Source organism: Hyperolius riggenbachi, chromosome 1 (genome assembly GCF_040937935.1).
Source record: "Hyperolius riggenbachi isolate aHypRig1 chromosome 1, aHypRig1.pri, whole genome shotgun sequence".
Lineage (NCBI taxonomy): Eukaryota > Metazoa > Chordata > Amphibia > Anura > Hyperoliidae > Hyperolius > Hyperolius riggenbachi.
Window position 1 is genome coordinate 571,283,559 of NC_090646.1, and position 144,179 is coordinate 571,427,737.

At 42.2% G+C, this 144,179-nt stretch overlaps 1 protein-coding gene across 2 annotated transcripts; it reads left to right on the top strand.

Moving 5' to 3' along the window:
- The first annotated feature begins 48,846 nt into the window (after window positions 1-48,846).
- Window positions 48,847-102,242, top strand: TMEM161B (transmembrane protein 161B). Of its 2 annotated transcripts, XM_068247904.1 has the most exons (13): window positions 48,847-49,043; window positions 54,029-54,102; window positions 70,733-70,836; window positions 74,509-74,595; window positions 77,007-77,104; window positions 77,214-77,370; window positions 78,987-79,138; window positions 84,610-84,670; window positions 91,585-91,725; window positions 94,520-94,633; window positions 97,661-97,835; window positions 100,066-100,162; window positions 101,450-102,242. In XM_068247904.1, the coding sequence occupies exons 2-13, from the start codon at window positions 54,100-54,102 to the stop codon at window positions 101,704-101,706; spliced, it is 1,446 nt and encodes a 481-aa protein (XP_068104005.1). In that variant the 5' UTR covers window positions 48,847-49,043; window positions 54,029-54,099; the 3' UTR covers window positions 101,707-102,242. The 2 variants fall into 2 exon arrangements, with proteins under 2 accessions (XP_068104005.1, XP_068104009.1); XM_068247908.1 differs by lacking the exons at window positions 48,847-49,043; window positions 54,029-54,102; window positions 70,733-70,836; ... (2 more) ...; window positions 77,214-77,370; window positions 78,987-79,138 and adding an exon at window positions 83,434-83,626.
- The last annotated feature ends 41,937 nt before the right edge of the window (window positions 102,243-144,179 follow it).

Genomic DNA, 144,179 nt, shown 5'->3' on the forward strand with positions numbered 1-144,179 from the left:
TTTCCTCCAACCCAGCGAAGGCCGCAAGGTCTCCGGGCATCCTTCTGGCTCCTCTGTCAGTCCCGGCTGTCAGCTCTATGATTAGACAACTTCGGTTCAAAGTCGTCAGGTCTGCATCCCTCTTCCTTAATTAGCATCCTCACGCTCGCCGGCTACATGTCATCGCGTCGGCCGGCGTGAGAGTTCTGCGCATGTGCAGTTTAATATTAGAGAACCTCGCATGCGCAGGACTCTCACGTCGGCCGGCGTGAGGACACTAATTAAGGAAGAGGGAACAAGATCTCGTCTGGTCACGGAGCCGCCAGCCGGGACCAGGAGAGGAGCCAGGAGGACTATGCTGGGCTGGAGGAAGCCCCAGGTAAGTCAATATATCATTTTTACCCAGGGCTCAGGGTCCCTTTAAGCAGACTGTGATTCTCTATTGTTGTGACCTAAGGTGGCCACACATGATACAATAAAATGATCTGATTTTACAGTAATTCAATAAAAACGATCTTATCTCTCAGAAAAATCGAAAGCTTTTTTTTTCATTCAACTGAAAAATCCGATCGAATTTCCAGTTTTTTTCTATTTAAATCGATCCGGAATGCCAGATATTTCTCTTCAATTTCTACTAAAGATTGTATGGTGTGTGTTGGATTGTTAATTTATTAACATACACACCCTACCAATTTTCTCTGAGTTTCCAATCATTTTTAACATAATTGGGGAAAAATTTAACATACGTGTGTGGTACATTGGTCATATTTTCGAAATGTTACAATCAGTCACTAAAATTGATTGAAATTCTTACATTGAACAGATATTTTAAAAATTGTATGGTGTGTGGCCACCTTTAGATGGAGCTCAGATCACATTTTATGAAAAATTTGTGCAGAGTATTGCTACTGTATATAAGGATTGGTCAGGCAGGTCATCTATTTCGTAAAACCACAAGTTTATTTATACAAAAATACATAAACCTATTAAAAAATGTGCACATTCACATGTACAGAAAAAGATTTTGACAACACATAGGTTTGTATCAGACATATTGCACCAATATAATACTCAATCATCCGTGATTATTAGTATCAAGAGTACCACATGATATAAGGAGTATTCTAAGAATAGGGTCTGATCTTCAAATATCAGGTAGTCAACCCCAGATGAGATAAACATCAATGGGCATATCTACACACATCAAATTCGATTGTAAACCAACAGAGTCAATATTTGATTTCTCGATCCGTTTTGTGAACATAATACGAGTGGGGTTCACTTCTTCAGGAGCATTTTTCGACTCGAAAAAGTATAGTGATTTCTAAAAAATTTAGAACAGCAGGGAATTATTATTAAAAAGGTCCTCAAGGCAAGTGCCAGGTACGGGGCGGCAAATCAAAGGGACAGGGAGAGGGAAGGAGACTAGGGATATGGGATGAGGAAGGGTGTGGGATGGAGAGGGGAAAGGGAAGTGAGGGTAAAATAATCAAAGTTGAGTCTGATATATTTTTTTCTACCTACTTGTGGATACTTTTTCAATTGCAAAGTGCTGCAAAGTTTATTTGTGGAGAAGATGAAAAATTATCTCCTAGGAGAATTGCATATTGGCCATAAAAGTCTTACCACTCACAACCTAACTCCCATTCATCATTCAATACATAAAATAAAGGGGCCCTTATTAAATTCCCTTCTTCTCCTAAGTTTTCTTCTAGAAGATGACTTTTTAATCTTTAAGAGAAAAACTGCACACCTGAGTGTGTGGGTGCTGGTGCTGGATTCCAAGGCTACTCAAATCGTCACATCAAAAGAGGAATCTGCACACAGACTTCCTGGAACACTGTGCAGAAGTTTAATGTCCCATCACACACATGCAATTCACATTTGACCAAAGGGCAAATGATCGTTTCGGGGCCGGTGGGGTCCCCTTTGTCAAGGCATAATGCAGAAGAAAATGTGCATTAAAGTGGTCTAACACCCAGCATTTCAACTTTGCTTTAAAAGATTGCTTACAGCTTATAAACTATTATGCCAGATTTTTTTTTTTTAGCAGAAATTCACTGAATGGATTAAACATGACATTTTAGTGCTGCATTTAGCTAGAAATCCTGCCCGTGCTTGCTTGTTTAGTTACAAATGTATCTATCTACAATGTAACAAACAAACACTGCTCTGAGAGAACAAAGAGGGCTTCCCAGGCAGGCTTTTCAAAGGTCTATTTGTATTCCAAATAAAGATACATTTTGTAACTACAGATAAGAACGGATGCGGATTCCTAGTTAAATCCAACACTAAAATGTCATGTTTAACCCATTCAGTGAATTTCTGCTTAAAAAAAATCTGGCATAATAGTTTGTAAGCTGTAAGCAATCTTTTAAAGCAAAGTTGTAATGCTGGGTGTTAAACCGCTTTAAACTTCTGCACACTGTTCCAGCAAGTCTGTGTGCGGACTCCTCTTTTGATATGACATTTTTAATCTTTGGCTTAAAATAACTTTTCAGTACTCTGCAATTGAAAAAGTACCAAAAAGTAGGTGAAAAAGATCTGTAAAATTATAGAATATTATAATTACAGAATTTTCCGTTTGCGAACATCGAACGCGAACCTTTGCAAATGTTCGCAATTGTGTGAACTGCCGTAGACTTCAGTGGGCAGGTGACTTTTAAAACCTACAAAGACTGTTTCTGGCCACAAAAGTGATGGAAAAGTTGTTTCAAGGGGTCTAACACCTGGACTGTGGCATGCCAGAGGGGGATCCATGCCAAAAGTCGCACCAAAAATTACGGAGTTAACGCAAAGTTGGGTTTTAATCCCTAAAGGGGAGAAATCACATTGCATTCCTACAAATAATGCACTGTAGTTGTACTGTGCGTGCAACTTAATGTAGCAACAATAGCAGTAGTACTGTGCACAGCTCTGGATGTCAGTGGGCTGTGGAGTGTCACACATAGAGAAATGCAATAGTACTATCAGAATACAGTTAAATAATAATGCACTGTAGTAGTTCTGTGCCTGCAACTTAATGAGGCAACAACAATAGCAGTAGTGTGCACACAGCTCTGGGTGTCAGTGGGCTGTGGAGTGTCACACACAGAGAAATGCAATAGTACTATCAGAATACAGTGAAATAATAATGCACTGGAGTGGTACTGTGCCTGCAACTTAATTTAAAAACAGCAAAAGTGTGCACACAGCTCTGGGTGTTAGTGGGCTGTGGAGTGTCACACACACACACAAAAACACAAAACACAGGAGATCGATGTACTAGCCCTCAAAAGGGCTGTTTGGGGTGCTTTCACAGCAAGTGAGGAACAAGAACAAAGGCCTAGCTAATGCTTTCCCTACCTATCTGCAACAAGTCTGACCCTGCTCTCAGCAGCCAGCAGAGAATGAATCCAATATGGCCAATGCAACTGCTTTTCAATAACGGGGGAGGGGGGTCCAGGAGGGGGTGCTAGCTGATTGGCTGCCATGTGTCTGCTGACTGTGAGGTAAAGGGTCAAAGTATGGCTCCATGATGATGTATAGGGGGCAGGTCGAACACGTCATATGTTTGCAGTTCGCCGAGAACGCAAACAGTGGAAATTCGATGGGAACTGTCCGGCGGTGAACTGTTCGGCCATCTCTACATGTGTGTGAGGCACCCTTGCTGTCACTTCCTGCTTCGGGTATGCATAAGTGTATTGTTTACACTTCTGCGCATGCACACCATGACATCGCGTTGGTATTTTTTTAAAAATCTTCGCGTCCCCTCAGACTAACATGACTTCCGGGCCACTGCAGATCAATGCAGCCTTAACGTAGTTCTTGACCTGCGTCAGGGATGCAGCCAAAACGTCACTTCTGTTGTGTTGCGCCGTAATGTACAAGTATGAAAGTCTCCATAGGCTTTCATTGCACAGCGGTGGAGTGCCATAAAAATACAGCATGGCACCACCTCAGTGTTAAGGGCCCTGAGGTGGTTACAAACTGTCCAATTTTTAGTGAAGAATCGTTTGAGCGATCAGATAATTATGTTTAAATTGGCAAAAAATAAACTCCATTGATGATGTTCCCAATGGACTAGGAACGATTCTCAAAGGGATCGTTTGACAGCAATTTTGTCTATCGGAAAAATAGTTTTTATAATTGGTTGTGATGGATAGGAAGTACAGATTGTTTCATTGATGGGGAAATAATCGACAAATTACAACATGCTATTTCCAATCCCATTTATTTGATCGCTCAAACAATTCTTTGCTCAAAACTGGACCGTTAGTAGCTGCCTTCAAATGTTGTAGATTTAAATAGCTACACCCGCTGCAGCTCTCCTGACGCGACTGTGCACCTGCTGACGCTAAACTCAGCTGTCTAATGAAATTTAATTGGCTCCTAAACCCGTGATCACTGTGAGCCAATCACAATGACCACAGAGTGAAATATTCATAAACGGCTCTAGTCCTTACGTGCTAGAGCCCAGTGTCCCCAAGGAGGTTACAGGGTATTATGCTTTGAGCCATAAGACTTTATACGCGTAAATGTTTACACACATAAAATAACATACATAAAGTCATGCGTCATAGCACAAAAGATGCCAATGGTAAATAAACCCCTTTGTTCTTGCATAGCACGTTGTTAGTGTACATACATACATAAGACTTGCTTACCAGATATTGCAAATTCCCAAATAAATAAAATGCAGCATCATGCAAAAGGCCGTTCATGACAGCATCATCAACATTCTGAATAAAATAAAAAATAAAGAAGAAGAAAAAAAAACAAGGTAGAGTAGAAAGCAGTATACATACGGTAATAAATGTCCCCTTCTAACTCATTCTTAAAAAAAATGAATTAATGCACAGGCATTAAGGCCCAGACATATAAATAATGGTATTTACATTTCCCTATATGCCAAGATGTCATCTTTAAAAGATCAAAATCAGTGAGTTCCAAACATAATACATATTTTAATAGAAAAGTGCAGTTCTATCACAGTCTTCATTCTCTTGCAGGAGTGCTGTGTCGGCTCACACACCCTCATCCTTTACTTCAGTGCTTTCATCTTGTATTCTTATACAAAACAGATCTACAACCATTTCACCACAAAGACATCTTATTAATTGCAACACGCCTTTGTAAGGATTTGCCTCTCAATGCTGCTGCAAGCACAGAAAGCCAAGAGAAATAGCAAGCAATAAAAACTGAAAATTTGAGCTGAAATAACAGCGTAACTACAATAGTAAACTATTTTGTCACACATGGAGAAAAAAAATCACAGTTTACCAAGTGACTTGGGGGAGCATAAATTTGTCCTCCAAAATGTATTTTTTTACAGTAAATGCAGTTAGTGCAGCTTATGCATATTGCACTACAATAGCTGTTAACCTGAAAGCAATCTAGGTTATGCTGATACATTATTGATTAGTAAATCAAAGTCACTCCCGTGTCTATGTGATAATTTCAAAAGTTATTGCAATGCCATGTAAGAATTATTTCATGATAATCTGCTGTTGCATGGCAATATTCTACTGCTGCCAAAATCTGCTTTTTCATTTATTTTTAACCTTTTCCAATCCCATGCCAGTCAAAGTCAGGCATCACGGCAAAACGGTGGCGTAGTGGATAGCGCTCTCACCTTGCAGGTCCGAATCCCAGCCAGGGAACATTTATAATAAAGTTTGTATGTTCTACCATAAGCCAAGTTCATTGGCTTACCCCTACAAATTGTCCCTAGACTATAATGGCAATATAACTATAGTAGAGATTAGATTGGGAGCTCCTCTGAGGGACAGTTAAGTGGCAAGACAATATAGACTCCTCCCACTGGAAGCCACGTCATAATTCCTGTGAGTCTGTAGAATTGAGATCCATCTGTACGTTTCTTCGACCCTGAACCACTAACAGCGACAGGAAACAATCTGTGTGTTTGTGTGTGTGTGTAGCCAAATCAATTCTTTATTTTTATCTGGTAATAAGGATGCTAACCAGGCAATCCAAAAGTTAAAATCACTATTACTTTTCTTGATAAATAATCATTCCCCAGTTTACTTGAATCTTATTTGGTACACACAAAATTTGGTACACAAAAAGGAAGTTGCAGGTCATGCTGCACTTTGGTACACAAAATGGAAGTTGCAGGGCATGCTTCTCTACTTCCCCTCAGATTTAACTAATGCAGCCTGATTGGCTGAAGCCTCTTACCCTCCTGTTTTCCCCTCCCACACCTCTGTTCCACTCTGATTGACCAATATTTCTCATGCTGAGACAATGCACTTTCTATAGTGAAGGGCGGGCAAATCAGGCAGAGGAGAGTAAGGGAGGAAATTACATCAGGATTGGCTTGAAAATAGCCACAGTTAAAATGTGCTCTTTTTTACTATAGAAAAATCACGAAAATCAAAACGTGGACAGTGCAATACGTATGTTATGTAAGTAGAAAAAGTATTTATCTACTTATATGTTTGTTTTTTTGAGATAGTATCGCTGACAGCTCCTCTTTAAAGACTTTATTAAACTCAGCAAACAGCATTATTAACATACAGGCCTCAATTCACGGAGCATTATCAAACGTTTATCAAACACTTTATCAAACGTTTGATAATTTACCTCATGGGTAAAATCTAATTTTAAATTCACTAAGGTGTTATATATTTATCGAATGTTTTACCGATAAAACGTTCAACAAATATATAACACCTTAGTGAATTCAAAATGAGATTTTACTCATGAGGTAAATTATCAAACGTTTGATAAAGTGTTTGATAAACGTTTGATAATGCTCCGTGAATTGAGGCCACAGTCGTAATGAGGCCATACAAGTCACAAAAAAGAACAGAGGAGAAAACAACAGTATTTCATTGACTCATTTCTTGTAAGTAAGTTTCTTGTAAGTATACGCACCTTAATTGCACGTACATACTGTACCCCCCGTGAGGAGAAAACTAAACTTGCTTTTACCTGCCCTAATAGCCCTAACAACTATGAGAATGGAATTGTACCAAACAATGGGAGTCTGAGAGTAAGCGTGTACCATGTTGTCTGCTAGACACTCCTATATCAATTATATACACAGGTTTATAAAATCTGGCCACAGGTCACATGATAAGTAGTTTGAGGCGACAAAACAAATATTTTAGATACGGCAGAAATTGACAAAAAATGTATTAATCACCATTTGCAGGTCTTAGGAGAGTAACTACGTAAATGTAAAAATGTCTATGTACTTTGAGTGGCAATGCATGTCAATGTGACATACCGTAAAAACTCCATATAAGGACCATGCCTATAATGCTACTGTACTAGCATAATGCTTTCAGAAAAAAATATCTATGCACAAAAATGCCTATTATGCTACTAATGTAACGTTTTCGGATACTGTCATGGATAATGTGTAAAGTGTATGGAATTTTAGCATGCAAACTTAGGGTGAAAATGAAAGGTTTGGATAATTGAGAGAGATATGCACATTTGCACTGAACAAACACATTAAAACAGCGACCCCTCTGCATCCTTCCTCCTATTCCAGGAAGATGCACGTTGTATGTTATAGCGATGTAGCATCCTCTCCATCCCTATCTATGGAGGTCTTTTGGTCAGGGAAAATGATACGGGATAGACAAGTGACTACTAGTTTACTTTTTCAGTGCGGAGGAATGATAAGTAGGTAACTTTTTTTAAAATAATACTTTCCTTATGGGGATGGGTGAGTGGAAGGGAAGCAACTTGTTCTTGTCTACGAAATATTAGTATTTTTCCTAAGGAAAATAAATGGTTTTACACAATAGGCATACATATTCTGCAAACATGAAAGCATCCCCATCATCACCTTTTATCATATACAGTATGCTTTTGTGAGCATATCATTTTTTTAGCCTTTGAAAGCTTCTGTTTAAAGAATGATCTTTTGTATGAAACATTGCAACACTGAGGGGAGATGGCTGTGAGTGGTACTGAGCAGATCACTTTACCCATTTGCAGCACATCAGACCAATCCAAGATGAAGGAAAATTGATTAAAATTGATTTGGAGTGGCTGATCTTCTTCTACATACTCCCTTGTATAAGTGTGTACCAGCTGGTTTTCACATATGTTTCACTCTGTGAGGGAATAATACAGGAATGGGGAAAACATGGAAGATCCCGTTAAAGAGAAACTCCAGTGAACATTTTTACTGTTGGCAGGTGATGTAGCTGCTGCATGGTTTTTGGCATTTGGAAACAGCTGTAAACAGCTATTTCCCACAATGCAGCAAGGTTAACAGACAGGAATCTGCCAAGAGTACGTACTTTTCTAGTTTCTTGTGGGAGGGGTTTCACCACAATATCAGTCATACAGCGCCCCCTGATGGTCTGTTTGTGAAAAGGAATAGATTTCTCATGTAAAAGGGGGTATCAGCTACTGATTGGGATAAAGTTCAATTCTTGGTCGGAGTTTCTCTTTAAGTTGGAAAAGATTTGCTCTAAAGTACACATGTAGTCAAACCTGGTTCTAGAATGTACTTACAGAGTAAATAAATATAATTTGGTTGTACTTTCAAAGGTATTAATTCACTACTCTATTATTTCAAATGATTACACATTAGATTAGAGATTAACATAGATCTAAGTCCCCGTGTGAATGACCGCCGCCATCAAAAAATGATACTTACACACCCCCGCATTACTTCCTCTTTGGAAAGTTATGCGTGAGGACATCTTGTGGCCAAATAGTAAAACTACATCTACACAATTTTTTTTTTTCAATAAAAGACATTTTTTAACATTTAAAGTTAAACCCTTACCTCCCACACTCCTCAATAGTTACCCACAAATTTAAAAAATATGTATATACAATTAAAAAAATACATAAATATTTACCTAAGGGACAGGATTTTTTAATATGTATCTCAAAAGGGTATATTGCGGCTACTTTATAAATTATGGGCTTGTAAAAACTGAAAAAGTGCACCTTTATTTCCAAATAAAATATTGGCATCACACATTGTACTAGGGAAAAATGTTAAAGGGAACCAGAGGCCCCAGAAAGAAGATTTTATACATACCTGGGGCTTCCTCCAGCCCCATACACACGGATTGCTCCCACACCGCCCTCCTCCGCTTCCTGTATCCGGCGGTACCGGGTCCCGTAGTTTCGGCCAGTCGGCCAGTTGGCGGCAGCACGCGGACAATTGTCCGCATCACAGGGGCTCCCGGCATACCCGTACGCGTGCAGCTGCATACTGCGCAGCCAAACGCGTAAGGGTATGGAGGGAGCCCCTGCTCATGCGGACATTTGGCCGCGTCCGCCAGAAGTGACGAGACCCGGTACCGGCGATCCAGGAAGCGGAGGATGGTGGGGTGGGAGCGATGCAGGCTTATGGGGCTGGAAGAAGCCCCAGGTATGTATAAAATCTTTTTTACTTTTTAGGATTCCGGCGTTTCGGGTTCCCTTTAAATGCTGCAATACCTGGGACAAATGGGCAATTAAAATGTGTGGGTTTGCCCAACCACACATCTTACTGTTGGAGAAACTGTTCTCAGGTAGGCACTCTCCACCATATATTATTTTATTTATTTAAGTATTTTATATAGCGCCGACATATTACGCAGCGCTGTACAGAGTATATTGTCTTGTCACTAACTGTCCCTCAGAGGGGCTCACAATCTAGTCCTTACCATAGTTATATGTCTATGTATGTATGTATCGTGTAGTGCATGTAGTGCATGTATTATAGTCTAGGGCCAATTTTTTTTTAACTTATCTGTATGTTTTTGGGATGTGGGAGGAAACCGGAGTGCCCGGAGAAAACCCACACAGCCACAGGGAGAACATACAAACTCCTTGCAGATGTTGACCTGGCTGGGATTCGAACCGGGGACCCAGCGTTGCAAGGCAAGAGCGCTAACCACTACGCCACCGTGCTGCTCCTACTCTCCACCATATATTATGGACATGCCCAGCTGTAAAACCCTTATGGAATACAGTAGAAAGATTAATATCAAACTTGACAGGCACCAGACTCCAGTTACCTCCTGGACTAGCCTTATTCCACTTAGGTATTGAAAACTTTCCTGTAAAATATCAACTAGCCATCACCCACATTATATGTCCAACAGACAACTGCTTCTCTCCAACTGGAACCAATCCTCAATCCCATCACTCTCCCAAATACTAAACTTAGTAGATCAAAACCTTAAAACGGAACATCTTCTCAGATCTAAAAATAATCAAAATTTACTGAAATATATTTGGGAAATTGATTGGGCTTCCTTCTTACACTAACACGCTCATTATGTTGTAAGACCCTATACACAAAGCAAATCTAACCCCCCCCCCTCTCGCTTCATCCAGGTCTGCTCCAACCCCACCCTCCCTATCCTTCCCTAACCCCCATCTTCCATCTGACTGACCATTTTATGTAAGTTGCAAGCCCTGGTCATTGTCATTGTCAAAGTAGCAGATTAGGACCCCTGCAACTGCCCCCAGAAGATACTTCACTTTACCTTGGCCGCAATATTAGGCCAATAGAAGTTTAATCTTGTAATAGGTTATTTGATTCTTAGATTGTTATTAAATGTTATGTTAAAACTCCAAGTAGCCTCTCTATACAGGTCTAGATCATTCCTCTGATAGGCTGCAAACTCTCCTTGCACATTTAAGGTCTATTAAGACTTCCTGGTTATATCTTATGGGTTTTGTACTAATAACACTGCAGTCCTTGACTTTAGATGTCATTATTTTCACTTGCTGTATACAATTATTACAATGTATGAATATGCATATATTGTGTATTATTGTTAAAATTTCAATAAAAACTATTAACACAAAAAAATGTGTGGGTTTTAATTACAGTAGCATGTATTATTTTAAAACTATAATGGCCGAAAACTGAAATTTTCAAATGTGTCCTTATTTTTCCTGTTAAAGCACATTTAAAATAAAATAATTTTTAGTAAAAAGTACCCCCAAAGAAAGCCTAATTGTTGGTGAAAAAAACAAGATATAGATTGTTTTGTTGTGATAAGTAGTAATAAAGTTTTAGGCGAATGAATGGAAGGAGCGCTGACAAGTGAAAATTGCTCTGGTTTTTTTAAGGGGAAAACCCTTGGAGGTGAAGTGGTTCGTCTTATCTAATAAATAACAGTGCAGAGTGATAGAACAGGTAGACAATCAGTATCTGGAAGATATCCAGTGTATGGGAAGTTTCAAGGAAATTCTCTTATGCTAGGTACACACCATACAATTTTGTGTTAGATAGATGGTTCGATAGATAATTTCCGACATGTCCGATCTTATTTTCGATCGTTTTTCTGATCGATTTCTCATGGAAGTGAATGGAAATAGATAAGAAAAGATAACAGAATCAAATCGGAAATCGATCGGATGAAAAATCGACTGAAAAAACGCATTGTGTGTACCCAGCATTATGGGGTGTTTTCTAACCCCCAAAAAGTAGAATGCGAGTGCTATCCAGTGCAGTGGGAGGGCAGCCACAGGACACAATTCCTAATTATTCGTTTGAGAATAGCAGTAGTTCTGGTAAGCATGTGTAAAGCTAAATGATGGACCGGTGAACCTCACAGTGACGTCTTACAACAAGTGGCGTTCCCTGATCCCTTTTTCCTGCACACGGGAACACGCGACGTCACGCGACTGGCAAAAACGAGAGTTCAACCGATCACGGCACTTGGCGAGGGAGTTGTCAGGGATCTTAAAGACGTGGTCTGCCATGACGGTCATTATCACCACACGTTACAAAGCGTTGTTGGCCTAATCTCGCACTCGTACCCACGGTGCAGAAAGGATCGCTCGTCATGCAAAAAATTTGCGGTTGTTGGAAGAATTCTGCAAATAATCATGAGGTGGGTACAACCTTTATGTCTGTAAGTAGTCTTACAAGGTGCTATGCAAGAATAACGGCTGCTACTAAAGCCTCAAGACTGGGTTGGAAGCTTCTAGGCATGTTCCCATTAGTCCTCTCCATCATTAGTGCCCCTGGAAGCTCGTGTAGGCTTAGTGCTTATGAACCATTTCTATGATGTTTAATAAACAGTCTACGTGTATGAAGGACACAAGAATATATCTTTCCACAGCATGATCATTTCCTAATCATCAGCCAATGAGAACGTTCACGGCCAGCTTCCTAATGCCAGGCAAGAAAGTTCTTTACAGATGAGTAGATTTTTTGCATATTTTGTGCTCCATTAATTTAATCCTATTTGCCATTAATAGAGCAGCTGTGGCTCGTAGACTGTACTCAGTCCTTCCAAAGGAGAGTTTTTCTACATGGCTGACTTGCCTTAGGCAATAGCATATTTATGATGTGCTGGTTCTGTGGTCTGCAATGTGCATGCAATCTGTAGAGTGGACACTGTGCAAAATAACAATATGGAAATATGGATACCAAATGCCCCGTATGGAGAGTTTACATTTTATATTTTTGAATTAAAATGTTTGTTTGAAAAAATGTGAGTTTTTGTACCTATATTGGCAAATTGGGTCAAATGTTTTTGTAGTTTTCCAAGAATGGGGTTCACACTTTTGGGAACTAGATTTTATTTTTTCTGCTGGATTTAGCCGTGACCTAAAAAAGAAGGTGCATGTTGATGGGAAGGGGCTGTGCATGTGAATTAAAGAACAACTGAAGTGAGAAGAATATGGAGGCTACCATATTTCTCTTGCACAGGACATAAGAAAAACATAAGAGAAATGTACCCTGTATGTATTTAGAGAGTTTAGCCTCTCTAATTCCCCTTCATCAGTGTCTAATCACAAGTTGTAATTGGATCCCTCAGCTGCCTGCCACTGCAGAGAGCTAATTGGTAAACACAGGATGTTAACAATATGTCTGCTTCCATGAAAGAAGAAAGTAGACAAACTGCAGGTTTATTGCAGGATTTGTATCAGCTGTAACAAAGAAATGTTTTTTTAAAGGGTATTATGCTGTTGCAAATCTTTTAGAACAGAGAGGAAGTTCTGAGTTAAGGTCCGCTTTATACTAGTTACCTGGCAGCCCTGCTGATCTATTTGGCTGCAGTAGAGTCTGAATAACACCAGGAACAAGCATAAGGAAAATCTTATCAGATGTGACAATTTTTATAGCAGTACACGGATATGTATATCAAAACTATTGAAAAAACTTGAAGAATTTATATGCAAAAATATAAAAAGTCTTTATTGAAGACAACACTTTCGCAAAAATGTTCATAAAAGGTAACCTTCAGGACACATTTTCCATAGCAAAGAATGGCAAACATACAGCAGTGATTAACATCAAGATTAGTGCAGTTGTAAATACTGAGGTGACAACGTCGACTTGTTTCGGGATAGACCCTTCATCAGGCCTCCACATATAAAGACACATCTGTATAGTTAACACATGTTCTACTTCTTAACAAACATCTGGACCAAATGAAGCCAGCTATAACCACTCATCCAATTTGCAAACACAGGAACCACACATGGCAGGAGCTGGAGGGCATAACCTTTTTGCACAAGTGTTGTCTTCAATAAAGACTTTTTGTATTTTTGCATATAAAGTCTTCAAGTTATTACAATATTTTTGATATACATATCCTTCTACTGGTATAAAGTTTATGTGGGTGTTGTGGCACACCTCAGAGGATATTGCTCTTTTTGTTTCCCTTTATACGGAATAAGATCTGACAATAATGTCAGAAACCCCTGACCTGCTACATGCTTGTTCAGGGTCTATGGCTAAATGTATTAGAGACAGAGGAGCAGCAGGACATACAGGCCACTGATATACTTTAAAAGGAAATAAACATGGCAGCCTTTATATCCCTCGTTTCAGTTCTTCTTTAAGTAATTCAATCCTGGCGGGGATTGTCGCTATTCGGCGCCTCCATAGTCCGCAATGCAAATTTTCAGCTATGGTGAGCCGAGGGCTTAGTTTGGGCATGGGCACACATGTAATGTTGATGAGCAGGGCTGAGGCAGAGGCGAGAGAGGCTCGGGCTGAGTCAGGGTGCAGTGTAGGAGAGGCGCACAACTCATTCAACTATCATTACCCTATTGTGTTTGAAGCAGAGAGAAATAAGAAGAGGGGATACATGGCAGGGACTGCAAGTCAAATAACTAGAGATTAAGGTGTTGGGATGCCCTTGTCTAATAGCAATCAGTGTGTGATGGCTGGGGTGGGAGGGATGGGGGGGGAGGCGCACTTTGGTGTCTCAGCCTTGGGTGCTGGTGGACCTTGTCCCGTCTCTGTTTATGAGCTTGGCTATTTAATAAGAAGTCCTTGAACAAGACTCCTAAAAACTTCAGGGTGGCCTATTTAGTGCGACCTTGGTGGCTGCTGTTCTCAAGCTCTTTGAGTTCGACAGGAGAAAAGCGCTATACAAATGCTAGAACTATTATTATTAGTAAGTGTAACATTTGCGGGTTTCTATCTCCGTGGTCAGCGCACAAGATGCGCGCTGACACAGCGGAAATCCTCCACAAGCGTGTAATTAGATAGTACCCAGCTTGGGTGCAATGCACCAGTAGAGGGCAATTCCCACTAGCAGATGGAGCTGTGGAGTGCAGACGAGCACAGCCTCTGCACGGCCACAGATGCCAGATGGGAATTGTACGGATAAGGCAAAGTAGGGCACGATAGCCCTCCAAGAGAGAGAGCACAGAGACAGACTAAATGTGTATTCCCCAATCTAGTCGCCACCCAGCGACGGTGAACACACATTCGCAGAAACAAAGCGGGAACGCAATCGCAAGAGAGAGGCAATTGCCAGAAGTGACACAAGGCTGAACAGAACAGAGCATGAGAGTAGCAAAGGCACAGCAAACAACAATCAGAAGATAAGGAAAATAACAAACGCTAGCTAAATGCGAACACCGCAATCATTCGCAACAGCGAACGCATTTCTGCACGATCACCACGCGTTAGGCGCCCAGTGATAAGCGTGCCACCCTAACTAACCAATGACAAACACGAAATAGAGAACGCGAACGCTTGCTAAACGGTTACCTCACCGAGCCTACAGCAAGCGTTCGTATCAGACAAGACAGACAGACAGGTGGGGCTGCCTGTAGCAACCGCTGCTCTGGCTAGCACCCCTAAGACAGAGATACAGAAGGAGGCACTGCCACTACCACTAGGGCAAGTGCGATCCAGACAGATAAACAGAAGGGGCTACCAGTAGCAACCACTGCTCTGGTTAACACCCCAAAGGCAGAGATACAGAAGGAGGCACTGCCACTACCATTAGGGCTAATGCAATCCAGACAGATGGAGCAACCGCAGCTCTGGCCTACACTCCCAGACAGACAGAACGATTCCCTGTCGACCGCCGCTGGCGACAAGGCAATCGAGACACAGAAGGAAGCACTGCCACTACCATTAGGGCTAATGCAATCCAGACAGATGGAGCAGCCAGTAGCAACCGCAGCTCTGGCCTACACTCCCAGACAGACAGAACGATTTCATGTCGACCGCCGCTGGCGACAGGACAATCGCAGCAGAGACAACACAGGCAAAACAGATAAACTTTAACAAACAAACAGGGCTGATACACTAGGAGAGTTTATCAGTAACAAACCATGAAGATGACCAGCAAAGGATTCTGGGAGAACATGGTATTTATACTGCCACCCTTCAAAGGAGGCAGGTAGGCAATTTGCATAACAAATGTATGCAAATTCCTCAGCAGCAGAGCAGGTTGGAAACTTGCAAAGAAAAGACAGGTCTCTTTTCCAGAGACCTGCAGCCCTCAGACTTAAGGAATGGTCAAACAGCCGTCTGTCTGTGCAGACAGCTGAGCGGATCATTACAGTAAGAGGTAGGGATGGTGCACGGAAAGGTTATGGGTTTGGCTACACTGTAGCTGACCTCAGCAGTGGGGACGGCGTATGGCATTGTTATGCATTCAGCTACAGTGTGGAGGAGAAACATGTAGAATATGTGCCGATGCAGATCACGACAAGAACTACAATAGCCAAACAGAAAGCTGATATGTCTCTGTCCAGAACGATTTGCCAGTAAAGATTGTACTTTTATGCCATTTGGCCGAGAAGTCTTTCCTTCTACCTGTGTCTTTTGGTCTGGCTACGCCTGGTCCTGCTCCCATTTTGGCATGGTGGTGTGGTGAGCGGTGTTTCCTTCTCATAATGAGACAAGCAGAATGTAACTCTGTGGAGTGCTGGAGGGGAGCCACCAAGGCTGGATAGTGTACTGGTTAATGCAAGGGAAATCCTGGCTAGGGTCAATACCTATTCATTAAGGAGTCCAAGGCAAGACCCCCTAACACTGCAGGGTGGCCTCTTGGGAAGCAGGAAATTTAGGCGCATAAGGCAAGTGGACAAAAAGGGCGCCGTCATTTACTCCAATGTTAAATATTGTTTGATGGGCATCCGACAGGAAATTTGGGCGCCCGGTAAACAACAATGTTTTCAATGGGCGCCCGGTGAATAATAACGTTTACAAACATACTTACCATATAATAACGTTTACAAACATACTTACTATAGTTATCGTTTCTATCTACGTGAGGTTTCATAACTAAAACGATATTTAGTGGAATAGTGGAAAATACTAAATTCCTCAAATAACTAAATATATCGATTTAAAAAATAATTTGATAAACAATATGGGAGTTTTAGAGTTAGGCACTACTAGAGGAGTTTATAACTAAATATATAGATTTAAAAAATAATTTGTTAAAAGATATAGGAGTTTTAGGTTTAGGCACCAATAAGGGAGTTTATAACTAAATATATACATACATTTAAAACAATTTTTTATAAACGATATGGGAGTTTTAGGATTAGGTACTACTGGGGAGGTCTTAGGGTTAGGCACCACCAGGGGGGTCTTAGGGTTAGGCACCACCATGGGGGTCTTAGAGTTAGGCACCATTAGGGAGCGGTCTTAGGGTAAGGCACCACCAGGGGGGTCTTAGGGTTAGGCACCACCAGGGGGGTCTTAGGGTTAGGCACCACCAGGGGGGTCTTAGAGTTAGGCACCATTAGGGAGCGGTCTTAGGGTTAGGCACCACCAGGGGGGTCTTAGGGTTAGGCACCACCAGGGGGGTCTTAGGGCTAGGCACTACCATGGGGGTCTTGGGGTTAGGCACCACCCGGGGGGTCATAGAGTTAGGCACCACCAGGGGCATTCAGGTGTGCTTTAAGTTTAATGTGATTTGCGCAAATTACATCTTCTTTTTTGAAATGTCCACCTAATTTTTTCCCTGAAATCTCTGCCCCAGGACTTTATGCCGATTGACGTTAAGCAGGCCTGGGGGAGCCGCCGCTTTCACGCCAATTGGCGTGAGGCAGTTGGCAACAGATTAAAGAAAAACATTTCTTTGTTACAGCTGATACAAATCCTGCAATAAATCTGCTGTGTCTACTTCCTGCTTTCACGGAAGCAGACATTGGGTTAACATCCTGTGTTTACAGATTAGCTGCTCTGTCATGGCAGAGGAGATTCCTGAGCTGACACAGCTGAGATATAAAATTACAGTGGTGATTAGTCAAAGATGAGAGGGAATTAGACAGGCTAAACACACTAAATACATACAGGGAGCATTTCACTAGGTTTTCCTTCTGTCCTGTGCAAGAGTTCAGGTCCAATTTTACAGCTGTAGAATCTTCCAGTCAGTATCACCAGTACTAATGAGCAGGGATGCTGCAATGGGTGATGATTTAGCAATGATGACCTACGGTAAGTGCAGGTGTGCATATTGGATAAGGGCAAAACTTTACAAATTGTGTTAAAGGGGCACTATGGCGAAAAATTGTAAAATGTAAAATATGTGCAAACACAGAAAAATAAGAAGTATGTTTTTTTCCGGAGTAAAAATGAGCCATAAATTACTTTTCTCCTATGTTGTTGTCAGTTACAATAGGTAGTAGAAATCTGACAGTAGTGACAGGTTTTGGACTAGTCCATCTCTTCATAGGGATTCTCAGGGATGTATTTATTTTCAAAAGCACTTAGTGAATGGCAGTTGCTCTGTCCAACTGCCAAAAAACTGTGTAGCGAGCAGGAAAGCTGGCCAGCATCATTGTTTAAATCCTTTTTTGGGAATATCTTTATAATGAATAAAAGCCTTGCTGAGAATACCCTATGAAGAGATGGACTAGTCCAAAGCCTGTCACTTCTGTCAGATTTCTACTACCTACTGTAAGTGACAGCAACATAGGAGAAAAATAATTTATGGCTCATTTTTACTCCGGAAAAAACATACTTCTTATTTGTCTGTGTTTGCACATATTTTACATTTTACAATTTTTCGCCATAGTGCCCCTTTAATGTTTACTTTAACGGGTCCCCATTTTTACCATTTGTTACACAGAAGGCCTCATGTATGATAAAGCTCTTGTTCAGCCAAATGTTTTACATTCTGTACACTGGGAAACCAATGCAACTTTATTGCTAGACTTTTATCAATGCAGACAGTGAGAAGAAAGCCCATTGTTAGAGGCGACCTCCATAGAAGTGGCTGTAGGAGGGAGCTACGCCTGTGTATTTACAAGCAGAAAACAACCCTGGGCATTTTCTGCCTTACAATGATCCTTATAGGGAGATCTCTAGCAGTGTTCTGTATTGTTTTGTATCAGTCCTGGGAGGAGCAGCTGCCTGTGGCTCAGGGCCATCTGGTGGCCAAAGCTTGTGTGCCGGAAAACATCATGGCAGCCTTTACTTCATCTGCTAGCAGCCCTTCCCTTTTGTGTACTCCTCCCCTTCCATTCAGTAGAAAAAGGACTATAAATGTGAAGAACTGCCAAGGTTGGCTTTTAACCATGAACTCATTACAACCTTCAGCAGTAAATGCCATTCAAATGCATGTGACCTCTTGTTTAGATGTGTTGTCAGTGATGACTGAACTGCCTGTACACTTTTACAGTCTCCCCTCCCCTCTGAACTTGAGGTTCTATGATGGCCATATTCCTAGAAAACTCATTTGTGACAACAAATGATCAGCAAAGCTCTGAATTACCAGGACCTGGTTTACAAAGATTCTACAGGGCTCAAGAACACTGAAGAATTTAAAGGACCTGTCCTACCTAGCTAATTTTCTCTTAGAAAAAGTGCTCACCACCTACTTCTTGTGTAATATAGTACCACGTAATATTTGTGTTGCAGTGAAGCATACTTTCTATGTACTGTAAGCTTCACTGTGTGTGTTGCATCACATGCATAGTGTGCAATGCGACTTTTCCCCTCCGTTGCATTGCGATCCTGTTTCTCCAGGGAATGCAACGCAAATACCCAGTGTGAAATGACGTCAAGTGTCGCATGGTCACACCTGACTGATATATTTGAACCGTGAAACAAGTATTATCTGCACCACTTTTTTCCTGTCCACATTTAATATTAACTTACAGTCATCATTTCTTGACTTGTGCAGTTTTGGGTTTTCCTGGACTTTTAATTAGCTGTTTCTATACCCTCCTGGGTTAAAGTACTCTTGGCCTGGCCTTAAAATACTTTAAAATTGTTTTATTACTGGTGCTGTGACCTTTTCACAGCACACAACATCATCCTTTCCCCTCCAGCACCGCCTGTGGCCCCGTTCTGATAACAATTATGATCGGGGAGGAAGTGACAGTTCTTCCTGCCCTCTGTGCATTCATAACACTGCCCCCTCCACCTGCCGCTTTAGGTAATAATAAATAATAATAATAATAGTTCTGTATGAGTTTCACTGTACACTGCATGCAGGGTAGCTGCGCTGTGTGTGGGCTCATGTTAATTGAGGTCGGAAGAATATCTGACCTCAATTATCACGCACTGTGTGCAGTGACTCACATACGGAACTAAAGCAGCAGGTGGAGGGGGCAGTGTTATGAAAGCAAAGAGGGGAAGAAGAACTGTCACTTCCTCCCCATCATAATCGATGTTCTGTCTCAGTTGAAGACTTTGACTGCGCAGAACGGAAGTTACAGGGGGTTCAGGAGGGGGGAGGCTGGTGCTGTGTGCTAGTGCAGCACCAGTAATAAAGTAATGTTAAAAGTTTAAGGTGAGGAGGGGGAAAGAGGGTCAGGGGTACTTTAAGGGAGGTTTGCAAAGTCTTTTTCGCACTGGTAGTTATAACCCTTATCCGCATTTCCCAAAACTAGAAAACCAGAAAACGAATGAAGGAGGAACTCAACTGGCGATAAATAAGCTTGCGATTAATCGATAAAGCTGCTCAACACAACATGTTTCGGGGGTTTCCCCCTTCCTCAGGTGTACACGCACACAACAGAGCACAGCAAACTTATAGCATAGAGCACCACACCCGTGCACAATAGACGTGGTGTCTATTGTCCACGGGTGTGGTGCACTATGCTATTAGTGTGAGGTCACAGTCACAAACACATTAACCCCTCAGGGTAAGTCGAAATTCTTCATGGGAACTACACATTAGGTGTCTACCCATAAAACACACCTAGTAAACATGGGCATAAAGCAAACATTTTGCAATCAAAAAGATATGCATAATATTACATTAATATCGCAATCAAACAGATATGCATAATATTGCATTCAAAAGATATGCATAATATTGCATTCAAAAGATATGCATAATATTGCATTCAAAAGATATGCATAATATTGCATTCAAAAGCTATGCATAATATTGCATTCAAAAAAATCCCAAAACTAAAAGATAAACTTTCTGGAGTAACCTTTTAAACACAGGTGGAGTTTGCGCATTTTGAAATAAAGTAACTTCCTGTTTTCCAACCTGACAGTTTCCTTTGAAAAAAAAATACAATGTTGCTTTTAATTTGTCATAAACATAGATTGGTGCTGCTCAAAACTTTTTTTTTTTAATGAAATGTTATTAAAACATTTTGTTTTTATTTCAGATTGCAGCTCATTTGAAGACAATTAGCTTAAAGTGAAATTAAAAAACATGGTGCATGAGCCAGCCTGGGGCCCCGGGAACTCTCACTGCCCGGGGCCCCAGAACCAGCATCTAACACCATATGTGAGCGCAGCCAAACCCTTGGAGCTGCCACCCCCAAGGCCTGTCTCCTACTGCTCTAAAACTTACCAAACACACAAATGGAAAAACTCACTCCCAAACAGTTCTCTGCTGCTTTATAAAGCCTGCAGGCTGCTTATAAGCTGATGAGAAGTGCACACATATGTTACCCCTAGCTTGCAGTGATTAATCAAACAGAAGCTGAGCAAGTCAGCTAGTCGTTGGAGAGGGCTTCAGTTGCATATAGACAATGGCTATATGACCAGCAGGGGGCACCAGCGTGCAGGATATACCCTCTCATCTGCCCCCCTCCTAACTAAACTGCATGGGATACTACAATAAAATTAAAAACAATGGTGCATGAGCCAGCCTGGGGCCCCGGGAACTCTCACTGCCCGGGGCCCCAGAACCAGCATCTAACACCATATGTGAGCGCAGCCAAACCCTTGGAGCTGCCACCCCCAAGGCCTGTCTCCTACTGCTCTAAAACTTACCAAACACACAAATGGAGAAACTCACTCCCAAACAGTTCTCTGCTGCTTTATAAAGCCTGCAGGCTGCTTATAAGCCGATGAGAAGTGCACACTTATTTTACTCCTAGCTTGCAGTGATTAATCAAACAGAAGCTGAGCAAGTCAGCTAGTCGTTGGAGAGGGCATCAGTTGCATATAGACAATGGCTATATGACCAGCAGGGGGCACCAGCGTGCAGGATATTCCCTCTCATCTGCCCCCCTCCTAACTAAACTGCATGGGATACTACAATAAAATTAAAAACAATGGTGCAGGAGCCAGCCTGGGGCCCCGGGAACTCTCACTGCCCGGGGCCCCAGAACCAGCATCTAACACCATATGTGAGCGCAGCCAAACCCTTGGAGCTGCCACCCCCAAGGCCTGTCTCCTACTGCTCTAAAACTTACCAAACACACAAATGGAGAAACTCACTCCCAAACAGTTCTCTGCTGCTTTATAAAGCCTGCAGGCTGCTTATAAGCCGATGAGAAGTGCACACATATGTTACCCCTAGATTGCAGTGATTAATCAAACAGAAGCTGAGCAAGTCAGCTAGTCGTTGGAGAGGGCTTCAGTTGCATATAGACAATGGCTATATGACCAGCAGGGGACACCAGCGTGCAGGATAATCCCTCTCATCTGCCCCCCTCCTAACTAAACTGCATGGGATACTACAATAAAATTAAAAACAATGGTGCATGAGCCAGCCTGGGGCCCCGGGAACTCTCACTGCCCGGGGCCCCAGAACCAGCATCTAACACCATATGTGAGCGCAGCCAAACCCTTGGAGCTGCCACCCCCAAGGCCTGTCTCCTACTGCTCTAAAACTTATCAAACACACAAATGGAGAAACTCACTCCCAAACATTTCTCTGCTGCTTTATAAAGCCTGCAGGCTGCTTATAAGCCGATGAGAAGTGCACACATATGTTACCCCTAGCTTGCAGTGATTAATCAAACAGAAGCTGAGCAAGTCAGCTAGTCGTTGGAGAGGGCTTCAGTTGCATATAGACAATGACTATATGACCAGCAGGGGGCACCAGCGTGCAGGATATTCCCTCTCATCTGCCCCCCTCCTAACTAAACTGCATGGGATACTACAATAAAATTAAAAACAATGGTGCATGAGCCAGCCTGGGGCCCCGGGAACTCTCACTGCCCGGGGCCCCAGAACCAGCATTTAACACCATATGTGAGCGCAGCCAAACCCTTGGAGCTGCCACCCCCAAGGCCTGTCTCCTACTGCTCTAAAACTTACCAAACACACAAATGGACAAACTCACTCCCAAACAGTTCTCTGCTGCTTTATAAAGCCTGCAGGCTGCTTATAAGCCGATGAGAAGTGCACACATATGTTACCCCTAGCTTGTAGTGATTAATCAAACAGAAGCTGAGCAAGTCAGCTAGTCGTTGGAGAGGGCTTCAGTTGCATATAGACAATGGCTATATGACCAGCAGGGGGCACCAGCGTGCAGGATATTCCCTCTCATCTGCCCCCCTCCTAACTAAACTGCATGGGATACTACAATAAAATTAAAAACAATGGTGCATGAGCCAGCCTGGGGCCCCGGGAACTCTCACTGCCCGGGGCCCCAGAACCAGCATCTAACACCATATGTGAGCGCAGCCAAACCCTTGGAGCTGCCACCCCCAAGGCCTGTCTCCTACTGCTCTAAAACTTACCAAACACACAAATGGAGAAACTCACTCCCAAACAGTTCTCTGCTGCTTTATAAAGCCTGCAGGCTGCTTATAAGCCGATGAGAACTGCACACATATGTTACCCCTAGCTTGCAGTGATTAATCAAACAGAAGCTGAGCAAGTCAGCTAGTCGTTGGAGAGGGCTTCAGTTGCATATAGACAATGGCTATATGACCAGCAGGGGGCACCAGCGTGCAGGATATTCCCTCTCATCTGCCCCCCTCCTAACTAAACTGCATGGGATACTACAATAAAATTAAAAACAATGGTGCATGAGCCAGCCTGGGGCCCCGGGAACTCTCACTGCCCGGGGCCCCAGAACCAGCATCTAACACCATATGTGAGCGCAGCCAAACCCTTGGAGCTGCCACTCCCAAGGCCTGTCTCCTACTGCTCTAAAACTTACCAAACACACAAATGGAGAAACTCACTCCCAAACAGTTCTCTGATGCTTTATAAAGCCTGCAGGCTGCTTATAAGCCAATGAGAAGTGCACACATATGTTACCCCTAGCTTGCAGTGATTAATCAAACAGAAGCTGAGCAAGTCAGCTAGTCGTTGGAGAGGGCTTCAGTTGCATATAGACAATGGCTATATGACCAGCAGGGGGCACCAGCATGCAGGATATTCCCTCTCATCTGCCCCCCTCCTAACTAAACTGCATGGGATACTACAATAAAATTAAAAACAATGGTGCATGAGCCAGCCTGGGGCCCCGGGAACTCTCACTGCCCAGGGCCCCAGAACCAGCATCTAACACCATATGTGAGCGCAGCCAAACCCTTGGAGCTGCCACCCCCAAGGCCTGTCTCCTACTGCTCTAAAACTTACCAAACACACAAATGGACAAACTCACTCCCAAACAGTTCTCTGCTCCTTTATAAAGCCTGCAGGCTGCTTATAAGCCGATGAGAAGTGCACACATATGTTACCCCTAGCTTGCAGTGATTAATCAAACAGAAGCTGAGCAAGTCAGCTAGTCGTTGGAGAGGGCTTCAGTTGCATATAGACAATGGCTATATGACCAGCAGGGGGCACCAGCGTGCAGGATATTCCCTCTCATCTGCCCCCCTCCTAACTAAACTGCATGGGATACTACAATAAAATTAAAAACAATGGTGCATGAGCCAGCCTGGGGCCCCGGGAACTCTCACTGCCCGGGGCCCCAGAACCAGCATCTAACACCATATGTGAACGCAGCCAAACCCTTGGAGCTGCCACCCCCAAGGCCTGTCTCCTACTGCTCTAAAACTTACCAAACACACAAATGGAGAAACTCACTCCCAAACAGTTCTCTGCTGCTTTATAAAGCCTGCAGGCTGCTTATAAGCCGATGAGAAGTGCACACATATGTTACCCCTAGCTTGCAGTGATTAATCAAACAGAAGCTGAGCAAGTCAGCTAGTCGTTGGAGAGGGCTTCAGTTGCATATAGACAATGGCTATATGACCAGCAGGGGGCACCAGCGTGCAGGATATTCCCTCTCATCTGCCCCCCTCCTAACTAAACTGCATGGGATACTACAATAAAATTAAAAACAATGGTGCATGAGCCAGCCTGTTTTCCAACCTGACAGTTTCCTTTTAAAAATAAAATCCAATGTTGCTTTTAATTTGTCATAAACATAGATTGGTGCTGCTCAAAACTTTTTTTTTTTTTTTTTTTAATGAAATGTTATTAAAACATTTTGTTTTTATTTCAGATTGCAGCTCATTTGAAGACAATTAGCTTAAAGTGTACTTGAACTGACATGTAACACAATGTGAAAAACATGATTGTATAGTGCCAAGCATGCATATTAGGCTGTGTTCCTTTTTTTCTTTCTATCTCTGTAATGGTTAAATATCTAGGGCACTAAATGACAGTTCCTCTCTAGTCAGGCTGTAGTGTACCTCTTTCAGAGATTATTACAGACTACAAAACTCTTGCAGGGCAGAGACAATTCTGAGTGAAGGGAATAGAAAAGGTCGATATGGGGTTGTAAAACATCTAAAACTGTCATCATTTAGTTGAGACAATAAGGGCTTGTTCACACTGCAGGCATTTTTGTTATTTTTTAAGCGTGGGCAATTTTTTTAAAGCACTTACACAATGATTCTCTATATGATAGTTCATATCTAAGCGGTTTATTTCCCATCCATTTAGATAAGCAGTGCTTGAGCCATTTTTGAGGCGATTCTGTCTCAATAGAAGGTATAGGAATAACACAAAACGCTCACAAAACCGCTTTGTGGAGCGATTGTATTCGCGTTTTTAAGAATGAATACATTGTTTTTATTCTTTACCAAATCAAAGAGTTCACTTCATGACTGGCGTCAGGGAGTGAATTAAATAAACGCTCAGGAAAAACGCGTCGGAAACTGCAAACCACAAAAAAGAATCACCCACCCAAGCGCCGGGAATCGGAAAGAAAAAACGCCTCAAAATAAGCCCACTGTGGACGGACACGCGAGCTGAACGCAATGTGAACAAGGCCTAAATGTTTTTGTTCTAGCTTTTAAACACAAAATAAGACTGTGGGATTCCAATTCCAAGAAAGTCCCCAAAAACTACAGATACTGTGCATTTGTTAATCTCATGAGTTTATTTTCATTTCAGGTGTGCTTTAAACTACACTTGTTTGCTGTACAGACAAAACTTGGATAGTATATGGATGGATGTTTATTTATGAATGCATATGCATTGTATTTTTACAACAACAGTAGATGGGGAGGGTAAGAAGCAACGGCTGAGCCACTGACTCCCTCCTGCCATCCAGATAGTGTCTTCTGAAGAGCACACGGCAGCATTAAGAGAATGCACAACACAGAATTACGTTCAACAAAAAACTACTTCTAGTGTCACTTTAGTGTACATTAATAGCTAATGAATACAACCCTGAAAACCGCCTGTTTGTTTTTTTTTAGGCACAGCTCCTGCTGTAAACATGTAAGAATTTTATTGTCTTAATGTGGCAAGCCAGCTAATAAAACATGCATTTGTGCGACACTTAATGGAATATCCTTTTCTTACATTCATCCTATACAGTCTCCTCCACAGCTAAAAACGAACACACATTTATCTTATTAAGAATGCTTCTCCCCCTCTTCTTTATGAATATTCTGACCCTCTGGAAAAACGAATATGAAATGCAAAGATAATATTTTCTAAGACATTTCTAAACTGCTTAGCTCTTAGGAAAAAAAGTATTTTGTGACACAATCAATTGGCACTCCACAGTGTCAAAGGTTCTCCTCTCTAGAATAAAATAATGAGATGTCTAGATGTAGATCAACCTTAGCTAAGAAAGACATTTTTTATTATTATTAAAGCATTTCATTCCAGAGTAACAACGGGGCAAGATTCTTTACTCCGACTGAAAGTGTCAGCTCTCACAGGCTCCTGCATTTCAAACCTGCCTTGAACTGTAATATCCTTCAAGAATAAACTCTACTTTTCAATATTTGTTCGCAGAAAGCCTAAGAACAGCCACCACTCAGTAATGCCGTTATAGTGTATTTTCCGTTTTGTTCATATATGGAGGCCTGAGAAGACAGCAGGACATCATTGTTTTTGAACAGCTTCAGCAATGAACCTAACCTGCACCCAACGGAGTACGTATTGTGGTGCAGTCGCATCAGTTGGGCACCGCTAATAGTACAATATTGGTCATTTAAATTACCAATATTTTACTGCACAGTGCCCGCCACATTTTCTAACCTTCATCCTCTGCAGTAAGTACCTAACACAACCCCCCACCAAAAGCCTAACACTAATCCATGACCTAATGCCTAAGCCCCCCCCTCCCCCCGTAGGTGTCTAACCCTAACCCCCATACCTAATGCCTAACCCTTACCTACCCTGTAAGTGGCTAAAAAGAAAACCCTCTACCTAACGCGTAACACCTCCTGTAAGTGCCTAACCTTACACCCCCCCTCCCCCGCCACCTAATGCCTAATCTTAACCACCTGATTAATGCCTAACTCTAACCCAGAAATCGGAGGCCAGAATTACCAAGAGGCTACAACCATTGAATACTATGTAGTAGCCGATCGGCTACTACTAGCCATTAAAATGACTGCCTGTCACCCAATTACCAAAAATGAATGCACATGTCTGTTAGATGCCTGCCAATCATGGTGCTCAAATGACATGTTCCATATCCCACAACCTTCCCTCAATTTAATATGGTTGCACCCAGAATATTAAATGAATGACTATAAAACAGTATTGTCAGGGGTTCTTACTATTCCCCACGTTACAATAAGACATTTTATTTGTTGCCATATTTGTCCCTGTTGGAGAGATCTACCTACTTCCTGTCAGAAGAGGAAGTGAGTGAATTTCTCTAACAGAAAGCCAGTAAAACCTCAGTTTCTGTAAAGATTACTAGACATGGTAAATAATTATGGCTTGGTTGCACATTTCATACAAATTCACCAACAGTCCCTAATTCAAGTTTGTCCTTGAATTTGCCTTCCTTATAGTATTTGAGGATGACTGCTGGTTCCCCTTTAAAGGTGGCCACACACAGCACAATACAGTGGGTTGCAAAAGTATTCGGCCCCGTTGAAGTTTTCCACATTCTGTCACATTACTGCCACAAGCATGTATCAATTTTATTGGAATTCCATGTAAAAGACCAATACAAAGTGGTGTACGTGTGAGAAGTGGATAGAAAATCATACATCATTCCAAACATTTTTTACAAATCAATAACTGCAAAGTGGGGTGTGCATAATTATTCGGCCCCCTGAGTCAATACTTTGTAGAACCACCTTTTGCTGCAATTACAGCTGCCAGTCTTTTAGGGTATGTCTCTACCAGCTTTGCACATCTAGAGACTGAAATCCTTGCCCATTCTTCTTTGTAAAACAGCTCCAGCTCAGTCAGATTAGATGGACAGCGTTTGTGAACAGCAGTTTTCAGATCTTGCCACAGATTCTCGATTGGATTTAGATCTGGACTTTGACTGGGCCATTCTAACACATAGATATGTTTTGTTTTAAACCATTCCATTGTTGCCCTGGCTTTATGTTTAGGGTCATTGTCCTGCTGGAAGGTGAACCTCCGCCCCAGTCTCAAGTCTTTTGCAGTCTCCAAGAGGTTTTCTTCCAAGTTTGCCCTGTATTTGGCTCCATCCATCTTCCCATCAACTCTGACCAGCTTCCCTGTCCCTGCTGAAGAGATGCACCCCCCGAGCATGATGCTGCCACCACCATATTTGACAGTGGGGATGGTGTGTTCAGAGTGATGTGCAGTGTTAGTTTTCTGCCACACATAGCGTTTTGCATTTTGGCCATAAGGTTCCATTTTGGTCTCATCTGACCAGAGCACCTTCTTCCACATGGTTGCTGTGTCCCCCACATGGCTTGTGGCAAACTGCAAACAGGACTTCTTATGCTTTCTGTTAACAATGCCTTTCTTCTTGCCACTCTTCCATAAAGGCCAACTTTGTACAGTGCATGACTAATCGTTGTCCTATGGACAGAGTCTCCCACCTGAGCTGTAGATCTCTGCAGCTCGTCCAGAGTCACCATGGGCCTCTTGACTGCATTTCTGATCAGCGCTCTCCTTGTTCAGCATGTGAGTTTAGGTGGATGTCCTTGTCTTGGTAGGTTTACAGTTGTGCCATACTCCTTCCATTTCTGAATGATCGCTTGAACAGTGCTCCGTGGGATGTTCAAGGCTTTGGAAATCTTTTTGTAGCCTAAGCCTGCTTTAAATTTCTCAATAACTTGATCCCTGACCTGTCTTGTGTGTTCTTCGGACTTCACGGTGTTGTTGCTCCCAATATTCTCTTAGACAGCCTCTGAGGCCCTCACAGAGCAGCTGTATTTGTACTGACATTAGATTACACACAGGTGCACTCTATGTAGTCATTAGCACTCATCAGGCAATGTCTATAGGCAACTGACTGCACTCAGATCAAAGAGGGCCGAATAATTATGCACACACCACTTTGCAGTTATTTATTTGTAAAAAATGTTTGGAATCATGTATGATTTTCGTTCCACTTCTCATGTGTACACCACTATGTGTTGGTCTTTCATGTGGAATTCCAATAAAATTGATTCATGTTTGTGGCAGTAATATGACAAAATGTGGAAAACTTCAAGGGGGCCGAATACTTTTGCAACCCACTGTATTTCTGTTCAATTTTACCCCAATTCAATGCCTTTGGCAAAAGTCTCACAGATTGAAAAAGGAAATCTCAAAATAATGAAAACATCAAGGCCAGACATGGAGCAGTCATAAGAAAAGAATGTCTATAACACTTTCTCAGGTTTGCTTTACCTTTTTTGCATGTGATTTGGACATAACTTCACTTTAAAGGGTAACTGATACATCATGCTGCACACTTACATTGCTTTTTTTTTTTTTTTACTGTTTTTGGATGCCAACTTGAACTTTCCCATGTAGCCACACATTGCTCTACTGACATTTCATATCTACTATAGTACCTACAGTGAACATGGAGGAGACAGCTCAGCGGGGAGAGTGGCGTAGGAGGAGCTATGGGCTCCAGTGCAAGTTTTACATGGGCCCCCCAACGCACTCTAAACATAATTGATACAGCGCACCAAAACCTGCCAATGATTTCCACAGTGTCAGAGGTGCAAGAAGGGAATGGGAAAGTTTGTTAATGATTACTACTATTTAAAGCATCTATAGAAGTGATTATTACCAACACAGGGCCAATAGAGAGCTAATACTGTGGTTGAGGGAGGGCCCCTCTGACCCAAGTGCTCTGATGCAGTCACTACCTCTGTAACCCCTATTGCTACACCACTGGGCAGAGACATACAGAACCAACTCCAGAAGGAAGATCGATCCACCCAGCAACAATAATAACATTTGGCCACGTCTACTTCCAGTAATGCACACATTTCCATTGTAGCTGCATGGAATGATAAACAATCTGTCCTCACACTTTCACCAGTTAGGGAAACAGTAGCTCTCTGCTTCTGGTTTGTTAAAAGATGGCAGGTATTTTCCTATGGCCTGCTGGTGCACTACCAAAGATATTACATCTTTTACCATGACATTTTTTATAATCATTGGCACAGATAGTTTTGGACATTTGGCCAATATAGAGGACCTTTTGAAAAATACAGTACAGATTCTTGGATTATTTGTGATCTCTTCAGTTCACCAACATTAGTAAATTAAACCCGCCGCATCAGTTCGTTTTTCTCCTTGCTTAGACATCTTCTGGAAATCACAAGTGGTGATCTACAGAATACCCAAATAGCTCATCTAGCGAGAATCACTAGAAAAGTATAAGGGGCAAAAAGGGAAAATACAGGCTTGCTATACACCAGCGATTTTGGATGCGCAGCATTGCTTTTTAGGGGCATAAAGAGATGATTGGCATATTCAGAAGTGATGCATCATGGGAAACCACAGCTGTTCAGCAAACCTGAATTGAAAATGAAAAGTCAAAATAAACATACACACGTCATACTTATCTCCCGTGTAGTCTACTCATTAATCTCTTTCTCCTCTCCCGCATCCTGTTTGTCCACTGTGATCAATGGATTTCTCCCTCCTCCATTTTGAAAATGGACATTACCCCATCATGGCTTCCTGGTCAGCACACTGTTAAACTGTAATATCGCCCACTTGAGCCATAGGGAAACATGGATATTACGTTGCTCATCAGTTGACCTTTTAGTTATAACTGACAGCAACTGATATATAACTAAAAAGAACAACTGCTTTATTTCAGTTCTGACTCAATTCACTAAACTTAACTCCTGTCTTTAATAACTCTTCAGAGCTGTTTTACAGTTATCACAATTATATCACCATGGTGATAACTGTAAAACAGCTCAGAAGAGTTATTAAAGACAGGAGTTAAACCTTAGTGAATTGAGGCCATTATTATCTTGTCAGAAAAGGAAGGAACCCGTAAGAAAAACGGTGAGCTTCTGAGAGGAGCTAATGGTGAGGTAAGTATATAATATTCATTTGCAGGTACATCATTTGTTTATTTTAAATCATTTTATTCAGTTCGGGTTCACTTTATAGCTGAATTATCGCAAATACCTTCTGTATTAAGAAGGCAAAATTTTATTCAACTTGATCACACAGCTATTTCAACCTCACGTTGTGTACCAGTTTTACTGTAAGTATGATCACCTAGAGTGGTCCAGTCACATGATCCCTCTCTCCTCTGTAACATTATAGGTTCATTTAAAAATAATAAAACTTATATGCATTCCTTTTGAGCAAGAGGTATTTTGACATTATTCATTTGCTTGTTGCTTAGGCAATCTTAGCCATCTGCATCCTTTATTCTTGCCTTGTTGTTCCCCATCTCTCAACTAGCAAATAATATAGCCAAGGTTTGAAGTTATATATTAGTAGCTTAGGATTCCTCTTGAGGTAATGGTCTCAAATAAAGGTCATTCAAATGCAAATCGCAATAGTTCTCAAGATGAGCTGCCGTGCATCAAAGACTGAGATCAAAGGCTGGGTGCATGGTTAAAAAAAAAAAGGCCTAAGAGATATTTGCAAAACATTATTTTTTTTTTACATATGGCATTTCATCAAAACAACGTACAATAAAATAAATAAATAAATATTGCCATTTACATCAAACGGATACATTCTATATGTAAATAATCGTTTTGATCGGTTTTCTTTTTCCATATACATCACAAAACATCACAGGGTACTTCAAACCGGGGACGATAACCCACGTTTGTGGAAAGTACACTGTCACTCCCCTCTTAATCACCCAGGATGCAGTGCTAACTAGATTAGTGTGTACAGTAGAGCCTTACAATGTACATGACAATTATCCTGCTGTACGTTATCTTCCATACAGAAATGAAAGCCCAGGCGCGTCATTGTGAATGCTGCTGCAGACGCACGCTAATATGTAAATATATTATAATGCACCAGAGTGATGAATGTAGGAGCAATCAGGTTTGCAGGGCATACATTGAGTCACAGGAAGATAATAGTTTCACAGACTTCGGGATTAGGTCTGCCATTTTTATTTTTTTTTGGAAGAAGGAAGGTGTTGAAAAATAAAAAAATTTTGTATATCGTGTAAATAAAAAAACAAAAAAATACTTTTTTTGTATCATTCCATTTCATCAGATTTTATACTGTATGGTTCTGTAAAGGTGGCCATACACTTATAGATTTGCAGCAGATTCGACCATCAGATTTCTGTCAGATGCCTGTCAAGTCCAATCTGACAGGAATCTATCTGATGTGTGCCACACACTAGGAACAGATTTTCAATAGATGTCAGAATGAAATCTATTGGAAATCGATTTAAATGCATTATTGGACTATTATGCCGGGTACACACGTTGCGATTTCCCGCTCGATCCGCGGGATCGATTGGATCGATTCGATTATTTCCAATATGTTCGATCGGGTTTCGATGGATACAGCCGTCGATTTTGCATATTAAGTATGCAAAATCGATGGCTGTATCCATCGAAACCCGATCGAACATGGTGGAAATAATCGAATCGATCCAATTGATCCCACGGTTCGAGCGGGGAAATCGCAAGGTGTGTACCCAGCATTAGATCGAATGCAACTCTATGGGCCATGGATCTGCTGGCAGCAGCAGATCGACCTAAATTTTCCATCCTGTCAGATAGATCAAATCGATCAAAATCGATCAAAATCAGCCACAAATCGATCGAATGGGGAATCTGATAGAATCGATTTCTGATCGATCAATTCTATAGTATAGAATCAATCGATCGATCAATGGCTGAAAACGACCAGTGTATGGGCCCCTTAAAGAATACAGTGGACTTCATACAAGCGAAAGGGGTAAATGGCCTGAGTTGATTGGACAAAACTATAGGGGACAACGGATAGATTGTTGGGAGGTATATTGGGGAGGTGTGGCTACTGGGCAGGGCCAGATTACTTTGGAAGAGAGAGTAAAGAGGGGAGTCAAATAGAGTTGACTCTTTTAGGGCCCATTCACACTTAAGTGATTAGCGGGCGATTCCCACTAAAGCGCTAACGCTTTTTAAAGCGCTAGTGCTTTGATACCCTATGGCAGTGTTCTCACTGCTGCGATTGGCGCAGATCACGGGCGTTTTGCTATTAGCGCCAATCGCAAACGTGTTACCTGTTGCATTTTTGGGACGATTCTGGAGCGATTGTGGTACAGTGCTTATAAAGCGCTGACCGCAAACGATCTGAAATCGCGGAAGTGTCCAGTGATTTTCACCACGCTAATTGCGCTAAGCGCTTACGTTTTGCACTTTTAGATACAAACCTTAAAGTCACTCTGATTAGATGATCGCCTTTCCTACTTTAGATCCTGGGGTAAAGTATACCTAAGCTGGAATCGATACCTCGGGAGAAAGTTTAGGGGCCTGATGCTGTACAGATGACTCACTAGCCTGCATGCTAGCGATGGGTCTGTTGCTAGAGAGGAGGAAAGATGTGTGGTACATGAAGGAGCAGCTTTGTGTGGGTGGGGTGGGCAGGGAGAAAAAAGCTCTCTGGGGTCGTTTGGGTGTCAGAGGCCATAAAATTAGCAACTTTGGGAAGTTGATGTGAGAGTGATATGGAGGCTGCCATATTTGTTTCTTTTTAAACAATGCCAGATGCCTGGCTGTCCTGCTGATTTATTTGGCTGCAGTAGTGTCTGAATAACATCAGAAACAAGCGTGCAGCTAATCTTGTCAGATCTGACAATAATGTCATAAACACATGATGTGCATATGCTTGTTTAGGGTCTATGGCTAACAGTATTAGAGGCAGAGGATCAGCAGGATAGCCAGGCAACTGGTATTGTTTAAAAGGAAACAAATATGGCAGCCTCCATATAACTCTCACCTCAGGTTCACTTTAAGTATATTATGTTACATAGTTACATAGTTATTTTGGCTGAAAAAAGACATACGTCCATCGAGTTCAACCAGTACAAAGTACAACTCCAGCCCGTCCCCCACATACCCCTGTTGATCCAGAGGAAGGCGAAAAAAACCCCACCAGGCATGGTCCAATTAGCCCCAAATGGGAAAAATTCCTTCCCGACTCCAGATGGCAATCAGATAAAATCCCTGGATCAACATCATTAGGCATAACCTAGTAATTGTAGCCATGGATGTCTTTCAACGCAAGGAAAGCATCTAAGCCCCCTTTAAATGCAGGTATAGAGTTTGCCATAACGATGTTGATAATCAAAGAATGGAATCGTCCGGAGCTCATCCTTGTACATAGACAATTATATATAAATCACTGTGATTTTTCAATATTTGGTTGAGTCTCTCTCTTTCCTTACTGCAGTTTTATCTTAAATCCAGATGCTATGTTAATTATCAGCTCCCCAAACTGGTCCTGCTGTGTATGTGTGTGCATGAATATGGCATAGTTATTAAACAATAACAGATGGGGGTAAGAAGTGACAGAAATGATCTAAAAAAGGCTGTAGAATAAAGGCTCATACACACATCAGACCATAGTCTTTGGAAAATGAAAGATCACAGACCAATCTTACCACCCTTCATGTAGTATGAGAGCCATACTCTACACAGTCTTTTCTATGGAGCTGAACTCCACATCAGAAAAAAATCTTTGCAAGATGCTGCACACACAGATGCTGTACAGACACAAAAGATCAGTATCTGCAAAAGATCTGTTCCTGCAAATTGCAATGATAGTCTATGAGATCTGCAGATCATCATACACACATGATTTAACTGACCTTCATCTGCAGATCAAGCAATCATCTGCAGATCTGAAAATCCATCCTGGTGGATCTGATCTGCAGATGAGTGTCAGTTAAATCATGTGTGTATGATGATCTGCAGATCTCATAGACTATCATTGCAATTTGCAGGAATGGATTTTTGGCAGGAACAGATCTTTTGCAGATACTGATCTTTTGTGTCTGTACAGCATCTGTGTGTGCAGCATCTTGCATAGATTTTTTTTTCTGATGTGGAGTGCAGCTCCATAGAATAGACTGTGTAGAGTATGGCTCTCATACTACATGAAGGGTGGTAAGATTGGTCTGTGATCTTTCATTTTCAAAAGACTATGGTCTGATGTGTGTATGTGGCCTAAGCCAGCACTTTATAAATGAGTGTAATAAATGAAGCATGCTACCTGAGATAGAATATAGTTACATATTCCCTGTGCTATTAATACAATCACTCACCTTCTCTGTCATTGAAGAATTCCTACTACAGTAAAGTGTCTCTAGACATGACGTATTAGGCTATTTTTACAGTAGGGAGTTGCATTGCAAAAAAATAAGGACCACAATGCAATGTGTAGATGTGCAAGGCACAGAGGATTATGCACTAGTGTGGTAATATTGCAGTGTGCAGACAGCGCACAGCAATATTAGTGTACTACCGGCAGTATTGTACCGGGAGTTACACTATAAGCGTGACCCATGGTACATATGTACTCGCCACCTGGTGAGTAGGGCACAGGGCGAGCCAAATAAAGACTCACCCTGCTGCCGCTGAAATTCCTTGTGGCATTTAGGCCTCTTTCACAGTGGAACTGTGCGTTTGATGCGACGTTAAGGTCACATAACGTGCCCCTAATGCAACGCATTGAAAGACTATAACTTGGACGTTGTAGTACATTCTTTAGCCCTGTGTTTGGTGCGCCGTTTTCGTCGCACAGTGATGGAACGAAAACGGCGCATGCGTTACATTAAAAAAAAACATTACTGAGCATGTGCAACACACACAACGCAGCAGATTTATTGCTAAACGCACAGCATGCAGCACTTTCTAAATGTTGCTACACGTTACACACAACGCAACGTGTGCACTGTGAATGTCGCACAGACTTAATATCGCTGTGCATTAGTCCACGTTAAAACATTTTCTAACGTGCGACTTTAACGTTGCACTGTGAAAGAGGCCTAAATCGTAGCAACTCTGAGGGAGAAGTGATTGGGGTCCGCCTATCACCAGCACCCAAATTACACTGTAAATCCCACTGCGTAGCTATAGACAAAATAAAATTACGGTACATCTATGGTGGCGCCCAGGTCAGGCGCAGTGCTGCAGTGAGTGCGTGCCCAAATTACCTGCTTTTTTAGTTACTGACGCCTATTAGGAGAAAAAATATTTATCTCCCATTTTAACTGAAATGTACGAAATCCATTCCAGTACTTTGTTAAAAAGAAAGAAAAGGAAAGCAGAAGTGAGGTCACACTGCAGTTTCAAGCCGGGTGCACACATAGCAGAAGCGCTTGCGGAGCGGGAAATGCTACGTTTTATGTAGTAATGTTAGCCTATGGGACGCAGAAGGACCAACGTTGCACTTGCGATTTACAGTAAGAGTTCTGCAGAAGCTGGAAATGTTGCATAATATACAGGCTGGCTGCCAAAACGCACATAATGAAAGTCTATGGTAACGCATATGCATTGCATTTTCAATGCGTTTTTTAATGCGTTTTTAATAAAAAAAATTGAAAATCTCCGATGTATTTCTGATGTATCTCTGATGAATATGCGTTTTGTATTAGCGAAACGCAAATGCAATTGAACGCACGCAAAACGCTTGAAAAAAGCATCTGCGCAAAAAAAACCACAAACACACTACGCACCAGAAATGCAGTAAAAATGCAATACACTACCGCAAACGCACCTGCAGAAAACGCTGGATTTTCACACTATGTCATATGTGAACCTCGCATTAAGGAATGCCAGTGAGGCTAGGTTCACATAGCGTGAAAATCCGGCGTTTTCCGCAGGTGCGTTAGTGTAATGCGTTTTTACTGCGTTTCTGGTGCATAGTGCGTTTTTTCATGCAGATGCATATGCGTTTTGTATTCGTTTTTACATTTACATATATGCAAATCAATAGGAAGACAACAGGAAGCGGAAATACGTCAGAGATCTTTAACTTTTAATTAAAAACGCATTAAAAAAACGCATTGAAAATGCAATGCATATGCGTTACCATAGACTTTCATTATGTGTGTTTTGGCAACCAGCCTGCATATTATGCAACACTACCAGCGTCTGCAGAACGCTTACTGTAAATCACAAGTACAATGCTGTCCTTCTGCGACCCATAGACTAACATTGCTGCATAAAACGCAGCGTTTCCCGCTCTTCAAGCGTTTCTGCTATGTGTGCACCCAGCCTAAGATGGACATTCACCCTGGATGAATATAAAGAAAAGAGGAATACCGAGGCAGTTCATGGTGACCCAGAACCAGCAGAATGATCACAAATACCTTCTGTTTTAGGAAGGCAAAATCAAATATAAAGAAAAGAAAAATATTTACCATGCCGTCAGGCTTCAGACACAGGAAAAGGTGTTATAAGTACAGTACAATAAGGCTACGTTCTCAGTGAGATGAGGAAATGATTTGCACAATGGCCTCAATTCACTAAGCTTATCTCCTGTCTTTAATAACTCTTCTAGCGTTGTTACCAGGGTGATAAGGCATGTAGTATTCAGGAAACATTTTACCTCAGGCAAACCTAAAGTTAACTCTTCTGTATTTAAGTTAACTCTTTAATCCTTAAAATAACTCCAGAGTTAAAGACAGGCTGTTCATTAACTGCGTGTGAAAATAACTACAGAGGAGGTAACTTAACTACAGAGGAGGTAAATTAACTACAGAAGAGGTAACGTAAGGAATGAAGAGATAAGATAACTCTCTTACTAGTGGAGGTAAGTTTTCTCTTGCCTTATTATCTCCAGCATGATCTTAATAAATTGAGGCCAATGTCCAAACTTAGCTATCTGTGATTGTGAGTCATTTCATTGGATACGCCCAGAATAAAGTCACTCAACTTTGGAGATTGTGGGGTTCATTTCCTCCATCCACTGTAGTTTCAGACTGGTCGTCAAGGATCAAGCACTGTCCAAATTTTAGTAGAGTGAGTGGTGTATCCATCTTTATCATTGTTCACAATGGGGAATTGCATTGCAAATTCTGAAAAAGCAGTATCGCAACACAAAGTTTGCTTTACAGTGCAGTAAATACAGTACATGAAAGCATTTATCACTGCAAATGTTAACAAGCACATTACACAGGACCACTTTGCATGCATCGCATTATGGCAACAGGTTTTGTCGCTAACACATCAGTGTGAACATACCATTGCAATATAATTGTATCACGTTGGCAATGAGATTATATTATCCAAATACATTTTTTTATTTTTTTACATTTTATTCATTATACTATACATTATAGGCTTCAATTCACTATGGCCTGTTCTACAAATATTTCATGTTCAGTAATTTCACTCATGCGGTATTTCATTCAGTATTTTACAGAGTCATGTGGTATTTCCTTTAGTGTTTGACGGCTTATTGCAGTGCATGGAAAATGGAAGACAAGTAAACTGCAAGTCAAAGTTACATTTAATAAACATCAAATTTGGATTTTCAATTACTACCTGTGTTTCCCCGAATATAAGACAATGTCTTGTATTAATTTTGCACCAAAAGATGTGCTGGGGCTTATTTTCAGTGGATGTCTTATATTTCTATGAACACACAAGTTCCTGTGCGGTGTGCCCTCCTGCCTTCCCCACTGTACTACCTTCTCCTCTGCTGGATCCACCTCTTGTGTGCCCCTGTGTTTCCCTTGTACTTTTGGCGACCTCCTGGTGTCCCCCTCTGTACCCATGTCCTTCTCTATCCCATATCCTCCTGTGCCCCCCTATGTTCTCCGTGTCCTCTGCTGTCCCTATGTCTTCCTGGTGCTCCCCGTATTCTCCGATGTTCCCATGCATCCTCTTCTTTCTCCAAGCTCCATGCTGTGCTGTGTCATTGAGCTTCAGCGTACTGGGAAGAAGTACAGCAACCTGTATACTGGTAGGTGATCAGAGGCGCCAGCAGAATAAAATTAATATAAAATTGTTAAAAATTGCCGGGAGGGAAAGTGGTGGACTTCCCCTCAATAATTAGACACCAAGGTCTGTCATCAAATCAATGTGCTAAATTCACTGCACATTGATTGCTGTGTTTGTTGTCCCCGTTTTATTGCCTGAAGAAGTGGGTCTGTTCCCACGAAACGCGTTGCAGATTTTGGGGTACTATTGAATAAATGTATTACTTTGATTTGATGACAGACCTTGGTGTCTAATTATTGAGGGGAAGTCCACCACTTTCCCTCCCGGCAATTTTTAACAATTTTATATTAATTTTATTCTGCTGGCGCCTCTGATCACCTACCAGTATACTTGAGTCCACCCCAGGTGGAGGGGTGACCCTACCCCATTTTTTCTGATCTACAGAGAGCGACTTCTTAATCCTGAGTGAGGACAGGTCTAATCTCCTCACCTGCCTATCCAGTGGTTGCCTGAGCGGTAACCCATGTTTGTGAGTATAACCATCTCACTTATTCATTTCCCTTCGTATCTCTGACATACTACACCATACTGGGCTCTCGATTTCTCTCTTTTCTACAGCAACCTGTGTTTCGACTGGCACCCATGGCCTCACAGGTGGGACCATGGCTCCATTATTAGGCCAATCAGTGAGTGCAGTGATTGACCCAATGATGGAGCCATGGCCAATGATGGAGCCATGGTCTTGCCAGACAGACCACGGGCTCCGGTAATAACACAGGTTATATACCTTTACCTCTTACTGCCGCTAGGGTTTACTTTTAGGGTAGGGCTTATATTTTGAGCATGCTCAAAATTCCTGCTAGGTCTTACTTTTGGGGGATATCTTAATTTTGGGTAAACAGTATCATACAAAAGTAGATTGAGGATTTATGCTATACAACACGTGAAAATTAGAAAACATGTTTTCATCAACTTTCTAATTTTCCAGAAGAGTTTAATTAGTTTTCTCTTTTTCTCTGCTCTCTGTTTCCTCCCTTCTATAAAGTCACAAATGGCTGATTATTATTTACCGACAGATCCAGGCTGGAGGTAAAATACCGAACATCTCACTTGTTTTACCACATAATCTAACATTTATGAAGTATTTACCTATCAAGTCGGTAATTTACCTCACTAGTCAGTAATTTTAGTTTTCCATGGGGCAAAAAGCCTTTGTGAATTGACATTTAACAAAAATGTACAGTAAAATCAACCGTGTTTTTCCTTTACCGCATGTTGTAATGCATACCAACTTTTTTGAGATAAGAAAGTGGGACACTTAAGCCACACCTCTAACCATGCCCCAGGCACACCCCTAGTCATGCATACCATAAAGATTTGTAAAGAAAAATATGTTGTTTTATAATGCAAACCACGCTGGTACTTCCTATCCTGGTTTACTTAATAATAACATTTGAAAATAAGAAATATATTAATTAAAGGAATGGGAATAAAGTTTAGAGTCAATTAAATACATTTTCAGTAGATAAAATACATATATTTACACAGATCTGTACATCAGTCCTAAAAGAGAGACAAATGAGGAAGAAAGAGGGACGGAGGGACTGGGTTCCCAAAGAGGGACTGTCCTGCCAAAAGAGGGACAGTTGGGAGCTATGTGTAATGCTTTGTGAATTGAGTTTCAAACCCTATAAGGACCAATAGAATACTAACACTAGCTCCCTGCCAAGACACAGTAGTGGGTGGTAATGCTCAAGAAAAAAAATCAGAATCAGATTTTATTGGGCAAGTACAGTATGTTTACATTTATGAGGAAATTAAATTGGTGGGTGTACAAGAAAACAGACAATATAACCAGCAGACATTATAGTTATGGTAAACAGTACATAAAACCTTCATTTTACAAGGCTACTGCTCCGTAGTTTACCGCCCTGCATTCTAGAAGTTGCAACATTACTGACAGTGCTGGAGGAATTTTTCAGGGCTACCTGAAGGTTTTTGACTGTTTGGTTTCACATTCCTGAAGGACGGACCTAAAACCAAAGCTGGCAGAGTAAGAGGGGTCAGAGGCAATCTCGCTGGCTGTCTTTTTGCACCTGCTTTTGTGGAGGTCCAATAAGGAGGGTCAACTTTAATGGTACTGCTGCTTTGCCTTCTCTTGTACTCTGCATGGGCCAAACGAGACAATCACCTCAATAACAGCTCAATAATAACTCAATAACAGCAGAATGAAATTGTACCTATAATGATTGCGCTAGGTTGAAATGTGACTTGGTTTTTCAAGGTAGTAAAACATGGGCTTCCTGAATGATGGCAGCAGCGTTGGTCCATAATTTTAGATGTTTGCAAGATCATGGACACTAAACAAATGAAATGATTCATCTAGGACTACGGCCCCTTGAGACTTTTTCACTGCCCCCCCCCCCCCCAAACCAAAATGTATAACTTATAGATGTGGCCCATTGCACCCTTAAATATCAGTGGCCCGCATATAGAATAGCAGTGCTAACACCACCCATCCACATACTGTAGAAGCCAGCAAGCAGTCATTCCCTGGCTTCCAATCCAATTCTGCATCAGGTGACACTGCTGTCCAACTGGATGGCAGATTGTCACCTGAGTATGCCTCACTGGTACACAAAGATGTTCTTCGGGCACCACATGACTGAATGGCTGCTTCTGGGAGTTCTCCTCCAGCATGACTGGGGGGAATCAATACCCTACATTCAATGTAATGTTTTTCAACATCATTTTATGTATGTTCCGGCCCCCCCGGCAGTCTGAAGTATGTTGACCCGGCCCTTGACTGAAAAAGTTTGGGGACCTCTGATCTAGGGTAACACTAGGGCAACAGCTGATCTATTTATGATTAAAGTGGACCTGAACTATTGCACGGGGCACAAGGAAAACAGAGAGAAATGCAACCTGTGTGTTGTTTTTTTTTTTAGAGAGAAGGGCCTGTCTAATTCTATTTCATCTTCAAGTAATCACAAGTGTAATTTGATCACTCAGCGGTGTCAGCACATAAATTCAGCAGTCCTTGGCAGACACAGCTAATATGTAAACACAGGATGTTAACCCTTTGTTTGCTTCCATGAAAGCAGGAAGTAAACACACTGCAGGTTTATTGCAGGAGTTCTGTAAAATCTAAGAAAAATGTTTTTCTTCAAAGGGAATCTGAAGTGAAAATAAAGTTATGAGATAATGAATTGTTTGTGAAATACAGCTAAGAATTAGAACATTAGTAGCAAAGAAAAGCGTTTCATATTTTTTCCAGTACAGGAAGAGTTAAGAAACTTTGCTTGTTATCTATGCAAAAGAGCTTCTCTGGGCTCTCCGACCCAACTTAGGTCGGAGACAGTGCTATTTTCTGAAGAACTTATACATCAAAGAAACAGTGAGATACAGCTTCAGATAATGTTTTACTGCAGGGAAGTTCAAAAGGTACATTAGCGCTGCTCTATTTCATAGTTTAAAATACAGAGTGTGGATTTTAAATGGCATATATGACAGAATGATGCAATGATGTAAAAAAAAAAACTAATGTTCTCTTAATTTTCACTTCAGTGTCACTTCAAAGGTTATTATACTGTTGCTTATATTTTAGAGCAGAGATGAAGTTCTGAGATCAGGTCCACTTTAAAGTGCACAGGACAATAATACATACACTTCACGATACATACATAGACATGTGACTATGGTAGGGATTAGATAGTGAGCCCCTCTGATGGACAGATAAGCGACAAGGCAATATACTCTGTACGGCGCTGTGGTAGATGTCGGTGAAATTTAAATATTAATAATAATATTGCTTGCTTGGCAGTTGGAAAAAGCCATTATTTCCCACAATGCAATAAGGTTCACAGACAGCAAACTGTCAGGACTATGGTCATGACATCACACTGTGGGAGGGGTTTCACTACAATTTCAGCCATACAGAGCTACCAGGTGTCCTGGGCAATCATCCACTCCTAGAAAAGGGCCTGTCCAGTGGCGTAGCTAAGGGCCCTGGTGCAAGTTTTACATTGGGCCCCCCCTCCCCAAAACCTGCCAAGGACAATGCAGTGTCAGAAGTGCAAGAAGGGGATGGAAAACAGTTTGTTAATGACTACTACTGTTTAAAGCATCTATAGAAGTGATTATTGCTACCACAGGGCCAATAGAGAGCTAATATTGTGCTTGGGGGGTGGCCCCTTGGGGCCCCTCTAACCCAAGGGCCTCAATGCGGTTGCTACCTCTGCAACCCCTATTGCCACGCCTCTGGGCCTGTCTGTCACCACTACTTTTCATTCATAACACTAATTGAAATAAATACACTATACATCAATGGGAATAAACTAGAATCCCTTTAACAAAATTGCAGCAAAAAATACAAATATTAATACCAAGATGTGCACATCACATCTAGTAAAGCGACAAATGAGGATAAGATGGGGACATGATAACTTTATTTCAAAACAGGGTCAGCTGAAAACTATTTGATTGTAATTTGATTATAATATATTATAATTTGATTATATGATTTGGGTTTCCCCTCCTTCAACATCTTCAAAAAGGCCCTCAAAACTCATCTTTTCACCTCTCCCTTTAGATTGCAAGCCTTTGGCAGGGTTCTCCTCCTTGTGTCTCCTACCTGTTCATGCACCTCCATCACCCATCCTATGGAACTGAGAGAACTCTTGAGTGAACTCAACTTGCCTAATCTCCATGTTCCCATCCAGTGACTGACTTAAGGTGGCCACACACCATACAATTTTTAAAATATCTAATTATATATCACACTGGCACGCGCTAATTTTCTATAGCATTTATTAAAATATATATAAAAAGTTCAAATCACTCTCCACACACTCTCAATGTACATACATACTTCAGAGAGGCCTCTCCGCTCACCCTGCCTACCTACTACCACTAGTAAAAAGGGGTTCATAAAATCTCTTTTAGGGGGTTGGCATTCAATGGGCCATCATGTTATTCCTTCACTTTAATTCGTTCTGCTGGGTATGAGAATTTTCAATATTGTTAGTCTCTTCAGTTCAGAGGATAATTTCCTATATTACAGTTCATTCAGAGCAGCGGTATTAGTAAACTCACGTGCTCCATATGTTGGATATGCCGCTCTATTCAAGTCCTCTTAGGGTCCTGGCCGGTTTTCCTGTCTGGGTCTCACCAGATTCAGTGTCCTCAGATTCGTCTCCTATGCCCGCTGCTCGCCGGACTGGCGTCTTCATACGGCATACGTCACTTCCGCATACAGATTACGGAAGCGCGCCCGCCGTATTCTCAGTCTCTTAGCTTCTCGCGTGCACTGCTCTTCGGTGACGTCACCTCTGTAGGCTATTGGAGTTTCACTGGCGGTTGTTGCGCGCTAACAGTCCGCTCCTTCCAACACCTATGCAGATTCGTATGGGCAGTTACAATACTTCTGTTGATACCTCTACGCGTTTCAGCCGATAAAACGTCGGCCTTCTTCAGGAGGGTTTAAAATTATGGAGCACTTTGGACTGGCCATTTTTATAGTTCCTTTGACTTCAGAGCTTGTCCACCCTTAATTTCCGTGGGGTGTGGTTATACAATCACCTAATGTTGGTCTCCATTTTCCTGTAGTCCAATTCCATATACTGGGATATGTTCACAATAAAAGGATAGTTGTAGGGAATAATTATTCATCTGTCTTATCTCTTCACCCTCAATTTCTCTCCATTCATTAACATTTTATGTAAAATCCCCCATATCTCTCCTCTCCCAAATCATTTGTTGTTATTCACATAAAATAAAAACCAAACCACAGAATTTCTTAAAAAAATGCAAATAACTCCATTTCACTATTCAGACCTTTTGGGATAATTGTATCCAACTGGTAAATCCATTTTGATTCGTTTCTAGACATCTTCTGAATATAGTTACCCCCCCTCCTACCATGACTTACTACTTCCAGTCCAAAGAATATGGTTCCCCTCAGACTCCCCCCATGTTTTTCTTTATAATGTTTTGACAGTGGATGTCCCACATTCTGTTTTCCAATCTTATTAAAATGCTCTGCTATCCTGCTTTGCAAGGCCCTCTTTGTCCTCCCTATATACCTCTTCTGGCAGGGGCATTGAATACAATAAATTACCCCACATGTAGTGCAAGTTATTTGGTCTTTGATCTTATATTTCACTGAATCTGGTGCCTCTACCTCTGTTATTCTTCCTGGGTTGCTAGTCTTCCTACAATTAAGGCAAAAGCTGCATCTTACAAAACCCGCCCTGCCTCTTCCCCTCCCACTCTCAGCCAGTTCCCCCCTATATTCATTAGCTGCAGTGGCTATCGATAGCCCAATGTTTGGGGCCCTTTTAAAAACAACTTGTGGTCTTTCAGGTATCATTTCACCCAGGATTTCCTGTTTTATTTGTTCATGTCATATTGTGAGGAGACATCTGTGTATGGAAATGGGGAACACGGTGCGAGCCTGGTCCTATGGCGCCGTTTCATCGACGACGTGTTGATGATATGGCGGGGAAACCAAACATCACAGGATAGATATATCAACATGATCAACAATAATGATTGGAAAATCAGATTTACTACCGAAACCAGTAGAGACAGGATACATTTCCTGGATCTAGAAATATTTGTGGATAGGGATCGCCTGAATACGAGAACTTTTCAAAAGGCGGTTGATGTCAACAGCTATATTTTATATACAAGTTGCCACCTACCTAGGTGGCTAAATGAGGTTCCCAGGGGACAGTTCTGCAGACTTCGTCGTAATTGTACTGACATAAAGGATTATGACCTGGAGGCAGGCAAGCTGGAGAACTGTCTCCTGGAGAAAAGATACCCGGTAGAGAAAGTGGAGCAATCCAGAAAGATGGTCCGACAGAGGAATCGTGAAGAATTGCTGACCACTAGTAGGAAACAAGATTGGGATGGAAATGATTTTAGCTTGACATTACAGTATAGTGTACAATCAAATAAAGTAAGGAATATTATTAACAGACATTGGGATGTCCTAAAACAGGATAAAATCCTGGGTGAAATGATACCTGAAAGACCACAAGTTGTTTTTAAAAGGGCCCCAAACATTGGGCTATCGATAGCCACTGCAGCTAATGAATATAGGGGGGAACTGGCTGAGAGTGGGAGGGGAAGAGGCAGGGCGGGTTTTGTAAGATGCAGCTTTTGCCTTAATTGTAGGAAGACTAGCAACCCAGGAAGAATAACAGAGGTAGAGGCACCAGATTCAGTGAAATATAAGATCAAAGACCAAATAACTTGCACTACATGTGGGGTAATTTATTGTATTCAATGCCCCTGCCAGAAGAGGTATATAGGGAGGACAAAGAGGGCCTTGCAAAGCAGGATAGCAGAGCATTTTAATAAGATTGGAAAACAGAATGTGGGACATCCACTGTCAAAACATTATAAAGAAAAACATGGGGGGAGTCTGAGGGGAACCATATTCTTTGGACTGGAAGTAGTAAGTCATGGTAGGAGGGGGGGTAACTATATTCAGAAGATGTCTAGAAACGAATCAAAATGGATTTACCAGTTGGATACAATTATCCCAAAAGGTCTGAATGGTGAAATGGAGTTATTTGCATTTTTTTAAAGAAATTCTGTGGTTTGGTTTTTATTTTATGTGAATAACAACAAATGATTTGGGAGAGGAGAGATATGGGGGATTTTACATAAAATGTTAATGAATGGAGAGAAATTGAGGGTGAAGAGATGAGACAGATGAATAATTATTCCCTACAACTATCCTTTTATTGTGAACATATCCCAGTATATGGAATTGGACTACAGGAAAATGGAGACCGACATTAGGTGATTGTATAACCACACCCCACGGAAATTAAGGGTGGACAAGCTCTGAGGTCAAAGGAACTATAAAAATGGCCAGTCCAAAGTGCTCCATAATTTTAAACCCTCCTGAAGAAGGCTGACGTTTTATCGGCTGAAACGCGTAGAGGTATCAACAGAAGTATTGTAACTGCCCATACGAATCTGCATAGGTGTTGGAAGGAGCGGACTGTTAGCGCGCAACAACCGCCAGTGAAACTCCAATAGCCTACAGAGGTGACGTCACCGAAGAGCAGTGCACGCAAGAAGCTAAGAGACTGAGAATACGGCGGGCGCGCTTCCGTAATCTGTATGCGGAAGTGACGTATGCCGTATGAAGACGCCAGTCCGGCGAGCAGCGGGCATAGGAGACGAATCTGAGGACACTGAATCTGGTGAGACCCAGACAGGAAAACCAGCCAGGACCCTAAGAGGACTTGAATAGAGCGGCATATCCAACATAGGGAGCACGTGAGTTTACTAATACCGCTGCTCTGAATGAACTGTAATATAGGAAATTATCCTCTGAACTGAAGAGACTAACAATATGGAAAATTCTCATACCCAGCAGAACGATATAAAGTGAAGGAATAACATGATGGCCCATTGAATGCCAACCCTCTAAAAGAGATTTTTTGAACCCCTTTTTACTAGTGGTAGTAAATAGGCAGGGTGAGCGGAGAGGACTCTCTGAAGTATGTATGTACATTGAGAGTGTGTGGAGAGTGATTTGAACTTTTTATATATATTTTAATAAATGCTATAGAAAATTAGCGCGTGCCAGTGTGATATATAATTAGATATTTACAATTTTGAGGGTCTAGGGATTCCCTCCACGGAACACGCAGCTTATTGTTAAGGGAACCCCAAATCCAGCGCCAGACGGTGTTTTTTCTACAGTATATAATTTTTAAAATATAATTTCAATTCAAGAATTGCAATACATTTTTCTGACTGATTGGAACATTTTAAAAATCTGACCAATGTACCACATACCATTGTTGAAGAAAATGATTGAAAACTCTGAGAAAATTGCTTGTAAGTATATATCACAAACACTGGTCCACATGACAGCCCAGGGGCCCCAGGTCTCTCTCACTGCGGTTGACAGGTGAGTGGTTAGGGAGGGGACCGTGTGGGAGATGTGCCTACACGGGGCATCCCTGTTAAACGACGCAATTCACGATTGCGTCCAACCGAAGCCTCCCACCTGAATGGTAATCTATGTAATTCCTGCTAGGTATGGTACAGCAGGCAAAGGGTGTATGACAGTGCACCTGATTGGCTGACAAGCGTCTGCTGGCCAGATAGAGGCAGGATATTGCTCTGACTGGAAGTTAGCAATTGTGTTTGTTGTTGTAAAAGAAAACTGACAACCTACCCTACACTATTAAATTTTCATAAAAATTGATCAGAAAAATACAGCACTCCCAAAACACTTTTATTGAATAAAAACTGGAAATTCAATCAGATTTCATGCTCGAATAAAAATAAAGCTTTTGATTTTTTGGGGGAAAATCCATTCGCTTTAATCGAATCGCCGTAAAAATCAGATCATTTTATAGTATCGTGTGTAGCCACCTTAAGCATTACCTTGCACTCATACTGTGCTGCGTAATCTGGTTTTCATGTATTCCTGTATTGTCTTATTGCTGCATGTCACACCTAAATATTGTTCGTAACCTTAACTGTCCAGCTCTTTGTAATATGTTGGCGCTATATAAATACAATAATAAATAAATAAAGCTATAACTGGTCTGGTCCAACACTGAATAACTCACTGAATAAATCTATAATCACATAAGAAATCAACTCTATCTTAATTCAAAACATCCTAACAGAATTCAGTGATTTTGAAGACTACCAATATCCATTCTATCTCAGCCTAATATGACAGGTGCTTATTACACGTTAACAGGGCAACTTGCCCACAAATATCATGGCTGCTCCACATCATTTACGTGACCTCCTAGCCAAGCAGAAATGTTCAGAATACACCAGCGCCAATAAAAGCTAGATTGCACGCCGCTTGCTAAGCTCTCGCGATGCCTCAAAAGATGTTTCACGCATGTGTGAAATAAGGTACTGGGGGTCCTTTTACTAATCGGGCTGCCCAATCTGCGCCTGTTTTAAAAGAAATTGTAACAGCTAGAGTAAAATAAAATAAATTGTTGCTCTAAGTAGCTTATTGCTGTATGGCATTGTCGGTCTGTATCTAGTAGGGAGGTGCGGTCTGCAAACTCTCCATTAGGTACCGAGCGCAGGTACAGACGTGGGTGCCGCCATATTGCTTTGCAATGGGGTCCTAGCGTGACCTCCAGCACAAGAAGTGTAGTGGAGCCGGCCGGGGACTGCAGAAAACGGTGTGTATGGGGGGCAGGTGGCAGGTGGGCTCCTCATAGAGCACTTGTGTCACTGAGTTTAGCACTGAAAGGGAGACACTAGCATCACACTGCTTCTTTTCTATAGGACTACAGATGACAGCATGCCATAGCAGACTCTATGCTGGCTGAGACTTGTAGTTCAGTTAAGGCTGTGGAGTTATGAGTTTATATTTGCAATTGTGATAACCCCCTTTCATTAGCTGCATAGTAATGATTCAGACCAGCATTAAAAGCCCAAGGATGCTCAGCAGGTCACCTGGGGCTGGGCTGCACCTGTTCCACCTGAAGGTTGATGTACCATTGGCTTAGGTGTCTGTGCTGCTTGATAAAAATCAGGTTTTGCAGTTATTACAATAACGATTATAGGGCATTATTGCATTTAAAGGACAACTGAAGCAAGAGGGATATGGAGGCTGCCATATTTATTGCCTTTTCAGCAAAACCAGTTACCTGGCTGCCCTGCTAATCATCTGCCTCTAATCCTTTTAGCCAAAGCCCATAAACAAGCATGTGGCAGATCAGGTGTTTCGGACATTATTGTCAGATCTGACAAGATTAGCTGCACGCTTGTTTCTGCTGTTATTCAGATATTTATGCAGCCAACTAGATCAGCAGGGCTGCCAGGCAACTGGTATTATTTAGTGGGAAATAAATTTGGCAGCCTCCATATCCCTCTCTCTTCAGTTGCCTTTTAATTCAGTGTCTTTCTTGTTAGTGGTGATGTGGTTGTAGCTGATCAGTTTTGACATAGGATGAAACATTTTAGGTAATCACAAGGTTACCCTCTGATAACCAACTTTCACGTTCTGTATTTTGCCAGTTGCAAAGACAGAATTCCAGTTGAAAACCATTCCATGTCGCTAGGTACCATTTCCAAACACGGCCATTAATGCCTGGTACACGCATCCAATTTTGATTGGCCAGTCTCACCAATTCATATATGAGAGCTTACCTACACAATCGCACATTACTACACATAGTATTAAAAAGAATACTGTAGGGGGGTCGGGGGAAAATGAGTTGAACCCACCCGGGGCTTCTAATGGTCCCCCGCAGACATCCTGTGCCCGCGCAGCCACTCAACGATGCTCTGGCCCCGCCTCCAATTCACTTCTAGAATTTCAGACTTTAAAGTCTAAAAACCACTGCGCCTGCGTTGCCGTGTCCTCGCTTTCGCTGATGTCACCAGGAGCGTACTGCGCGGGCAGAGACCATACTGGGCCTTCGCAGTACGCTCCTGGAGACAGCGGGAGCGAGGACCCGGCAATGCAGGTGCAGTGGTTTTCAGACTTTAAAGAGAACCAGAGATGATCTAAAGAAAAGCTTTTATACATACCTGGGGCTTCCTCCAGCCCCATACGCACGGATCGCTCCCACGCCACCATCCACCGCTGCCCGCAACTACGAGAACCGGTTCCCCGCTCTGCCATCAGTCGGAGCCAGTCTAGCATAGGAGAAGTGCGCTCTTTGCGTATCTCTCCAGCAGCCGCTGGAGATATACGTAGAGGGCGCACTTCTCCTGCGTAGCCTGGCTCCGATGATGTCAGTGGCGGGAGCCGGTTCTCATAGTTGCGGGAAGCAGTGGATGGTGGCGTGGGAGCGATCCGTGCGTATGGGGCTGGAGGAAGCCCCAGGTATGTATAAAAGCTTTTCTTTAGAACTTCTCTGGTTCCCTTTAAAGTCTGAAATTCCAGATGTGAACCGGAGGCGGGGCTGGAGCATCGGTGAGTGGCTGCGCGGGCACAGGATGTCTGCGGGGGCTCATTAGAAGCCCCGGGTAAGTTAAACTCATTTTCCTCCAACCCCCTACAGTATTCCTTTAAAATCTGAACCTGTCAAGAAGAAACATAACAAATCTCCTACCTAATGAAACTAATCACATTTTTCAGTGAATTTACTTGTGACCCAACCATGGTGCGATTACATTCCTGTAACCGTTGATGTACAGTTTTGATCAGTTGCTTTCTTTGGGACCCCTTTACCAAGTTTTAACAGAAAGGAAAGGATTATCCGAGTAGATGCTTATAAACACATATTAAAGTGTACCTGAGGTCTGAGTGTTGTTTAACTAAAGCCTGGTAGGTATCCACTTTGACACTAGTCTACTTTTATAGGACCCAGCAGGAATCCTAGGAAACCGTTGTCCAATCACAGCACCCTCTACTGCACAAAGCATTGTGATTGACTGAATATTGTGGGCGTAGTTTACTACAACCTATTGGAAACCTAGCAGTTCAAGAGTAGCTGTCCACCCAAATACATTAGCAAAATGTTCCTATAAGGTTTTATGCTGGGACCCTTAAAGTAGACTAGTACCCACACGGCCAATTATGATTGGCCAATTACTGACCAATTTTGCCATCTCAATGTATTATGATGGCTTACCTTTGCAATACGCTCATAGTATTCAATATCTGTTGAACCTCATACTACATGGAGGTGGTAAAATTGGTCAGTGATTGGCCATTCAGTATTGAAAGTGTGTGCCAGGCTTAAGCGACCTGGGGGGGGGGGGCACATCTGTACACATGCTAGATTTTTGGCCATAAAGGCCAACGTGGCTAAGTTCCATCTAGCTTGTATGTGAAGCAACCCTTATATTTCTCTCACTTGAGGTGTCCTTTCATCTGAAATGTTATGCAGCCCAGTTTCTATGGGCGCGCAAATAGTGCAATCGCCCAGGGGGCTGGATTAAGTCGCAGGAAGGGGAGCGGACATAGGGTAGTTACAACGTACCTGCCACGATCCCTGCACGCATGCAGCCCTTTATCTTCTTCCTCTCCCAGGCGTCCGTCGCATTGGTAACACCGCGCCGTGTGATGACGTGACCGTATGTCATCACGGGGGCACCATTACCAATGCGACAGACCCCTGGGACAGGAAGGAGATGAAAGCTGCGGGGGATTGCGAAAGGAAGGTGAGTTGTAACTACACTATACCTGCTCCCCCGCCGCTGTGCCTATACTGGCGGCACCTACATATCTAACCTATTCTTGGGGCACCTATCTATGGGGGGGGGGGGGAGGAGTGCGATTGTAACACCCTCGCCTGGGTGCAATTGAGCCTAGAAACTGATTCTATGCTTCTCGATCTATTGATGAGAAATGCGTTGACCAGCTGGTATGCTAGGTTTGTGCTGTACAAAGGCTACGTGGCTCCTCCCCTACCCACTTAATACAAAATTACCAATAAGTCTTTGGAAAATTTGATCAGACATATTTTATCAGAAAATCAACCTGGTGCATGGCCTCAGGCCTAGTTCACATTGGAAATTGCCAGCCCAATTGTGAGCGGTTTTCCCTGAGTTTTTCAGAGCGATTTGCACTGTTCTAAGCGCTTTTGTTTGGCGATTTTTTTTTTATTTTCCCTTCCTGACAACAGGAAGTGAACTCTTTGACCTGGAACTTAATAAAAGCAATGTATTATTTTAAAAAGCGCCAAATCGCTTATCGAAGTGCTTTTTCAAGTGCTTTGCGATTTTCCTATACTATGTATTGAAGAGCAAACACTCAGGAAATGGTGCAGGAGACGCGTTTACGATTGGAAAGAAAGCGCATCGCTCATTTGAGAAACCTTGCTCAAGCACTTTTAAAAATCGCCAGCGCTTTTCAAAAATGAAGAGCACCCATATGTGAACAAGCCCTCAAGTAATGTGAAGTGTGCAGTGTAATGTGGTGGTGAAAGTGTACCTGAGATGAAGATACATACCTGGGACTTCCTCAAGCCTCCTCCAGGCGTATCCTTCCCTCGCCGTCCTCCTATGCCTCCTCGTTTGTCTGCGTCTGGCCCTGAAAAATCCTCAAGTCGGGGCCAGGTGGAGGGGGCTGGAGGAAGCCGCAGGTATGTCAGGTTTACTTTAACATGATCTCACTAGATAAATACAAAAAATATATATAATTGCTTACATTTAAAGTACTTAGCACTGTCTATTGCCCACACCAGTTAAAGAGACTCCGTAACAAAAATTGCATCCTGTTTTTTATCATCCTACAAGTTCCAAAAGCTATTCTAATGTGTTCTGGCTTACTGCAGCACTTTCTGCTATCACCATCTCTGTAATAAATCAACTTATCTCTCTCTTGTCAGACTTGTCAGCCTGTGTCTGGAAGGCTGCCAAGTTCTTCAGTGTTGTGGTTCTGTGATGCATCTCCCCCTCCAGGCCCCTCTCTGCACACTGCCTGTGTGTTATTTAGATTATGGCAGGTTCTCTCTGCTCTATTATCTTTTACAAGCTGGATAAATCCTCCTCTGAGCTGGCTGGGCTTTCACATACTGAGGAATTACATACAGGCAGAGCTGTCTGCACTCTGCAGGAAGAAAAAGCCTGACACTTCAGTGGAAGATATCTGCAGGGGGAAAGAAACACACAAATGATCTCTTGAGATTAAAAAGGAAGGCTGTATACAGCCTGCTTGTGTATGGATGTATTTTCTATGTGTGGACATACTGTACATCAACCTACTTCCTGTTTTGGTGGCCATTTTGTTTGTTTATAAACAAACTTTTTAAAACTGTTTTTAACCACTTTTAATGCGGCGAGGAGCGGCGAAATTGTGACAGAGGGTAATAGGAGATGTCCCCTAACGCACTGGTATGTTTACTTTTGTGCGATTTTTAACAATACAGATTCTCTTTAAGGTGCCCACATACACATCAATTTTCACATGCAATGCTCTGCAGATTTCATTGTTCATTTTGGAACATTGGTTGGAAATGGATGTGTATGGCCAGCCTTAATACACATCTGCGTACTGTCCAGCCAGTGTAGATCACCTTTTTGCTTTTGTATGCTAATGTATGCCCTGTGGGTGTTTCATGTATGACACACCTTGTCGCTGCTGTTCCAGATAGTTTCAGGTCTGAGCAAGGTCGCTGAGCTCCTATTTTAGCTTGCATGCTCTGCAGCAAATAACATCACATGCAAATAGTTACATCCTGACCTGTGTTTCATTTGTTTATTGTAGTGCTTATTTATGATATCAGAACACAAAGCCTCGTTGTCAAGAGTTGAGGAGTTCAAGGCTTTACTGTGACAATGGTGAGTACCTTATGTTGATATGCATGGATTCTATTCTCTTCAGGATGCTGTAGCAATACATTTTACTTTATTTCCAAGCTGCACAAAATAAGAAATACCAAACATTGATTTCAGTTGCATGATAAAGTTATTACATCTAATTCCATCAACTTTTGCTTCAGAATACAGTAGCAGCCACAGCAAACATGTTGAATTTTATTGTTAGATGCTGTGGCCATGGCTACATGTAGTCCCCTACTTTCAAACCGGTTCCGTTTCTGTTGTCCCCTACTTACAAGTGGTTTCGTGAGATTGTATGTTGATTTTATTTGCAAGGTGAGTCTTGTGTTCAACATGGTGAAGTGTGGATACATTGTTTACTTCCTGGATAACTACTTGTAACAATGTATGCAATATTGCTACATGAAACAACAGAAATATGAGGGAGGCTAGATTGGGAGTGCTAGCTTATTTCTATTGACTTTGTAGCGTATGCAGTGTCCCAAAAAGTTGGACATGTCTGAATAGATCTTATACATGACATAGGCCTCAATTCACTAAGCTTTATCAAACACTTTATCAAACTTTTGATATTTTACCTCATTAATAAAATCTAATTTTGAATTCACTAAGGTGTTAAAACGTTCAATAAATTTATATCGATAAAACATTAGATACATTTATAACACCTTAGTGAATTCAAAATTAGATTTTACACATGAGGTAAATTATCAAACGTTTGATAAAGTGTTTGATAAAGCTTAGTGAATTGAGGCCATAGAGTCCATCAACTTGTCCGTTTAGCTGATTGTCTTTGTACCATAATCCAATCTGTTTTTATGTCTAGATGAACCTAGACCTTGCACAGATATTAGATTACGGTCACCTACAATAATTGATTGCATCCGGTGACATAATGTGTGTATATAAAGGTGCAGTGTCCCTCATCTTGTGCAGCTGACTCAACTTCAGGGGAGAAATAGCAATTGTCCACTTTGGATATTTTTTTCATCCTGTTGCTGTGGTTTTCCTTCAGGTGTGCGTTTGTATAGGCATTGCACAGCAGGCTAATAATTATGTGTCTACCCTGTCTACTTTAAGACCAAATATTATGTTTATTTTATGTTTAGTCCATGTTAAGGCCCAGTGCACACCAAAAACCTCTGGCAGATCTGCAAAACGCTAGAGGTTTTTGAAGCAGATTTTCAGAGCAATTCTAAGCATGTTTAGAGAGGTTTTCTAAACATGCCTAGCGTTTTATGGAGCATTTGTGTGTAGCAGATTTCATATATTGTTACAGTAAAGCTGTTACTGAACAGCTACTGTAACAAAAACGCCTGGAAAACCGCTCTGATCTAGCGTTTTTCAGAGCGCTTTTCCTATACTTTACATTAAGGCAGAAACTCTTCTGCAAACTGCAAAAATGCTGCAGGAGCCACGTTTGCGGTTTGCTAAAAACCTCAAACCACTGGTGTGCTTCATCCCATAGAGATACTTTAGCCAAGCATTTTCAGAAGCGGTAGCATTTTTGAAAACTCTACCAAAACTGATTGGTGTGCACTTAGCCTAATACTCAATGCTGGGATCTTAAAGGGACACTTAAGTCAAACAAAAAAAATGAGTTTTACTCACCTGGGGATTCCAATAGCCCCCTGCAGCTGTCCGGTGCCCTCGCCGCCTCCCTCCGATCCTCCTGGCCCCGCCGGCAGCCACTTCCTGTTTCGGTGACAGGAGCTGACCGGCTGGGGACGCGAGTGATTCTTTGCGTTCCCAGACACATTAGCACCCTCTATACTGCTATATGGTATATAATATATGCTATAGTAGCATAGATGGCGCTATTGTGGCCAGGAACGCGAAGAATCACTCGCGTCCCCAGCCTGTCAGCTCCTGTCACCGAAACAGGAAGTGGCTGCCGGCGGGGCCAGGAGGATCAGAGGGAGACGGCGAGGGCACCGGACAGCTGCAGGGGACTATTGGAAGCCCCAGGTGAGTAAAACTCACCTTTTTTTTGTTTGACTTAAGTGTCCTTTTAATGCAATGAGTAGCCGCTGTATGGCACTAGAACAATAAAGTCTGTGCACATGCTTGATTTATTTCACCATTAGCTAGTGATACTTGACCATTTAGGCGACATTACAGAGAACGATTACTGTACGGATACTATTCAATGTATATAGCCAAGCAGCGTCTAATGACAGTGGGTAGGGCAGCATGGTCAATGAGGTGGCACAGGAGTCAGCGGTGGCTGAGTAAAAAAAAAGTCATATTGTACGTAGGGATGGTCAATGAAATACAAATAATTCTGAGTTGAAGCATGACACACAATTTTATGTGCAAATTTATACAGCTTGAAAATAGTCCAATCTAATTCTGCCAAGATAGAATTTGAACCATTTTCAAGATGAATAAAGTTGCATAGAAAATGTGTGTAATCCGGCCTCAATTTAGAATTATTTACATCTCATTGACAATCCCTAATGGTATTTATGGACTCATTTGCTGCTTGTAGTTTAGTGATCTGGCGGGATGGTTCATCAAGGGGCTAAAAGGTATCTGTATGTGTACAACGCTCAAGGATACGTTTATGGGGACAGTTTAACCCTCTGGGCGATATAATTACATCGCCCAGGAGGGGGCGCAGCACTTTTTTATTTTATTTTGTATATCATGTAGCGAGCCCTGGGCTCGCTACATGATAGCCGCTGCGCAGCGGCATCCCCCCACCCACTCCGATCGCCTTCGGCGATCAGAGTAAGCAGGAAATCCCGTTCAGAACGGGATTTCCTGCTGGGCTTCCCCGGTCGCCATGGCGATGGGGCGGCATGACGTCACCGACGTCGTGACGTCAGAGGGAGTCCCGATCCACCCCTCAGCGCTGCCTGGCACTGATTGGCCAGGCTGCGCAAGGGTCGGGGAGGGGGGGGCTGCACGGCGGGTAGCAGTGGATTGGCGGCGATCGGAAGTTACACGCAGCTAGCAAAGTGCTAGCTGCGTGTAACAAAAAAAAATTCCGCAAATCGGCCCACCAGGGCCTGAGAACTCCTCCTGCGCGACATACCCCGAGCTCAACTCGGGATTATCGCCCAGGAGGTTAATAGGATTGTTAGCAAAACGATAGAAATGCTTTCTTTGGTTAAGTTTTAGCTTAGAAAATACTTATTATAAGCATTTTCCTGACATTCAGTGGAATGTCATTTTTGTTGACGAGAAGAGGCTGCTGTGAAGGGAAACTTAACAAAAGCCAAACCTAGTTCTGTATAAATATAAGAAAAGTACAGTGCGTAAACACATGGAAGTCACTGATGTGTAATCTGGATTTGCATTGTCAAATCAGTTTCCATCCTGTCACACAAATGCTGTGGCAGAAAATATGCAGCATATTTGGAAAGGTGCGAGTACACATTGTTTATAAGTTAAACTGGACCTGAACTCTTGCACAGGACAGAAGGAAACCAGAGAGAAATGCACCCTGTATGTATTTAGAGAGTTTAGCCCATCTAATTCCTCCTCATCTGTAACTAATCACAAATGTAATGTAATCTCTCAGCTCTATTAGCACAGGAATCTCGGCACTCCTTGGCAGAACAGCTAATTTGTAAGCACAGGATGTTAACCCTATGTCCGCTTCCATGAGAGCAGGAAGTAGACACACTGCAGATTTATTGCAGATTTTTATCAGCTGCAACAAATGTTTTTCTGTAAAGGTTATTATGCTGTTGCTTGTTTTTTAGAGCAGAGAGGAAATTCTCAGTTCAGGTCCGCTTTAGGTTCTGTGTTAAACATGTTGAAACCTGGTTAATAGATTTTCTTTCGGACAACTCTGGATTTAAACATACAGTGTAAACTAAAGTTTTTTTATGGGGGTTGTTTTCAGTGTGCGTTTTAAAGGGAAGGTTCAGGGAGGGTGGGTAAAAAATAAAAATCAATTTCCACTTACCTGGGGCTTCCTCCAGCCCGTGGCAGGCAGGAGGTGCCCTCGGCGCCGCTCCGCAGGCTCCCGGTGGTCACCGGTGGCCGACCCGACCAGGCCAGGCCGGCTGCCAGGTCGGGCTCTTCTGCGCTCCAAGGCCCGGAACTTCTGCGTCCCACGCCGGCGCGCTGACGTCATCGGACGTCCGCCAGGCTGTGCTGCGCAGGCACAGAACTACTGCGCTTGCGCAGCACAGCCCAGCGGACGTCCGATGACGTCAGCGCGCCGGCGTGGGACGCAGAGGTTCCGGGCCTTGGAGTGCAGAAGAGCCCGACCTGGCAGCCGGCCTGGCCAGGTCGGGTCGGCCACCGGGAGCCTGCGGAGCGGCTGCGAGGGCACCTCCTGCCTGCCACGGGCTGGAGGAAGCCCCAGGTAAGTGGAAATTGATTTTTATTTTTTACCCACCTGAACCTTCCCTTTAAGTACGTATAAGGCCTTGTTTACATTGTGTTCCGCCCGTGTGGTTTTTTTGAGGCAGTTTTTTTTTCCTTTCCCGGCACTTGGGTGGGCGATGCGTTTTTGTAAAAAGCGCTTTTCTAAGCTCTTTTTCAGAGCGGTTTTATAATTCACTGCCTGATGCAAAACAGGAAGTGAACTCTTTGACCCGGAAAATAATAAATACATTGTATTTATTCTTAAACGCTCACGCAATCTATGCACAAAGCGATTTTGTGAGCATCTTGCATTTTTCCTATACCTTCCATTGAGGCGGAATCGCCTCAAAAATGGACCATGCAGCGCTTCTCTGAGCGGATTAGAAACAAACTGATCAGATGTGAACTCATAGAGAATCATTGCACAAGCATTTTTAGGGCAATTGTGAAAATCTCCCGCAGTTTGAAAAAAGGGCAATAACGCCCTTAGTGTGAACGAGCTATGAAAGTTTATAAAATGCTGTAACATTTAACAACAAAAATATTTAATAAAAAATAGTACCGATATTGTACATTTTGTGCATGAAGACCACTTTGTTTGTATCATTGAAACATTGTAACTTGAGTAATTTGTAATTAGGAGTCTGTCTGTATTGGATTTGGAAAAATGTTTTTCGTTTTCAACAGTGTGGAAATGGGTTAAAGAGAAACTGTAATCAAGAATTGAACTTCATCCCAATCAGTAGCTGATACCCCGTTTCCCATGAGAAATCTTTTCCTTTTCTTAAACGGATCATCAGGGGCCTCTGTATGGCTGATATTGTGGTGAAACCCCTCCCACAGTGTGATGTCAGGACCATGGTTCTGACATCACACTGTGGGAGCCTTGTTACATTGTGGGAAATAACAGCTGTTTCCAACTGCCAAAAAAGCAAGCAGCATCTCCTTCCACAGACATCATCTGCCAGCAGTAAAAATGTCACCATGTGATAAATGTCAGAATGTAAATCAGGGAGTAGAAAGATTTCTCAATGGGCAAACACTGACTAAATCATTTATACATAATTATTGTAAAAATGAAGCACTTTTTTAATTACATTATTTTAACTGGAGTTCCTCTTTAAGGGGGCATTATTACGGGCAGTGTAGCTACTGGAAAGAATTTCCCTTTTTGTCACTGTGACCTTCTTCAGTATAAAGAACTGATCGTCCTTGGAGTGGTACGTGAAGTATAGTAATACAATTCTTCCCCTCACTACAAAAAAAAATATGTGGTTCTCTGTCAGTCTTGGAGAGACTAATGCACTTCCTGTTCATGTATTATGTGATGGAGAGTCTCACAGATGGCGATACAAGACAGCAATATGAATATATTACAGAAAGATATTTTTTTTCCTGCTGCCCATATATCAATCAATTTTTCCAGACTGATTAGATCTCAGTGATCAAAATTGATGTCCCAAAATGGCCACCTGATCATAGTTTTGATTGATTTCTGGTCAAAATTATAGATCGCTCTTGCTTGAAAGGGGGCGGGTGTGGCGGTACATCGACGGCTGGCTGATGGACTGGCTCCTTCCTGTATCCTGTCTCCATCCCCACCAGCCTCCTATTCTCCCTGATCTGCCAGCTTGTTGCTTGACTACGTACATCCTGGCGGGTCTCGGAGAGCGGGCGCCCCAGGGGGGAGGGAAAGCAGGACACTGGAGGGAGTGCACTGTCGGGCAGGTGAGTATGCTTTGCTGCAAGCACCCTGCAGGGGCCCCAAGAGAGCACTATTAGATGGGGCGGCCTTTCCCTGCTCTGCGGCGGTTCCATAGATTTATACCTGAAATCTATTAACTCTATTTGCATTGTGTGGTAGGAATAGATCCCTCTCTGATCAGATTTGTATCAGATAGGGATCTATCATTTGGGCACGTTGGGTGGCCATCTACCAGTATATAGCCACCTTAAAAGACACTTGAGATGAAGGTGATATGGAGGCTGCCATATTTTTTTTTCCCCATTTTAGACGCTACACATCGCCTGGCATTCTGCTGATCATTCGTGGATCAGCAGTGTCTGAATCGCACACCTGAAACAAGCATGCAGCTGATCTTCGATCTGCTTGCTTGTTCAGAGTCTATAGCTAAAAGTATTAAAGCTGACCCGAGATAAACTTTTACTCATTGCATAATTGTGTTCCTTTCATATAGTTTATAGGGCATTCCTCAAGCAAAATACTTTTTTTGTTTTGTTTTAATACTCTAGTTCCTTATAAACTAAACAAGCCTCTCCCACAGCTCCTTTTGTGCCTTGGCACTGTAGCAAGGGCTTATGGGAGCTCAGTCTGGACAGGAGGAGGAGGCGGTTACTAGCCATTGTTTTCAGAGGCAGAGGGGAGGAGGAGAGGGGACAGAATTTACACCCTGGCAAGCTGATAGCATCTCCAGCCCTTAGCCTGTGACAAACAGAACATGGTTGCCCTCGTATCACAGGAATAATAATCATAAACTTTTGAAGCTGTTTGCTATGCTGTGTAAACTATCTAAACTTTAGATAAGATATATATAGACAAGTTACTTGTTATAGTTTTTCATCTCAGATCCGCTTTAAGCCGCATCTACACGCGTAGATGCGGCCGCGATGTTCCTTATCAATCGAGCCGCTGATGCTGCTCGATTGATAAGATCCGCCAGGACGGATCTGCTCTCCGCCGATTTCCTGCTCGCTCCCCGCGAGGGGACAATGGCAGGGAATCGAGCGGAAGATAAGCGGCGCCGGAAGGGACGAGCGGGGAATCGAATCCGGCGCACGCGCGGTGAGCGGGGACGCGGAAGAGGCGATCCGGCGGCTAATCGAGCCGCCGTATCGCCACAACATCTCCCTGTGTAGACGGGGCTCTAAGATGGCCATACATCTATAGATTTTGGCGGCTGATTGACTATCTGATTTGATAATTATTGAATCCGATGAAAATCTGTTCTGCCAAAAGCATGCACAATCGACAATGCAACCAATTTTATCGATCGGACATGCTGGAAAATCTCTGGCTGACATGCTTGATTGGATGTGCAGTGGTAACGGCATGCCATAATCACTAAAGCGTTGGAAACTCTCGTCGCTGTCTCACCCCCATCCCCCCCCCCCCCAGTGTACATGTACCCCCCCCCCCACACACACACACACACACACACACACACACACACACACACACACACACACACACACACACACACACACACACACACACCCCGGTGCCTAGGGCAGTTATACTTTACCTGTCCGGTGCTGTTTCCTCACTCCTCTTCCGGATTTGCCCCCATGTGGTTGCATTGTTTAAAAGAAGACATATAGCAGCCTCCATATCCCTCTCACGTCAGTCGTCCTTCAAGTATCATTGATTTGTTGACACATGGACCACATTTCGTGACTCTGTTTCATAGTTAGTTTCTGTGCCACTTGCTGTATTTGTAAAGTAGTGAATGTGACATTTCGGTGTTCTCCCCAGTGCTCCACCCGGCTAGTTTTGGTGAGCACCCGGCTGTCATCGGCTCACCTCCTATTCTGTAAGCAGAGTTGCACACAGAAGCATCGGCCCTGCATTCACTCATCTCACCCCACCCGGCTACTTTTTCAAGCCACCCGGCTATTATTTTATGCCACCCGGCTGTAAAAAAATCTGGGGAGAACACTGTATTTAGAACACGATACCTTTTTGATTTTCTGCTCTGATGTCCAGATTCACACCACATTTTCCTTCATATGCTCTGCCATCCCCCCTCTGCCCGTATTCACACATAAGTACAAAGATGCCCCAAGAATGAGAAACAGGACAGTTCTCTCCTTTTTGTGGATTTCCTCTCATTAATAAGGACAAACTAAAGTTATTTGTAGAATACTGTTATGAGCTGACTAGAAATAGTGTTTTCCTTTGTTTTTTGCATGTCACGTTTCTCTGGTGGTAGAATAGTTTTGCCTTTGTTCACACAATGGTAATTGGTCTTTTTGTTCGTAACTATACTGTAGTAGCTGTGTCCTTTAGAAAATATAAGTGAGGTGCACCACTTGACTGGTTTAATCTTGTTCCAAAAAGTGCATCTCATATCTGGCATCTGCATTGTTATTTGTTTCCACGTGTGAACTTCTTGAAGAAATGCTTGAATTACCACAGAATGCAGTCTTTCTAGAACCTGCCTAGGTTCCCATAGGCACAGATTACGCAAGTAAAAAAGTTTTCCTGATCCTTTTTATTTGTATGGTTTGGTTTATTTATGCTTCATTTGAGGCTGATCCTTGGTGCCTACCCACCAAGGATCCATGTAAATCCTTATTTAAATAAGGAAAATGTTGAGAGGTACCTGGCTGCATTGTTGTAGATGAGAGTGGGGTACCTGGCTGCATTGCAGTAGACGGGAGGAGGTACTTGTCTGCATTGCTGTAAATAAGAGGGAGTTACCTGGCTGCATTGCATTAGATGAGAGGAAGTACTTGAAAGCTAACAGAAAGCTAATAACATTTATATCGCGCTTTTCTCCTGGCGGACTCAAAGCGACAGTTGCAGCCACTAGGGCGCGCTCTATAGGCAGTAGCAGTGTTAGGGAGACTTGCCAAAGGTCTCCTACTGAATAGGTGCTGGCTTACTTGAACAGGCAGAGCCAAGATTCAAACCCAGGTCTCCTGTGTCAGAGGCAGAGCCCTTAACCATTACATCATCCAGCCACCCAGTAGATGGGAGGAGGTACTTGTCCACATTGCAGTAGATGGGAGGAGGTACTTGTCTGCATTGCAGTAGATGGGAGGAGGTACCTGGCTGCATTGCTGTAGATGGGAGGAGGTATTTGTCCGCATTGCTGTAGTGAGGTAGGCACTTGGCTGCATTGTTGCGATAGATGAAAGAAGGTACTATATACTTAGAGTAGAAATCTAGGTGGCTACTTTTTAGCATTTCCATATTACATAGTGCTCAATATTGCATTGTGTGCCCCCATTTCTTTCCCCCTCCCCACCACGCACATTTAATTAGCATTCAGTAGCATTGCTCTTGTTTAGGGAAGGAGCTTGGCTACATTGCTATAGATTAGTGAGAGAAGCTGGATACAGTAGAATCTCGGTATAGTATTGCTGTAGATGAAAGGAGGCACTTGTTGTCTGCATTGCAGTAGATGAGAGGAGTTAACTGGCTACATTGCTGTACATGAGGGGGGTAATTGGCTGCATTGCGGTAGATAGGAGGAGGTACTTGTTTGCATTGCGGTAGATGAGTGGAGGTGCCTGGCTGCATTGCAGTAGATGAAAGGTACCTGGCTGCATTGCAGTACATGGAAGGAGGTACCTGGCTGCATTGCTGTAGATGAGATGAGGTACCTGGCTGCATTGCTGTAGATGAAAGGTACCTGGCTGCATCGCAGTACATGGGAGGAGGTACCTGGCTGCATTGCTGTGGATGCGGAGGTACCTGGCTGCATTGCTGTGGATGCGGAGGTACCTGGCTGCATTGCTGTAGATGGTACCTGGCTGCATTAGATGGGAGGAAGTACTTGTCTGCATTGCAGGTTGCGGTAGATGAGTGGAGGTAGCTGGCCGCATTACTGTAGATAAGAGGGAGGTACCTGGCTGTGGAGTCGGAGCAATTTTTGGGTACCTGGAGTCAGTGGTTTCATAAACTGAGAAGTCAGTTTCAGATTTTTGTATCATCTCCACAGCCCTGATCCTGAATAGTTTACTGCATTCTACTATATGTCACTACAGTGCCTCTTTTTTATAAATATATTTTGATTGTCCACATGGACTGGGACGTGCATGCAACAAATTTTCGTCCCTGTCCATTCAGACAAATCATTTTGGCTGAGCATTGGGTAAGCATTGGGTTTCTATGACAACATTGCCTGGCACCGAAGAGAGAAACTCCATTCATCACCGCAGCACTGAACTTTTGGTTGAGGTTAATCTCATTAAACAAGGCCACTAGATAATAGCCTGTGATGTTTATTAGGACATCTGCAGATAGTTGCCTAGGCAGAAGCCGATTGGTTGCTAGGCTTGTATTGGTTAAAGCCTGAAAATGCAAGAAAAAAAACCGGGCCTAGCTGCTTAAAATTATTCTTTATTGAAAAAACATTATGGCACGGCTATCTAGACATATTTCACCGTGAAATCCATAAGAAATTGAGGCAAGAAGGAAAGGTAGACATAGGAAATTTGGCTGTGCTCATAACTAAAAACTAACAATATTAAACATTCAGAGTAGTAGTTGCTTTCACAAACTTTATAGACTCAGCGTGCAGCGTTAGCGTGCAGAAACATCATACACAAGTAAAACTTATTAAAGAGAATCTGTACTCTAAAATTCTTACAATAAAATGCATACCGTTTTTGTTCATTATGTTCTCCTGGGCTCCTCTGTGCTGTTTCTGCCTCTCCTTGCTGCAATCCTGGCTTGTAATTGCCATTTTTACGCAGTGTTTACAAACAAAAGACATGGCTTCTAACTAGAGTGTGATAGGCTTGAGAGTAGCTCAGTCTCTGACTCATACAGAGCTTGGAGAGGGTGTGTATAGCTTCTGCCAATGACAAGCAGTGCAGCACATTCCACACATTCCAGCCTCAGCCGACAGAGCGGACAGAAGAGAGAAGATTAGATCATATAACAGAGATAACACAGCCACTGTGCAACTAGAAAAGGCTGCAGTAACACAGACCACATTAGAACAGGTATAGGAACTTATAGGATAGAAGAAATAAGGCTGAAAATTTTGTTAGTCTCTTTAAAACCAATAATGCCTCATCTCTTCTCTTTTTCATGCAAATCAGAGCTTTGTAATTGTTACTACTTCTAACATTAATATATTATGAGTTGAGTCCATTCGGTCATACCACCCAAAAAAGCATGGGGGTGATGTCAATCATAAGATGCGGTTGCAAAGGCACAGCTATATGGATGAACAGAAGGTTGACAAAATGCCTCTTTGTGTGTGGAGATGGGGCCATAGCTTCAGAGTGGACAGGGAAGAAATGGACAGACCTCAATTCTTATCTCCTCACCTGAATCATCAAGGGGATCGCCATTGAAGAGTCCCTAATAATTTCATCAACCAGAAATGTAGAAGCGCATTATACAGAGTCCCAAGACAGCTCAGCTTGCCTGACATAGCTACTGCACACTGCAGAGAATGCAAGAGGCCGGGTCTCACCTGGATTTTGCAATTTTAGCTTGGTTTATTTAGTGGTATCACAGCCACAAAACAGCACAATGTTTGGCACGCAGGCCTTTGTCAAATGCAATCTCACTCACAGAAGTGATAGCATTATACAATCGTTTGCATAAGCACACCCCAGAAGGGGGCGAACAAATTACAAAAAGCATCTCAAAGTTCTCGTTCAAACTGCTTTGCTGGTTGACTCCTTGGTATGATGAATGACTCGGGTAATCATTTTGCTACCGCACACCTCACTCTCTGCTGGCTAGACAAGCTGCAGAGCAACATGAAGCTCCTATACAGTCCAAGTGGGCGGGCTTTGTCATTGTCCTGGGGGTGCAACACTACTCCCAGATATGGACAGCCTGAATCCTCTGGTGCTGTATGTTTGTAATATGCTACATGACCTTTTCAGTTGCAGGCCAGGGATCTGTTGTAAGCTTATTTTGGGGGGAATTTAGGTAAAGGGACATGGTGTAACGGGGCATAAACTTGTGAATGCCCTGGAGGTCTTGGTGACCATTTGTAACATTATCCAGGGATGTGCACACTAGTGAGGGTGCTTTCTTATCTGTGCATCATGCAAGTACTTAGAATTTAAGAGCAGCAAGTACACAAACTAGGTGTTCATAAGCTGAATCAATTAAGCAGGCCATACACTGGCTCGATTCACGGCCGTTTCGACAGCAGATCCGATCCTGGGATCGAATCTGCTGCCAATCGCTTGCGCTAAACGCACCCGCCGATCCGATTCCCTCCCGAAATCGGATCGGTCCGTCGATCGCGCCGTGCGGGAAATTACCCTCGATCGCCCGGCGGTAGGAGCGCGTCGCTTGCGGCGTACGATTCGGGCCCGATCCGAGCATGTATACATTACCTGAAGCTGGCTCCGGGGTCCTCTTCTCCTCGCTGCACCGCATTTCCGCATGTCCCAGTGTACGCTTATACTTCCTGTGTCACTCCGGTGACCAGGAAGTTGAAATAGAGGGCGCTCTATTTGAACTTCCTGGTCACGGAGTAACACAGGAAGCGCCGGGATGGAGCAAGAACAGCGGTGCGGTGCAGTGCGGAGAAGACGCCCGGGAGCCAGCCTCAGGTAATGTATACGGGGGGGGGGGACAGGCGGCAGGAGCAGCTGAACAGATTGTGATCGGTTTCAGGCTGAAATCGATTCACAATCTGTTTGCAGTAAAGGCAGCCATACGATCCCTATCTGATCAGATTCGATCAGATAGGGATCTGTCAGCTGGTCAATCTAATGGCACATCGACCAGTGTATGGCCACCTTTACTTTTGATTTTTCTTTTCATTGAAATTTTCATGTTAAACAAGAAAAGGTAGCATTCACCAAGTAAACAGTCATGAAGACGATCATATTTACTCTACAGGTAAAACCCAACTCCAGCCCCTCCCCCCCCCTTATCCTCCTTTCTCACCCACCCCATTGCTCTCTCATCTGGGCAACCTTTGGGTAACTGTGCCAACGCCAGGAGGCAACGATTTCAGCTGGTATGTTTGTTATGCTGGGAATACACAGTAAGATTTACTGTCTGATCAATTCTCCAATTGTTTTTCTTGTTAATTCTTATTCACTTCTATGAGAAATCGATCAGAAAACCAATTGAAAATACGATTGTCGGAAATTATCTATAAAACCATCTGCCAAAATATCTCATGGTGTATTCCCAGCATTAGGATGGCAGCTGCAAGGGGCCTAGTGTCCTAAGCTGTTGTTCATTATAGTACCAGGCAGTGTACACAAGGTTCCACAATGCCATGAATCTCATCTTGGGTGAAGACCAGCAGTATAAAGGATTTCCATGGTTTAAAGAAGTGCTTAGAGCCTTTTCCTTGTTTCGGAGGGCATCAAACCTGTCCATTGTGTATAGATCAAACGTTTTGTCCCTGACATCCTGGATAGTTGTAGTGTTGGAATAAATCCACCATTAACGTTGACTTTCCTGGCTGCAGCCAGGGCCACATGTAGGATGGCCGGTCTTTAAGGGGTTTATATGAATCAGTTCGGTTGATGAAGTATTATTTCCATGGAACAAATATAGCAGTGGTTCTTTGTTTTTCTGTAAAGGTTATTATGCTGTTGCTTATCTTTTAGAGCAGAGATAAAGAACATTTAGGCCCACTTTAAGCCTCATACACATGTACAAGGCAAGTTGCCCGGCAGGCATCCAGCACTCGATATGTCAGGCCACATTATACGGTCAAGGCTAGTGATGCATTCTGTTGATAAGTTGGGTGGATGCGTTGGGAGGGCTAAAGGCGTGGCATGGAGCATGTCAGTGGAAGGGGTAAGTGGGGAGAACATTGCTCTCAGCCAGTGCTTGGCCGAATTTACCCATCAGACTGATTGCTACCCGAGGCATCTGTGCATTGGGGGCTGCTGTTCAAACGCTAGATCCTTGACAGAGTTGGAGGAAATTGGCCACTTCAGTTGAGTTTCATCCAGTGTACATAATCAGCCACTCCCCTGTAACAAGCATGCAGATCAGGAAAGTCAGGGAAGCTGATCTGTGTACTTGTGCCCTAGTGAGTGAATCATAAAGTATTCTGGTCAGATGGTCAGCATTGCAGCCTGGAGACTAGCATCTATTAGGAGGGCAAGATGGCGACTCCACAGCCCGCTAAAGCAAGGTATACTTTGTGCAACAAACCTGTAAAGACCAGCAAAAAGAAAATGAGAACAAAATTTCCCTATGGCATTCAATCAATCCCTTTTTTTTTTTCATATTGCGTAAAATGGAAGATGAAACATAATTGGTTGCCGACAGAGTAGTATAACAGCTTCTCAGCGCTTGTTCTTGTTTTGCCAGTTTCTACAAACCAACCCCGTATAATCACCTCTGGAAGCAGATAAACCCTCTGTTCTACTTTCTACTAAACCTTGCTGTGACCTTGTACATAACCTTTCTAGGGCTTCTTTGATTTCAGCCTACCGGTAATTATTTTCTCATGGAAAACTTGTCAGCTTAGTTGATACAAGTTATCATGACCTTCAACAGTATCATGTTAGTTTATCCATTTCTGTGCTGCTATGCACACTTCTTATGATAATAATAAAAAGGTTTTGCATTTTAGTAGATCCAGTGCTTGCCATAGTTTCAGCATTTTATTCTTCTGAGATGACAGTAAGTGATTGTATTTCCAGCCAGATTACCTGTTTTAAGGACATACACACACTACCGTAGTTCTCACCAAAGAAAGGTTGTCTTGGATTTTCTCTGCTGATAGGTTGTATGTGGGCCTGGACTGCCTTTAAAGCTTACAGCTATCTATCTGGCAGGATAAAAAATGTAATTGTAGGAGGGTTACATTATGGTGTGTACAGTGAGATTCTCTCATTACACATCTGTAGTCTGTATTAGAGGGGTCTGCAGCACTCCAGTGTCAGATACATATATGTGTCGTATCATCCAAGGCTCTGTTGACATTACTCTCACTGTAGCATTTAGCTATGAATGATATAACATGTGGTATCAGTGGTTTAACCTTTTTGCTGCATTTCCATAGCCACTTAGTAATGTGCATTTTTTTATGCACGAAACACATTATGACTAAATATTTTTTAAAGAGAACCCGAGGTGGGTTTGAAGAATATTATCTGCATACAGAGGCTGGATCTGTCTATACAGCCCAGCCTCTGTTGCTATCCCAAACCCCCCTAAGGTCCCCCTGCACTCTGCAATCCCTCATAAATCACAGCCACGCTGCTGACAAACAGCTTGTCAGAGCTGGCTGTGTTTATCTCTATAGTGTCAGTCTGCTGCTCTCCCCGCCTCCTGCAGAACTCCAGTCCCCGCCTGCATCCCTTCCCTCCCTGCTGATTGGAGGGAAGGGACGGGGGCAGGGACCGGAGCTATGCAGGAGGCGGGGGAGCAGCTGAGACTGACACTACAGATGTAAACAGAGCCTCACAGCACGGCTGTGATTTATGACGGATTGCAGAGTGCAGGGGGACCTTAGGGGGGTTTGGAATAGCAACAGAGGCTGGGCTGTGTAGGCAGATCCAGCCTCTGTATGCAGATAACATTCTTTAAACACACCTCGGGTTCTCTTTAAGGACATCTTAAGCGAGAACAATATGGAGGCTGCCATATTTATTTCCTTTTTAACAATGCAAATTCATTGGCTGTCCTGCTGATTTACTGCTTCTAAGGGCCTGTTCACACTACAGCTAAAAATTATGTGTTAACGGAACAAAGTTTAACGCAAAAGCGGATTGTAAATGCATCATATGTTATCAGTAGGATGCTTTTACACTGTCAAACAGAAAGCAAATGCACGGCACACCTACATGGATAACTGGACTGTGGGTATTTACAATAGGAAAACTCTGTAACAGTTACCTCATCTTTACATTCCACACTGTTCACTGATGCAAACATTTTACTTAAAGCCGAACTTCAAGAATATTTCATTTCGGTTTTTGGTAAGTGTTAAAAAGCCCTCTGGAGGTATCCCAAATTACTGTCTTGATTGGAAGTAAGTACATTTCTCCAGCAGGGGTAGAAATCAATCAAGACCCTATCAAGATTTAATTGCTGTAACTCTTTTCTGTCTCCAGGACGATTGAGTTTGAAATAAAAGGACACAGGAAGTGAGAGCGATATGTAGGCTGCCATATTTATTTCCTTTTAACAAAATACATGCATGAGTAGCGTCTGAACCACCCACCTGAAACAAGCATGCGTCAAATCCAGTCTAATTTCAGCGAAACATCTGATCTGCATGCTTTTTTCATGTCTATGGCTAAAAGTTGTAGAGGATCAGCAGGCCAGCCAAGACATTTGCATTGTTTAAAATGAAATAAATATGGCAGCCTCCATATCCCTCTCACTTCAGGTGTCCTTTGAAGCTATGGAAATCCACAAATGTACCACAGAAAGGAAGTGGAAAATAAAAAGGACAATCTCTTCAGTGGGGATAAAAAAAAACTGTAAAAGCCAATAAAGGGCTTGTACCCCATTCAATGCTTTACAGAAATAAATTCTTACTTTCCTCTAGTTTGGTTTTGAGCTTATTTTTTTTTTTTTTTTTTTTTTTTTTTTTTTTTTACACTGTTGCAGCACTCTTTACCTAATATGCATTTTATCTTCTCTTATATGCAGGGTGTGATAGGTGTCCAGCTGGTTGTTACCATGGTAATGGCCAGTGTCCTGCAGAAGATCATACCGCACTATTCTCTGGCTCGTTGGCTTCTCTGCAATGGCAGGTATTACTCCATTTCTGATGTGCAGCAGGGCTCTGTTCAGTAGAGATGTGTGGAGACTTTGCCTGGTATACACATTTTTAAATAATAGGAAACGGAAGTGTTCAGGGGCTCGTCAGAATTGGGAAATGCCACACACAGTTCCCTAGCAACTGTGAAAGTTGATTGCCAACTCCCAGTCCTGCTCAGCCTCGTTGGATATCTGTTTGCTGGTTGGAATTTGGGTACTTCTTAATCAGGGCTGTGGAGTCGGAGTCGTGGAGTCGGAGTCGTGAAGTCGGGCAATTTTGGGTGCCTGGAGTCGGAGTCGGGAAAAAATGCACCGACTCCTAATGAATTTGTAATTAAAATAGAAAATATGATAAAATGTTCTATTTCTCAGATAATAGTCATTAAAAATAATGTATATTTACAGTATATATACAGTAATAGCTGTGCTTAGTCCACAAAAATGAAATAAACCAATCAAAATTAGTTACTTGTGCTGCTTCAATAAAGCAGTCCCTGTATTTTTAAGGTCAGATATACATATCTGATTGTGACTGTATATATGATGTGTACACAGGAATCTCTTATATATACTAAATAACATCTATGCTGTAAGAATAAAGCCTGATGTGTAGCTGTGTCACCACTAATAGAGATGGTCAATGAGATGGAAATAATTCTGCATTGATGCTGATTTATGCAAATGTATGCACTCCCTTTGCTGATGAAATAAAATAATTTGATATGTTATTAAAATTTGGTTTGGTGACTACAAATTAAAGGGTAACTGAGACGGATGAAAAGTAAAGTTTTATACATACCTGGGGCTTCCTCCAGCCCCCTTCAGGCTAATCAGTCCCTCACTGTCCTCCACCACCCGGATCTTCTGCTATGAGTCCTGGTAATTCAGCCAGTCAGCGCTGTCCGGCCGCATGCCGCTCCCACAGCCAGGAACATTCTGCACCTGCGCAATAGTGCTGCACAGGTGTAGTATGCTCCTGGCGGCGGAGTGTGTGCATGCGCACTACGCCTGACTGGCTCAAGTACCTGGACTCATAGCAGAAGATCCAGGTGGTGGAGGAGGACAACGAGGGACTGATTATCCTGAAGGCGGCTGGAGGAAGCCCCAGGTATGTATAAAACTTTAATTTCATCTGTCTCAGGTTTACTTTGTTACACAGTAGTACTATACGCTACATATGCACTCCCCACAGAGCTGCAGGGAATCCACTGAGAATGCTGTGCATATTGAACACAGAGGTGTTGTCTGTTTACAATCTCCTCATTCCCCTGCAGAGTGCCTGCACATCATTCTTACATGTACCCACACTTACATTGCCTAGGGCCTGATAGATGTTCTTTGTTCCGGTTTGTACCTTTTACAAGTACTCTTACCAAGGACTAGTTTTAGTCTAAAGGGAATAAATATAGTAGTCTACATATCCTTCTCACTTCAGTTGTCTTGTAAAATTCCTAAGCGTTGGCAGTTAAGAGACGAATTTCATGTTACATACTTTTAATCAACAAAATTGTAATATGCAAATTAGAGGAGTCGGAGTCGTGGAGTCGGAGTCGGTGGAATCCTAAACTTCGGAGTCGGTGGATTTTTGGACCGACTCCACAGCCCTGTTCTTAATACACAGAACCTACAATGAGCATAGGCTCTATTTCTAGTATCTAGGCCTCCCATTCTACTTATAGGACATAGACTGCAGTGGCTGTGTTTGGTGACGGTCACTGTGCTGTAGCCTTCAGCTGTCACTAAAGATTTACATACACAAAGTGGGTCAGATTAAAGTCTCGTACACACATCTGATTTAAGTCTGCTGAGACAGCCAGAAACGATGCCTCAGCCAACAATTAGGCTAATGCACAGCACCAGAAGATTGCAGATGCTCAAACCATTAGCGATCCGCTAGATAGATCTACCCAATCACAGTGACACCAATTTCCCTCCCTGCCTCACTATCTGCACTGTGGAAGGGAGGAGGGCAGTGATGTGGGAGGAGGGGCTAGAATAGCAGGAAGGGGGGCACATGGCAAGCAATAGTTATGGTGGAGACATGGTAGGCTGAGAGCAATATTTATACGTGAGACATGAAAGGAAGGGTATGGGAGAGAAATGGCAGACTGGGGCAATACTTATAAGGCATAAATGGCAGCCCGAGGGCAGTATTTATGTGGGAGAAATAGCAGGTTAGGGACATGGTAGGATGAGACAAATCTTGTGGAATGATTGTAACACCCTGGAAGCAATACTTCTGTGGAGAGATGGCAGGCTGTATCCTAAATGTGTGTGGGGAACATGGCAGACTGGGAGCAAGCTGGACATGGCACGGTATGTGCAATACTTGTGGCAGGGACTATGCCATGTCCCTCCCACATGTAATGCTCCCAGTCTGCAAAGTCCATGCCACAAGTCTTGCACACACCTTGCCATGTCCCTCCCACAAGTAATGCTCCCAGTCTGCAAAGTCTGTGCCACAAGTATTGCACACACCTTGCCATGTCCCTCCCACAAGTAATGCTCCCAGTCTGCAAAGTCCATGCCACAAGTCTTGCACACACCTTGCCATGTCCCTCCCACAAGTAATGCTCCCAGTCTGCAAAGTCTGTGCCACAAGTATTGCACACACCTTGCCATGTCCCTCCCACAAGTAATGCTCCCAGTCTGCAAAGTCTGTGCCACAAGTATTGCACACACCTTGCCATGGCACAAACGGTTTATAGTAGAACAGTTAGCGGCGAACTCTACATGACGTTCGCATTTGCACCATACTTTAATATTGGGGGGTGGAGAGGGGGTGTGAATGAAAACTTTGCAAACATTTGCCATTGTTTGCAGGGCTGTGGAATTGGAGCAATTTTAGGTACCCAGAGTCAGTTTCATAAACTGAGGAATCAGATGGTTTTTTTTTTTGTTTGTTTGTTTTTTTTTATATGCACAAAAAAAGCAATTTTTATTACTTGGAGTCGTGGTTTCGGAGGAGTTGGAGTCAGATGATTTTTGTTCCGATTCCACAGCCCTGGTTGTCAGCCACAAACTGTTTGCCTACAACCACTTTGTGCCATCACTGCTCTCAAGTAATGCTCCCAGTACTCGTGGAAGGGACATGGCAGACTGGGAGCAATACTTGCGGGAGGGATATGGCAGACAGTGGGCAGTACTTGTGTGACGGACATGGCAGACTAGGCAGTACTTGTGTGACGGACATGGCAGACTAGGCAGTACTTGTGTGACGGACATGGCAGACTAGGCAGTACTTGTGTGACGGACATGGCAGACTAGGCAGTACTTGTGTGACGGACATGGCAGACTAGGCAGTACTTGTGGGAAGGACATTTCAGACTGTGGGCAGTACTTGTGGGAGGGACATGGCAGACTGTGGGTAGTACTTGGGAGAGGGACATAGCAGACTGGGCAGTACTTGTGGGAGGGACATGGCAGACTGGGCAATACTTGTGGGAGGGACATGGCAAACTGTGGGCATTTGCGAAAGAGACAAATTTCAATGAGTGAATAGTTAGGGAGTTAACTTTTATTTTGAATACATATGGGTACCTCATCAGTACAGTTTAGTGCATTAGAGCTAATGAGCTAGAGTGTATTTTTATTATGTAAGAGATGGAATAAAGTAACAGATCTTTCATGTTCTAATACCACAAAATATCCGGTTTACTTTACAGCTTGTATTGGTTTCAGCATCCAACAGAAGAGGAGTTACGAACACTTGCTGGAAAGCAACAGCTAAAAGGAAAAGGCAAAAAAGACAGGTAAAGTTTATTATGTGTGAATGCCTAGGTGAGGAGCATTTCCAAGTACAGTGGAGCCTCGTGTGTGTGTGTGTGTGTGTGTGTGTGTGTGTGTGTGTGTGTGTGTATAGACAGAACAAAGATCCTCTCTCTCAACATCCTGTCTGAGAATAAGCATTTGTGTTTGAGTAAATCTCGCAGAAGTGAGGTTACCTGACATGAATGCAGGGACAACGGAATGATTGTGTGCTCTTTCCAACTAGCTCATGAACATGGTTTCTATGTGGCTTCCAGGGACAAGCGTGACACAAGTAAACCAATTAATAGGACTATGAACTTTTTTTCCTAGGGTAAATAATAATGACAATGCAAAAGATTCCAGGCAGCAGCCAAAGTCCAAATGGTTGTCACCTTTATTTCATCCTCCACATGAGAGATAATAGTTGCGTAGTATGTAGCCTGAAAGGCTGTTTCGCAGGTTACCCCACTTCTTCAGAGGCAAAAACAATATACGCCTGAAGTTACACAACAAACACTTATAAACCTAAACGCACAATGCATTGATACTGGCCAGTTGGGTTTACCCTGGTAACGTCTCCGGAAAGGGAACGGTTGGCGGCTCGGGGCGTTGCTCAGAAATGGCACATGTTTGGCTGAGGGGAGCACACTGCAGATGCTGGAAGCCTTCAATTTTAGGTATATAAGTGTGTGTATATGTAACTTCAGGTGTATATTGTTTTTGCCTCTGAAGAAGCGTGGTAACCCTCGAAACAGCCAGTCAGGCTACACAGTACGCAACTTTTATCTGTCATGTTGAGGACGAAATAAAGTTGACAACCATTTGGACTTTGGCTGGTGCCCAGAATCTTTGGTCTTTTTTGCCATACAATTGTACCTTATATGTCTGGAGGCTCAGCCACTGCACCATTTACCCTCAACTGTCTGAATGGTTATTTAAACTTCTCTACAATCCTAAATAGTTATGGCATCTATAAGCACAGCTGTAATGCTCCTGTTCACTTTGACATTGTTTTCACTGCAAATAATGTCCTGGTAACATATTTCTGAATAGTTTTTTTTTAAAGCAGTAGGATTAGCCATACTTTGCCAGGGGAAAAAACACATATATAGAAAGATAAATACTTGATCTACTTACATAACACATGTATTGTCCTGTCCACATTTTGATTTCACTTACCTCAGCCCCCTGCAGCTGATCGGTGCCCACGACGAGTCGCTCTGATGCTCCGGGTCCCGCCGGCGGCCACTTCCGGTTTCGCCGTCAGGACCCGTCAGGCTGGGGAACGCTGCTGATTCTACGTGTTCCCAGCCAAAATAGCACCCCTATGCGGCCATACTTGTAAACACAAGTGAGCAGGGGATCAGGTTTCAGCTAGTCAGCTAGGAAGGGAAATAAAGGGAATAGGAGGAATATATTATAGATAAAAGGAACCCTCAGCATGCAACTGTTTGGCACTGACTACTAAAGGGCCAGTGCTCCTAAAATATGTGATAACTCCAAATCATAACAGCAGAAAAACTTTTGAAAGTTTTTAATGCAGGATTTAGCATCTTTATCACTTAATACACTCAGACCAGTTGCTGTTGAAATTTGATTTTTATGGTGACAATCCCACTTTAACCACTTCCAGACCTTGTTAATTGAAATCTACACCCTATTTGGGACCTGTTATCCCTGCCAGGGCGTAGATTTCAATATCCGCACTGCTGCAGCCCACTCGCTCTGCTGTCGGTATGAACAAAGTACCGTGAGCTGGTCTGGAGCCAATTTAATATGCTCCTGACCCTGTGATCACTGTGATTGGCCAGAAAAACAAAAGGTTCTGTTCCTTAAGGATCTAGAGCCTTCTTATATTGCCTTGAGATTATGTCCATATGGTTTCTTTATAGGGTAGTTCCCAGAACTTTAATTCTCATGGCTCCATTTAGTCCTAGTGCCATTCTAAAATTTGTAAAGGCCAAAGTTGTACATTGGTACAAATACAGAATTAAAGTGGAACGAAACTCAGAACTTCCTCTGTGATGTAAAAGATTAGCCACGGCATGATAACCTTTATGGGAAAAAAATCCAGTTCTGATCCAATTCTGTGTAATGCCTGAAGAAGGAACGTAACATTTTGAAAGCTTGCAGTATACGATGCACTGTTATTTATTACAGGTATTAATGAATCAAAAACTGTTGATTTGTGGCTGATACAGCATAGTGGCGTCCGTGTTGCTTTCTTTCTTTTTCCATTGCCACTTTAAAATGGATTTGAAGCCCTCATTATACTCACTTAGCAAAAACCTCAGCAGATAGGCAAATCTTAACATGCTGCCTAAAAGGACTCACACTGGCCGCCTAGATTTTGTCAAATTCTTATTTCAGCTCAATATGTCCAATTGAGATTTCCTTGTGTCTCCTTTTTCAGAAAATATAATGGCCATATAGAGAATAAACCACTTACCATTCCCAAAGACATTGATCTGCATTTGGAAACAAAGACTGTTACTGAAGTTGATACTTTGGGTGAGTTCTTATACATCTGTTTTATTTCATTACCAGTTTCTTGGGACTTTGTGTGGGATGTAACGACAGAGATACTCATCTAACATGCTCATTTGTGTCTTCCTTCCAGCACTCCATTATTTCCCGGAGTATCAGTGGTTAGTAGACTTCACGGTTGCAGCTACCATGGTATATTTGATAACTGAAGCTTATTATACCTTTGTGGTCCCATCACAGGAGATGAACATCAGCATAGTCTGGTGTATGCTGGTTCTGGCATTTGCAATGTATCCTTTTTTCATGGGTGCTGAATGATAACAGTGAGTGTAAAATGCAAATACTGCTAGATGTAAAGGTCAGGCTTGGTTCAGACAGCTGGTGGAGTCCTCATCGTTCACCGCCGGGATCCACGGCGACCTGCATTGAGATGAATGGGAGCTTTTTATCGGAAGTGCTGTGGTCGTTTGACTTTTCCACGACGCTGCATGTAGCTTCTAGCGTCATTTGCGTTGACTGTTCCACATCCCCCTGGGGGCTGAAAACACGACATGACGATGAACTGATGGGAAGTTATACCAAAAGCATTTCTGCTCTGAAGTAGAATAGCATTTGACAACAGCGAAACAATCCACTGGCTGTCGTCCATGTGATCCGGCCCTAAGGGCTACAAAGAGTTGAGCCACACTGCCAAGCATTTTGCACACCCTCGGCACAGCAATTACATTATGAAAAATAATTCTCATTGAGTCAATAAGAATACGTTTTCAAAATGCAAATGCAGCACAGATGCTGCACAAAAGGCTTGGCAGTGTGGCTCAGCCCTAAGAACACTCCATGTAATCCTGTTTATTTTTTGGCATAGCCAATATTTTAACTTCACTCAAGCAGTATATCAAGATAAATGTAATGCAGTTACAGTAAACAGAAAGCAATCATTGTACTTACAAAAAATAAAATTGGTATAGCCATAAAAAAATTAGGACACCTTAAATCGGGATTGAGAGCCACAAAATCAAATTCCATTTACCCAATGCCCTATGTTTATTATGTAGTTTACATGCAGTCTCTATTGCCAGCATTCCAATATGATCATAAATGTTTCTGCTGTAATGAATCTTATCTCAGTCAGCCAGGCTCTATTTTGGTACATTGCTGATGAGAAGGAAGCTAGTTATCTCACATTCCTGATCCTCACTGAGTGGCTGAGGGCAGCTCAGTGTGACAGGAGGCTGAGAAGGAAGATGCTTCTAAAATATGATCTATGCTGTTGTCACATGTGTTTACAAAGCAAGCTAGATTTGACAGTGATCTTTTTAGGAGAAAAAAAGAGGAAATTACATCAGGATTGGCTCCAGTCAGAGGCAGTAAATTTGAATTTAATTTGTGGCTGACCATCCCGCTTTAAGTAGAAAGGTGAATATTTCACATGTCATTGTTTCATTATTGTTATGGTAGATGGCTTCTTATGAGAATGCATGATGTACAGGAGGATGCAAAAGAAAGCCATGCACAGCAGCACTTGTCTGCAGTCTGTGACCTGCACCGTGATAGTCTGTGCTTTACTATCATTTATAGCCAGGCTAGGATGATTCCAGCAGCCTTTTTATTTGATGTCACCAAGCCACACATTATCAAAATGTAGATGACAAAAGGAACAATTGTGAGACTGCGGAAGAAAATGTTGTTACATATAAGAGAGAAAATGACACACAGCAAATATGTTAAGGCTATAAAGTATTGTGAAAGTGATTTTGCACTTTGAGCAGCCGCTATTATTTTTATTTATAAACTGTGTGCCTAGGACATATGATTTTATTCCTGATTGTGTCTGGAGTATGTAAAGATAAATACATGGAATGCAGAGATATGAAATCCTTAGTTCACCTTGACTGTTTGTGTCCAGCAAAGTGCTCTTCTCTCTGACAACCCATTACTTTAGAGTGGAAGATGGAGGCGAGAGATCAGTCTGTGTCACATTTGGATTCTTTTTCTTTGTCAAAGCCATGGCAATTCTTATTGTGACAGACAACTACTTAGAGTTTGGCTTGGAGACCGGTAAGGAATTCATAAACATCCTCTATTTACATGAACAGTATTTTGCGATGTCTGTTTTTAATGCTTTGGAAAAGGATTTAGACCTTTTGACTACTTCTGTCATGTTATGGACTAACAAACTCTTCCAGCAGATGTTTCTTAAACTGGACATATACCGTAGGAACCTTGTTTGCTTAACACTTTTAGGTCTACAGTAATGGGTTTATTTAAAGGATGCACGCACAACTAAATCAATTTTTTTTCTTCCTTGGCTACTTCTTATAACCTCTATAGTAGACATGTTTTTCAGTCATTCTCTCCTAGTAATTGACTATAGCAGCACTTCATACTTGCCTGAAGTTTATCTTCTGAGAAAATTGCCATTAAATACTGTTTGGGCACCTAAAGGGCACTTGAAATGACATAGATATGGAAGCTGCCATATTTATTTCCTTTTTAAATTGGGCCTGAACTCAGATACGCAACAGCACAATAACCTTTAAAGAAAAATATTATTTATTACAGCCGATACAAACCCTACAATAAATCTGCAGCACTTCTACTTCCTGTTTTCATGGAAGCGGGTATATTGTTAACATCCAGTACTTTGGGAGTACGGCATTTGGGAGTGTTCGGGTGATTCGAATCGGCTACGCCCGAATTTGAACACTAACACTATCAGTAGTGTCTGAATCCACCGCCTGAAACAAGCAGGCGGCAAATCAAACTTTAAGGCCCATATGATAGATTGATGTCACCTGAGGAGGATCGGGACCCAATCCCTCGGGCGACATCGCTGGGCCAATGCTGTACAGATGCATAATCGGCCTACAAGCTGATGAAGCATTTTGTTGCAGTGAGAGGAGGCGGAGGGCCAATGGAGCAGTGCAGATGTGACATCATGTGGGGGTGGAGCAGTTGGCAAGCACAAGCCTATTGGCTATCGCTCGGCCGAGTTGATCCCCACAGTGGTCAGGGGCTGCTTTACACATGCCTGATTATCAGTAGGGGAGGTAGTTATAGGCCACTTCAGCGTGTGGATGGGCATTTAGTCAAACATCTGATCTGCATGCTTGTTCAAGGCTAAAGGTATTGGAGGAAGAGGATCAACAGAAAAGCCAGGCAACTTGCACTGTTTAAAAGGAAATAAATATGGCAGTCTTTATATCCTTCAGACTTCAGTTGTCCTTTAATGGTCTTATGTCTTTGCGGCCAAGTATATTCTGTTCCAGGTCAATCACAAGATCAGTTGGCCTGCCATTGATACACTCCAGTGTGATATCTATAGGCAGCTTCACATTAAGGGGAAGAGACTGTGTAATGCAATATAGCATTGGAGGTCCCAGTAGAGCACAGATGGAAAATGGAAGCTACATTGGGCCACTATGGTGCTGTACAGCAAGGTTCATCCCTCAAGGTCAACCATGTTTCGAAAAAAGTTGCATAGTTAGGTACGCTAAACAGCATTCCCCAGTCTTTTCTAAAGCTCTTTTTGGGCCTCTCAGATATGGCCACTGATTCCTGCAGCTTGGGGTGCTTGGTTCTGTACAAAGGTGAGTGTAGTGACTTTGATTGGTAGCACTGCTGGTCTGTTATTATTCCCCATAGTCCCAGACCACTTGCTTTGCTCTTGTCATAGCACCTAAGGAAGAAGGGAGCTTCAGATTAACGGAAAGGAGGACTGGGAGCATTGAGTGCAGTATGTTCTTCCTCCAGAGTATTTTACCTTTTCAGACTGGGTATATAAAGGAGATGATTGGGGAGAAGTGTTCAGAGGTTAGGCAAATGCTTCTTGCTGTCATAAATCTGCACCCAGGACCCCAGGGTCAAAATCTCAGTGTTGAAAACCACTGGGCCAACATAGTTTTTAGCAGACATTTGGGGAATTAGTGGCAGTATAACTGCTTTTCAGCAGCAGACACTGAGCATCCTCATGGGAAGAGCCGATTATGCAAAACCTTAGAAATAATGTAAGCACAATCGTAAAGAAAACCTGTAGCAAAATACAAGTTTTTAATTAGAATAGCTGTGAGTCTCCTATATGTTTAGCAGAGCTCTTACTGAAGCTGGTTGCCTCCAGAGTCCCTTCCTTTCCCAATTCTTTTATATTCATGGCATCCTGGACATTCACCAGGGCTGTGAACAAAGGCATTTGAACTGGGCTTGCATGAAGTTACGAGTCATGCATGCTTAGTTAAAGGAAGTGCTTCCTTTTACTATGCATGTGTCATTTACAAACTCAAGTAAACGCCGTTAACATGTGCTTGTTCACGTTTACTGGGCAATGGGCAGTTCATAACCTATACAGTGGAACCTTGGTTTCCAAGCTTAATTTATTCCGGAAACATGTTTGTAAGCACTCTTGTATCAAAGCAAATTTCTGCATAAGGATTAAAGAAAATTAAAGTACTGTAGTGTATTAAGTAAAAATGTAAAAAAATACTTTTGCTATAACTAACAGTCATTGCTATCTAGCTCATCACAATTTTTTTTGTGTTTGACTTAAACAAGAAACTGTGATATGACGCACAAACGTTCTGTGCTTGTATATCAAGATGTTGCTTGCTTAAAGCGGAATATAACCCTGCATTTCAACTTTGCTCTAAAACATTATTTACAGCATATTATATGCAAAAAGCATTTTTTTTTTACTAGACCAGCATTGGAAGGGTTAAACACAGAGGTTTTAAGTTCCGAGCAGACGTTCAGATAGTTACATTCTATTTAGTTATATGTATATATTTAGAAATGTTACACACTCTTTGGCTGTCCTCCAACTCCTTCTCCGTGAGAGAGATGAGTCACAATAAACACTTAGATACATTTGTGTAAACAAAAAGTATCTAACTCAAGTTCGGATGCGTCTGCAAAAATCTCCAGGGACTTTAAAGCCCTGTGTAACCCTTCCAATGCTGGTCTAGTAAAAAAAAAAGCTGGTTGCATATAATATACTGTAAATAATGTTTTAGAGCAAAGTTGAAATGCAGGGTTATATTCCGCTTTAAGTCAAAATCTCATTAAAAAGTTTTCTCATCTTGCAAAGCGCTCTTAAACCAAGTTGCCTGTGATCCAAGGCTTTACTGTGTTATGTTTATATCAAATAATATATTTAATGTGGATTTCTACAAACCCTTCATTTCAACTCAGCAAATTGTTAGGATTAATGTCACGTATTATTTCATATTGCTTACTTTGTATATCTTAATTAAAATGCTCAGCTGCTCCTCACTGATGGGAACAGATTCTGTCAAGATTAGGAGTCTCAGAACGTCTTGCCAGTCGCTCAACTTTTGCAAGCGAGGAAAACAAGCAACAACAAATGTTGCTACTCTATGCAACTTATTACTCCTGCGCGAAGAGGAACAAACCTGGGCTGTCTGTACTGAATACTAGTTCAATACAGAGTACAGATTCCAGACTAGAAAAGTAAAAAGACTTGAGCTTAAAGTCCGTTTTGGAAATCGATAGCTGGCTGCAAATTAGCATGTAAAGGTAATTTTTCTTATAGTATTAAATTGCAATAAACATTTGTGCAGCACTGACACATGTTTATAGCAAACCTTTAGCCAGATAAGTATTTTACTTTAATATCTACATGCTTTACACCAGTGGTCCTCAAACTAAGGCCCGCGGGCCAAATGTGGCCCCCTGAGGCTTTTTTTACCGCCCCCCCCACACACAAAATGTATTACTTACAGATGTGGTCAGTTACATCTGTAAATATTGGTGGTCCACATATAGAATAGCAGTGCTAGCACCACCCATCCACACGGAAGCCAGAAAGCAGTAATTCGCTAATTTCCAATCAAATTCCAATTGGACTGCAGGTTGTCACCTGGGTATGCTTCACTGTCTGACCCGCAAATACTTCTACATCATTTTATGTATACTCCGGCCCCCCTGCAGTCTGAAGTATTTTGACCCGGCCCTCAACCAAAACCGTTTGGGGACCCCTGCTTTACACCATTGCGTTAGCTTTGCTCATCAAATTAGTAGTGAAGTGGAGATTAGTAGTACAGTACTTCAAAGGTGCTTTTTTGAATGCTGGGGGATATTACTGTAAATACCATTTGTTTAGTTGCTCATTTGTATAACAAATCTGTATATAAGAGACTGCCATGTTTGTCACTTTTATGTGCAAGCTTTATTTAAAGGCTACTTCCAATGAGAAAGACAGAGCCTGTCATGCATAGCTCTGTCTTAATGCTTCCAGTAACTCATCCACTGCCTTACAATTAGACTGTTGAAGCTCCACCTCCTCCATCAGCAAGACAGTAACGGCCATTTTATTCGGAGTTTCCAAAGCACTGACAACTCTGACCTGCATTGCCGTGGCCCACCACCAGCTTAGCAGCCACCAATTGGGTTGTGGCTGCGGAGCTGGGTGTGATCTGTTGCTATGCATGTGCGTTGGCCAGAGCTTTGTAAGACTTTAGAAAATAAAAAGCCATATCGGCTTTGCCAAGGAAGGGGCGGACTTTCTGACATAAATGAACTTCAGGCGAGTGGGTGAGTTTTAATCCTGAGATCCTGGCAGGCTCTGTCTTTTTCACAAGAAGCACTCTGTAATTTGAACTTGCTGGCAAAAGTGTCTGTTGCAGTATCCAGTGGTGTGGAACACTTGTATTTCTCCAGGAGGTTCTCCCAAGCTTCTTCATGTGATGAGCCTAGGCAGATACAGGAAGTAAGAAGCTTGGGAACTCTTTTTCTCCTCAAGAAACTAAAGACATTCTGGCCCATATGCAATTAACCTTTTCTCCTGAGTTTTCTCCTAGGTGATATTTACACAACTCGTAAATAAAATGCCCTTTAAACCACCAGCAGGCAAGAAAATACTCAAGACAATTTTTATAGTACCTTTTTACCTATTTTTATAGTGCTTTTTCTATTGTACAGTGCTGAAAAGTTATTTTAAAGAGAAGATGAACCTCCTAGGATATAACTCAGGTGAAAAAGTGAATTGCATATGGGCCTTTGTCCTCTGCCTCCATACTTCTTGGAAGAATAGCAGTTGGTGACACTTTTTTTTTATTATTATTATTATTATTATTATTAAGTTGATCATAGTGATGCATGATCCAACTATTGGGCTAATTATTATCATTAAATATTTCATGTCATGGATTGCTATTCTGGAGGTGGTGCAGAAGCTGGAGCACACGTTATCATGTGAAATTCTAACACACCTCATTTCTGCACATGTCTGTAGGCTGAGAAGGTGACACGTCACAGAGCCCATCTTCATATCACACACAGCAACAGCCTGTAGTGGCCCTGCAAGTACAAATGGTGTAAACAAAACACTTACAGGTTGCAGGTTGTCCTTATCTGAAAATTGGTGAATTGTATCAATCAATGATGTTGAAGTTGCTGCACACATTAAAATAATCATAACTGTACTTGAAGGTTCCTTGAATAAGGTGTCTACCATAGCTCCATTTTCTGATAAATCTCTGAAATTAATTTTTTCCATTCAATATCCTTCTCTTTAGGTTTCTCAAATTTTTCAGAAAGCGCTGTGATGTTCATGCAGAAACAAGGACTGGAATCCCAGTAAGTGGTCATACAACATTAAGATGATAAAATATATAAGGCCTGATCCAAATCACTATTTCTCCTATCCTAGGAGATTCAGTACTCTGTAATGGATTAAGAATAAAACAAATTGGTGAAACACTTTTGCCAAAATTATTCTGAGTATTTTTTTTTTTTTTTGCTGGTGGCTTAAAAGGAATTTTATTTATAAAGTAAAAATACCACCTAGTATAGAACGTAAGGGAAGAAGTGAATCTGATCAGGTCCATAGTATGTAAAATAGTATAGTCGGAAAAAAAAAAATCACTCTCAATCTCAAGCTTGTTTATAAATGTGAAAAATATTAACGTCACACCTGTTTTCACAGAAGTAATTTGTCTTGTTTACAATCACAAGTGTGAAACTAATGTTGGCTTACCCGGCTGTTGGCTTGGCGTACCAGCTTTACTATAAATTTGTGTGATATAAGTATCATATACAGTACCTATAATATACAGTGGGATGCGAAAGTTTGGGCAACCTTGTTAATCGTCAGGATTTTCCTGTATAAATTGTTGGTTGTTACGATAAAAAATGTCAGTTTAATATATCATAAAGGAGACACACACAGTGATATTTGAGAAGTGAAATGAAGTTTATTGGATTTACAGAAAGTGTGCAATAACTGTTTAAATAAAATTAGGCAAGTGCATACATTTGTCATTTTATTGATTCCAAAACCTTTAGAACTAATTACTGAAACTCAAATTGGCTTGGTAAGCTCAGTGACCCCTGACCTACATACACAGGTGTGTAATCCAAGTATGAGAAAAAGTATTTAAGGGGGTCAATTGTAAGTTTCCCTCCTGTCAGGAACCGGCCCGCGGCACGCCTGCGTATACGGTTTCCGACTGCGGGTTTGACCAGATCAAGCGGGGAAGCTGCCTTATTCAAGCTAAAAACAAGGCTGGGACCCCTCAAACACTTCTCACTGCCACCACTAGCTGTTGCTAGACACGTCCACTCTGCTGTCGAGTGCTCAGCACGCAATCCGCGTTTTCGTGCTCGGGTCAGCTTTGCGCTTTAGGCCGAATACGAGAACGCCACACACACAGCTGCAATCTTACACTGTAATGAAGCAAAACTACTAACAGTCGTTCCGAACGATACTGTTAGACTTTCCACTCTGCTGTCGAGCGCAGAAGTGCCCCATACACACAATGCAATTACAATCATATACGGTAGTGTTGCTCAGTCATACAATCAGGCATGGACTTATACACAGTTACACTTCAGTCTCTTCTAAGCTATGAGTGTTAGTTTAGTACAGCAGAAGTCAAACTTATTAAATAACGATTTAATATTCCAGGAAAAAAGTGGAACAATGCAGAAAATAATATATACAAAAGATTACAAAAACAAAGTAAAAATTACAGCGTTAAGAAACAAAGTTACACACAAGGACAGTTGCATAAACAAAAAGGGGATAAAAAGAACGTTACCAGCATATCGTTGGCGGGAGAACGCCGTTTTTCCGACCAGTAGTCGGGGAAGCCCTAACGGTGTTGCTACTTCCAGAGAGTTACCAGTTGTGTAGGACCTGTGCAGGTTTTTATAGACCCATTTGGGGCCTGAGGGTACAAGTCCCACAATCTAACGCAATTTCCCAGATTGTGACATCACGGTCTGCCGAGCCCCTTGTCACATCTGGGCTAGCTGTGACATGCAAATGTCAAGGCTTTTCCTGTCACACTTTGCAGACTTCAAAGTTTTTCCCTGTCCCAATATTCAGATCATCAAAAGGGACTTCCCCACTCCAGGTGACAATTGATTAAGGCTTCCTCAACATTCCAGCCAGCTGTTATATGTAAATTCCAGAGTTTGTTGTTAGCCTTTGAAGTTCCCTGACTCTGTCCTGCTTTGCATATTGGGACAATGGGGCTCTAATTAGCTCCCTGCTCCAACACTGTCCTAAAGACAAGTACAGCTTCCCCCAAAGCCAGATGACCACGCATACATACACAGCAGACAGGAAAATGAAAATATACTACTGTATTATCCCAACATCATCCGCACCCCAATATATATCCACACCTCCTGTTTTAATTTTCTCTGAAGAATAACAACATGGGGGTCTCAAAACAACTCTCAAATGACTCGAAGACAAAGATTGTTTACCATCATGGTTTAGGGGAAGGATACAGAAAGCTGTCTCAGAGATTTCAGCTGTATGTTTCCACAGTTAGGAACATATTGAGGAAATGAAAGACCACAGGCTCAGTTCAAGTTAAGGCTCGAAGTGAACCAAGAAAAATCTCGGATAAACAGACGCAACGATTGGTTAGAACAGTCAGTCAGCCCACAGACCAGCACCAAAGACCTGCAACATCATCTTGCTGCATATGGAGTCACTGTGCATCGTTCACCCATTTGGCGCAGTTTACACAAGGAGATGCTGTATGCTAGAGTGATGCAGAGGAATTCTTTTCACCGGCCACAGCACAAACAGGGACGCTTGAGGTATGCTACAGCACATTTGGACAAGCCAACTGCATTTTGGAATAAGGTGATGTGGACTGATGAAACTAAAATTGAGTTCTTTGGGCATAATAAGAGGCGTTATGCATGGAGGAAAAAGAACACAGCATTCCAAGAAAAACACCTGCTACCTGCAGTAAAATATGGTGGAGGTTCCATCATGCTTTGGCGCTGTGTGGCCTGTGCAGGGACTTGGGAGTCTTGTCAAAGTCGAGGGACGCATGGATTCCACTCAGTATCAGCAGCTTCTGGAGACCAACGTCCAGGAATCAGTGACAAAGCTAGCTGAAGCTGCACCGGTGCTGGATCTTTCAACAAGATAACGACCCTAAACACTGCTCAAAATCCACTAAAGCATTCATGCAGATGAACAAGTACAACGTTCTAGAATGGCCATCTCGGTCCGCAGACCTGAATATGATTGAAAATCTGTGGTGCGAGTTAAAGAAAGCTGTCCATACTCGGAAGCCATCAAACCTGAATGAATTTGACATGTCTTGTAAAGAGGAATGGTTCAAAATACCTTCAACCAGAATCCAGACTTTCATTGGAACCTACAGGAAGCGTTTAGAGGCTGTAATTTCTGCAAATGGAGGATCTGCTAAATATTGATTTCATTTCCTTTTTTGTGGTGCCCAAATTTATGCACCTGCCTAATTTTGTTTAAACAATTATTACACATTTTCTGTAAATCCAATAACCTTCATTTCACTTCTCAAATATCACTGTGTGTGTCTCCTATATGATATATTTAACTGACTTTTTTTATCCAAACAACCAACGATTTATACAGGAAAATCATGACCATTAACCTCCCTGGCGGTTTAATTATTTTGCCAGGGAGGCTGCAATGTGGTTTTTTTTGAATAAAAAAAAAAATATTTCATGCAGCCAACTGAAAGTTGGCTGCATGAAAGCCCACTAGAGGGCGCTCCGGAAGCGTACTTTCGATCGCCTCCGGCAATCGAAAGTAACAAGATAGGCCGCAATGAGCGGCCTATCTTGTTTCGCTTTCCTCGTCGCCATGGCGACGAGCGGAGTGACGTCATGGACGTCAGTCGACGTCCTGACGTCAGAGCCGCCCGATCCAGCCCCTAGCGCCGGCCGGAACTGTTTGTTCTGGCTGCGCTGGGCTCGGGCGGCTGGGGGGACCCTCTTTCGCCGCTGCACGCGGCGGATCGCCGCGGAGCGGCGGCGATCGGACAGCACACGCGGCTGGCAAAGTGCCGGCTGCGTGTGCTGCTTTTTACAGAATGTAAATCGGCCCAGCAGGGCCTGAGCGGCGACCTCCGGCGGCATACCCCGAGCTCAGCTCGGGATTACCGCCAAGGAGGTTAACAAGGTTGCCCAAACTTTTGCATTCCACTTTATAGTATTGATACTACTTTGAGCTCAGCCATGTTCTGTTTTCTTAATTTTGCTGCAAGGGCTTACAACCCAGTGCTATAAATAAAGTCAGAGGTACAATTTTTTCCCTGATAACTGATAAAAGGTCATAAAATTAGTGTGTCGGTTTTAAAATGTTGGACAGCAAGAAGGAGGGCAGTTTATTCAGCTCCCATACAGAGTAATTATGGCTTATTAAACATAAAAACAGTAATGGGTGCCAGTGAGAAAGCTTAATCTTCCGTGCTAGATTTTGACACCTAAAACCTAAATAAGAATATGGGATTCCACAAAACTTCTGTTTAGTAAGAAAAATAATTATATCTATGTTAATATTAATAGACTATATTGATGTCAGATTTACCATAAAGAGATTCCTGGGCATTTTTAAAAAATATACTACCTGCTTCACGCCACCTCCCGAATCCATCTGCGCCGATCCACACCGCTCTTCATGGCCCGTTTATCCTCCTTAGTCCGTTCTTCCACCGATCACCAGCTGGCGAATCCAAGATGGCCACGACCCGGAAGTACTTCCTGGGTCACGGCTTAGTTAATGATTGGAGGAGGCAAGGAGCTAGGTGACACGGCAGGGGGCGAGGCGGGGGAGCAAAGTGATTGTTGCTAGCCTCCTTAAGCTCTGCCAGCCGTCAGTCAGATTGTCGCTAGCTTTCAGGGGGGACTGACAGTGGCAGCAGAAGGACACAGAGGCATGTCATTGGGCAGAGAACATGCCTCTGTGTCCTATAATGTAAACTAAGTCCGCCTTGGGTACTCTTTAAAGGACTCCCGATGTGAGAAATAAAATCTATTTTTTACTCACCTGGGGCTTCTTAAAGCCCCTCGTAGCCATCTCAGTTCCTTCGCTGCTGCTCCGGTGGTCCTCCCTGTCCCCACTGGCCGCCCACAATGATGACAACCCGCCGGCGGGGTCAGCTCTTCTGCGCGGGCGCCTCTCCACTTCATCTGGCACGTACTGCGTCTGCGTACAATTACTGCGCAGCCACAGTACTCGCCAGATGATGCGGACGAGCGCAGACGCAGAAGAGCAGACCCCACTGGCAGGTTGCCATCATTGCAGGAGGCCAGCAGGGACATCGAGGACCACCGGAGTTGCTGTGAGGGGCTTTAAGAAGCCCCAGGTGAGTAAAAAATAGATTTTATTTTTCACATCCGGAGTCCTTTAAGGAAATTAAGACTATCCAATGTATTGCCGCAGTGTTGCTAATCTGTACTTCCTATATAATTTAAAGTTGTATCCAAGTAAATTATAAGACAACTGTGAGACAATTACAAATAAAACTAAAGGTGGCCACTAATGGTCCAATTTCTAGCGAAAAATCAGTAGAGCGATCAGAAATTCTGATCGGAAGAAAAATTGTTCACTGCACCATCAACAAACCAATCTTTGCTTCATATCTATCACAACCAATCAAGAAAATCCAATTTTTGGTTTGACAAAAATCCAATCGGACGACTATTTTAAAATCGTTCATAATGGAGTGTGCCAATCAACAGAGATTATTTTCAACCAATACGATCAGAATTTCTGATCACTCGAACAATTTTTCGCTAGAAATTGGACAGTTAGTGGCCAGCTTTAAGGTAAGGGAGTATGAAGGTGACTTGTGTATGGAAGTTCATATATGGCCATCACTCCATTAACTTTACCTAATTTGTTAAAAATGCGGAAATTATGTAATAAAAAAGTGCTTCATTTTTACAATAATTATGTATAAATGGTTTAGTCAATGTTTGCCCATTGTAAAAGCTTTCCTCTCCTTGATTTACATTCTGACATTTATTACATGGTGACATTTTTACTGCTGGCAGGTGATGTCCGTGGAGGTAGCTGTTGCTTGCTTTTTTTGGCAGTTGGAAACAGCTGTAAACCGCTATTTACCACAATGCAACACAGTTCACAGACAGGAAACTGCCAGGAAAATGGTCCTCACAGTCTCCTGTAGGAGGGGTTTCACCACAATATCAGCCATACAGAGCCCCCTGATGATCCGTTTTGTGAAAAGGAACAGCTTTCTCATGTAAAAGGGGGTATCGGCTACTGATTGGGATGAAGTTCAATTCTTGGTCACGGTTTCTCTTTTAAAGAGTGGCATTGTCTCAGTATGCACAAAATAAATACGGTAACAAGTGACATGTTAACCCTACCTAGCTTGTCACCCCTTGTGTCATTGGATGTGATCACTTAGATCAACACTTTTGAATGCTGTACAGATGCATCACTCTGCCATTGCCTAGCAATGCATCTGTACAGCATCGGGGCCACCAAACTGTCACCCTAGCATTTGGATCCGATCACTACAGATGCACAGGCTGGGGGTCTTCCTCATGCCCAGCTAATGAAATTAAGCATATGCAGCATAATTTTAACCAGGAAGAGTTTAAGGGGAACCTTAACTGAGAAGCCTATGGATGTTTCCTTTTAAATAACACCAGTTGCTTGGCAGTCCTGATGATCTCTTTGGCTGCAGTTGTGGCTGAATCACACACCTGAAACAAGCATGCAGCTAATCCAGTCTGATTTTGGTCAGAGCACCTGACCTGCATGCTTGTTAAGGGGCTGTGGCTGAAAGTATTAGAGACACAGGATCAGCAGGAGTCAGGCAACTGGTATTATTTTAAAAGGAAAAATCCATATCCTTCTCAGTTTAGATTACCTTTAAAGAATATGTTTTGAGGTGTCAAATTAAAATTAGGAAGGGTGACAAATGAAAAATTTGTATTTTCTCCTTACGTCTTACACATTACTCAGAAAAGACCTAGATTGTTCTGAATAAATATATCACTTAGATGTTATATGTAGTGTAAAAGTTATTGCTGTACTAAGAGGCACACTCAACACTAATGAAATCCAGTATTTGCATTGAAGTTAACACTCTTTGGCTAAGAGTACCAGTCACGCGCTCTGCTTTCCTCGTTCTGTAGTGTTGTCTGAATTAAATAAACTTGAAAAATGTTACCCCATCTTTTTATGTTCTTGTGCTGTAAATATTCTGTTTGTCTTTCAGAGGTCCGGTATCAAAACTTACATTTAAATTATTCCTGGCTGTACTATGTTCTCTCATTGGAGCTTTCCTCACATTCCCGGGATTGCGACTTGCACAGATGCACCTTGATGCTTTAAACCAATCAAAAGAAACATTGACACAGTAAGAACTACAAACTCATTATATGATTGTAACCACTGTGCATTTATGTGTCAGAACTCTCTGTGTACAACTGCAAGGGCTGAGAATGGGCACCATGCTCTCTGATGAGCAGATGGCAAACGCCAACAGCACTTACAGAATAAAGTGCTCGGAGAGTAAACCTGTGACACCTGGGCACAGAGAGAAGTCAGACAAGTACCTGTGAATCTCCTGATAAAATCTTCAGAGGTTTTTGTTCATTAATTATACCTGCTTAAAGAGGCACTGAAGCGAAAAAAAAAAACATGATATAATGAATTGGTTGTGTACTATGAATAATTACTAGAAGATTAGCAGCAAAGAAAATATTCTCATATTTTTATTTTCAGGTATATAGTGTTTTTTCTAACATTGCATCATTCTCTAATATGTGCAGATTACACAACACTCAGCATTCAAAATGATTCTTTCAGAGCAGTCTGTGAACTAATGACCTCTCCTCTGCCAGAGGAAAAGTAAATAGTTAACAGTTGAGATAATAAAAGTCAGAAAACGGCCCTCTCCACGACTTTGAAAGTCGTAGAGATAATGGCTTTTTTGTATAGAGATATCAACTGGAGTTTCTTAACTCTTCCTGTACTGGAAACAATTAGACTGATGTATCTGATCTTAATGTTTTATTTCTTAGCTGTACTACACATACAAATCATAATATCATAGTTTTTTTTTTGCTTCAGTGTCTCTTTAAGCAAAACTGAGTGTTTGATCATTAAATGGTCTCTTTAATGAAAGGCTGACAAGCAAGAAGTACCTGATTTCTGTGCTCAGGATTTTTTACTTTTTCACTGTGTTGCTTCTGAATTAAGACTGAGCAATTTGCCTGTATGTTTACCACCATTCATTTGATGTTTTGCAATCTGATTATTTCTTTCATATACAGTATAATCTTGTTAAAATAAATTCTGGCATAGTAAACATGTGGGTATATTATACCTCTCCATGTCTCAGCCAATCTCCATTATAAGTCTATGGGAGCAACTCCTGGTATAGTAAACTGATATAATAAAACTTCTGTTATAGTAAACATGTGTTTTGGCCCCTACATGATGCTGACTCTGATTATAGTAAACATTAGGCGGTGCATGCGTCCTATGTCAGTGGGCAAAGCATGCGTCATATGTCAATGTGAAACCCATGGTCTGCTGCTCTCTTCAGGCTGGTTGCAGGTGAGTTGATGCCTGATAATATTTGTAAGGCTAGAAGAATGGCACCAGTGCTGGATATACAGTACTGTACAAAAAAGCAGCCTGAGGAAAATGAGGAATAATGTGAACATAAACAAAAGAGAATGCAGCGTTAACACTTCTACTTTGCAATCACTGATAAAAGTATCACCACAGTCCTCCCACGGGGTTGTACGCACTCCTGAGTATCTCTTCCCTTGTTAGCAGTGATGCTTCTATTAGCATGTGGTGTGGAGCACAGTACAGGCTACTTTCACTTGTAGTGCAGATCAAAATGAGACTTCTCACTGCAAAATAAATGAGTGTGGAGAGGAGAGTGCTAAGTCCAGCCAGCGGAGGTATTAAGGCCACTCACACTAGAGATGCAAGTGGCTTATCATGCTTGGCTGCATTTTAAAGAGAGGCTTTATGATTGGCCCAAGTGTGAGCAGAAAGTTTTGCAGGGCACGTCCTACAAGTCCCACAGGAAGTGAGTGGTTGCCTCTATTTAGTGATGGCTGCAATTTTTATTTTCAAAATTTAATTGTTTTTTTGTTTTAACAGCAGTCATAAACATGACAATAACACAATGTGTCAACAGAACTTTGATGGTAACAACATGTAAGCAGGAACAGTCCACACATCTCATTAAATATTTCAAATATCCAACAAAATCCGAGGAGCATGGATGCTATTCAGATACCAAAAGTGAAAACCTAATGTTTAGATTAGAAAACAAACATTAAGAAGGGGGGATGGGTTAGCGAGTTAGAAGGCTAATGTATCCCGGAGGTTAATAACCAGCTATCTGGAAGTTGTGTTATGTGCAGGGAGTAACTGGGGTGGAGATACTGGGGTAGGAAACGGAAAGCCAGTATCATAGGGGGCTATGGAGGAATACCCTATAAAGTGGGTTATGACTCTGCTTAGAGAGAAGCCTAAGAGTTAGAGAAAAGAAGAGAAAAAGGAAGAGATAAGATTTAAAGGGGAGAGAAGGAAAGGAAGGAGGAGGTCGGGGGGGGGGGGGGGGGGGTGTTCCGCCTCACAGTCTGGTTATCAGTGCGTTGTCCATGGTGGGATGTTACAATTGTATCCAGGGTTCCCAGGTTCTGTCAAATTTTTTATTGGTATCTTTGAGGATACTGGTTAGTTTCTCATTAGTCATATAATAATCCATTCTAGCTTTGACTTCACTAAAGTTGACCGAGGGTTTTCTCCGTGATGACTGCAATTTTTAAGGAGCCCGTTATACTGTACCGGTGATTTTTCCAGCCTGGCTATGCAGCCCTAAGGTATACTTAACTTTGTTGTCCACCAAATGTGCAAGTGCTTGTACAGTACCTCTGATGGGAGGACAGAGTTGATCCTTTGCAGCAGAGAATGTACCAGCTATTTCTAGGACAATTTCTGATATAGTAAACTTCTGATATAGTAAACCACTTTTCCTGGTCCCTTGTAGTTTACTGTAAAGAGATTATACTGTAGTATTGTTCCCTTTTGAACACTGTATTGATGTCCTAAAATAATTTAGTATCTGTATTAACAAAAAGATCTGTCGTTATAGTGAAATATTACTTGTTTTCACCATGCAGGTTTTTACTCCATATAAACTTCCTGTCTCCTCTTCTGATGGTGCTACTATGGGTGAAACCGCTAACCAAAGATTATATAATGAATCCTCCTTTAGGCAAGGAAAGTGTACCTCTGTAAGTATTGATTTGTTTTTAATATTCTGTTTTGTTGTATGATTTTAGTCTTCACTTAAATAAATGTTTCTATCCATTCCCATACAGGTTTCTTCCTCAATAAAAATATTTGCATTAACTTTGTTTTTGGTCTGCATTGAAGTTTTGTATACATGCATTCGGAAAGTATTCACGGTGCATCACTTTTTCCACATTTTATGTTAAAGCCCTTATTCCAAGATGGATTAAATTAATGTTTCCCAGAATTCTACACACAACACCCCATGATGACATGAAAAAAGTTTACTTAAGATTTTTGCAAATTTATTAAAAAATAAAAAATTGGAAAAAGCACATGTACCTACATATTCACAGCCTTTTCCATGAAGCTCAAAATTGAGCTCAGGTGCATCCTGTTTGCACTGATCATTCTTGAGATGTTTTTGCAGTTTAATTGGAGTCAGTTCAGTTCAGTTGACATGATTTGGAAAGGCACACACCTGTCTATATAAGGTCCAACAGTTGACAGTTCATGTCAGAGCACAAACCAAGCATAAAGTCAAAGGAATTGACTGTATACCTCAGAGACAGGATTGTCTCGGGGCACAAATCCGGGGAATGGTACAGAAAAATGGCTGCTGCTTTTGAAGGTCCCAATGTTTACAGTGGCTTCTGTCATCCTTAAGTGGAAGAAGTTCAAAAGGATTCTTCCTATTGCTGGCTGGCCACCTAAACTGAGAGGTCGGGTGAGAAGGGCCTTAGTCAGGGAGGTGACCAAGAACCAGATGGTCACTCTGTCAGAGCTCCAGAGGTCCTCTGTAGAGAGTGGAGAACCTTCCAGAAGGACAACCATCTCTCCAGCAATCCACGAGTCAGGCCTGTATGGTAGAGTGACCAGACAGAAGGCACTCCTTAGTAAAAGGCACATGGCAGCCTGCCTGGAGTTTGCCAGAAAGCAGCTGAAGGACTCTCAGACCGTGAAAAACAAAATTCCTTAGTCTAATATATCAAATGTTTTTTGTCTTGTCTTGATGAGACCAAGATTGAAGGCTTTGCTGTTAATGCCAGGCATAAGGTTTAAATGAAACCAGGCACAGCTCATCACCAGGGCAATACCATCCCTACAGTGAAGATTGGTGGTGGCACCATCATGCTGTGGGAATGTTTTTTTAGCGGCAGGAACTGGCAGACTAGTCAGGATAAAGGGAAAATTGATGCAGGAATGTACAGAGCCATCCTGGATGAAATCCTGCTCCAGAGCGCTCTTGAACTCCGACTGGGACAACGGTTCATTTTTCAGCAGGACAACGACCCTAAGCACACAGCCAAGATATCATATTTAGGACAACTCTGGGAATGTCCTTGAGTGGCCCAGACTTTAATCCGATTGAACATCTCTGGAGAGATCTTAAAATGGCTGTGCACCAAGGCTTCTCATCCAACCTGATGGAGCTTAGGAACTGGTAAAATGGCCAAGGGTAGGGGTTTCCTTGTGGCATTATTAAAAAAAATTTGAGGCTGTAATTGCTGCCAAAGGTGAATCGACAAAGTATTGAGCAAAGGCTGTGAATACTGTGTATGTGATTTCTCAGGTTATTTTTTTTTTTTTTCAATAAATTTGCCAAAACCTCAAGTAAACTTTTTTTTTTTCCCCACGTTGTCATTATGGAGTGTGGTGTGTAGAATTATGAGGGAAAAAAATGAATTTAATCCATTTTGGAATAAGGATAACAAAATGTGGAAAAAGGGATGTGTTGTGAATACTTTCGGGATGCACTTTGGATGGCAGGAGCCATTATTGTGGGACTCCGTGACAAAGTACCTGAATCCGATTTTGCAAACAGATATATGAATGTTGTGCGGTCTCTTTTACTTGGACCTACTTCTCTGCATTCTACCCCATAGTGCCTCCAGTACTATGTTTGTAGACTTTTTATTGGTCTGCCTGGCAGACAGATACATTGCCACAGAAGAGCCACTGTCCCCTCCAATTGAGCAACGGTTCTACCCCCCTGTTTATGTAAATATGCATGAGTGCAGTATGCATGCGCCAAGCCAACTCTGAAGCCATTCAAAAAAATAGTAAAGACCATGGCGTAACAATAGCCCCTGCGATTCTGGGGTCTGGGGGCACTTCTCCTCCCTCTCTCCACCTGCAAGCAGAATAGCGCAGAGATCGGTGTAATATTTACCTGCATCTTCGCAGATGCAGGTAGCACACTGCCGTTTGCCAACTCCCAGTCACATGACTGATGCGTGTAACATGATTGGGATTCGGACAAATGGCAGCGGCAGTGTGCAGCTGTGATGCATGGAGGAGACCTGCAGCGCTGTAATTGGAGCAGCGCAGGAAGCAAGTAATATATACCTGTCAGGACTAAGTGAGTGTGTTGGGGGGGGGGGGGATTAGTAGGGAGGAATTTGAATCTCAGGGGGGCCCCATGACAATTTAGCAGGGGGGACCCTGGGTTTTGTTGCAACCCTGGTAAAGACTGAGAAAAAGGTAAAATAACCAAGCGTTTGGCACAAATGCAGTTCAAATACCTTCATATCCTGCTAACTACAGGCTACAGGTTTTCTTTAAAGTACCCATAAACATTTTTCTGCAGCTAATACTATTCATGTTTAATAAATGGAAATTGTGTTTGGAGAGAACACAAAGCGTGTATAATCTTGATATTTGTTAGGCAGGTAGGAAATTTTCTAACAGTTTAGGTTCTGTCATAGTCTGAGGGGTTTTCATATGAAAAAACACTAAAAAGCACTTTGGATGTATGGAGTTATTCAATAGGTGGATTGATAGCTATAGAACAACCAGGCTGTAATGTCTTTGAAGACCTTTAAAGACCCGTTGAAAATGTTAACAGCCATTCCCAAAAGGTTAAAGGATGACTGATATCTGCTCAGGCAAAATGGCTCATTGTGCATTCGCCAAAATCGAGTCTTGTTTTAGAGATAGATACTTTGTACAAAGTTACAAAAAAGGAATCCACTTTTCTGAACATACTTTTCATAAACCGTCTTTTCTTTATCTTTTTCCACTAACAGAATGACTGAGGAAACCTTTGATACAGTTCGGCTGTGGATCATCATTCTGCTCTGTGTTTTAAGGCTCTTAATGATTCGACATCACCTGCAGGCCTACTTAAATCTGGCCCAGAAGTGTGTGGATCAAATGAAGAAAGAAGCTGGGAGGATAAGCACCACAGAACTACAAAAGATGGTGAGCGTCACATTCAAAATGAAAACATAATGGGCTTGACATTACAAATTTTAGGCCTGTGAAAAATTCTGTTATGCCTTCCTGTAATTATTTGCTATACCAGCTTCTTTTAGAGCCCTCCATTCGTAAATACATTCTGAGGTGACACATAGCTGGCCAGGAAGTCCAGTCTGTGTTTCGGAGAGCGTGGCTTGTTTTGGGACATAGGATTTGGGATATCTTTGATAAGTGAATATAAAGAGAGTCGAGCACCTGAGCTTTCTTGATGGCTATATGAAGCTTTGCCTCACATTTTAAAGTAAACCTGTAACAAAGACAGCACAAGGATTTATACTTGCCTGTGACTTTCTCCAGTTTCCTGTAGTCCATGGACTCCCTCAGTGTCTGTCTGGTCCCCTCCGTTCTTCCGCTGTCAGCCCTAATAGTCGGGGAGTACTGTACATGTGCGGCCTTGGTGGGGCCATGGTGTCGCTCGTGTGATCAGGAGTGTTCTGCACATGCACATTTGGTTGAGGTTTTTAATTGAGCAGACGCAGAATGCTCCCAGCCACAGGAGTGTGACCAAGGAGGCCACATATGCGCAGTAGTTGCCATCTGGCCCAGTGGGGGACATTAATTGGGTTTACTGCATAAGAATGGATTGGCCTGTATGGACACCAAGGGAGCCCACAGACAAAAGGGGGCTGGAGGAAGCAGCAGGTAAGTATAAATCCATGTCTAGCCTCCCTACAGGTTCTCTTTAATTACAATTCCAGGCACTAATGTGTCCTGGGTACCTACACAGGATAGATCTTGTTTTATCTGCCAAAACAATCACTTAAAACATTGTCAGTAGCCTCTCACCTGCCTCTTCTGCACCACAGATTTCTATAGCTACATACTGCTATCTTGTCAGTGTTGTTGATCCTCTGGCTCTAAGGCTACATTTCCACTAGGGTGTTGTGTCCACACCTGTGCTGATGCAAATTCGCCTCTGATTCTCTTGAGCCATGCACAGCTAATGGGATGCAAATGGAATCCAAATTTTGCATGCAGGAAAATGCTGCAAATTAGCTACAGTAGAAATGTAAGCTTTGAAGGATGCAAGCCCTTCCACAGAACCTGTTGTAAACCCCTCTCAAATGATTTGAGTCATATGACCAACATTTTATTACAGATTTTTTTTTTTTACCTGCAGAAACCTCCTTCTTCTTTTTTATTTTATTTTTTTCTGACCCAAGAGTCGAACTCATGACCTCACGCTTTCCAAGCAGAGGCAGTACCTCTGGACAAACTTAGCTGGCTGCAGAAACATTCTTTGACACACTCCTCTTTTGCCATTTTCTTGTTAAGCTTTTACATTGCATAATCCAGATCTCAAATGGTAGAATATCTTTAAATGATCTGTAGAAAGAAAGGGGAGGTGAAGGTTGTGGGATCTCCCTGAACTGTTACAAGAGGAACAGAGATACAATTGTAACTTCACAAGCCATGTCTCTGGATCTTCTTCTTTTTTGTAGCATGACGTTTTTCATTGTAGAATGGAAAGGTCAGAACTGTTGATACTGTAGATGTGACATATGTGCCCAATATGCCCAAAACCAAATACCACACTTCTGTGTTTATAGCTGTCTAGAACAAGTAAGAGAAGTAAATGTTAAAACTAAGCTAAAAATAATAGATCTTACAGAGGCAGAGTTTTTAACAGCATTTTGTGAAATACAGTTTGTAGTTGTCCATACAAAACAATCCATATTATTTACATTTTGTCAGAACAAAGACACATTTTGATGGTTTGTGTGCACAAAACATGGTATAAAGGCATTACAAATCCAGTACATGCCTTCAGAACACATTTACTACTGCAAACATAAAGTCCAAATGCAGCCAAATCAAATGCACCATGTTTAAAAGGTCTCAGTGCAACACAAACACTGCTTAATTACTGCTGAATGGAAATCTTGAACGTTTTGTGGAAGAAATGTGAATTCATGTTCATTCAGATAGTCATATTACACACGATACTTTTTCACTGTCTGTACTGTACATTGCCTCTCTGTATGTTCTTGTTATGCTTTTTCACTGTCTGTACATTGCCTGTCTGTGTATTCTTTTTGTTAGACTTTTTCACTGTACTGTGCCTGTTTGTATACTCTTGTTAGACTTTTTCTTTTACTGTCTGTACATTGCCTGTCAATATATTCTTGTTATTATAAGAATGATAAGCTCATGGACTGTGCTTTGTTTACAGGTGGCTCGAGTATTTTATTACCTTTGTGTTATTGCACTGCAGTATGTGGCACCTCTGGTTATGCTGCTGCACACCACTCTGCTTCTCAAGACGCTAGGTAGGCATGATTGATGCAGTTACACTGACAGTACAATCAATCAATTTTAGTTTTATGTTATTATTTTAATAAGTATAGTAGGGTTATTACAACTATCCATATGGATATGTACATTTCTTGTAGAAATCCCATTATTCGTGTTTGTGGAACCTTTTTAGGTAGCGGTCAGTGGCTGTTGGGGAATTTCTAGCTCATTCACAGCATCAGAGAGCCTTTCTCCCATCAGTGGAGACAGAAAGCAAAATCCATAAATTGCTGGCAAGAAACACAGTTACTGGTAAACTGGTGCTCTTACATTTAAGTATATTTTTCACCCCTAGAAGTCTCGGTGTCCCCGGGCCGCAGTCACTCAGTGTACAGCTGTCCCCTCCGTAGCAGCCTATGCCGAATACTACGAGATTGCGAGTGCACGCATGCACACAAGGCGCCGGCCTGGCCCAGTCACTGGTAGTGATGATTGTAACCTGCTAACTATGATTACGCAAAATTTTGCATACATTTTCACAATTACAATTTGGACATTCAACTTATTTTGTGTAATCCATTTGTAATTTTTGCGTAATCTTGTGCTGACTGTAGAGTTTTATAGCAGTGCCCTCATATAAGCTATGGTCACCACTATTCTTAGCATACATAGCAATTTTGGTGACGATAGCATGTATGGGGACTTTGCTATTAACCGCTAAATCGGCACGAAATTACAAGCGAAATTAATTACGATTTTGCTTGAATTTGCCTGAAATAATAATTGAGAATTACGATGTAAAATTATTATTATGCGAAAATTGTGCTCATCGCTAGTCACTGGTTGCTACAGAGGGGACAGCTGAAGACTGCGGAACTGCGGCAAAGGGACACTGAGACTTCCAGGGGCTGAAAGAAGCCCCCAGTAAGTAAAACTTTATGAGCTGTGTTCAGCTCATGTCTACAGAATCTGATTCATTTATCTTTGCAATAAATAAATATAATAAATAAACAGAAATAACAGTGATTTTATCTATGCAAGTGATGCAGTTGAACAACAGCGGAATGCAACTAAACGGGCTTCTCCTGTAAAGTTAAAAGATGCCAAACCACTTCCATTGCGCTGAGAAAAGACTGCTGATAACAGGCTCTAGACTTTTTACTGCCTGAGGCAAACTTACGACGAGGATTGGAATGATCGCACACCTGACAATTTACTCTACTTTATTTAATGTTCTCACATGACATGCTGCAGCAGTTTTTATTTGCTGGTGTTTATTTTATGAATCTCACATTGACTTCTGCATTTGAAATGTATTTTAGGAAACCATTCATGGGGCATCAACGATTATAATTCTCCTATGGAGGAAGCACAAGGTTCTTCTGAACAGCCATGCCCTGATGAAAAAATGAAGGCGACGGTCAGCCAAATCACAATGGCCCTGGGGGGGCTCAAAAACATTTTCACTCCACTTCTCTTCCGAGGACTCTTATCATTTCTGACCTGGTGGATTGCAGCTTGCCTTTTCTCCACAAGCCTGTTTGGCTTATTTTATCATCAGTATTTAATAGTGGCATAATCTTCCTGACTTAACGTCTGTAACATGAAAAAAGGACCAAGCGTGAGACTGGGCGGAGCTGTGACAGAAAGAGCACCTGTTTCAGCGGCACCCTGTCTTGTTTCAATGTTTCCTCTGTATTCTCAGGGTGAATATTGTATCAGATCACTGTTGTGAGCTTAATCTTCATTACCTCAGAGGAAGAAGATGTAACTGCTGATTCGGTCATAGACAGTTTTTTTTTGTTTTCTTATTTTTTATGTTTGACTGTAAGAGGTTCTCTTACAGGGACATCATTGTTAACTAGCCGTTCTTGCACTCACATTCTTAACTTTTTCACCGAGTATGGTTAGCAATTTTGTTCTTTTTTGTTTTTTCTTCTCTTTTTTTTTTTGTTTTCCAGCTTTCAATAGAGATCTGAGCCATACGAAGAAATTTTAAGGCTTGAAGGTGACTAATATATAATTTCTGCTGTGCCTGTCCATTTTTAGCGACACATGGTTCAGCAGGACAGAATGTATTACTACTGTATATTACAGTAAATGTATGTGAACAACTGTGTGTTATCTGGTGACCTTTATGTGCCTGGGGAGAGGGGGGCTGTATGCGTGTGGGTGAATAACTATATCTAATCCTGTTCCGCACAATAGTAATGTAGGTCTTGGATCACATAAATACTTAGGGCTCAGTCACGCGGACAATTCCCTGGCACTTTCTTGCATGGTTTATGCCTGAAATGTGTGGCTTTTACAAACCTGGTAACATAGCGGTCACTTCCTGTGGGCATCATTTGGTCGGCGTCATGTTTACACAGCAACAGAAAAGAGCTGCGTGCAGCATTGAAGAGGTGACAGGCGCTTAGAAAATGCCAGTTAAAGGAGCACTATCCTGAAAATTATAAAACGTAAATTATGTACATGTACAACGTAATTTTCTTTTTTCCCCCAGAGTTAAAAGCACCAAACATTACTTTTTACCTTTGTTGCTGTCAGTTACAGTAGGTATTGAAAAGCTGAAAGATTTTGGTCTATTCGATCTCATCATTGGAAATTCCCAGTATTACTTTTATTCTTTATAAAAGCACTCCCTGAAAAGCATCTATAAAAAGAGGTTAGCCAGCTTCCCTACTCATTTGCATATTTTGACAGTTTGGCAGCAATTTGCAGTTCAGTAAGGCCTTGTTCACATTATAAATCGCCAGCGCAATCGCAAGCACTGAGCAATGCTTTTTTTTTTCACTTCCTGACGTCAGTCAGCAAGTGAACTCTTTTCCCCGAAAATTAATACAATGTATTTATTCATTAAAAGTGCTCGGAAAATTGCTTATCAACTTGCTTTTTCAAGTGCTAAGTGATTTCCCTATAATTTCTATTGAATCACAAACGCTCTGAAAATGGTGCAGGAGCCGCGTTTGCGATTGGATAGAAAACTCATCGCTTTTGTGAAAAGACTCACATAAGCTAACATTGCGCAAGCTCTTTGAAGGCCATTTTTAAGGCGAAAATGCTTATAATGTGAACAAGCCCTTAAGGTTTTGGTAAATAAAGAAACAACTGAAAATCCCCCATAAAGAGATAGACAAGTCCAAAATCCTGACTGATCGGTCAGGTTTTCATTACTGTAAGTGACAGCCAGATAGAAATAAAAAAAAACAAATGTAGCATGCATGTTACTCTGGGAGACATGTACATTTTCCATGTATGTATTTTAAATTTAACACATTTTTCGGTAGTTGTCCTTTAAATAGCTTGACATTTTTTGATATGTTAGACAAGGAGATTTCTTGCTAAACGTTCACATTTAAACGCTGATGTATTTATCTAGCTGTGTTGGTAAAAATCCAGTAAGTCGGCCGTATGAATGAGCCCTTAGCATGCACTGGTGCTAGTTCTGTTGGGCGCAGGAGTGTCTGTATATGTAAGTGTTATGTGTGCAGGAAATAAACTGATTCACTTTTGCAAGGGATGGATGTGTAACTTTATCTTAAAACTGTAACTATGAAAGAGTGTAGTTTTTAGCAAAATAGTCTTTAGATGCCCTGCTGGTGCAGATTCACAGGTTTTCTGGACCTGTTGCTTTTTGTCACCATTGATGGCCCCAGTATGAACGTTGTGCCATACTGTGAACTTAAAGAGAGGAGAATCTGAAGCGATTTAAAAAAACAAACAAACAGATACTCGCCTAAAGTGAGGGAAGACTCTGGTTCCTATAGAGCTTTCCCATTCCCCACATTCCAGCGCTGGATCCCCCGTTAGCAGTGCTAGATTGCGCAGTATGGAGTGGCCATCTTTGGGCACCCGTATATTACCGAAACCTCCAGCATTTGCGGAAGTGAGCTGTCTACGACCCATCGGTCAGAGACTAACTGATTCGAGCGCTGGAACACAGGGACTGTAGGAGGAACAGGAAGGCTGTATAGGATCCAGAGCCTTCCCCATCCGTAGGTGGGGGAATCTGTTTTTGTTTTTTAAATCCCTTCAGACTCACTTTAGAGTGACCTGAGGTGAAAAGTAAACTGATGTAATAATTGTTTTTATCCTCCAACTCCTAAAAATAACTTTTTTTTAGATAGGCCACCATTTTATTTTATGTGGAAATATTGAAAAAGTAGGTTTGATGTTTTTTGTCTATGCTCAATGACACAGTCTACAATCTGCGAATTATTGACCTTTTTTATCTATCCCCTGTATTCAGAAGCTGTTCTGTAACAGGAAAGATTTTTTGGGGCTTTTTATTCCTTATCAGTGAGGGTTAAGTTATAGTCCATCTGGAGAGAAACTGCCACTGGCATACCTGAATGGTTAACTATTCTGGCAGAAAAAGAAAGAAAAGGAACAGCGCCTAGTTATTTGTATGTTTGGCACTGAACAGACATATACAGTATGTCTGTCTTATCATGTCACCTCAGGTACACTTTTACCTAACAGGGCCTTCACTGGAGGAATATTGAAGTTAGAAAGTGGTGTGCCATTTAAAGAGACACTGAAGCGAAAAAAAAATGATATTATGATTTGTATGTGTACTACAGCTAAGAAAAAAAACATTAAGATCAGATACATCAGTCTAATTGTTTCCAGTGCAGGAAGAGTTGAGAAACTCCAGTTGTTATCTCTATGCAAAAAAGCTATTAAGCTCTCCGACCAACTTGGTCGTGGAGAGGGCTGTTATCTGACTTTTATTATCTCAACTGTAATTAAACTGTTTACTTTTCCTCTAGCAGAGGAGAGTTTATTACTTCACAGACTGCTCTGAAAGACTCATTTTGAATGCTGAGTGTTGTGTAATCTGGACATATTATAGAGTGATGCAATGTTAGAAAAAACACTATATACCTGAAAAGAAAAATATGAGAATATTTTCTTTGCTGCTAATCTTCTAGTAATTATTCATAGTACACAACCAATTCATTATATCATATATTTTTTTCGCTTGAGTGTCTCTTTAATTACCCAATATAGAGAATATTTTTACTGGCAAATGTTTTGCTTTATTACACTGTGCCAAACAGGAGGGATGAAGGTTTGTCCGCTTGTAGTTTTATTAGCCAGGGATACCTCTGTACCCAACTCTTATCATATCATATAGCAGAAAGAAGGAGCTTCCTTAGTGTGCCCTTGCATGACTGCTGACAACCTAGGCTTTATTTTTTATTTTTTTACCAAAGTAATCAGATCAGCTAAGAAACAGGTACTATAATTTGGGGAAGAGAAGCAGGAGAGCCTCCCCTTTCAGTCATTGCAATGGCAATCACATGATACATGTCATCTGAGCTATGTTGGCTGTAGAGGACAGGAAGTGCCTGTACATATATCATATTGTATTCCTAGCTATTGTTTCAGGGAACATAATGTAATGACTCTATCTGTGAGCCTTTTAGAGTCTGTCTCATGGTTATGGGCACGCTCTGAGGGAAATCTTGAAGTCTAGAGGGAATATCAAGTGAACCGGTTAGGAAACGGCTCAATCAATGTTTCATCCAGCAAGATCTGCTTACAGTAACCTTGTTTTCTCTTCCTAGCATGAATGATTGAGAATGGTCGTTTAATGCCTTCAGTCCAGGCCTACTGTAGTTTGAGTTGGTGGAATCTAGACAGTATGGTACAGTGTGGGCAGCACAGTAGCTAAGTGGTAAACACTTGCAGTTTTATAGCCCTAGGTTCAGAAACCATACTGGAGTCTATCTGCAGGGAGCTTATATGATCTAATATGTTGCCATGGGGTTTCTCAGCGTACTCCAGTACACTCCTCCTTTCCAAAGAAAACAATAGCTCTGGGCTTTGCTAGGGATATTCGATTCTGAGCTACTTTGAGACCGTGTGAATAATAGGAATTTATCAATGTGCATTGTAAATATATATAAACACAAAGAATACCGGGGCTGGTCCATCAAAACAGTTGCAAAGAAAATTGGCGCATCTGGTGCTTTCGTTAAAGGGAACCTGAAGTGAGAAAATATGAAGGCTGACATATTTATTTAATTTTCTACAATCCACATAGCCTGGGTGTTGTGCCTCTAATACTTTTAGCTATAGACCATGAACAAGCATGCAGATGAGATGTTTTTGCCAAAAATATGAGGATTAGCTGCATGCTTGCTTCAAGTGTGTGATTTAGACCCGACCGAAACCTGTAATGCTGGGTACACACAATGAGATTTTCTGTCAGTTTTACTGTCAGATCGATAATTTCCAACATGTCCGATCTGATTTCCGATCGATTTTCTATTCACTTCTATGGAAAATGATTGGCAAATTGATTGTAAATCAGATCGAACAGGTTGGAAATAATTGAGCTGACAATAAATTTGCCAGAAAAATCTCATTGTGTGTACCTAGCATTAGATTGGCAGCATGCAAGGCAATTGGTATTGTTTAATAGGAAAAACAATAGTTTAATAGGACATTTTTTCCTATATTGTTTAATAGGAAAAAAAATATGGCAGCCCCCATATCCCTCTCACTTAAGGCTATAATCGTCCCTCGACATTAATGGTACTGAGCCAAATACCTTGCCAGATGGAATAGATTATGCACAGAAACTACCCTCTGTGACCTCATATATACACATATCAAGTTGGAGAACTTCACACATGTTCAGGATACTCAGACTTGACTGGGGCAGAAACAGCTCCATGTGCACAAATCTGCTCATGAGCTTCTGTTTGGCATGTGAATGTGCAATTCTCCTCCATACAGGGTTCTCTGGTCTGTCCATCATCTGTGTTGCAGTGTCCACTACAGAGGCTGTTCTAGGCCGTCATCTGTACTGCAATGTCCACTACAGAGGCTGTTCTAGGCCGTCATCTGTACTGCAATGTCCACTACAGAGGCTGTTCTAGGCCGTCATCTGTACTGCAATGTCCACTACAGAGGCTGTTCTAGGCCATCATCTGTACTGCAATGTCCACTACAGAGGCTGTTCTAGGCCATCATCTGTACTGCAATGTCCACTACAGAGGCTGTTCTAGGCCGTCATCTGTACTGCAATGTCCACTACAGAGGCTGTTCTAGGCCATCATCTGTATTGCATTGTCCACTACAGAGGCTGTTCTAGGCCATCATCTGTATTGCATTGTCCACTACAGAGGCTGTTCTAGGCCATCATCTGTATCGCAATGTCCACTACAGAGGCTGTTCTAGGCCATCATCTGTATTGTAATGTCCACTACAGAGGCTGTTCTAGGCCATCATCTCTATTGCATTGTCCACTACAGAGGCTGTTCTAGGCCAGGTCTGGGGTGAGCCAAAGCTGGAATGTACCACAGGTACTCACTGTACTTTACAGATGTAGGTGCTTGTAAAGAAATGACACCTGTTACATGGGAAATGGATGTATATCCTATGTCCTCTCTATTTTATTTATATATAGTTTTTTTTGTTCCTTAGGCCTTTCATGCTAAATGTTCTATAAACACTGCTGTAAGATATATATTTTTAGATTCCTAAAATATATTTATATGCAAATGTTTCAGATCTATAATTTATAAGTTATTTTTTATTCCTTTTCTTCACATACAGACTGCCCTAGCTGAGATTTGATTACAGCGCTTAACACTGCCAATTATGTCAGGATTAGGCAGCATGTGGAATTATAGAGTATCAACTGTTACGTCCAGTTTGACCTGGAAGACAAAGTGAATGATGATTGCTGTATAATAGACTCCAATTCAAAGATTTTCTTAATCCGTTATAGCTATCTATAGACTGCCTTAGCTTAAAATGCCCTTTAATTGGGATAAAGCTGCCTGTACTCTAAGGCTCGGTTCACATTGACAGAAAGCTTGTCTGATATAGAGCTCACCACTGCAGCTATGAGCTTTGTACTTCCTGATGCACTACAAAGCAATGACAAGCCTTAATCACGTGCTGCTGCTCGTGGCACTTTTGGCACAATCAATCTATCAAATAACCATCCTCCTAATCTATATACAGTCAAATGCTATGGATTTAATAGGTTTTCATCCTATATAATAAAACCCCTGTGTCTCTGCGTCCTGTCCGTGTGTGTGTGTGTGTGTGTCCCTGCATTGGCACTACTGCGCATCTGCCGCAGGGACAGACCGAGAAAGGAACAGGACGGGCCAGTGGGAAGGCCAGGCGGGTGTGCGCGCATGCGTGCTGGCATGTGGTGGCGATGACAGACCTAGAGCCCGTTTTTAAACGGGCTAAGGTCACTAGTGTTTACATAATATCCAGTGACCAATCTTTTTAAACAGCTAAGTAATTTATTGATACCTTAAACAGTAACTCCTGTCTGTCTTAATGATGGAAGATTAGGGGATGTTAGGATTAAATGCCCGTTCAGATGTTATCCCATTGCTGCAACCCCCTTTCTTATTGGTGGCTGCCAAGCTGAGGGTGGGCTGCAGCAATACAAGCAGAGATTTACAAAGAGCTTCAGCAGTCTTCAGAACTATGGCCATGACTGCAATCCTGAGGAGAGGGGGTGGAGCCTCACCTGTGACTGATTACTTTGGATCAGGTAAGTATTTACAAGTAATACACAGCAGCCCAACTATGGCGTCTTCCTGTTATTCCCATAGCCCCACCCACCCTCCGTCTGCTTTGCATGCATGATCGGATGTTATAAATTACCACAGCTTCACTTGATTGCTTTCCATTGTACATCTCCCTTAATAATTCACCGTGATTGAGTAAATGACATGCAGTTAGAGAGTTCTGTTTTTGCATACAGTGTAAATGTCATAGTTCCACGCACAGAATAGGGGGAAGCAGTATGTACATATCCTTTGTGTTACTGAATACAGATTAGCTGACTGTTAAAAAAAACTTTCTACCAATACAGTAGTATAACACCGCACCCCCTTCTTAGTATTTGGTGTGTAGTTGAGGTTCCCACTCTGCCCGCTTCTTCACCTGTTACTGCTTGCAGGTTCTGTGTTGACATGAAAAATGTTGACATTTCAATGCTAAGTGCAAACCACATGGAACACACAAAAAAGGATTCCACAAGACCATAAAGTGGTGAAACACTAGAGCAGAAGCTGGCTATTACAGAAATTTGGTATGGACCCATGGAAATATCACCATAAAGTACTCTAGACATGCTCACCAATCCTGTACAACTACTACCTTGTCATGTGTTAAATCCTCACCACCACTAGTGATAATAGTGGAGATTTGCATACCAGGCAAATTCTCCTAACATGGAAAATGAATCTGCGGCAGGCAAAGCAAAGATGGGAAAAAGTAACCTGGGTGAGAGGGGATATGGAGGCTGCCATATTTATTTCCTTTTAAACCATACCAGTTGCCTGGCTATCCTGCTGAAGCTCTTCCTCTAATACTTTTAGCTGTACACCCTGAGCCAGCATATGCAATCAGGTACTCAGCTGATTTACTGGATTAGCCATATGCTTGTTCCAGGGTTTTGACTCGGACAATACTTATGCCAGAAGAACAACAGGGCTGTCAGGCAACTGGCATTGTTTACAAGGCAATAAATACGGTAGCCTCCATACCCCTCTCACATCGGGTTCCCCTTAATGAGATGCTTATAATTCTAGCTAGCAAATTTCAAGCACGTTGTATACAGCTATTGGGCCAATCAAATCTACTTCCTGATTATTTTAAATTGGCCCATTTCTAGGCTGCATACAATGTGCATTCAGTTTTCATGCAAGTCAGTAAAAGGGAAACTAGCTCAGGCTGCATCATCCAGAAGTAAAGAATGCCGTGATTTTGTTTGTTTTCATATTGCTTATCTAGGTGATAAATTGCAGAAAAGGGACATGCAAATTTAAAATGTATAAATTGATCTTCAATTAGATTTTTTTTTTTTCGTTTAATTGTGATGTGAATTGTTCGGGTGTTGGGATAAATTATAATAAGCAGAAATATATTTAAATATTGTTGTGGCAGAATGGGTGATTTATTTTCTATGAATCGCAGTGTTGAGATACAGTTGTCTGAGGTTCCCTGTATGCATGTTGCTGACAAATGTTATTTCCTGCATTAAAGAGAAGAGCTTCTTTCACCAATGCATACATATTGTTTTCCATGTACTTTAGTAATGTGTACAACAGAGGCTTATGGGAAATTTTTATCAGTGACTGTTGCTGGCTAATGAAATTTAAGCTGGGTACATGTGTGCGATAAATGTCGCTTGGCACAGATCGGGACTCGATCCCTCAGGAGACAGTTTAGGTTGAGTCCTATACACAGTGGTTCCTAGCCTATAGGCTAGCGACACATTCTATTGCTATTGAGAAAGGAGGGGAGAAAACCATATCCTCAGCCAGTGTTCAGCTAACGGATGGAGGTGGTCAGGGCTGCTGTACACACACTGGATTCTCTGCCGAGGTGGTCGCCACCATCAGCCTCTGCTAAGAACCGTCATTCGTGTCTATGAACCTATCCAGTACATCTGAAGCAGTGCAAAAAAAAGGCTTTGAATCCCAAAGAGCCTTCCCGTTACTCGCGCCGTGCTGTTGTTCCAGAGCCGGGCACTGGGGAAGTTCTTCCACCAGCTTGATCGAATGTCACTCTTTGGCCCCCCTCAGGTAGTCTTTGGAAGTACAGGCAGTCCCCGACTTACGAATGACCCACCGTTACGAATGGCACGGAAATGGGAACAAGTAAAAAAATGTTAAATAGACCTTATCGTTTTTGAGAAAATTAAAAAAAAAAATAATCTTTGATTTTTTTTTTAAACTCCAGTAAAATGACATTTTGCTGTGGTACACTATACTTTATAGGGAGGTCTAAGTTCTACATATACATTTTAAAGCAAACCTTAGGTCCAGTACTGGATAAAGGAACACAGAAGGAGACACAAAGGGAGACAGGGATCAGAGGTGGTACAGAGGGACACAGTGTGGGAACAGAGGTGACACACTGGGGGGCAGAGGTGGCACAGATGGGGACAATGAAGGCAGAGGGGGTACAGGGGAGAGAGATGACACTGTGTTTTTACTTAAGAACAGACTCGGGTTAAGAATGAACCTACAAGTCCCTATCTCCTTCATTAACACAGGGACCACCTGTATTCGCATCTCCAAGTACTTCTAAAGACGAACGAATCCGAACTGTGCGCATGCGAATTGTACAAGCTTAACAAATCTATATAGTGAAAGGGTAACCTAAATGAAAATACTTTGAATGGATATTTTAGGTGGTCCCTCATATTACATAGAAGTGGTAAGATTGTACAATCAAGATTGTATCATTAATGGGCATCCTTAGTGATTTCATCTCAGACCTCAGATTTACCGTTTGCCTCTTAAACAGGTGTGTGTTGTCATGTCAATGATTTCCATGGTATAGTACATAAACCCTGTGTTTTTTCTGACTAGAAATTTAAGCATAAATACGTTTTTTCACACGATACACATTCTCATGAGAATTAAAACTTTCTTGAAAATGTGTTTTCTCATGCGTATAGTTTTCAGTGAATTTGGCAAAACGGGCATTTTCCGAAGTGACTGCATTTTCACAAATATCCTCATATATGCAAAAAAAAGTCTAACGTTTGGGAAAAATATGGCAACACAAAAATGGTTATATTCAGTTATCACTACTTAGCAACTCACCTGAACGATTGAAATGGTCACACCAAGGACCTTATTCAATTTACTGTTCAACTCCAGGCATAAATGTTTTTCTAACCGTGCTTAAATTGGTATATAAAATGCTCCATTAACTAATGTCCGGTTCCTTAACTAGTTTAGCCTTTTGGACATAGCTGCTTTGTCCAAAAGGCTGCTGCTGCGCGCTCCCGCGGACGATCGTTGGCACGCTCCCGTGCCGCCGCCTGTTAGCTGGAGATCAATGAATGGGAACGAAGTTCCATTTAAATATTCTAAGTCCTTGTTAGAAAGACCAACAGCTTCTATGAGAAGCCGCGATCTTTCTAAAGAAAAAAAAAAAGTTTCACATCCTCCCTTCACTTTCTGTAAGCGAGAGCACTTACTTACAGGATGAAAAAAAAGACTGGGGCCATCTTGTGGCCAAATAGTAAAACTACATCTACATACATTTTTTTTTAAATAATCAAAACTGTGTATGGCATGCACCAATGGAAGAAAAATTAGTAGTAAATGGACGTGTTGTAGACTCCAATCCACCTGTGAGTAAGCACTGACCTTTATAAAATAACTACCGTATTTTTCGGACTATAAGACGCACTTTTTGTCCCCCAAAAGTGGGGGGAAAAAGTCACAGCCTCTTATGGTCCGAATACAGGGAGTCCCCGACTTACAAACACCCGGGGATACGAGCCGCCGCTGTGCCGCAATGTCGGGGACTCCCTGTGCAGTCCACCCTTTGTCCTCTTGTATCCTCCACTTGTCCCCGCCCCCCACATTGTAATTAGCGGTATCGGTATAATCTGTTAGGCACTCGCTGTGCAGTTAGTGGCAGCCATGTGTCCCCGCCCCCCGCAGTGTAATTATCGGTGTCGGTATAATCCTATTAGGCCCCCGCTGTGTAGTTGTTGTCAGCAATGTATAACCCGATAGTGCCCTGTGTATTCGCCGCACGCATTAGTACAATGCCATCACCCCCCCCCCCGCTGTGTAATTAGCATCCATGGCTTACATGATCCTAGCAGTCAGCGCTGCTCATGGCATTGTACTAATGCATGCGGTGAATACACAGGGCACTATCGGGTTACACATTGCTGACAACTACACAGCGGGGGCCTAATAGGATTATACCGACAACGCTAATTACACTGCGGGGGCGGGGACACATGGCTGCCACTAAATGCACAGCGGGGGGGGGGGGGGGGCAATCAGATTTATGGATGCTGCTAATTACACCGTGGCAGCAGGAACAAGCAGAGGACACGGGGACATGCTGAAAACACAGAGGGACAAGCGCTATGTGTGCTATACACAGGGGGACATGCAGAGGACATAGGGGGACAAGCATAACACATAGGAGGGGGAGGCAAGCTGAGGACACAGGGGGACATGCTGAGGACACATGGGGGGACAAGCAGAGGACACAGGACAAGCATAACACATGGGGGGGGAGACATGCTGAGGACACGGGGACATGCTGATGACACGGGGACATGCTGAGGACACAGAGGGACAAGCTGAGGACACAGGGGGACAAGCTGAGGACACAGAGGAACAAACATAGCACACAGGGCGCCATGCTGACGACACAGGCGGCCATGCTGACGACACGGGGCCATGCTGAGGACACAGGGGGACATGCTGAGGACACGGGGATATGCTGAGGTCACAGGGGACAAGCAGAGCACACAGAGGGGCATGCTGAGGACACAGGGGGTCAAGCTGAGGACACGGGGACAAGCAAAGGACACGGGCACAAACTGAGGAGGTAACAGGGGGACAGATAGGGACTCAGGAAGTCACAAGAAGGATAGGAATATGACAAAGGGAGGTACAAGGGGAGGTACAAGAAGGCCATAATAATTGGGGTGAGAACATCCACAAGCTGCCCCTGGACCATAGATGCACCAGGTTAAGAATATTTTTTTCCCTGGTTTTTGCCCTCTAAACGTAGGTGCGTCTTATGGTCCGGAGCGTCTTATAGTCCGAAAAATACGGTATTTTATTGAGAAAATATAAAAATTCATGATGTAGCAAATAGCTGCTTGCTACATCATGAATTTTTAATATTTTCTCAATAAAATAGTTATTTTATGAAAGTCAGTGCTGACTTTTGTTTTAAATAATCACATAATCAATTACATTTAAAATTAACTGTTTACCTCCTACACTCCAAAAAATACCCAAATGAAATTTTTAATAAAAAAAAAACAAAACAAAAACAGTTACCTAAGGGTCTGAACTTTTTTTTAATATGCATGTCAAGAGGTTATACTACTATTATTTTTTAAATTATAAGCTTGTAAATAGTGATGAACGCAAAACTGAAAAAATTCACCTTTATTTCCAAATAAAATATTGGCACCATACATTGATAGGGACATAATGTAAATGGTGTAATAACCGGGACAAATGGACAAATAAAATATGTGGGTTTTAATTATGGTAGCATATATTATTTTAAAGCTATAATGGCTCAAAAACTGAGAAATAATGAAATATTCCCGTTAAAATGCATTTAGAAAAAAATAATTCTTAGCAAAATGTACCACCCAAAGAAAGCCTAATTGGTGGTGGAAAAAACAAGATATAGATCAATTCATTGTGATAAGCAGTGATAAAGTTATTGACAAATGAATTGGAGGTGAAAATTGCTCAGATGAATAAGGTGAAAAAACACTGAAGGCTGAAGTGGTTAAAGGGAACCTGAGGTGAGAGATATAGAGGCTGCCATATGTATTTCTTTTTAAAATGTACATTATATTGAATGTCCTGCTGATCTTTTGCCTCCAATACTTTTAGCCATAGACATCTGATCTGCATGCTTTTTCAGAGTGTGACTCAAGTCTGACTGGATTATCTGCATGCTGGTTTCAGGTGTGTGATTCAGACACTACTTATGCTAGAATGATCAGCAGAACTTCCAGGCAACTGGTGTTGTTTGAAAGGCTATAAATATGACAGCCTCTATATATATCTCGCCTTGGGTTCCTTTTAAAGTACCTGATCAGGAGCCCTTGCACCAGTACGTTCCTGGACCACAGACATTTTACAGCTGAAGACTGCAGTCTGCTAACAGTTCTGTCTTTTAATACCGTGTCACACTGGTATCGTCCCCTCCACTCTACTTCCAGTTAGGGCAACTGGCTAGTAGCTGAAGCAACTAAAACTAGACTTACGGTAAATATATTTAAAAGGACTTAACTGTTATGGCAACTAGTTGCACCATCTTCCTACTATAAGTAATGACTAGTTGCTGCAAATTAGTCACCCATGTAACATGCCCTTTACATGTTACCCATCCCTTTGCATTCTGAAGAGCATTTTAGTGCAAGCCAGTTAGCAGTCCCCTCCACAGTCTTCTGTTCTTCAGCTGAACTGTTTCATGTCACATCTTTGTCAGGAGTTTTAGCCACATAGACCTTATTTCTCACACAAACAGTAAAGTTTGGGAGGCCTTTTTGCTACGCTACCAAATGTTAGATTTAGATTTATGTCTGGGGTGGGATTTTACAGCCTAGAATGAAGATACATTGGGGCTGATTTAACAAGACAAGTGAAGAAGGGGCCCATAGGAACTAATCATGTTTCGGGTGTTAAGTAAAACAAGGTTTCCCACTGGTTGTTCTGGACAGCTGCTCCACTTTTTTCTTGATAAATAAGCCCCAAGGTTTGCCTTCTGTAAAGGGTGGTAATGCTGTATGTGTTGCGCTACCAAGATTCTGAGTTGTGAGGGAATGTAGGTTGTAGTCAGGAAGAGGAAGCATCTACTCTGAACAGTGGTCTGTAGTTATATTGGCTTTCCCCTGGGAAATGAGAGATCTGACTGATAACAATAGGCAACAGCCCTACTTACAGAAATTGCTGTGCTCCAGTTCTTGTAAATCAGAATATGGGTTGTTCCCATTTATCATATGATAGAAAAGTGCTTTATTCCCCTGCAACTTCCCATCGGTTTCATACATGTTCTCCAACTGTCACTTTCCATTTCAGGAATTCATCTAATAAGTAGCTGTGCCGATATAGAACTACTTATTAATAGCACACCTATTGTAAACTAAAGTAAAAATGTAATCCTAACATAAAATATGATGCATTAAGCTGCCAACATACAGTCCTAGTTTTTAAAAGGACAGCTTGCCCCAAAACTGAGCAAGGCCAGTGTGAAAGCAATCATGATGATTACTGTGGATTAGAGGTATTGCTTTTAGACTTGAAGTTTTCAGAATGAAAAATCCTTTGTGCAGCTTTGTAACTATCCTTAGAAATTTAAAGAGGCACTGTAGTGACCTATAGTAGAATATAGTAAATCATTCAGACTACTCACTTTTATGTTAATTATCCTTGTTTTAGCATCAGAAATGCTTCCTATGGAGGGTTCTTTTAGCTGTTAGCAAAGAAACAGGCCTTCAGATGCTCAGAACATATATGAGGCATTACTGACATCAGCAATACGAGGATTCCGTGTTTATCTTTGTTGCATGAATTAGGAAGCAAGAAGCAGTAGCTTTAGCAGCCATAAGTAATAGCCCACTTCATAACATTACAGATACATTATATATACAGTAAAAACTCCTGTGTTAATCAAGTTTTAATTAGTCCTATCCCATTGTAGGTGGGATGAGGGTGGAGTATAGGTGTTCCCTAAATTATAAGTTGTCTATTGGATCATACAATTGTTATAATGGCCTCTATTCATAAAGCATTACCGCATGTGGTAATGCATAAAACTGCTGACTTTACCTATCACTTAGGAAAATGTCAATTCATAAAGGTTGTCACCGCATGAAAAACTGAAGTTACTGAGCAGTGAGGTAAATTACCAACTTGTGCGGTAATTACCTCAACAAATGTCAGTAAATGTCAATTCATAAAGACCTAGATCATGCAGTAACAAGCCGGAAAATTACCGACGACTCTGGGCTGGCGAAATGAGAGCGGTAACTGTGTGAGTCTGTGGGAAGCCAGTGTGACTCACACAAGCAGAGGGGGGATATGAATTAGCACACAAAAGTCTAAAATACCGAATGCAGTATTTTTCCGACCAGATTTTTTTTTACTGCACAGCCTTTTATGAATTGACCCCTATATGTTCAAAACATGCCAGCCACATCCCGACCTTGCTTTTGGGTTGTGCTGAGATATACTACTGTAGGATCAGGTTAATTTTACTTGTTTAATGGAAAATTAGGGTCTAATCATCCCAGTATGTGCCTGGCTCTGTATAGTCCAGACTAAACTCAGGTGCAATCAGATATCCTTCAGCTGGAAGCTGAAATCGCTTCTAAAAAGGCAGTCAAAGACTGAATTTCTCTGGAATATTTCTAAAGAATTCTGTATATTTAGCCTTCTTGCTGAAATATTATTTCTAAATAAATGAGGATTTTACATTGTAAGAATCTCCCAGAGTCTTACAATAGGCTCTCCCGTTTAAATGTACATCTTTTGAATTTTGTGTATTGCCCATAAGTCACAAGTGCACTAGAACTTATTTGACATGGGTCATATCTAACTCCAGACAGGTATAGAACATTAAAATATGCCAAAACTATCCTAATTAAATCAGTAAAACTTCTGAAGATAATGAAAACCTTTTGAAAAATGGCTGGGGCACTGCAGTGTCTGAAAGCTACTGGTGTGTTTTCATACTCGTGCTCTTTTATACAAAGAAGATTCCTTAACTAGCAGGTGATATACAATAAATGGTCTAAGATTTTCATCTAAGTAATCCATTATTGATAAAAGTTTAGGTTCAAATGTAGACTTACCCAATAGGTATTAGCTCCAGGGAGTAACTCAATTGGACCATTATAGAAGTAACGTAAAGTGAGATTTTTCCAGAAGACTAGACGATTAGTGGATTGTAGGTTTAATAGTCAAGAGCAATAGTTATCAACAGGACAACGCTGTCTTGACTAATTGGCCAACATTTAATGGAAGAGGCATCCACCAGTTGAATGATAAAGGCCTAATCCTTGTAACAGATGAGTAGTTTGAGTCGTTGGCCCAGTTCAGGAAACAGGATCAGGCACTGAAGTATGGGATGGCCTTGACTTGAATAGTTCTCTCATAATGACGAGGAGGGGACATAAGCATAGTATGGGATATAAGGGGCAGATTCAGATAGAGAAGGGAGCTCAGTCTTACCTGTTGTTCTCACATGAAACCATCCAAATAAGCACAGTATTGTAAGGAGAAATTTAATAGGCAAGTATTTATGTAGACTAAAAATTACTGTGGTCCCCAAAAAAATAGTTGGGGAATGGTAGCTTAAATTCAACCATCTACTTGCACAGTTGGTCTATGATGATAGTTCTGTTGACTTCGCCATGAGTAGTTGGCATGGGTTCATCCAAGGCCAATACTTTAATGTGGCCACTGGTTTTCAGTAGAGTGCACCACGAGGGCTGATAAACCTCTTCCAGGTTGTGATCCCTGGGATTACCAATCTCTAGACAGGTAGAAGAGGTTGCACTACGAAGTGAAGTTCAGACTCCGTCACTATCACATGTGGAATTCAGGGCTGATGACTAGCAGCCTTAATTAAGGCCACAAGCTGAGGTCAGGGTTGGTGGATAGCAGGCTAAATAGAAGTCACTGGCTTAGTGGAGATTGCGGCTGCCAAGGCTATAAGGGTGATAAAATGGATGAAATAAAGCAGTGGTGATCAAACAAGCTGGATCAGAAATAGAAACTGTAGATCAAGAGTAATTGAGCAGGTTGGGTTAACAATAATACAGGCAATGGGCTGATAGAAATGCAAGCACTGCTTGCTACCAAGAGGAGAATATTCATGGGGATTGATATGGTGCATAAATGCATGCACCAAAGTCTGTGCATGTCCATGTGAATCCAGATACAGTGGTTCTCAGGCGGGCGTAAGCCCACGGAAAGGAACGCCTGGGTCTGAAAAGAGTACACATCCGGTACCCGTGAGTTTAACATACTTTCCATAACTAGTAGCTATAACTAGACTTAAACTACTTTTTAATAGTGTTGTCATTGATCACAGCAAGTTGCTTGCAGAGTCCTTTCATGTGGCTTTTATATAGAACATAAACCTATAATAATAATAATGGCAGTATTTGTATAGCGCCTTTCTCCTGTCGGACTCAAAGCGCTTGCGAGGCAGCCACTAGAGCGCACTCAGTAGGCAGTAGCAGTGTTAAGGAGACTTGCCCAAGAAACTCCTTACTGAAATAGGTGCTGGCTTACTGAACAGGCAGAGCCGAGATTTGAACCCAGGTCTCCTGTGTCAGAGGCAGAGCCCTTAACCATTACACTATCCAGAATAGTATAAATATAGAGACCACAAAACAGATTTTTTTTGACTTAAAATGTCATTTTATATTTCTGCAATGCAGACTCTATACAAAATAACCTAAACAAGAACAGAACACCATGCAGAGCACAATCTGGCCTGTAATCAGTAATTTACATAAGCATTACCTAAAGAACCGTATAGCGGTCATTATGAGTGTTCTGAGTTCACTGAAACAGGTAAATTGTGTGTCCTGACTCATTTTTATTCCCCTTTCAGTCTGGGCATTCTTGCTACAAGTGGCTGCACTTTGTTGGTCTGTGCCTATTAAACAGGCTGCTGCTGTGGGCCTTCGATTCCTCAGATTTCCAGGCTTCACGGTTTATTTGTTCACAGATCCTGTGAGGAAGTTGCTATGGCCAGGAAATATGTCAGATGTGTCCATTTAAGGGCCAACTGTAACAAGAGGGATATGGTGGCTTCCCTATGTATTTTTTTTTTAAGCAATGCCAGTTGACAGGGTGTTCTGCTGATCCTCTGACTCTACTTTTAGCCATAGATCCTGAACAAGCATGCAGCAGATCAGGTGTTTCTGACATTGTCAGACCTGACAAGATTAGCTGCATGTTTATTTCTGGTGTTCAGACACTATTTCAGCCAAATAGATCAGCAGGGCTGCCGGGCAACTGGTATTGTTTAACCCATTCAGGTTCCGTCGTTTTCACGTTTTCACCTCCCATTCATTAGCCTATAACTTTATCACTACTTATCACAATGCACTGATCTATATCTTGTTTTTTCCGCCACCAATTAGGCTTTCTTTGGGGGGTACATTTTGCTAAAAGCCACTTTACTGTAAATGCATTTTAACAGGAAGAATAAGAAAAAAATGGAAAAATTCATTATTTCTCAGTTTTCAGCCATTATAGTTTTAAAATAATACATGCCTCCATAATTAAAACTCGCGTATTGTATTTGTCCATATGTCCCGGTTAGTACACCGTTAAAATTATGTCCCTATCACAATGTATGGCGACAATATTTTATTTGGAAATAAAGGTGCATTTTTTTCCATTTTGCATCTATCACTATTTACAAGTTTAAAATTAAAAAAATATAGAAATATTTCATCTTTACATTGATATTTAAAAAGTTTAGACCCTTAGGTAAATATTTACATGTTTTGTTTTTTTTATTGTAATGTTTTTTTTTTTTATATTAAACATTTTATTTGGGTACTTTTGGGAGGGTGGGAGGTAAACAATAGATTTATAATGTAAATGTGTGTTAATTCTTTTTGTGTTTTTTTTTCAGGTGTAGTATTACTTTTTGGCCACAAGATGGCGGCCATGAGTTTGTTTACATGACGTCACTCTAAGCGTAGCACGCACTTAGAGTGACGCATCGTGAATGAGACGGCCAGAAAAAGCTCAGCTTCCGAGAGAAGCTGTCGCTTTTTCAGCGGGGGAGAGGAATCAATGATCGGGCTCCATAGCCCGATACATTGATTCCTTGGCTACCGAATCCGCGGCTGGGAGTGCGCGCGCACGATCGGCCGCGGGGGCGAGCGGTAGCGCGCATGGTTCCTGGACGTAGAAACTACGTCCAGGAACCAAAATAGGTTAAAAAGAAATAAATATGGCAGCCTCCATATTCTTCTCACTTTAGTTTTCCTTTTAACATATACTTCAGCTAGCAGTCTACCTGTTTCATTGAATTCAGAAACATAACATCTGTATTGGTCTTTTTGTATTTACCAGTTCCATGATGCCTTGTCCATAGTCATGTCACCAACTGTCCTTTAGAGGAGCAAGGTCGGGCAAACAAATGAGCTTAGTATGTTTTTGGGATGTGACGGGATGCAGGGAGAACATAAAATAATCATGCGGTTAGTGTCCTGACCAGGGATTTAAGCTGGGACTCTTTAATGCAAGGTAATAGTGCTGTATACCACTCCACAGAGATCTTGTTTATTATGTTACTTTGTACAAAGTTGTTTTTGGCCTTTAAAAGTCATTCAAGATTTTATAAAAATAAACAGATTTTATAGAATTATACTACTTACATTCTTTGTTCAAGGTTTGGTCCATGTTCAGAGAGATATATTCATTGTTCAAAGGACACGATTATATCACATGATTTTGTGTATATAAATGTTGTTGTTTTGAGTGAGTAAAGCTCACATTCTGTTATTCGAAACATAGTAATCATGCTTCATACTTCATACAAATACCCTTTATTAAAAAAAAACACACACACACACATCCAAACTTCAGTTACATTTTAAATGTGCTAATTTTTTGTGCAATTTCTAGTAAAAGTTCATATTCTTTTATCAGATCGAATTGTATAGAAACAGAGAAGCTGATGGGCCCAGTCAATGCTGAACGATCACCACGGCCACAGGGCTCCGGCCTTCTTTCTATCTTTTTCTTTAATTCCGCCCTACCGCACTCACCAGCAACCTCCATCTGCCTGGGTGAGATGCAGGGACCACATGAGGGCACGGCAGGCTGCCCGGGCTGCTCTGCCACTCCGCTGCGAGGGACCAACCACAGGGCTGCTCTGCCGCTCCGCTGCGAGGGACCGACCACAGGAGCACACCACCTTGCAGGCACGCGGACCATCCGCTGGTCCGCTTGTGAGAGGAGGGACGCGCGCTGTCACCACCGGCTGGCCTCCGCATTCCAAGGGGGCTGTTGAGGGAGGCCACTGCATCGCCGTTGCCGGGAGACCAGGACGGCGTGAGGATCAGCTGTTTCAGGGCCCAAGTGCTGTGCGACGGCTGGAGAGGCAGCATGGAGCTCATCTGATCCGCCGCTGCTGCCTCCAGTTCTTCAGCGTCACCACCTGCGCCGATCTCTTCCACGGCACCGCAGCTCGTCATCCAGGACATGTTGTTGGAGGCTGTCGCACCAGGACCTTGCACGGAGGAGTCCACCGCTGTCCCCCTGCCACCGCTCACAGCGGCCTGAAGCCGCCGCCATGGAGACCCGGAGAAGGAACACCACAGCTGTTCCCCCACTGCTCACAGCCCAGCAGGCACTACTAGTGGTTACAGGTCGCTACACAGGAGGGTCACAGCTGATCCTCAGCTGCTGATCCCCAGCCTGCACGTGGGACATGCCATGGCAGGCCTCATCCACCAAGGCCGGAGGATCCTTTGTCCACAGTAATGGCTCTGGGTGTTTCAGCTGCCAGGCGTACGGGGTCCCCTCTGCCTGCAACCACCATCCAAACGGATTTTTCGCCCATTCTCGATCGAGGGATCCCTGCCACTGCCTCGGGAGATCCTTGCATAGCAATTGGACTGATTGTCGGATCCAGGGGTGGTTATTATCTGCAGCCCCAAAAGGACTTTGCCTCTGTCTCTCTCTTCCTGCCTTGGTTCTTCTCTTTGTCTCTCTAAGCTATCCCTACTCTCTTTCTCTCTCTCTTTCTCTATCCACTCTTTTCCATGACACACTGCGGGGCATCTGGAGCTGCTGTGGAGCGAGCGAGCGCCGTCGATAATTGGCAGGCTGCTCCCCTCACATAGCACTCCAGTTTTCCCCATGCGTCCTCCACTACAGTTATGGGCGATATGTATATTTAGGCATATGCTTACTTGTACTACTGTACCGATTGTATGTGTTGATTTGCATGCATGTGTTTGTACCATCTCCGACCCTGTATGAGCCAAAAATAATTCCGGGTACAACCCCCGTTGTACTTGGCGAAATAAATATGATTCTGATTCTGATCATCTCCTTACAGACTAGTTGATCGGTGTGCCATTATTTACCAGCACACCATTACAACTGTCTTCAATATTGTGAATAGTTCGGACCTGTTAACCGTCGGTATCGATTAAAAATGGGCTTTTCATGTGATCTGCATGATTTGATGATTTGATCGAAATTACGATCATTTGCTTAACCACTTGAGGACCGTGGTGTTAAACCCCCCTAGTGACCATTTTTTACTAATTGGCCACTGCAGCTTTAAGGCCAAGCTACAGGGCCGCACAACTCGGCACACAGGTGATCCCCCCCCCCCCCCCCCCCCCCTCAACAGACCTCTCTGTTGGTGGGGTCTGATCTCTCCCCAGTTGTTGTTTTTTTTTTTTTTTTTGTAAATATTTATTTTATTCGTTTTTGAATAAAATTTAAATTTTTTTTATTTTATACTCCCTCCACCCGCCAGCCAATCAACGTGCTCGGCTGTCATAAGCTTCAGCTTATGACAGCCGATCACTTTTGTGCCTGCCAGGGGGACAGCCGTGTCACACGGCTGTCCCCAGTACATCGCTGCTGCAGTTCGCAGCGCTGTACAATGTTTATAGACGGTGCTGTCTAACAGTCACCAAGCGGCGATCGCTCCATTCTGCCTTCCTAGCGGAGATGCGCATGCATCAGCGCACCTGATCTCCTGCTAGCCCCATACAAGTCCGTGGAGCGGTCCTGGGGCTGCCGCTGCGTTCACGCCAATTGGCGTGGAACGGTCGGCATGGAGTTACAGTGGGATAAAACTCTGCCATAACATTCAATAAAATGTGTCTTCCTACTTTTTTTTATTACCCATACAGTTACCATATTTGCTTTTGTGCACAAGTAATATCTGTTTACAAATTACAAATTTCCAAAGACCGTTTATCTGCTCTGTAAGCTGCCATTGCATTTAATTGCATAGCAGCTGTATTTATAAATTAAAATCGATCTAGGTATCACTTCTCACCTCTCTCTGCTTCTCGGCTCAGTGCAGTTCAGTCTCAGCACGCTGCTGGCTGTATTCTAAATGTATCAGACAAAGCAATATAAACAAAAGATAATGTTATTACCCCTTCTGATGCAGCCAGAAGCTTTCCACTGAAGCAAGGAGCTTTCTGCTGAAAAACAAAGTGCTGTGTTTAACTGTTTCAATGCTGTTCTGCTACAAAGTTTTTTGTGGTAGTAGATTTCATACTATAAGTAATCTTTTAGAACAAAGAGGAAATGCTAAGTTTCATACCATTTTAAAATGGAATGTTATGCTATTTTTCCACACCCAATTTCTATCTTGAGGTTCCACTAATCTTCTGGGTGCCTAGCAACAACCTGGCCACCTCTACATCAAGCTCGTACAGCACCAAAAACTAAAGTACATCTACAGAAACGAATGTACTACTCTGTTGTGTTTCCTTTTCTTTTAGGCACAGAAAAGGGATTACATTAACACTTTGCAATTGACTAACATCTATATTTAATGCCTTTAAATGTCTGATCACCGTATTGTGTTAAAGGGCTGCCTGGAACCTTTCAGGTCATCACAGAATGTTTGCAACATTCGAAGAATAAAAGTAAATAAAAGTTTACTTTGAATTGTTAGTTCACGCATCAGCACAGTTACCAATCAAAAAGCTTTTTAGCTGTCTGTAATCATCACATGCGGCCTTCAGATCTGTCAGTTTGTGGATTATCTTTGAATATTCTGCGACAAGGGAAGTTGTTAATGCTGTGGAGAACAAAAACTCCTTTCTTTTTTTTATTAAATGGCTCATACAGTTCCCTCTATGGCATGTTTCTTGCTACACTGTCACTTGTGGAAAAGACATAGATGTGAATGACATTACAGGTGTATTTGCCCTAGAATAACTTTTTTTTTGCATAAAAGCAGTCTTGATAAGACCACTTCCTGCATTCAGGGTTGATATTATCCTGGAATATATTTTCTCCTGCTGACTGACCTAGTCACTACTTAAATCCATATAGCTTCTGTATGCTCATGGATCTCAGCCAGCAAAAATCCAGGCCAAATGTTCCAAGTTTAGAGTCTGCTTTTCTCCACGGCAGAAGCTAACTAATGGATTTCAACTGCAGGAAATCTCCAGGGGCTGATTTTACTAAAGGAACAATTTAGCAATGAGCATAGAAGTTTCACTGTATCCACCTAATTAAAGAACGTGTAATATTGCATAGGTGCAGAGGACACAAGGAGAACTCAGTGTTTTTTACTGTACTTGCCTTAACGCGTACCTGAAGTCAGCTTGTCAAATACAATTAGATATTTATTTACATACATAAGTAATTATTATTATTATGAGTATATACCGTATTTTTCAGACTATAAGACGCATCTAGGTTTAGAGGACAAAAACCAGAGAAAAAAAATACTACACCTAGGTGCATCCATGGTCCAGGAGTGTCTTATGGACCTTTCCCCCCCAAGATTTCTCTAAGATGCACCAAACCCTGCTGTCCCCACCAACTCCACTGCACTACACAAACCCCTACACCCCTTCATCCCAACACCCACAAACTTTAGCAATGTTTAACAAATGATTCTGATAGACTGTTCCAAGTTCAGACTACAGAAAGACCTTTCACCTGTAGTCTAATACGCACCTGTCTACCAAGAGGAGCAAAGGAGGAGCATCCATGTCGATAGATACAGCCTATTACAGTCCTAGGAGACCGTCTTCATAGGAATCTGGAGGCAGAGAGCACTTCACTGATGTGACAAGGGCTCCATGTTCCCCGACCGTCAGGAAGTTCCAGCAGTTGAGAGTGAGTGATATGGCACATACTGCATAATACTACTCAGAGGGCTGAGCTGCCGGGTCACTTGGACTCACACCCAGATCCTATGCTGGAACTGCTCAGGTTACATTCTGAGTGTATTTAGAGTACAGAGCTGTAAGGGGGAGTATGAGAGGTGGTGACCTGTAGACCCCATTTCCACAAACACTGTCCAATCGGAAGTTATAGTTTAATGTTTTCAGAAGTGCCAATGTGTCCATACTGTAAATCATTGCTAATGTGGCCTGCGGTGGGGCCGGCAGCAGCGTGCAATCCAAATTGATTCCAGCAGCATAGCAGCAACCGCTGTACTGACTGGCGATGTTTGCCCTTACTGTGATCCTGCATCAACATGTTCTTAATTGTTTGCAGCAGCATAGCATCACCTGCTATAATCCTATCCCTGCATCAGCGCTATCCCGCAGATTAGTAAGGTACAGTAATAGCGGCAGAGGCTTCTGTACTTCCTTATTTACTGGCGCCCTCTCATGACTCATGGCACACGTGCGCCAGGGTCATGGGGTGACATCAGTAAACCAGGAAGTACGGAAGCCTCTGAGGACATACTTATGTGCGGGATAGCGCTGATGCAGGGATAGGATCACAGCAGGTGATGCTAAGCCACTACAAACAGTTGGGATCTTGCTGATGCAGGATCACAGCCAGGGCAAGCATCGCCGGTCAGTATAGCGGCTGTTGCCATGCCGCTGGAATCAATTTGGATTGCACGCTGCTGCCGGCCCCACTGTGGACCACATTAGCATAATTTACAGCACAACAGACAAAAGTGTGCAGATAGGTAAGAGATGCTACCTTTGGACTATAAGACGCAGCAATTTTTCCCCCCACTTTGGGGGAGAAAAAGATCATCTTATAGTCTGAAAAATATGGTAGTCTAATCACTAACTGTCCCTCTTTAAAACTCACCCTCTAATCCCTACCATAGTCATATGTCCATCATAGTCTTCATGATTATTTAACTTCTCTATGTTTTTGGACTGTGGGAGGAAACCGGAGCACCAGATGGAAACCCACGGACAGGAGAGCATACAAACTCCATACAGATAGTGCCCTGGCTGGGTTTGAAACTGAGGACCCAACGCTGCAAGTTGAGGGTGCCATCTACTACACCACTTTGTTGTCAACATGGTGGCTTCCTAGATGTTTTTACACTCCACCATTCCAGTGCTGGCTCCCACTGAACATTCGGCAAGAGTTTGTCAAATATGCTCTTGTGGCTGCACTCCCACCTGTGTACGAGCAAATAGGAGTATGGTCGGTTCATGCCCATTAGAACAAAGTAGCTTATACACTGTTTTTTTATGCACAAGGTGCTTTGTTCTGAGTGTATGCAGACCTTACTTGTGCATGCCCATGATGGAGAAGCTAGTACTAAGACGGGAATATGACCGCAAGAGGAGGAGCAGCAGTGGGCTCAAGGAGGATCTGAAAAACCTCTGGACGGCTGATTTCAGTGAGCAGTGTATCCGAGCCTGGATAGCCTGGACAGTACAGGCATGCCTTAGGGTTAGTAATTATCACTCCCTGTGCAATGAGGGGATCTCTCTGGCCAGGGCAGGTTCAGAAACTGCAGCACACAATCCATATTTTACCTCACAGCGCGCCGTATTGCACAGAAATGGCACAACCACATTCAAATTACTCCATTGACATGCATTGGTTGCAGAGCCATTGTGGAAAATTACGATACTTATTTGCGATTAGTGGAAACATGCCCTTATCGTTAATGTCATTTTAGTATGTGAGTTCAGGCGTGGCTTAAAGGGCTGATTAGCATGTGACACTTGGTGTAGTGAAGCGCAAACGCAGCCCAGAGGAGACAGAGGGAGGGATCAGTGTGCTTCTGAGCCACTCGCTATGCGCCGGCCAGTAGTGAAGAGGGGGGGGCATGTCTGGGTCAAGGGTCAAGCAAGTCGCCGGATACCGGGATGTATATTACACTAACGGCGGCAGACGGAGGGGGGCAGGAGGAGCGGATGGTATGTACTTTTAACCCCCCACACACTGCAGCTATCATTTTTACCAGAACCTTTCGGGTTCTGGTATCCTTTAAGAGATCTGTCTGTAAGCAGTAAACTATTGTTGTATTTTGCAATTCAAAAATGTGAGACTTTGCAAACTAAGTAATATGGCTGCCCCCTGTATAATACCTGCCACTGTAAAAGAAAAAAAAAGTATTCATTTGGAAAAAAAATATTCATTTGGAAAAAAAAAAGTATAAAGAATTACATTTCCCCATTTTAAAATGTATTCAGCTCACCTGGAAACTCACATCACAGTCTCTGTAAGGAATAGTATAGGTATGTAGTAAACAGAATACATAAGTTCACAAAATTCAAAAAAGATGTGTAGTTATTAATATCTAAATATGAAATTCAATCATTTCTAACTAAGACTTATAAGATTACATTACATATACCGTATATTAAATTCTGACTTGTGTAGTAGGATTATTTTATGTTTCATTTTTAAATATATTTGTTTACAAAAAAAAAATAGTTATGTAAAAAAAAAAAAACCCCATAGAATAACTGTGTTTTATATGAACAACTTTGCATGCAGTCAAAGTGAAATAAGGTTTCCCTTGAATCCCTTTAGCGTACAGCATGCAGTTTAATTGATTGCACTTTTCTCACCATTTTCTTTCCGCTTATCCTAAGCAAAAAATGTATACAATGTTGTTCAAATACATTTTGCTGTATGTTTTCTGCAATTTTTTGTTTTGTTTTTGTGCCTGTTTTGGTGATATTTCCAATGTGTTTTTGTGAAAAACATGACAAAATAACTTTTCAGCACTTTGTAACTGAAAAAGTACCAAAAAGTAGCTGAAAACATACTCTTAAAAATATTTTGAGTATTTTCTTGCTTGCTGGTGGTTCAAAAGGCATTTTATTCAAAAGGTGAAAATATCTCCTAGAAGAAAACTCTGGAGGAGAAAAAGTTAATTGCATACGTGCTCGTGGCCGCTATTCAATTCAGTTTTTCTCACTTTTTTTCTCACAAGTTTTCTCCTAGTTTATATTTTTACACCTTATCAATGAAATGCCTTTTCAGCCACCAGCAAGCAAAAAAATACTCAAAATAATTTGACTGTACTTTTTCAATTGCAGAGTATTGAAAAGTTACTTTAGGCTCCCTGCACACTGCAAATCCGTTTTCCGATTCCGTTTCCGATTCCGATTCCGTTTCCGATTTTCCTTGAATACATTCAACAGAAAAACGGATCAAAAAACGCAGCATGCAGTTAAGATTAAAAATCTGAATCGGAATCGGATGTAAAAACAGATTAAAAAGCGGAATCGGAATCTGAAATGCATGCAGTGTGCAAGAGGCCTTAAACAGAAGTTGAAAAATGAATTCCGAGGAGAAATCTTAGGAGAACAAGTGAATGCATTTGGCCCCTTATGTGATGGAGAATGAGAGTCAATTAAATGATGAGAACTTGTACAGGGTATTGCCAAGTCATCTGTTAGAGTACAAAGAGATATGAAGGAGATCTTTAATGACGCTTATCGGTGTGAATTAATCTCAGAGGAATTATGCTGCCTGTTACGAAGACATTTCTGTGTTGTATACACTTTAGAAGGTACAAAAGAATTGACATTGTCCTCCAAGGAGGTCAATAGTGTCTGCCATGAATTTCCTTCTTGAGCCCCTGGGAATGCGTATTGACTGATTCCTTCAACGTATTATGTTATCTAATTCAGCTTGTTTAAAGGACACGTTCTGTAGCTTTATTGATTCTTTGAAACAGATGGAGTTGATATTTTGGGCATACTTGACACTGTCAAACCTTTACTCAAATATACCACACCATGAGACCAGCACGGTGGTGTAGTGATTAACACTCTCACCTTGCAGTGCTGGGTCCCCTGCTTGAATTCCAGCCGGGGAATTATCTGCATGTAGTTTGTATGTTCTCCCCGTGTCTGTGTGCGTTTTCCCTGGGCACTCTGGTTTCCTCCCGCATCCACAAAACATAAGGATAAGTTCATTGGCTTCCCCTTAAAATTGGCCATATACTATGATACATACACATTACATGATACATGATACATAATTAGACATATGGCTATGTTAGGGGTTAGATTGCGAGCCCCTCTGAGGGACAGTTAAAGTGAACCTCCGGACTAAAAATCGACTCAGCAGCACTGAAAAGGCCTGGTGTTTCTTTAACAGTATCACAGCATCAGAACTTTGTTTCTCTTATCTAAGCCTCATTTTTAGCTGCACAGAAGAAAACTGCCCGGGCTTTTTTCCCCTGATGCTGTGCAAAGCATGATGGGATTTCTGATGTTGTTGCTCTCGTTCTGGTGTTTTGGTGCAAATTAGTTTTTTTTACATTTTGAATTTGACATTTGAAGCCTAGCGTGTGCAGCTGGGAGGGGTTATCAGGACACAGGACAGTTCGAACTGTGTCTCCTGCTCCTTGTCACCTCCTTTCAACCAAAAAGATGGCTGCCCCCATGACAAAGATGGCAGCCCCCATGAATCACAAACATTTGCCTGTTCTTTTAAAACAGGGTGGGTAAAAAATTATATTACCTATCTATTCTAATTAACATAACTAATGTAACTTAATGACAGTATGTTTGTTTAGGCTGAAGTTCCCCTTTAAGTCAACCTCTCTACTCACTTGCACACTATTTTGTCATTTAAACTGTGCAACTGCTGTTCACGAACTGCTGTTGAAAACAAAGAAAACCCTGAGAGTCCCCCATGAAGATTTTAACTACCTACTTTTTTCACAATAGTGGTCCTTATTTGTGTTTCTGAACTAGCAAAAATTAAAGTTTGTCTAAGGATCAAACAAGCTCCATGTAAATATTGTAAAACATAGCATTCATTAAATCTCCTCAACAAAATAGCATCCATAAATTCCTTGGCAGACCAATGTTTGGAGGCAGCTGTCGGGGCTTTATACAGACTTTGAGACACACAGTACTGGTGACTGCCTGGTCTAGCTTCTGTGTGGATTTTTTACTATGTAATCCCTGATGTCAAAACAGGTAAATAGAGTGCCGCCATAGGCAGCAATGTTGATAGCAGTAATTTGGGTGCCAAGGGGTCATTAGTGTTAGGCACCGGTAGGGAGGGTTTCAAGGTTAGGCACCCCCAGGAGAGTTTTTGGGTTAGGCAGCACTAGGGAGCATAGGGTTAGGCAGTACGAAGGGCCGTGTTTAGGGTTAGGTATCGCAGGGAGGGAATTATGGTTGGTCCTCACCAGGGCAATCTTAGGGTTAGGCAGTGTCTGGGGGAGTCCTTAGGGTTAGGCATTGCCAGGGAGGATCAGTTAGTGTTAGGCATTGAAAGGAAGGGCTTGTGTTAACGTAAGGTTAGGTAATGGTAAAATATCAGTAAATATCGGAATTAAGTGGTACAATATTTTTAATTTTGCCATTATTCTTCTAGCGGCTATCTCTTTTTACCACCTTTTTTACCACGAGCCTGTTTAACATGTGCGTCTCTGTACCATACTGCTGTTACTACATATAGCAATTTATACTGCAATCGGATGTGGCTTCCTGCAACTATCTCTCTTATGGTGGATCCAATGCTAGGTACACACAATGCAATTTTCTGACAGATTTACTGTCAGATCGATTATTTCCAACATGTCCGATCTGATTTCTGATTTTCAAACAATTTTTCATAGAAGTGAACGGAAAATTGATCAAAAAATTGATTGGCAATCAGACATGTTGGAAATAATCGATCTGACAGTAAATCTGTCATAAAATTGCATAGTGTGTTTTCATGACGAACATGGTGTTAGTATGTATTTTGCACAGGCAGGTATGGAAAAAAAAAAGATAATGTAGATTTATCGTGGGCTAGCTGATGACCAGGGGTATTTGGTTGTTGTTGGCTTTGCCCACTTTTTCTAACCTTGACACACTGTCACTCAATGACCAAGTTTATGAGCTTTGGAGTCCTTGGCAATTGGCATCATTTATTTAAATGTTCCCATTTAAATGAAACAAATCTGATGGCTGTTTGTGGGTCTTATTTTCTGAATTTTGTTTTTTTATTTTATTTTATTATTTTTTTTGGACTGGCCCAGACATTGTTTTTTTTTTCTCTATTCAAGTTTTATTAGAATTATCAGCAACTTACATGAGATATAATTATAGTGATAACTGTTAAGATCAATAAACAGGAAAAAAAAAGTGTAAACAATACATACTGTATATACAGTAAATCATGGTCATTCTTGGTAGAGTGGGGCCGAACCTCCGATCTTAGGTTCGCGAACCGGGTTCGCAAACTTCCGCGTAAGGTTCGGTTCGCGTAAAAGTTCGCGAACGGCAATAGACTTCAATGGGGATGCGAACTTTGGAAAAAAAAAATTATGCTGGCCACAAAAGTGATGGAAAAGATGTTTCAGGGGGTCTAACACCTGGACCCCTAGGTGGAGGAGTGGGATACATGCCAAAAGTCCCCGGGAAAAATCTGGATTTGACGCAAAGCAGCGTTTTAAGGGCAGAAATCACATTGAATGCTAAATGACAGGCCTAAAGTGCTTTAAAACATCTTGCATGTGTATACATCAATCAAGTAGTGTAATTAAGGTACTGCTTCACACTGACACACCAAACTCACCGTGTAACGCACCGCAAACAGCTGTTTGTGTAGTGACGGCCGTGCTGGACTGGTGCGCACCATGGCGAGAACAGGTATGCAGTGGCGGGTTCACTGAACAGAACAGGTATGCAGTGGCGGGTTCACTGAACAGAACAGGTATACAGTGGCGGGTTCACAGAACAGGTATGCAGTGGCAGGTTCACTGAACAGGTATACAGTGGCGGGTTCACTGAACACAACAGGTATGCAGTGGCGGGTTCACTGAACATGAATACAGTGGCGGGTTCACTGAACAGGTATGCAGTGGCGGGTTCACTGAACAGGTATGCAGTGGTGGGTTCACTGAACAGGTATGCAGTGGTGGGTTCACTGAACAGGTATGCAGTGGTGGGTTCATAGTACAGGTATGCAGTGGTGGGTTCACTGAGCAAGTATGCAGTGGTGGGTTCACTGAACAGGTATGCAGTGGTGGGTTCACTGAACAGGTATGCAGTGGTGGGTTCACAGTACAGGTATGCAGTGGTGGGTTCACAGAACAGGTATGCAGCCAGGAACAAGCTAAGCCTAACTAATCTTTCCCTATGAGAGACAGTCTGCAGCAGCTCGCCCTACTCTCACTAACGCAGGCACACGAGTGAGCGTAATGGCCGCCGCTGCCTGCCTTTTATTAGGGGGGGAGTGGCTCCAGGGGCTAGTGTAGCTTAATTGGCTACACTGGGCCTGCTGACTGTGATGTAGAGGGTCAAAGTTGACCCTCATGGTGCATTATGGGGTGAACCGAACTTCCGCAAAAGTTCGCCTGCGGGACCCGAACGCGAACCACTGAAGTTCGCATGGAACCGTTCGCAGGCGAACCGTTCGGCCCAACTCTAATTCTTGGTGGCTCAAGATTGTATTTTAAATATTGAAAGTGTCCTTACTAATGCTAATTACTAATGCTTGCTGGGCATGGAGTTGCCAAAGAGAGAGTAAGAGTAAAATTGAAAATAGGAGGGAAAAAATTACCGTACAAAAGAAGTTAGAGATTATGGGTCGCTGTTTGACACAATGCTTTTAACTTAGTAACCATTAGGTGGATTTTATGGATGAGGATCAGACTTTGTTAAGCAGTGATTTCTTCTCTTGTAATCTAACCGTTGTGAGTTCCAATTTATGAATATATTGTAATTTAGCTGGAAGAATTGGTTACCGTATATACTCGCATATAAGCCCCCCCCCCCCCCAACTTTTACCTGAAAACCAGGAAAAAAACGATTGACCCCCATATAAGCCGGGGGTAGGAAATGCTGGATTGGTGCAGGCTGCGTGATCCCCCCAGTGTGTCCCAGTATAGCTAGTATAGTGCCCAGTATGTGTAGGTAGTGCCTCAGTATAGCTAGTAAAGTGCCCAGTATAGCTAGTATAGTGCCCAGTATGGGTAGGTAGTGCCCCAGTATAGCTAGTATAGTGCCCAGTATGGGTAGGTAGTGCCCCAGTATAGCTAGTAAAGTGCACAGTATAGCTAGTATAGTGCCCAGTATAGCTAGTATAGTGCCCAGTATAGTTAGGTAGTGTCCAGTATAGCTAGTATAGTGCCCAGTATTGGTAGGTAGTGCCCAGTATAGCTAGTATAGTGCCCAGTATGGGTAGGTAGTGCCCCAGTATAGCTAGTAAAGTGCACAGTATAGCTAGTATAGTGCCTAGTATAGGTAGGTAGTGCCCAGTATAGCTAGTATAGTGCCCAGTATGGGTAGGTAGTGCCCCAGTATAGCTAGTAAAGTGCACAGTATAGCTACTATAGTGCCCATTATAGCTAGTATAGTGCCCAGTATAGTGCCCAGTATGGGTAGGTAGTGCCCCAGTATAGCTAGTATAGTCCCCAGTATAGCTAGTATAGTGCCCCAGTATAGCTAGTAAAGTGCCCCAGTATAGCTAGTATAGTGCCCACCAGTATGGCGCCCTCCCCGCTCCCCCCACGGCCGCCGCTGCTATTACCTGCTCAGACAGCCAGAGGCCACTTCTTCTAACCCGGGTTCCCCTCTCCAATCTCCATGCGCAATACCGGTGTTTCACAGCAGCGCGCCCGGCACTGCTGCTGTGACGAGGCAGGGGGCAGGAAAGAGCGCGGCTTCCTGTAACGGCGATGTGTATCGTAGGGAGCCACGGAACACCACCACCACAAACAGGACTTGCATACAAGCCGACCCCCCAACATTTGGCCCCCTTTTTGGGTGTCAAAAATCCGGCTTGTATACGAGTATATACGGTAATCCAGAAGGATTAAAGTCTCCCAGTTTTTGGTAATTAAACATCTGGCAGCCGTCTAAAAAGTTGCAAATTCTTACCGATGGACACCTCCAGAGTTATTCCATCTTGTACAATTGTGATACAAGTTATCCTTTTTTCACAGCTAACCAGTGGTACAGCTGCATGCAATGCCTAGTTCAGTGAAGTCAACCAGCTGACATGCACAGTAGTAAAATTTAGTGCCAGATTTTAAGCCGACTTTAGGGACTAACTGGGGTTTAGCACAGCCCTTTTTTTCCTGACAGCCGCCTGCACTACTGAGGTGTAGTGTTAGTGTTCAAATTTGGATTTGAGATATTAAATTCATAAACACAAATTAGCCTGAGCATGTCATAGGGCTTTCTTGTAGTAGTCGGGATAATTCTGGTTCCAGAATTCAATCTCCTGAACAGTGGCGTACCTAGGGCATTTGGCACCCGGTGCTGGGTATTAAAAGACTCCCCCCCCCCAAAAAAAAATGGGAGTGACCACAACCTGCGGCGTGCTTCGTGGCAAAAATTGGCGTGGTCATGACCGGATGAGGGCGGAGCTAACTGTAATTTTTAAGTATTAGCTAGTATAGTTGCCCCAGTATAGCTAGTAGTTTCCCCCAGAATAGCTGCCCCGAGTGAAGCTAGTATAGTTGCCCCCAATGAAGTTAGTATAGTTACCCCCAGTATAGCTAATTTAGTTGCCCCCAGTATAGCTAGTATAGTTGCCCCAGTATAGCTGGTATAGTTGCCGCCAGTATAGCTGGTATAGTTGCCCCCAGTATAGCTAGTATAGCTGCCCCCAGTATAGCTAGTATAGCTGCCCCCAGTATAGTTGCCCCCAGTATAGCTGCCCCCAGTATAGCTGGTATAGTTGCCCCCAGTATAGCTAGTATAGCTGCCCCCAGTATAGCTAGTATAGCTGCCCCCAGTATAGTTGCCCCCAGTATAGCTGCCCCCAGTATAGCTGGTATAGTTGCCCCCAGTATAGCTGGTATAGTTGCCCCCAGTATAGCTGGTATAGTTGCCCCCAGTATAGTTGGTATAGTTGCCCCCAGTATAGTTAGTAGAGCTGCCCCCAGTATAGCTAGTAGAGCTGCCCCCAGTATAGCTAGTTTAGTTGCCCCCAGTATAGCTGCCCCCAGTATAGCTAGTTTAGTTGCCCCCAGTATAGCTAGTATAGCTGCCCCAGTATAGCTGCCCCCAGTATAGCTGGTATAGTTTCCCCCAGTATAGCTGGTATAGTTGCCCCCAGTATAGCTAGTTTAGTTGCCCCCAGTATAGATGCCCCCAGTATAGCTATTATAGTTGCCCCCAGTATAGCTGCCCCCAGTATAGCTGGTATAGTTGCCCCCAGTATAGATGTCCCTGGAGGGGGGAAGCAGCACTAGAAGGAGGGACAGTGGGGGCAGCGGTGGGGAGGTGGGAAATATATCCCCCCTCCCTCACCTGGGACCCCTCCTTCTGCCTCTCTCCCCCTCCATTCAGCGGTGGCAAGTGCGGGCTCGGCGGCGGGGACGGGGAGACATGCGCAGAATTACTCACCACTTCCACGTTCCAAGCGCCGGCAGCGTCATGTCGTCACAGATCTCCGCCTTTAATGAAGGAGCTTGGAACGCGGAAGTGGTGAGTAATTCTCCGCAAGTCTCCCCGCCGACGAGCCCGCACTTATAACACCAAATAAACTAAAGACTCATCCCCATAACAACCGCACCACTTGTAATTCAGGGTAACAAAGCTTTATTTAAGATACAAAATAGGTTCCAAATATTAAAATCAATTAAAAATTGAATCCAGGAATTACACCAATCACTATATCAACATATCATATCTGTGTAGTATTACTCAAGCTTCCAACGTCATTTGCAAATAATTAGCCACATGAATATAAATAAATAAACATGTCTATACATGTATAAAATACCACCACTCAGCTGAGGCAAGTTAAAGTGCACGTGCAATAGTGTAAACCATCCCGTAGGGAGAAGGACTGAGTTAAGAATTCACCCAAGTAGTAGAAAGTGATAGTGTGTAAAAAAGTATACAGATTATAGTGCACAGGTCCGTGCCAAGGTGATAGAGGCTGGACGGAGCCAGCTGAAATGCCAATAGTGCTAAAGACCAAAGGTGAACGATGCTTACCAAAGGAGAGGGGTAAAAAGGAAGCGCGGTGTAGCCTGGAAGGAGCCTTCGCGATTTGCCGCCGATTGCGGCTTCAACTGGGCTGAGCCCGCACTTGCCACCGCTGAATGGAGGAGGAGAGAGGCAGAAGGAGGGGTCCCAGGTGAGGGAGGGGGGGATATTACCCCCCTCCCCACCGCTGCCCCCACTGTCCCTCCTTCTAGCGCTGCTTCCCCCTCCTTCTCTGTGCTGTGGGGGGTCGTGGTGACACCCCCCTGGGTGTCTGTCACTCGGTGTGCCCCGCCCCCCTGCGCACTACAGTAGGAACGCCACTGCTCCTGAATTATATAACACTGACACTACTAAGGTATGCTTTGTATGCAGCCTTACCACAAGTTAGAAACTCCATACAGGGTTAATACAACAAATGCAAAGTCACATAAATGCCTACAATCCAATCAGTACAATGAATTACAGTAAACCCCCCGTTATCCGGCATCAATGGGGATTGATTGACGCTGGATAAATGTGGTTTCTGGTTGCTTGAGAGTGGATGTTAAACATAGGCCTAGCTAAAAAAAACAGTACTATACCCCACACTATATACTTAAACACTGGATTAATGTTGAAATACATTAATGAAAAAAAAATTAAGAAAAAGGACAGACTTAACAATGTAACAGCAGTATGAAAGTAGAGTTATGCATCCTGCAAGAGCTTTATGCATCCTGCAAGGCCAGGATTTCTTTTCTGGTTGCTTTAGAGGGAGTTCTGGATAAGGGGGCTTTTATTGTATTCCAAAAGTTTACATGTTGCTTACTGTCAACAAACACAAGACCGATTACTACTACATTGTAACACTGTAAGTTTATATAGATTATTAAACAAGCCAAAAAAATTGATCTACCGTGCCAAAATTATTACTACTTCAATGATCGAGTCTCTTTCTTGCAAAATCAGCATGACAAACATTTCTTGTTTTCTTTTTTTTTTTCAAAACAAATAAAGATGGTAGCTTCCATAATCTTCTTCTCAAGCACTCTTTAAAGACCGAAGGAAATCCTTGTGTCTTGAAAATGATAATATGTAAACGCCGTCTGTTTCAAGATGGCACTGCTCATTATTGAAAGAGGTAGCGGAAGCCATCATCTTTGCATTCAATACTTGACTGAGATTTTTAGCATTATCAGTATTCAAAAAGAAAGTCTGAGATTAACACCTTTTTCCTCTAATAGTCTTGGAACCTGTGTGGGTTCCTTGACATTCTTCAAGTATCGCTGTCCCTGTCAGATAGTCCTGTATGACAGAATGACAGCACGGCAATGAGTAGCTGCTGAAAAGGTTTGAACCAAGAGCAATGCTGTAAAGACAGGTGTTATGATGCAGGTCCTGAACTACCCTGTCCTTTGGTGACACCTCTGGGTGTTGTCTAGCCTCTGCTCAGCTGGAAGCAAAGCACTGTCACTTAATTCTATAATAACCTAATGCATTTTAGCCTTAACACATACAATTTCAGCTGTCCTAAAGGTTCTTCCATGAGTCATGCCCATGGAAACAGACTTCTGTTCAGAAGAGAGTGCAATTTATTGCAGTGAAATTAACACTACTCTTATTTTCTAAAATAATTGAATCATTTTTTGCTGGTTTTGGTTATACAAAAACAAATTACCAATGTTATTCATATATTTTTTTTTCTTAAAATTGGGTCATATCAGTGTAAGTTCATATTCTTCATGTTAATATTGGGTCATATCGGTGTAAGTTTATATTCATCTTGTTAACATTCTTTGAAAACTGCAAAAGGACAAAAGTAGTAAAAAAAAAATAGGTTTGTAGTTATGGGCCAATCCGATTCTTGTTGAAAATAATTTTTCACCATATGAGATAGCATACCGACAGTTGTCCTTTATTGTGTGTGCTCTATGCAATTATTATTATTAATTTATATAGCGCCAGCATCTTCCGTGGTGCTGTACAACAGCATACAGGGTATAACCATACAAAATAAACAGTATTATTATTATTTATTGTATTTATAAAGCACCAACATACTACGCAGCGCTGGACATTAGTTTAGGTTATAGACAATATTTAGGGGTGACATACAGCAATATGACAATACAGGAATACAAGAAAACCAGATCACACAGCACAGTATGAGTACAAGGTAATGCTTAGTCAGTCACTGGATGGAGCATGGAGATTAGGCAAGTTAGGTTCACTCAAATGCATAGCATGGGTTCTCAGTAATGGAGGTGCATGATCAGGTTGGATACAAAAAGGATGTCAAATCGGGCATGTGTACAAACGGTCGTTCAGCTGATAAGGCTGGTTTTCATGGAACCGCTTGGCGATTGAACGACCGTTTGTACACACGCCTGATTTGACGTCCGAACGACCGGTCGTTTGGAAAAATCAGACGTGTGTATGAACCTTAAGGATTTCTATAGGACAATAGGTAAAGGGAGGCTGTGTATGAGATGGTAGAAATGGTGTTAGGGTAAAGTCTCTAAATGTCTTCTGGTTATATGTTCTATTCACTACTAGGTTAAAATCCTTTAATGTCCTCTGTTGTGTGTGCTCTATGCACTACTAGGGTAACATCTCTAAATGTCCTTTTGTTGAATGTGCTTTATTCACTACTAGGGTAAAATACCTGTATGTCCTCTGTTGATGTGTTCTATGCACTATTAGGATAAATTACCTATTGTAAATGTCCTCTCTGTGTGCTCTATGCACTACTAGGGTACAGTTGCTAAAGTAAAATTGTAACTATAGCTTGCACAGATGACTTCCTTAAAGTAAACCCTAGATGTGAATGCTATGGAGTCTGCCATATTTATTTTCTTATCATCATTGGCAGACCTGGCAGTCTGGTTTATCTTCTGGAATCTGTAATGTCTGAGTTATAACCCTCAAACAAGCATTTGACCCTGTGCCAATCAGGCTTGAGTCAGTGCACCTTATCTGCATGCTTGTTCAGGGTCTATGGCTAAAAGTATTAGAGACACAGGATCAGCAGGACAGCTAGGTAACTGGTATTGTTTAAAAGGAAATAAATATGGCAGCCTCCATATAATTCTCACCCTTTAAATTTGTTCCTTCTTTCAAACATAAGACTGCACGTTATGAGAAAATCAACACCCTTTCTTACAGTGTACTTAAACTATTGCACAGGACACAGGGAAACACAGAACCCTCTACCCTGTGTGTATTTAGGAAAAAGAGCCTGTTTAATTCCTCTTCATCTTCACATAATAAACACATTTCACAAAACAAGAGTAATTTGAGCTCTCAGCTGTGTCAGCGCAGGAATTCGGCAGTCCTCGGCAGACACAGCTAATATGTAAACACAGGAGGTTAACCCTTTCTCTGCTTCCATGAAACCAGTCAGTAGACTCACTACAGATTTATTGTAGGTGTTCTTTAAGCTATTACAAATGTTTTTCTTAAAGGTCATTATGATGTTGCGTATCTTTTAGAGCAGGGAGACAATTCAGAGTTCAGGTTCGCTTTAAGTTTTGGGCATGTCCAAAGCTTCAGGCGGTATATGGTGTCATGTGAAATGCCCAATCTTATTTTATAAAGGAACTTTTTTCTTTGAAGAAAGTCACTTGTATGAGCTTTATTTATAACTGTACTGTTGGAAAGGAGTTTCACATCAAAGATATATTTACTAGAATTACTAAAGTCCTGTTCATATTTTCTCATTCTAAAAAGTTCTTTAGTGATTTGAATATAAGTTGGGAAAATTATGATGATGTTTTATGTTTATTGCTTAAAGGGGAACTTCAGCCTAAACAAACATACTGTCATTAAGTTACATTAGTTATGTTAATTAAAATAGGTAATATAATCTCTTACCCACCCTGTTTTAAAAGAACAGGCAAAGTTTGTGATTTCTTGGGGGCAGCCATCTTTTTCATGGGGGCAGCCATCTTTTTGGTTGAAAGGAGGTGACAGAGAGCATGAGACACAGTTCCAACTGTCCTGTGTGCTAGGCTTCAAATCTCAAATGCAAGATTAAAAAAAAAAACACATTTGCGCCAAAACAGCAGAAGGAGAACAACAACATCAGAAATCCCATCATGCTTTGCACAGCATCAGGGTGAAAATGCCCAGGCAGTTTTCTTCTATGCAGTTAAAAATGAGGCTTTTGAAAGAAAAACAAAGTTCTGATGCTGCAAAACTGTTAAAGAAACACCAAGCCTTTTCAGTGCTGCTGAGTAGATTTTTAGTCTGGAGGTTCACTTTAAGCTACAGGCCTGCTTGCAAAGGATGCTAAGGAGTGGCCATAGTTTATTGTTCAGTGAGCTGTCAGATAATTTGGAGTGGTGAATTTCTTTCTATTTCAAATTAAGGATCCTTGTTTTTTTCTCCCTTATTATTATTTTTTTTTTTCCATTACTATGAATTTCCTCTGGAAAACTGTATTTTTCACCCCCTCCCCCCACCCACCTCATGATTCTGTCACAAGGACTCACTTGTCAACTAATTACAATGGCGTGCATGTTATTTTCATGTCTGATCCAACAGATTTCATTTAAGGTTGATTGACACAGGCTACAATTCAGCAAGTTCAAAAACATTAAAAGTTTGAGATGTCGAAGGTGGTGTGGGAGTAGGTAGACACTCTACAGTTTTAGCGATTTTCTGCTTTTTTTATTTGTATTTATATGTGTTGTATTTTTTATTTTATTTTTTGTTTTTACTGAATTTCCTGGTCTTATTTTCTGATTTGAATCTTTACGTTGAACTAAAATCAAATGGGCAAAGCAACACTTCACAAAGCAATTTCACAGAAGAAACACCTTTTTAAAGATCTCACTTTCAAAATAATGTTTTAATTAATAATCAACTTGTGCCTGGATTGGTAGGAGAAGTTGCTATTGGAGGACATTCTAATACCATTCTTGATTCATGGCAGTGTGGCTGGGCAGAATTGTGGACGAACCCGCTCCTTAGGTTAGAAGCAATTCCAAACCTGAATTGTCCCAGGTTGCTTTACTGTTAAAGAGTAACTGTTAGCCCCCAAATTGAAATTTAAAACACTATTGCAATGTTTTATTTATTATATAAGTGAGCCAAAAAGCCAATGTACAAGTTAAAAATCAATCTAATTTTGTTACTATCTAACCTTTTCCCCCAGCTCCGGACGCAAGCCGCATATCAGATACTGTAGCATGCACAGCATGCCTATGTCTGGCCGACCCCCCTCTCCCCCCCAGGACCAGGTGCCAATATATTCTCCCCACCACAGCTGAACGCTCTGACACGGAGAGAGAGCGGCAGCACTTCCAGAGCAGCACCGCAGAGCAGCCGCCGCCGAGTCACATGTGAGAGAATCACATGTGAGAGAGATGCACGGCGCTGGCTGCTCTGCGGTGCTGCTCTGGAAGTGCTGCCGCTCTCTCTCCGTGTCAGAGCGGTCAGCTGCGGTGGGGAGAATATATTGGCACCTGGTCCTGGGGGGGAGAGGGGGGTCGGCCAGACATAGGCATGCTCTGCATGCTACAGTATCTGATATGCGGCTTGCGTCCGGAGCTGGGGGAAAAGGTTAGATAGTAACAAAATTAGATTGATTTTTAACTTGTACATTGGCTTTTTGGCTCACTTATATAATAAATAAAACATTGCAATAGTGTTTTAAATTTCAATTTGGGGGCTAACAGTTACTCTTTAAGACACAGGACTCATGATACCCATGTTTACCCGAAAATAAGACGCTGTCTTATATTAATTTTTACTCCAAAAGATGTGCTAGAGTTTATTTTCAGAGGATGTCTTATTTTGGGGGAAACACTGGTAGTTTTCCTATACAAAATGTATATACTGTATATTCTTACGATTACTTACAGTTCTGAAAAGATTTTGTCAGAACTGAAATATACCAGTTGCTGTCAGTTATATATCAGCAGCTGTCATTTACAACTAGATGTGCAAGGTAATGTCCATGTGACCATGACCAGCTCCTCCTCCACCCTATCCTCCCCTCACATCCTTCACTCCTACTACAACTGAGAAAGTCAACCACCTACTGCAGACTTCCCATACCACTACTCCCCCCCCCCCTTGACCCCATCCCTTCTGATTTACTCCAGCCTCACTTCACGGAATTGGCCCCAGTCCTCACTACCCTGTTCAACCTCTATCCACAGGCACCTTCCCCTCAAACTTCAAGCAGGCCACTGTACTACCCCTGCTCAAGAAACCCTCCCTCGACCTCTCGCTACCCTCCAACTACCGTCTTATCTCCCTCCTCCCCTTTGCCTCAAAACTCCTTGAGCGTCTGGTTCACAAATGCCTGACCCAGTACCTCAATGCCAACTCACTGCTAGACCCACTGCAATCTGGATTTCAGCCTGCCCACTCAACCGAAACTGCTCTCACCAAAGTTGTCAATGACCTTGCCTTAGCTAAAGCTGAAGGTAAATACTCCACTCTCCTCCTCCTTGACCTTTCAGCAGCTTTTGACACAGTAGATCATCCCCTACTCCTCCAGTCCCTCCAGTCCTTGGGCATTCACGATCTCGCCCTGTCCTGGCTTTCATCCTACCTCTCCAACCGCTCCTTCACGACCGCCTTCAATGAGTCCTCGTCCACCCCTAACCACCTCTCGGTGGGAGTCCCCCAAGGTTCGGTCCTTGGCCATCTATTGTTCACCCTATACACATCCTCCATTGGCAAGGTTATCTCCTCCATGGATTTTAATTATCATCTGTATGCAGATGACACCCAGATCTACCTCCACACCCCTGACATATCCACCACTACCATGGACAAGGTCTCCTCCTGCCTATCTGCCATCTCCTCTTGGATATTATGTAAAAAATACTCTCCGGCGCTGGAAAAATGCCTAAACAATAAGCTGCGTGTGCTGTGGAGGGGATCCCCCAACCCTCAAAGTTTCACAGATTACAATTTTATATTACACTGACACGCGCTGAATAACTTCGCTAATTTATTAAAAGATAAAACACATAGATTTAATCAGTTAAGACACATGAATTCAATCACTACTCAAATGTTCACACACTTCCATTACACATCCATACTCCAGATAGGCCTCTCCGTTCACTTAAAGAGAAACTCCAACCAAGAATTGAACTTTTTCCCAATCAGTAGCTGATACCCCATTTTACATGAGAAAGACAATGATTTTCACAAACAGACCATCAGGGGGCGCTGTGTGACTGATTTTGTGCTGAAATCCCTCCCACAAGAACCTCTGAAGACCGCGGTACTCCTGGCAAACAGCCACAATGTAACAATGTTCAGAGACAGGAAACAGCTGTTATTAGCTGTCTAACAGCCAGAGCAGCTAGAAACAGCTAAATAACCTGCCCACAGTAACAATGTCTCCATGTAATAAATGTCAGAATGTGAATCTGGGAGAGGAAAGATTTTACAATGAGCAAACACTGACTAAATCATTTATACATAATTATGGTAAAAAATGAAGCACTTTTTTTACTACATTATTTTCACTGGAGTTCCTCTTTAAACTACCCAGATCCACTGCTCAACTCTAAAATGGATACTATATATCCCCTAAAAAAGAAGAACTATATTTAATTAATCCTTCGTTTCAGTCTCCTTGTTAAAAAATCAGCATTCCTTATTCAAATATTGAGAAGACACTTCAGTCTCTACCGTTTTTCAAGAAACTT

Bases quoted from the DNA above. Each gene is read 5' to 3' on its own strand.
- TMEM161B (XM_068247904.1), top strand. The intron at 77,105-77,213 runs GTGAGTTCTTAT...TCTTCCTTCCAG, and splicing joins TACTGAAGTTGATACTTTGG to CACTCCATTATTTCCCGGAG. The intron at 97,836-100,065 runs GTGAGCGTCACA...CTTTGTTTACAG, and splicing joins CCACAGAACTACAAAAGATG to GTGGCTCGAGTATTTTATTA.